The sequence below is a fragment of the Cibotium barometz genome, chromosome 6 (genome assembly GCF_041138505.1).
Source record: "Cibotium barometz isolate CiBa-2024 chromosome 6, ASM4113850v1, whole genome shotgun sequence".
Taxonomy (NCBI): Eukaryota; Viridiplantae; Streptophyta; class Polypodiopsida; order Cyatheales; family Cibotiaceae; genus Cibotium; species Cibotium barometz.
The window spans coordinates 26,599,576-26,731,749 of record NC_141051.1 but is presented as its reverse complement, the minus strand read 5'-3'; the positions used below and the strand labels follow the sequence as shown (position 1 = coordinate 26,731,749).

The 132,174-nt window shown below is 44.3% G+C and overlaps 2 protein-coding genes across 4 annotated transcripts; both read left to right on the top strand.

Moving 5' to 3' along the window:
* Positions 1–21,287: 21,287 nt before the first annotated feature.
* On the top strand, positions 21,288–90,058 carry LOC147637583 (carboxylesterase SOBER1-like). Of its 3 annotated transcripts, XM_086799392.1 has the most exons (6): positions 21,288–21,617; positions 69,380–69,432; positions 71,397–71,520; positions 71,654–71,772; positions 77,140–77,247; positions 77,468–77,742. In XM_086799392.1, exons 1-6 carry the CDS (start codon positions 21,305–21,307, stop codon positions 77,549–77,551), a joined length of 801 nt encoding a protein of 266 aa, XP_086655518.1. In that variant the 5' UTR covers positions 21,288–21,304; the 3' UTR covers positions 77,552–77,742. The 3 variants fall into 3 exon arrangements, with proteins under 3 accessions (XP_086655518.1, XP_086655520.1, XP_086655519.1); XM_086799394.1 differs by lacking the exons at positions 77,140–77,247; positions 77,468–77,742 and adding an exon at positions 89,999–90,058; XM_086799393.1 differs by lacking the exon at positions 77,140–77,247.
* Positions 90,059–94,511: 4,453 nt separating this feature from the next.
* LOC147637582 (autophagy-related protein 8C-like) lies at positions 94,512–125,968 on the top strand. The gene is made up of 6 exons (XM_086799391.1): positions 94,512–94,721; positions 95,654–95,694; positions 95,797–95,852; positions 125,137–125,189; positions 125,280–125,398; positions 125,595–125,968. The coding sequence occupies exons 2-6, from the start codon at positions 95,658–95,660 to the stop codon at positions 125,687–125,689; spliced, it is 360 nt and encodes a 119-aa protein (XP_086655517.1). The 5' UTR covers positions 94,512–94,721; positions 95,654–95,657; the 3' UTR covers positions 125,690–125,968.
* Positions 125,969–132,174: the final 6,206 nt, after the last annotated feature.

Genomic DNA, 132,174 nt, shown 5'->3' with positions numbered 1-132,174 from the left:
TGATACTATGTGGAAACCAGGGTATGTGGAAATAAGCGACAAAACTATACATCCTATCGTGCATGCCATTGTCTATGATGCAGGATGGCAAAATACCTAGCTAATGTACTTCATGCTCCAAAGATTACAAAGAACCCGGTGTCTACTGGGATCAAAGTCTATAAGTGAGGTTTAACCCTCATGGTTGTTATGTAGAATATTTCAATAACCAGTGCGCGTGGTTACAAAGGGCAACAGAATTGGAAAAATGCTTACATTGGATGTAAACATGCCTAAAGAGAAGGTTGCAATGTTTGCACATGGTACATGTGAGATTGAAGACACTAATATTTGGCATAAATAGATTGGTTATGTCAATATTGAAGACACTAATATTTGGCATAAATAGATTGGTTATGTCAATATTGAATGACTAAAAAATATGCAAGCCCAAAGCATTGTTACAGGTTTGCCAAAGTTTAAAGTGGATGGAATACATAAAAGTATGTGAAGCATGCCAATTGGAAAATAGTCCAAGCATGCATTTCCACATGATAGGAATGTGAGTTAAAGACCATTGGATGTGGTGTATTCTGATGTTTGGGGACTAACAAAAATGGCATTAATTAAAGCATGCCAATATTATGTATCATTCATAGAAGGTGTGTGTTTACTTCATGAAATAGAAAAGTGATAGATGACTGCACTAGGAAGGTGTGCATTTACTTCATGAAATAGAAAAATGATAGATGACTACAGTAGGAAGGTGTTCATTTACTTCATGAAATAGAAAAATGATAGATGACTACACTAGGAAGGTGTTCATTTACTTCAAGGCGCAATGGTCGAGAAAGACAAAGTAATATACATAAAATTTCCAAGATCAAATGGTGGGGGAGAAGATTTATCCAATGAACTCAGTGATTATCTAAGAGAATATGATAAAGAGGCAGTTCACATGTAGGTACACCTCGCACCAAAATGGGGTTGCAGAAAGAAAGAACATGCATATTGCATAAGTTGCCCCTGCATTAATGATGAATAAGAAAGAAATGCCTCATTATTTGTAGTAGCAACTGTAGTTTACATATGTACAGAACCATGTTCATGGCATGATGCCTGAACAGAAGTTTACTAACAGAAAACCAAACTTGGCACACTTGAAAGTGTTTGGTCATATTGCCTATGTATATGCACCAAATGAAGTGACAAGTAAACTGGAGCCCAAGGTAGAAAAATTTATCTTTATTGGATACTCCCTTGAGTAGAAAGTTTATAGATGATATAACCCCACTACTCATGAAATGCGAGTGAGTAGGGATGTTATTTTTTATGAGATAAGTAGTTGGTATACTCTAATGAAGGATTCTATAGAGCCTGACAACAATGTGGCCCAACAAATGGAGAGCAGCAACCACATGTGCTTAGCGAACCTAGAGAGTCCTTTGGCAGTGGTGGGCCTATTGTTAGACTTTGGTCAAGAAGATTGAGGTAGAATGCCAAGAATTCTGACACATCATTTGATGGTACTACATGTGCTAAAAACTCAGCAAATAAACATGTATCATGAAAGGGAAAAGAGAAGGTGGACCAACCTTTCTTAATTCTTGATGTTTCAATAGGCCATTCATTTTTTGATGGGGATAGTGGCTCAAAATAGAACCTTGATAAGGCGCTCAGGATCCCGACTATTGTTACACGAGGTTTTTAGGATCTCAACAACTATTGTTACACGAGGTGTACAAACGAGGTGTACAAAGAGCCAAAGCAGTGTTGAGAATACATGGCAGTGATCTAGGTGTACACATGTCTATGAGGATCAAATATCCAGTGGACATGTTAAGATATGATAGGTATATGGCCCATCATTATGCTTATATGATTAAAGCAATATAAGACATAGAACCCACATGTGTTAAGGAGGCACTTGGATATAAGCATTGGGAAAATGCCATGGATGAGAAGAGATGGATGTAAATGAGACATGGGAGTTTGTGCCTTTGCCTTAGCAAGAAAAAGGAAATTAGGTGCAAGTGGGTCTATAAAGTAAAGAAAAATTTAAACAAGTCTATGAGCAGGTACATGGTAAGATTGGTGGCAAGGGATATGCATAGACCTATGGGATTAATTATGAGGGGGCTTTCAACCCAGTTAGGATGGCAATCATGAGAGCACTTGTTGCTATGGTTGTGAAATCTTTATATTAAATGGATGCAAAGAATTCTTTCTTACATGGTGATTTATAGGAGGGAGGAGGTCTGCATGGTGTAGCCACTAGGATATGAGGACCATGCACACCCAGAGTTTGTTTGCAAGTTGCGTAAAGCTTGTATGACTTGAAACATGCACCTAGAGCATGGTCAGATAAGATAGGATAATATCTTGTCACTATTTTATATATCTACAACAGATTGCTCACTTTATGTGAAAAAGACTGACAGGGGCATTGTTCTAGTAGCCATCTATGTTGATGACTTGTCATCAGGGGGACAATGATATTGACATTCATGAGGTGAATATGCTGAAGATACTAACATTCATAAGGTGAAGATGCTTCTCAAGAATGAAATGAAGGATTTAGGTGAGTTGTGATACTTCCTGGATATAGAGGTGATTGGATCGCGTGATAAGATTTGGAATTCACTGAGGTAGTATGCTTTGGATATGATGTCTAAGTATGGGATGACATGTTACAAGCCAATCTCAGTGCCATTGGGAGCATTAGAGCAGAACACAAAAGTGGTTGTGCAGATATAGGTAATATTTTAGAGGACCCTACTATATACATGCGCATTGTAGGGAGTTTGATTTATATGACTATCACCAGGCTAGATTTGAGCTATGTTGTTGAGTTGGTGAGTTAGTTTACACAGGCCCTAAGGAAGCCACACTTGGATGCGGCTAAGAGGATACTCACGTTTATAAAGTCCACAATATACTATGGACTTTTCTATGAGGATAGAGTACATGTACTGGTATATGGATATACAGATGCAGTTTAGGCTCAATAGTATCTCAAACATGAGATATACTAGTGACTTTATGTTTTATTTTGGGAGTGCTATTGTTGGAGCAGTAAGAAGCAACCAGTGATTATTTTATTGAGTACAAAGACTAAGTACAGGACTACCGCTATGGCAGCACCCTGTATAGAATATAATATGAGGGTAGAGAAACGATATCCACCAACAATATTATGTAGGAAAAATATAACTTGTAATAATTACCTCTACATAACAATCCTACAATCTCCCTACAATCTCTAATAATCTATCCAATAGATACATACACAATTTCTAGTAGTATTGTAACTTGTTATATACTCACTTTATGTGAAATAATCACATCAACATGCATCTTTCATACATGTGAAAATCCTAAAAATATCAATCATTGTATACAATAGACTACGCAAAACATTCATAAAACAATACACAATAAAAAATTACCATTGCTAACATTTTTGCAGTGTTTGTGAAAACCTTGCAAGGTCAAAACAGGGTCCAAAAATGACATCTAATGGAAATGATAATGAAAGAAAGACTCTTTAAGCTAGGAATCTAGTATACACCATGCGTTTACTTTATCGAAGAGGACTCCCCAAGATATGAAAGTGCCTCCTCCTATTGTTCCTACTAGCTATTGTCCTTGACTATAGCAACTACATGTAGAGGTTTGCTTAATCAAAGGGAAGAGATAGAAATACCCTTATCCATATATCTCTTTATTTACTTATCTTTGCTTCCCTCTTGAGCTCATTATACAAACCGGTGTTCTGATACCATGAATATGGGGGAGAGGGTGAGCTTGAGCTCCTTCCAAGTAAACTCCTTTTCACATACACACACACAAGTAGACAAGCGCACAAGAAAGAGATGGATGACTAAATTTCATCTTCCTTCTTCACTTCTCTACAACCAAAACACATAGAGATAAGAGTACATAATATAAGGAAAAGTACTCTACTACTTAACATGAAATGTCCATGGTGTGAACCCATTAATATGAATTGATGTAATAACTATGCCATAACTCTAGTAAAGCAAAGTGGATGTCATATACAACATATAAACCACTAGTCATATATCAACCATAATCTCACCAACCATGCCAACAGTGGCATAAGTGAGGAGGTATCATCATAGGAAGTCATCCATACTTGTACTAGTTAAGCTTGATGACTTAACATAAAATACACTTGTGTGCACAACTTACACTAGTCGTATGTGCACGTGTGCCTACATGTGTACACACACACATGTACATATATACACACACATACATGCACACATACACACACATACATACACACACATACATACACACGCATATACACGTATACATGTGCACACACGTACACACGTAGACACACACATGTATGCATACGTGCGTGCGCGCACACACACATAAGTACATAACCCATTAAATTAACCCCCTCCATAGTCTAATTTTTTAATCCCTGCTCTCTCTCCCTCTCTCTCTCTCTCTCTCTCTCTCTCTCTCTCTCTCTCTCCATTTTTTATTAAATATTATTTCATTTTTTATAAAAATATATCTCTCTTTATTTATTTTACTCTATATTAAATATAAATATATATATATCTATTTATTTTAATTTTTTTTCTCTTTTTTTAAAATATATATATCTCTCTATTTATTTTACTTTTTCTTCTCTTTTTTTAATATATATATAGCTCTCTCTATTTATTTTGTTTTTTTGTTTTTTAAGGTTTCTCTCCCACTAATTTCCCTTAACCATCTCTCCCACACACACATCCATACCCTTTCTATACCCCTGTTTTTTCCCTCCCCATCTTTATTTATTTGACTTTTATTTATACCCCCCACTTTCCCCCTGAACCTGTTGAAATATGCAAGTGAATGGGTGTGTGCGAGAACAAGCCCTTAGCTAGAGATTGTAAAAGGGAGTCAGTAATTGAGTGGGTACCAATGAAAAGGTGAGAAGAATCTACTGAATGAGAGAATCAAGGATAGCATGAGTGAATATAGGGGTGTGGAAAGATTTTGAAAGATTCTAGGAAAAGGTACCCCTAGATGTAGGGGAGGTGGCACAAATCAAGGAGAAATCAGTGGGACTAGATGCCTGGCACCTTGTGGATGTAAAAGCTCTAAATTGAGGGATTGGCCTAATAAGAATTTGCTGGTTTTTGAGTATCCATGCCTACATTATACTATTAGATTAATTGTACACTAATCTTACCTTAATCACTTTTTAATTACTTGCTAATCATGTTGATTCTTGCATTTGATCCACCATAGCTCATCACATTGCTGCAAAATCAACACTCCTATCTTTGTTTAACTTTTATCTATACCCCCCCACTTTCCCCCTCTCCCATATTTATTTATTTTACTTTTATGTCTATAGCCCCCGCTTTCCCCTTCTCCCATCTTTATTTATATATACCCCCCCTTGGTGGCTTCCCCCTCTTCCATCTTTATTTATTTGAATTTTATCTTTTTTTTTACTTTAAAAAAAACAAAATGCAAAAAGACAAAAAGACAAACCACAAGCTATAAATCCTCTCATTTTAAATGTTTTCCTTTTTTTATATATTTATATTTTCTATTTTCTAAAGAACAAAAAACCTACCAAAAAAGAATGCACACTACCCCCTGTGGGCTTAGCTTGCCGACCCCGCATCATAGGCCACACTCATAGGCCACACATGATTACCCATGGGCTCATGAGCCTAGCCCCCCAGCTCTTCCTTTACCCCCATTTACAAAAAAGGAGCAATCCTATGTGACAATAAAGTGAGGACGGATGAGCTAGCACACCCACATTGAGAGTTACATTTTGTGGCTCTAAGGCAAGGCTCAACGACACATGAATTCACAAAGGCTAAGGTAATCTTTTGACTTAAGCATATTTGGCACCATGAGATGAGGACTAGCCTACAGCTTAGCTTTGTTCATCCATTCATTCTAAGCTAGGAGGTCACACTCTGAAAATCATACAGTTTTGGAGCCTTGGATATATTGGGCTTTTCTTTCTTTTTCTAAATTTTATATCCATGTTTTACTTATGAGAGTTGGCGAGCTCCCTCTTAAGCTTGTGGACTTCTATTTTTCCTTCTAACTTGGCCACTATCTCATTGGCCTCATGAAGTTGTTGTTGTGGATGGCTGGAACTTTCTTGAGCTCGTCTTAGATAAACTCATCCCAACACTTGAGTTCATGTTGTTGCTTGAGTATGTGCCTCTTAGATATCTCAGCCACATGGCCCATTAGCTTGACCCATGGATCAATCTTGGTTTAAAAGGTGCTTAGATAAGCGATGAAATCATTGGTACTCACCTCATGTGCAATGAGAGGGAGGCTTCCTTGATAGTTTATCAGAGGTGTTCATGGGATGGTCTTGATGGTGGATCAACTAATGTGAAAGCTGTGGAAGTTGGTAAGATGTGGGAGTGGGTGAGGGATTTATGGAAGGAGGGTGGTGGAGCCCGGTCATGTGTTACTTGTCGAATTTCTTAGTGAGTAGCTTGAACCATGTTGGCTTGGGCTTCATGCACCTCTCCCTAGGGTTCTTTCTATGTGAAAATTTTTTATGGCTTAAACATATCACTACCCAAGTTGAGAGGGTCTTCTTCTTGAGTGAGATACAAAAATGGAACTGTGCTTTCAAGAGTCATCTGTTATGGCATCTACTATGGCTGCTATTGGCCAATGGGCCTAGGTAAGGCGTTTGAGGGGTTGCAGGTCATCTCCAAAATTTCTCTCTCAGGGGAAGGGGAAGATGGAGCTTAGGATTATCAAAGATGAAGTTCTCCATGAGAAGGGATAAATCTAGTCGAGGCACATAAAATGGAGATTCTTTGTCATTTGCATGTCATAGAGCTTTTATGAGCATGTGGCTACAATTTACGTTTCCTACTGGATTCTTGCATGGGCCTTGGAGTTCACTTATAAACACCATGCTTTGATTTTTCATAATACTGGTATGAAACTTAGCTAGAATTGTGATCAAGGCTTGATTGTGCCAGTCCCTATCCTTTTAGTTCATGAGAAAAATGAGTACCCTAGCTAGAGGCAACAATTTTGGATAGGTTACTGTGTAATGTCATATAGTGATTACCTATTGTGTAATGCCATATAGCGATTACCTAGAGTGGTATTACCTTGTGCCTGGGATGATGGATTTGGGGACTCTATGGACCATTTTAGGGAGAGCATGAATTATCTTTAGCTTTGACACCAATTTTGGCTAATGGATCAAGAAGATCCATAATCTGCTTCTTGGGCTCCCATTTGTTTGTGGATGAGGTGGAGGTGGCTTCTTTGGCTATACTTCAAGATCTTGATGTTCCTTGTGCAAGGGTTAAATTCTTAATGTTAGTAAGTGCACGTGTGGTGAAGCGTGATGCAAGGAAGAGGACTGTGTTAATCTAAAATAATGGGATTAACATCGAGGACATTAATAAGTGTAATGAAAAGGCACTATAAAAGTTGTATTGACAATCTGGCCACCCAAGGCCTTAGTTAGTAAGTTTTGGGTGCCCAAGTGTGAACAAGGGCCAGTTGTATATAAGGCAATTCTCATAATGAAATGATACAAACCCCCTTTGTGCTATGAGAACTCTTGTACTTTGTCTTGCGAGAGAGAGAGAGAGAGAGAGAGAGAGAGAGTGAGTGAGAGTGTGCTCTAGTACATGTGCCTCTTTCATGCATGCATAAGTGTGAGAGAGTGAAAGGTTGGTTGCCTTCCATTTGTGGTGTGAGCGACTTCGTGTGGTGGTGACAACATGGAGGTGGTGTTCAGAGTAGTGGAGCTTCCAAAGTGAGCTTGGGGAGCCTTAAGGGACACGAGCTCGAAGCATTGGTAAGTACCCAACGATTGTTGTGTTTATTGCTTCTCCCATTGATGGTTGTGTGGAGTTCCTTCTTAGGAGGTGCGGTAGCCCCATAACATTTTTGGTGCCGCTGCCCCCAAGAAAACACCTTTGTTTATTCCACCCTCTTAGAGCTTCAGCTCCCACAATGCAAGATTCATCATTGCCTTTGCATTTAGAAGGTGCAATGTGAAGAAACTGTGTAGAAAAGATTTGAATGGTAGAGAAGAAATTGCTGAAAATCGTGTGTGGAATGTGTGGGTGAGTACTTGGAAGAGCTTAGAGGAAAGTTACATTAGTTTTTTCTTTTAATTTTGATACTTTTGTTACCAATCGTGCTACCGTGAGCTAGCAGGGCAACACCTTGTTTTTTGTTTTTTCTAAAAATTCATAAAAATTTACAAAATAAAGAGCCATTGAACATGTTAATAACTTGCATTACATCTCCAATCCTTAGCATTACCAGTTTGGATTAATTGGATAGGGAAGTAACACTCCAAAACATCAATTTGCCGATGCAATAGTCTAACACGTGAAAGTGTAGAAAATAATTCACGACGTGAACCATTTCCTATACTTCACGACATGAAGCGCATTCCACAATCAGCACAAGGATTTTTGGGATTATCTTGCTATAAATAGGGTGCCTTATCCTGACACATCTGACACAACGAATCTGAAGAATATTATCACGTGAGATAGCAGTGATAATGACGTGAATCATTTGCTGTTTCACATTGTGAACCAGTACCTACTACTTCACAGGTTAAGCCTTCACAGCCTAACGGTTCACGCCTTAGTAATTCACGTGTTAGCAGTTCACGAGTTAACATTTCACGGGCTGCTAGTTCACAAATTAAGGGTTGTCATACTAGTTGTAAAAGAGGTACTCTAATTGCACTATTTGGGTCTATCTGACTCGAATTGAAGTAATTATGAGCTTTAAAAAATCAAAGCGTGAAACCTTAGTTACTGCAGTCCGAGGAACAGTTCATGACGTGAACCATTTCCTGCTATTTCATGGCGTGAACTGCTCCCTGCTACTTCACGAGACGTGTAGCATTTTCTGTGATTTCACGGATATCTGTTACTTTACGGCCAGAAAAGACTGCTCGACTGAAAACCAGTTGAAAACATTGAACTGGTAATTTCCCCTGTCAAATTAAACTCTCATGCACTTGAGGTCCAATAAACTCATTGGAGACGACCTTACTCCCGCGACGACAGTGCATCAAACCACCCAGGTTCTTCTTATCAAAGGAGTGTTGGTTCAAGCCACTCGGCGAGCCCTCAATTGAGTGTTTCAGCTTGGAGGAATCTGACCATCGTTGATACAAGCAGTGAAGAATCCATAGAAGAGAGGCTACGATTCTTTGGCCTTGGAGAGGAAGAAAAACCATCTTCCCCTGTAAGATCTAGTGGAATCTTTGATATGGCCATGGGATTTTTTGGTGTTGTGGAAGATGACGCGCAATCTGCGGAAGAACCAGAAACATCTAGAAATGCCACTGATAGCATGTGGACGGGCATAACAGAAGGAGAAATACCAACTCTAGAGCCCATCAATGAGGAAGCAAGGTTGGATGAAGGCCTTGAGATGCAAAATGAGGAGGACAATTACCTAGGGTACTTGCAGAGAAGGTGAGGATCGCCTCTATACTAGAGAAGATATACAAGAAATGATCAATGATTCTACATTCTTGCAGGGGGCATGGAGCTCTTAATCCAACAAAGGCGGCGGGCTAAAGCCGCTAATAATGAGCCAAACAATGAGGAGTTGGTCGGACCTAGCCATAGACCCGAAATACATAGAAGAACCAATGCAAGAAGAGGAAGAACTCTAGGTAGGGAGGGAGTAGCTCCTCTAAGACCAGTTATGGATCCAAACGTAGATCTGAATGCTGTCACAAAGGCGGATCTGCTAAATATGGCTGGGAAAATGGGCTGAGGTATGGTCAGGGACCTAGGCACTGCCCTGGAATCCAGACCATCCTAAATGAAGCCACATATTATTTCCAAGATTTTGCAAAAGTTATCATGTGATGGGGACCCGATCCAACATATAGATGTCTTTGAGTCAACTTGTGAAACCTGTGGGCCAATGAGTGGTGTAACCATGATCCATGCTTTTTCACTGACCCTAGAGAAAAAGTCTCACCAATGGTAAAGCCAGAGGATAAAGTCAACTTCACTAGACTTAAAAATGTGTTCATACCAAGCTTTGCTCGAAGTGGTGCTCGAAGTGGTAACAAATGGAGTCCTATGGCTCAGCTTCACAATATCAAGCAGAAAGAAAATGAGTCCATGCAAGATTATGTAAGTTAAGGGGGAGAGGCTAACTAATGATCAATTATTGCCTTGCTTCCAGAGAGGAGTCCAAGATCATAAAATGCATGATTATCTAGTCTTAGCCCCTAACCGGCTACTTTAGATACGTGTTGTAAGCTAGCAATAGAATATGAGGACAATATGCTTGAATTGCCACAACCTGAAGATGCCAAGGCAGCTTCAATAGTAGCTGCAACATCGTGGGTCTCAAGTCACCAGGACACAGGAACCTGTGATAAACAAGTTGGAAATATAATAGTGGAAGAGCTCAGCAATGCCATCCTAGAGAAAATCAAGGTCAGGGATGGGAGAGAAGCATCAAGGCATGCTCATCTCTATCCCCAAAGAGATCTGATTTGGTGTTCTATTTGTAGACAAAATCAGACAACCACTGAATGTCCTCAATTAAGACTAAGGCAATTACTTTATTGTGCTCATTGTGTGAGATTGGGTAACCATGACACTGCCATGTGCCGATATCTAAGGGCCCCAGCCCTTAGCACAATAGCCAGCACCAAGAGTGCCACTAGCCACGACCACCCCAGTGTAAACCACTGCGGGGCTGAAGGGCAACCAAACCCATCCTACTTACCAAGAGGGATGTTTTGGATACAGGACATGTCGCCGTTGCCGCCACCTGTTCTACCACCAAAACCTCCAGCAGAGACTAAAATCAACCAGGTGTTGATTGAGGAGCCCTTGCATGAGGGTCAAGTCATGCGTGAGGTATAAATCAATAATGAGTACTATGAGGAGGCCGCGGAGATCGCGCCAGATTTTTATGTCTTAGAGAATAACATGCCAGTGCCAGTGTTCCAAATCACAGTACAATGGAAAGGTAAAGACATAAAGTCAACTATGAGAAGGGGACCACTACAATATTTTGGTTGTGGTGAACCTCATCAAATAGTGGAGTGCCCTAAATAATAAGAATGTGGCACGCCTAGCCCTTGGCAGCATATCGACCAACGCCATGCCAACACTCTCCTGTGTTCAGTGTGGGGTGGATCATTTGATTAAACACTGTCCATATCGTGGCAAGTGGATCGGCTTCCACTTCTAACCATTCCACTATTATGACTATAAGTGTGCAGCCTCGGAATATCATGCCATTGAATGTCCTGAGACAACGAGTGCAAGCAAAACAAGTGGGCAAGGGGAAAAACCCAGTAGATGTCACAACTTCTAAAATTGGGAGAAGAAGAAGAGTGAAGAAAGTGGGCAAGGATGATACCATGGTCACAATTCAGGATGGGTCCGAAGAAGATACCATTGACACCATATCCACCCAATCAAGGGAAGTAGACACCCAAGTGCCGAAACAGGATGGGCACAACCAAGAAATTGCAAAAGAGAGACTAGCAACCCCTAAAGGGATGAGGGAATACCCAAATGCTGACGATGAGATAAGGAAGCTTGAGGAAGCTAAGGCTCTAGTTGAGGAGTGCCAACAAAATCATGAAGCCAGATTAAGGGCTAACAAGGCTAGGGATACAGTGTATCCAAGAAACGAGCTGATAAAGGAAAGGAAATTGGAAGTGCCTACTCCAATTCTAGAAGGATCCGAGAAAGGGACTCATAGTGACCTCATGGCAAGAATGTTTGAGGAAGCAAAGCAAGAATTTTCCATCCTTCCAATCCCTACGGTTGATTATGTGACAAACACATGTAAGGAACCCTTACTTGTTGCCAGGGAGCCTAGAGACATAGGTAGTCTCGCAACCATATTGTCCACCACCATCAAAATGGCACAATATGCCAACATTATGGGCAGATATTGACTGGGTAAGGAAGATTAAACCCAATGTCCATTGAAGAGGAGACTCAATCACCTCTAGCGGAGAAAAACCTAGTACTTGAAGAGGAAGAAACTCCCAAATTCGTCAAAATACATGTCAATCAGTTGGGTCGGTATTATGAGAGTGACGATACAAATGCTACGATCCCAACGGATACCAAGCACTAGCTATCCTCGATGGAGGAGCGGGGGTAAGCATCATTACAAAATGATGTTGGGAAAACTGGGGTAAACCAGAATTGGAAAGAGCAAATCTAATTGGAAAAATGGCAGACGATACAACTTCAAGACCTATGGGGTTATTGAAAAACATCAGACTCAAGGTCTTTTCATTCTGCTACCATCATACATTTGTTGTAATGAACTTTCTGTGGTGCCAACCAGATTCATATAACATTATCTTGGGCAGATCTTTCATGAGGGAAGCCAAATTGGTGCATGATTGGGTGTTAGATCAAGTGTATGTTTGAATAGATTTGCAGATTCTAAAGATTAATCTACAAATGTAAAAGGCACATCTAATGGGAGGGGAATTGTTTGGAAATGATTCGGTCACCATCGCAAACGAACCACGTTCCTACAAGTCTGCCAAAACCGATGGAGGAGAATGCACAGGACAAGGAAGAGGCCGTAACGTACGCATCACTTCCACCCCTAGATTTCAGTGAAAACTGGATGCATGTGCTTGTGTTACCTTCCAGAGGAACCCAGTACTATACGTAGAATCAGAGAACATTCCTACCACCTCGGTACGCATGGTAGATGTGCCACCAAGTGAAGAAGAAACGGAGGATGAAGCATCCAGCATAGATGATTCTGGATCATAAGGCCGCAATAGGACCCAACGCCTCAGGAGATGGCGTAAACAAAAGAGGTATATCCCTCGACGAAATGCCCTATTACAAAGTAAACTCACAGGCTCTCAGTGGTGGCTGAGATATCTCAAGGTCACTAAGGTGCACGAGGAGTTTTCTAAGAATTGAGGCGAAGATTTGAGTAAGATAACCCTGGAAGGAAAACAAGAAGAGAAGGTGATACCTTAAGAGCTGGAAGCGCCTAAACTCACGAATGCAGGATGTAGAAAACGAAACAAGGCTCTGGCCGAGCACGAGGCTAAAAAGGTGATGGCTGAAACAAAATATGAGGAGGACGATAGACCAGACCTACTCTCAGTACCTAACCATTTTAAGACATACAACATTGATGAACGGAAAGTGGTCTGACTGACGGCCAAAGGGTAAAGAAAGATGGTCAATCTACATCTTATGACGGTCCAGCTGAAGTTAAGGAAGTTGACCTTATTTATTGAGCCAGGGGAGGATCCCAAACCTATCTATATTGCTAAGGATTTAACTACAGCTGAATACAAGAACTCATTGCTCTCCTAATAGAATTCAAATATTGCTTTGCTTAGAAATATACAAAAATGAAAGGTGTACCACCCGAGGTGGTCCAACACATGATTTCGATCATGGACGGATCAAGACCTTCCACAGGAAAATCCATATCAGATGAATCTGAAATATGCAGCAAATTGTAAAGGAGGAAATCGATAAACTCATTACTGTGAATTTCATCTATGAAATTGAGCACACAGAATAGCTCTCACAAATCATGATTGTGCCAAAAAAGAATGGAAAATTAAGAGTCTATGTTGACCTTAAAAAGGTCGATGTGTTGCGGCTACCAGGAAAGACCACTACCCACTACTGTATACTTAACATGTACTTAACTATACCCACTACTGTATACTTAACATATACTTAACATGTAATGGAATGGGTAGCAGCGCAGGCAAAGAAGCTTACAACTTCTTAAATGGGTTTTCAGGTTCAGGTTTCCATAGCACCAAAAGACTAGCACAAAATAGCATTCAATACAGTGTAGGGAACATATTCTTATAAGGTTATGCCTTTTGGCCTCACCAATGCCCTAGCAACGTTCCAATGATTGATGTGCACAGCCTTCAAGGACTACTTACAAAAGTGGCTGGAGGTATTCATTGATGATCTATGTGTGCACTCACGCTCGACTGAACATTTGGCTTACTTGAGGAAGGTGTTTAAGCGATGTTAATTATCATATATCCTTTAACCCTTTAAAATGTTAATTTTGGGTCAAACATCATTTAATCTTAGGGCATATTGTGTCTAAGAATGGTATTTCCACGGATAAGAGCAAGATAGAATGGAGGGTTTAGTGGTGTTATGACCATTGTCAAGAGTTGTGTAAGCCCTAATGTCATAGCTAGTCATCCTAATGGGAGAATTTTGGTAGTGGAGATTTTCTTGGAAGCAAATAAGATTTGGATAATTAATCTTTATGGGGCTCATAAACCGTGAGGTGAAGAGTGGAATGTGGGAATTTAAACTGTCAAGGGCTGCATTCTTATGGGGGACTTCAATATGGTTGAGAAACAGAGGGATAGATGTGGGGGGGGGCACTGTGTTGATGGGACATGAAAAGATGAAGTGGGAAGGGCTGAAAGGAAAGTTGGGCCTAAGGGATGGTTGGGAGATGGGTGACTGGGGCTCAGATCCTAGACACACATATTTTAGCCTACAATATTTTGGGTCTTCTTCTAGAATAGATAGGGTGTTCTTTAGCCAACAAGCTGTATAGGTACCTCATACTCTTAAAATGTTAGTTGACTCTAATACTGCTTCGTCTGATCACATGCCCCTTAAATGGGGATGGCATGTCCTAGGTTGGGAAGAGGTTGAATTAAATAAGTTCCCCACTAGGAAACTAAGGGTAATAATCTGCTTTTAAAGGATGAGCTATTTGTCAGGTGGCAGACTGAGGAGGCAATAGAGAGACTTAAAAGGAGAGACAAATTGCAAGGTTCTTGGAGGACTTTTGCCAATGAAATAAGTTCCCCACTAGGAAACTAAGGGTAATAATCTGCTTTTAAAGGATGAGCTATTTGTCAGGCAGACTGAGGAGACAATAGAGAGACTTAAAAGGAGAGACAAATTGCAAGGTTCTTGGAGGACTTTTGCCAATGAAATGCAGGGTATAATTAGGGGGATTGGGAAATTAAGAGCTAAGGAAAGTAAACATGGGAGAAAGAGATGGGGAGATCTTTTGAAATCTTTACAAAAAAAGAGGCAGGTTGGGAGACTAACTTGCTGAAGAGACAACTTGGTACTTCAAGCGCCAAGCTGGGCTAAAGTGTGAAGATGAGAAATTCTCCAAGAGGGAGGAAGTTAGGTATAAATGGAAAACCTTCACCAACAAAAGGAGACCAGATGGGTATTTGTTTAAATTGATTGAAAAGTTGAAAAGCAAGGAGGTGATAGGTAGGGTTTTGGATGAAAATGGGTAGGAGTTAAAAGGGCTAAGACTAATAGCCAAAAAATGGGTTGAGTATCTAGGGCAACTCTTAGTCTCAAGAAGGTTAGCAGGAGACTAGACCCAGACATGGCTAAATGGTTTGAAAAAGGATATAGAACTTGAGGAGTGTTGGGAGGCTCTTTTAAAGTTGGGGAGAGAAATCTCCTGGTTGGGATGGATTGTCTGTGGAGTTTTTTATTGCTTTATGGCCCTCTCCGAAGGAGTTTGTTTGGAGAATGTGCAGAGATGCCTTTAAATCAAGCAATTTGGATAAGGACTTAAAGGAAGGGTTGGTGAAGCTTATTCCTAAGAAGAATGCTTGTGAGACAAGTTTAATCATTGGAGGCCTATTACTTTGCTAACTGTCATATACAAAATTCAGGCCAAAGTTATTGCCATTAGAATCACCCCTGCCCTCTAGGAGATTATATCTGAAAAACAACATGGTTTTATAAAGGGGAGGTCTATATATGACAATATTTATGCAGCTATGCTGGGGAGGGATGTGGCTCTGAGGACTAAGGAGAAATGCATTATCTTACAGCTTGACTTGGAAAAGGCCTATGATAGGGTGCATTGATTCGTGGCTAGAGTGATGGAAAAAATGGGGTTTGGCTTCAAAACGTCTTCTTGCATATACATCCTTACCTTGAGGGGTAAGTCCAATTTACTATTGAATGGGAGAGTTGTTGGGGGATTTGAGGTGAATAGATCACTTACACAGGGCTGTCCTCTTGCTCCCTTACTTTTTGCTATTACTTCTCATCCCCTTATTAGGGCCTTAGAAGAACAAGCCTGAAGGGAGGGTAACTGGGTTAAAGTTGAGCAATGGGGAGCAATTGGTCATTCAATGCTTTGTTGATGATTATTTACTCTTTCTAGAAGCTGATAATGATAATGTCAGGTCAAATTATTAGATATTTAGGGGTTCCCTTTGGGGTTGAGGTGATCAACAAATAACTTACAGATTGGGCACTGGACAGATTCTTTGTGAAACTCGAGAAATGGGAGGATATCAGGGTCCCCTTCCATGATAGGGTGGCTATATGCAACATTGTATTGAATGCCTATATAATGTTCATATGCCCTGTGTTGGACTTTGGAAAAGGGTATTGACATAAGATAGTCAAACTTGTAAGAGATTTTGTGTGGAGGAATGCTGGCTCTAATAAAAAGGCCTTGGGATGGCTGGCTTGGGACAGAATTAGCCTGCCTAAGAGTGAAGGTGGTTTAGGTATTCTTGATCTCCCTTCTCATACTATTGCCAGGTTGGCAGTGCTTTTACACCCAAGTGTCTTCAACAGAAGGAAATCTGGTTAAGGATGCTAAAGGAACTAGTGGACTGCTCAACTATTTTTTTTTATGGAGTTTGGCAAGGTCTAGGTTGGAAAGATAAATTGTTTTCTCATGCTTCTCTTAAAGTAACATGGTCCTTACTATGCAAGATGCTTTGTACTAAATGTTAAAATTACAACAATGTGATGAGCTACAGTGGATCAAATGCTAGAATCAACATCATTAATAAAGAGATTAGATAATAATTAAGACGTAATTAGTGAGAAATTAACTGATAGCTAGGCATGGATAATAAAAAACCAGCAAATTCTCATTAGGCCAATGCCTCAATTTATAGAGTTTACATCCAAGCATCTAATCCCACTGATTTCTCCTTAATTCACTCCACCTCTTTTGCTTGATTCTCTCCACCTCTCCCTGAATATCTCCACACCTCCTAAATCTCCTCATGCTACCCTTTATTCTCTCCCAATAGATTCTTCTCACCTTTTTACAGGTTCTCTCACATTTACAGATTCTCTTTTATAGCCTCTAGCCAAGGGCTTGTTCCCGCACAACCCTATTCACTTGTATATTTCAACACCTCCCCTCAAGTGAACAATCCTAGCACACCTGGACCCTATACCAAGTTTCCCTCTTACTTGATAGTCCGCGACCAGTGCCTCAAGTCCCTAAACTCATAGTCCTTGACACACTCTCTCTCTCTATGTGTCCAAGGCTACTACAAGTGCCCGCGACCTTGACTAAAGTGCTCACACATACATCTACCACATGGCCTACATCATCGGTGGCTCAGAGGTGGTTTTACTATGTTGGGGCAGGTTACATTGGGTTGTGGGGTTTCTCTCTCTCTCTCTCTCTCTCTCTCTCTCTCTCTCTCTCTCTCTCTCTCTCTCAGAAAAGATGATCTGACTCCTCTTCCTTACGAGCCTCCATGAAGTTTGCCGATGTCATTCCTTCTCCACTGGGTTTGCTGTAGCAGTCTCTTGCCATGTGTCCTGGCTTTCCACAGTTGTGGCAAGTGAAGGTCCTTCCTCCTACTCTGCCTCTTCCTCGTCCTCGTCCTCGAGAGAATCCTCCTCGGGTGAAGAATGCTTTTTCTTCTCCTGCTGTTGAGTCGAGCCATTTCTTCTCTTTGCCTCTGCTCTCTTGCTCTAGTAGAGCTCCTTCTATCTCGTGTAGCTTCAATTCAGGTACATTCTTTAGTGTTGTTACACTATTTTCATATTCACCTTTGTCCACACTCTTCAGAAGCACTGCTAGTGCCTCATCATCTTCTACCTTTTTGCCAATAGCTGCCAGTTGTTGCTTAATGCTTTTATATTTGTTCAAGTGTGTGATTAAAGGTTCACTTTCCTTCATGTCCAATTTGTAGAATTGCATTAACAGATTTATCTTTAAATTTTTAGCTTGTGTGCCAAATAATTTATTGAGTTCATCCCATGCATCTTTTGCCTATTGTATCCCTGTGATGTGATGAATGATTTCATCATTTAAACTGAGTGCAATAAGTCCCAATGCTTTTTCATTCTTGCTCTTCCACTCATTTTTCCCTCTCACCTCTGGGCATTCATCTCTTCCCTCAACTAGCCCCCACAGATTTTTCCTCATGAGCAGATACATGGTTTTTGTCTGCCATGTGTAAAACTGCTCCCCATTAAATTTGGCTATTTCTTGTGGTGTACTCATGATGATGTGAAGGGGGTCTTACCTCTTGATCCAATTTCAAGATTCAAGGGTAGTGTCTATCCTTTTACAACTCAATCTGGTGTTTAAGAGATGATTACAATAGATTTATCAGCATAAAATCACCAGATTTTACAAGGATAACCAATTTGTACGGAATGGTTGGAGTATCAAACCATCTCCAAATTGCAATCTGAAGTTATAGAGATATGTATCAGATACCTAATGGTTAATTTGAACCCTCAATTGCACCAAAATACAGTGATTAGCACTGATTAATCAATGATTAGTAAATTAATCCTCTGTTTTGTGTGCAAAAAACAGAGTATGCAGGGAGCCCAGATCTGAGGCCTTAGAGTTCAAATGAGCTCAAATCCTTTCAAGGCCATCAATAGCAATTAGTCTAATAGAGGATTAAGCCAAGAAACACAAGATTTGACCAATTATTGAATGCTTAATCTCTGTTTTACCAAAGTCACTTGCTGCAGATTTGATGAAGAGCTTGGATCTCACTGTAGACTTGATCAAATCAAATTCTGACTTCACCAGCTTGTAGAGCATGCTTGAAAACCCCCGGGGCTAAGAGGAATTAGACCCACTGCAACTGGAGCAGACAAGATGTCAACTTTTCTCAGAAAAAACGACGCTTGCAAATCTGCGAAAATCGGGAGCTGTGGTCGGTGGTTTGCTGCGCTGATTCACTTGGCTGGAGCACCACTGAGTTAGCTATGTTAGGCTAGAAGCATTTGAGCTAATGTCGAGCCTACAAGGAGAGGGAGCTCCTCCACTGTGGTTGGGGGTACAGAGGTTAGTTGAAAAAGAGGTGAAAATATTAATTTTCTACTAATCCTAATTAGCCAGGTGATTAACAAGATAATGGGCTCACAAATTGATTGATTCTAGGCTAGGCTCTGATACCATGTTAAAATTACAACAATGTGATGAGCTGTGGTGGATCAAATGCTAGAATCAACATCATTAACAAAGAGATTAGATAATAATTAAGACGTAATTAGTGAGCAATTAACTGATAGCTTAATGTAGGTATGGATAATCAGAAACCTGCAAATTCTCATTAGGCCAATGCCTCAATTTATAGAGTTTACATCCAAGCATCTAATCCCACTGATTTCTCCTTGATTCACTCCACCTCTTTTGCTTGATTCTCTCCACCTCTCCTTGATTCTCTCCACCTCTCCCAGAATATCTCCACACCTCCTAAATCTCCTCATGCTACCCTTTATTCTCTCTCAGTAGATTCTTCTCACCTTTTCACAAGTTCTCTCACATTTACAGATTCATCTAATGCCTCAATTTATAGAGTTTACATCCAAGCATCTAATCCCACTGATTTCTCCTTGATTCACTCCACCTCTTTTGCTTGATTCTCTCCACCTCTCCCAGAATATCTCCACACCTCCTAAATCTCCTCATGCTACCCTTTATTCTCTCCTAGTAGATTCTTTTCATCTTTTCATAGGTTCTCTCACATTTATAGATTCTCTTTTACAGCCTCTAGCCAAGGGCTTGTTCCTGCACACACCCTATTCACTTGTATATTTCAACACTAAATGGAAAGAGGTGTTGGAACTTATGGTCTGGGATGGTTGTGGTAGAGCTTTAGGGAAATTCTTTGATGTGTCTAGGGATTTGGTGGACTCATAAGTTTAACCCCCCTTTAGCTTTCTAAGACCCTAGAATAGCCAAAAGGTTGAACAGCAAAGGTTTGAGGAGATTTACTGACTGTTGGGATGGGGCATCAGTGGGTGGGAGGAGCTTGAGCAACTCGAGATGGATCTTGCCTTATCTAATAGGGAAGCACAACTTGTCAAACATGTGGAGGAGGTGCAGAAAGACTGGACATCCACAATAGTGGATGAGTCTTGCTGGATCAGTTTGGTCCTGGTTTAATGGCCCTAAGCTAGATAGAGGCATAACTAGAGTCTTGTACAATGCTTTGAGAATAAGTGAGGATAATTTCATCTACTGTACTAGAATATGGAAAGCGAGCTGGAGCTCCGGCTATATTGGAGAAGAAAATGGAAGGCAATATGGGAGATTGAAATACCTACTAAATCTCAGGTTTTTTTGTGGAGAGTGTGTATGGGAGCTCTCCCGACTAGTTCTAAATTGGTTCAGAGGAACTTTACAAGAGGATGTTACCCTAGATGTAAGACGATTGCCTTGGAAGATGGGAAGCATGCATTTTGGGATTGCCCTGCCATTAGGGGAGCCTGGGTTAAGATTGGGAAATGGGTCCAAAGCAACTTAGGGGTGCAAAGTCAATGAGGGGACATTTTAATTGGGAGATGGACAACAAATGGTGAACATGTTGATTTGATTTTTAATATTATCAGATTTTGTTGCTTGTGGGAGATCTGGAATTCCAAAAATTGCATTGTTTTTCAGAAAGCTTGTGACACAGGAATTGACGTGAGTGGGTTGATGCATAAGTGTATATGTATGTGTTGGTCTATATGCTTGGTTAACAAGTTGAGTGGGATTGAATTATTTTAGTAATTTAGGCTTTGCAATCTACCATCATCTGACCCTTCTCCTTTGGGTGTTACCTGCAAACATACTGGGCTATGCCTAATGATGTGGTGTTTGGATTACAGGGTCTTGGAAAACTAAAGTTGGATGCCAAACCAGTTAGATATGGACCTAAAACTAAGAGATGGTACAAGAAGGTCAACCAAGCAAGCTACATCTTTGTTGCTTTTATTGAGAATCCAGTAGGTACTAGACCAACAATCAAAATTTAGTTCAAAAAGGGGATGCGAAGGGTAATATGTTGCTGGAGAAGCAGTCTCCTAAGGGCTGTTCTACTGAAGCTATGGTTGAAGCTTGCATTTTGCTTGGGTATCAGATTTCTTGGGAAGAGTCATCTTTTGTATCTGAGGATTAATAGAGGTTATTTACTATTGTTGGGGGTTAGAAGGATGTAACGTAAAGCTTCTTTATTGCAATAATATATATATAATATTGGCAAAAAAAAAGAAATTTTCACACGTTAACCATCATAATGATCCCTCGAGCGTGCAAACCTTTGCCTCTTCTATGGCTTCTAGCTATGGTGGCGATGGGGTTGAGCTTTTCCACAGTTTGGCCAAGGCTATGCAGGTTGCCCCGTGCTCCTTCCAAGGCCAACACCACTAACGTCTCCACTACCACCATGTCGTCTTCATCACCACCAGCATCATCATCTTGGGCTACCATATGGCTCCATGGCCTTGGCGACAATGGGCCCAACAATGCCCCTATTCAGCACTCCTTCAACCTCCCCAACATTAAGTGGCGCTTCCCTTCCGCCCCCCCTCAACGCGTCTCATGCAACTGTAAGTACAAGTTGAGATCGCTTGTTGCTGCTTTTGATGGCTGTACATGTTAACAGAGATCTGTATCTGTTCTACACTACTTTTACTGATGGGGGAAGATCTCACGATTCAGACATACATGGACTACAGAATGGCCCATGGGGAAGGCCATCTGTCAGTGCCTCCACCTCAGGGCCATTCTGTAGGTGCCCCGGGTCGCCTCCTTGCAGAGTGGCCTGACCCCGGGCTATTCTGCTCAGTCACAGAGACTGGAAGGTGGACAGGTTCAGCAGGCAGAATACATTCCATCAGGTAGGCGAGCTGGTGCACACATGTCAGCTCTCAGAATATCAGTGAGTGAAAAAAATGAAGCAAATATAAAACACAGATGCAGGCCCAGGTACAAGACCTGTAAATGCTGGAAACTGATGTTTATTGCTGAAATCTGAGCACGAGGGAAGCCCGTAGGTGTTGTACAACGTTGAGAAGCAGTAGCAGCTACTAATGACCTCAACTGAATGCTGAAAAATGAGATGAATTGAGGGAAAGGGAGCCAGCCGTTATATACTCCCTCATGATGCTGGTCGGCCAGCTGTAGCAGGCCGATAGCATGGCAGTAGCATAAAATGCTACATAAAATGCCTAAAAATACCAAAAAATGGTAGAAAAATGTTGAATAATCTCTGCTAAGATATGCCAATGCAAGGCCTCATAAATGGCCGATACAAGCATGAAAAAGATGATGTATACTCTCTGGAGATGATATAATCCAACACCTCCTCTTTAGCGCCAGAGGGGCGGTCTAATACCAGCACGCTGAAGTAACACCTCCATAGTAGCTCTCGGAAGTGGTTTGGCGAAGAGATCGGCCACATTGTCCTTGGTAGAACAGTAGGCCAGTCGAAGAAGGCCCAACTCGATCCAGTCACATACAAAATGATAATGCACTTCAATATGCTTGGATCGTCTCTGTATCACACGATTCTGTGCTAGAGCAATAGCACTTTGAGAATCCGAGAAAATAGTAATCGGGGAAGTGTCGGTACAACATAAATGCTCTAGAATTTGACGAATCCAAAGTGCCTTAGTAGAGGAGAGAAGGTAGGATTTATACTCAGTGTCGGTGGAAGAAGCAGAAACAGTCCTTTGCTTTTGAGACTTCCAAGAAACTAATCCAGAACCAAGCATGAAGCAATATCCAGATATAGACCTCTGAGTATCAGTCCAGCTTGCCTAATCAGAATCTGTGAATCCAACTAAATCAGCACCACAAGAGTAGGTGATGCCATAATGTGAAGTACCTCGAAGATAATGAAGAACTCTCAAAGCTACCACTGAGACCTTCGAGCGGCTGATGGGAAGTGGCTGAGGACACTCATAGCATAGGAGATGTCTGGACGGGTATTGGCAAGGTAAAGCAATGAGCCAACAATCTGTCGATACTTTGTGGAATCCACCAAGGGTGTATCATCCTCCTTGGATAACTTGGCATTGGGTTCCATGGGACGAGAGAGGTGTACAATCTGACAACTCGTAAAGTGTGAGCAGCTTCCTTACATACTTCTGTTGAGAAATGAAGATATAGTCATCTTTTTGCCAAACCTCCAGCCCAAGAAAATAATGTAGAAGACCAAGATCAATCATCTCAAATGTCTCTGAAAGCTTGGACTGAACCTGTGTGACCAACCCAGTATCTGAACTAGAAAGAATGAGGTCATCAACATACAAAACAATGACACAAATATTTCCACCAGAAAGAAGCACATAGAGATTCTTGTCAGCATATGTCCTCTCAAAGCCAAGAGATAACAAGAAGGCATCAATCTTATGATACCAGGCACGGGTTGCTTGTTTGAGACCATAAAGAGTCTTCTGCAGAAGATAAACATGGGTGTCCTGTCCTTGAATCACAAAACTAGGAGGCTGCTCAACATAAACTTCCTCCTCTAAATCTCCATGCGGAAAAGCGGATTTAGAGCCAAAACAATCCTGATGGTGGTATACCTAGTTGTAGGAGCAAATGTCTCATCAAAGTCTTCACCTGCCTTCTGAGCATATCCTCGTGCAACAAGGCGGGCTTTGTACTTGTCCAAAGTACCATATGCATGAAACGTGACTTTGAAAATCCATTTCACACCAATAACACGACAATGTAAAGGCCGTGGTACCAAAGACCAAGTGTTATTCCTCTCAATAGAGGCCATCTTTGCTTCCATGGTTTGCCGCCATTGCGGCTGTGAAAGAGTCTCCTCTGGACTCTTAGGCTCATCAATCTCGTGGAGAGAATTCATGAGAGCATAATTCATTGTGTGATGAGATGTGGCAGCTCGAGACGAACGGCGAGGTCCAGGGGTGGTGGTAGAGATTTGGTTATGGAGCTGTGCATCAGTGAGACCAGAATCTCTAAAGAGTTATTGAACCCAACGAGGTAGGCCAGCCTTTCTCTCAAAGCGTGAAGAAGAAGATCCAGCTACAAGAGAGGACTCATTCGATGTTGCTGGAAGTGGTGATGAGGTAAGCACTGGTGAGGGTAGTCCTAGAGTCAAAGCAAGACTCGTAGAGGGACTGGAAGCTGCGGGAGCTGATGCAACTGGAATGGGTGACTGTAAAGGTGTAGCTGGCATCGGGGTTGCAGCAAGGAGGAGGAGGAGTTGGACATGGAAGAGGTAAAAGATCACTAGCATCTGCCGGGAATGGATCATCCAGAAAGTCCGAAGATGCATCAGGTGGAGAGTGTCACGTGCACACCAGTCAGGTGTACAATGACATGGCATCATTATGGCATCATTAGCATCATCAGATTCATCAGATATTTTACCAGCATTTATCAAGCATTATTCAGGTATTTTATGCATTTTTATCAGGCATTATTGGAGCAGCCGACTAGCTTTATTGGGAGTTATGCACTGGCCGACTGCAGCCATCTGGCCGACCAGCCCTCTTACCCATATAAATACAGGCGCCTCTCCATTCAGCAGATCATCCATTCAGTCATCAGGGGATCATCAGAGTGAAGCGCATCCTTCATCTGGATCAGCAGCGTTTCAGCATATCTCCATCAGCATTCAACGCATCTCCATCAGCATTCAGTTAACGCATCTCCATCAGCATAGTCAGTTAACGCATCATCATCTCAGCAGCATCATCAGTTAACGCATCATCCCCAGCAGTTGTAGTCAGCAAACGCATCATCCTCAGCATCATATTCAGCAAACGCAGCAGCATACCGTCCAGAATCAGCCATTCAGGTCTGCGTTTTCATCATTCATCAGTATTCAGCATCTGTTCCCAAAGCTCCCTTCAGCGTTTCCTTCCCAGGAGACAAGGGAAAGAGTGGACAGCAGTTCAGCCCGCATATTCAGCATATAGGCAGCATATTCAGCATTACAGATCCATTTGGATCATCATTGTAACATCTTTCATTCATCTAATATAGCTGCATTGCATTGACACATATCTGTTTGTCTCTTAAACATCATTAAGTGCAGTTAAGTCAGACTAAGGTTGTGATTACTACGGTCTTAACCTCCCACATGTGACATTGGTATCAGAGCGTTACAGGGTAACCAGCCTTAGAGCATGTTCATTCCAGCAGTCATTCAGTCAGTCATCAGTTTTATCGCTTCCGCACAGTTAAACCCAGTTCTGAAAATTTTGCAAGCCACCCTTAGGGATTTTCCCTTAGGTCTGCATCAGTAACCCATCCATCTACATTCTTGCACAGCATATAGGGTTGCACATGGCTTGCATAGCAGTTATCATAGCAGTCATCTTAGCAGTTATCTTAGCAGTCAGTCTTGCATACATGTTACCCATGAACTCTCAGGGAAGAATGACATCCATCATCAAAGGAGCACATAAGTTTTGGCTTCAACTGGCAGCGACAGGGGGTTTCTCTTCCACAGAAGACGGAAGTTTGCTCCAACATCGCCTCAGGAGGTTCAGAGCTTTAGGTACGACGGAGATGGTAGGTGAAAGGTTTCCAGGAACAAGTCAGGGGTGACTCAGGTATTTGCCATTCAGTTCCCGCAGTACATAGCGTCTTGGCTCAAGGATTTAACTCCTGCAGACGGCCTCAGTCCCAGCAGAAGACAGAAGGGGGCAGTGGTTCGGAGGAGAAAGATCGCAGAAGAGTCGAAGGTTGCCAGCTATCCACCCAGCAACAGTTTAGCAGCGGGGAATGTCACGTGCACACCAGTCAGGTGTACAGTGACATGGCATCATTATGGCATCATTAGCATCATCAGATTCATCAGATATTTTACCAGCATTTATCAGGCATTATTTGAAAACTTTGGAACTAAGTTGCAGTTGTCTAGTGCATTCCATCCCCAGACAGATGGCCAGACAGAAATTTATGTCACGTGCACACCAGTCAGGTGTACAGTGACATGGCATCATTATGGCATCATTAGCATCATCAGATTCATAAGATATTTTACCAGCATTTATCAAGCATTATTCAGGTATTTTATGCATTTTTATCAGGCATTATTGGAGCAGCCGACTAGCTTTATTGGGAGTTATGCACTGGCCGACTGCAGCCATCTGGCCGACCAGCCCTCTTACCCATATAAATACAGGCGCCTCTCCATTCAGCAGATCATCCATTCAGTCATCAGGGGATCATCAGAGTGAAGCGCATCCTTCATCTGGATCAGCAGCGTTTCAGCATATCTCCATCAGCATTCAGTTAACGCATCTCCATCAGCATAGTCAGTTAACGCATCATCATCTCAGCAGCATCATCAGTTAACGCATCGTCCCCAGCAGTTGTAGTCAGCAAACGCATCATCCTCAGCATCATATTCAGCAAACGCAGCAGCATACAGTCCAGAATCAGCCATTCAGGTCTGCGTTTTCATCATTCATCAGTATTCAGCATCTGTTCCCAAAGCTCCCTTCAGCGCTTCCTTCCCAGGAGACAAGGGAAAGAGTGGACAGCAGTTCAGCCCGCATATTCAGCATATAGGCAGCATATTCAGCATTACAGATCCATTTGGATCATCATTGTAACATCTTTCATTCATCTAATATAGCTGCATTGCATTGACACATATCTGTTTGTCTCTTAAACATCATGAAGTGCAGTTAAGTCAGACTAAGGTTGTGATTACTACGGTCTTAACCTCCCACATGTCACAGAGAGGAATCAATGCCAAACAAGCTCTCATCAAATCGAGCATCAAGGGAAATGATGATGTCATCAACCTGTGTGCAATATGCGAAAGCTTCGGAGAAGGATCAGTACTTCAAAAATTCAGAAATCAGCACTCTTTTCGCGACGGAATTAACGCACAAACTGAAAGGAGATGTGCAGAAAAATAGAGAGAGAAGGGGGAGATGGAGAGGACAGTATTGGGTCCCAATTACCCTCTGTAGGGCCCCCACCACGGATGGTGTATTTGCTTTATTAGAATGATGTAAATCTGAAAACAAATACAGAAAACTTGACCTTTTCTTGGCTGGAAAATCCTGCCCTTGACCTTCAGAAGTCCACCCCTTTGCTTGGCAATCTCCTTGGCTTGACTGGCCCTTGATTGGCTTGAGCACTTGGTGAAAACTGAGATGAATGATGGGATTATGGCCTCCACTATTTATACTCCTCCTCAGGAGCAGTTGGCCAGCTGAAAAACAGGCTATGTCCCACGACTGGTGGAAATTCAGCAATAAATGCTGAATGAAATCTCAAAAAATACTGCCTTTTTTTACTAACAGGCTGAAAGTGATGCGCCTGCTTCTGATTGGCTGGACACCACTTTTGTCCACAATCCCAAGGCTGGGCAGCCTGTATGGGCTGCCCCATACATGCCCTACAGCCATTTAAAGGCTGTATGCTCCTGAAAATAGCCTTATCTTTGCCCTAGGGCTGTCCCACAGCCCTTCCATGGCTGGTGGGTCCAGCCTGGGCCTTCCTGGCCCTCATGGGGATGGTTTCACACCATTCCCATGCCCATACTAAGCTCCGGGGTAGCCCTATGGGCTGGCCCCTTGTCCTAAACATAATCTACTCAGTGATCTGGCATCCGGTACCATACCAGATACACAGAACCACTGACATCATTCTAGAGGGAGACTCACAGCGCGGACTGGCACTGTTTCATGTGCAGGACAGTGCACACCTGACCTCGGACTCATGTGCAGGACAATGCACACCTGACCTCGGACGACTGAGATGGATCCCTGGCTGACTCGTCCCGGACTGGGCTCACATGGGACCAGTTCACTATCCCAGGTCCTGCACCTTCTATACAGAAATGTCTACGTGGCATCCAAGCGCGGAATGCACGTGACATCCCCTTCTGCTTAACTTGACGGAAGCTGCATAGCCTCCAAATAATCCGTCAATAATGCCGGATAGTCTTCGAAAAATTCTTTGTCGAGCCATACCGCTTCATGAGTTCCTCGGTCTTGAAACCAGAGTCACACGGGGACGCGGGGATGGGCCGTAGGGACGCGGGACGGCCGGGGACGGGTGGGACGTGTAGGGGACGCCGTGCAACACGGGGACGCCTGAGGGCGTCCCGGGGACGCGTTCCCGAAACGCGGGACGTGTAGGGGACGCGGTGAGGGGACGTCTCCAACGGCCAGAAACGGGCAGAAAACGGGCAGAAACGGGCAGAATTCCAGCTATAAAAAAAGGCACACTCTCTATTGCACCCACACTCGTTTCTCAAGCCTCATTGCTCAAGCTTCCAAATCCAAACTTCAAAGTTCCAAGTTGTGCCAAGTTCCAACTTCCAAGCCATCTCTCTCTCTCTCTCTCTCTCTCTCTCTCCAAGCCATCTCTCTCTCTCTCTCCAACTTCCAAGCCATCTCTCTCTCTCTCTCTCTCTTGCACCCTTCTTCCCTCTCTCTCACACTATTCATCATTCATGGCATCTCAAGGTGAAGGCGCCGCCGCCACATCTTCCGTTGCGGGCTCTTCACGAAGGAGGCCGGCGGTGCACACATGGTCATGGTGGGATGAGGTCCACTACGCTAGTCGTGGAGTGGGCGGTGGTTCAAGGGCATGGAATTGCAAGCTTTGTTCCTACAAGAGAAGTGGCGGCGCCAACAAAGTGCGAGCTCACTTTTTGCACGAGGCCGGCGCTTTACTCCTGAGAAGCGAGCGGAGCTTCTTGAGAAGCTCAAGGTTTATGAGGTGGCCGAGGCGGCAAAGAGAGGGCGACATGTTGCCGTTGATCCTCATGATGTGGTGAGAGCACGAGAGCAACCGACGCGAATGGAGGTGGAGAGGAACCCAAATCTTGCTTCAAGCTCTCAACCATTCAAGTCCACTCCATCCACATCGGGTGCCTCCATTCCCATCCGCCGTCAATCCACTCTTAACGAGAATTGGAACCCAAAATTGAAGGATGAGGTGGATAGGTCGGTGGCTAGGTTCTTCTACCACGACCACATTGCGTTTCAAGCGGCACGGTGAGAGTCGAGACTCAATTCTCTTCACTCTTTTTTTTTTAATGTCTCATGCTTCAAAGCATTTGTCATATTGCCAAAAAAAGCTAACATGCTACATGGTTTTCCTTACTTGAAATAGGTCTCCTTACTTCCGTGAGATGGCCACAAAGATCGGGGAATATGGCCCCTCTTATGTGCCACCTTCATCGGAAAAGATTCGCACCACTTTGCTTGATAGGGAGAAGTTGGCCGTTGAGCAGGCGGCGGCGGATACAAAGGCAACATGGGAGACTAACGGAGTCTCTCTCATTGTAGACGGATGGAGTGACACGCGCAAGCGCTCCATCCATGGAGTGGTGGCCTACTCAAGGGGCAAAGTGTACTTCATCGAGTCACATGATGCGAGTGGCACTGGGAAGGCCGTGGATGTGCTTGCCGCGGAATGGGCGTCCACGATCGAGGTCATTGGGCCGGAGCTTGTGGTCGGCATGGTGGCGGATGGAGAGGCGTCAAATAGGGCAGCCGGGAGCATTATTGAGTCAATGTATCCATCCATCACAGTTTCTTTTTGCATGGCCCATTGTCTCAACAACCTCCTCAAAGACATAGGTGCCTTGCCATGGATTGCACCCACCATTGAGGAGGCTAACCAGCTTGTATCCTTTGTCCTCAACCACCAAAGGCTGCGACATGAGTTCTCTAAAAGGAGCACTCTTTCCCTCCTCAAGTATTCTGAGACAAGGTTTGCATACCACTTCCTCATGCTAGGCCGCTTGTCTACATGTGGCGGAGCCCTAAGAGGGCTTTTCCTTAGTGATGAATTTTCTGCCATGCCGCAGTCAAAATCGGCAACAGGGAGAACGTGCCGAGATCGCGCCGATGATGCCGCTTGGTGGGAGAAGGTGAAGACACTTGATGCCTTGGTCAAGCCTATTGTTCACCTTCTACGAGTCATTGACGGCCGTGAACCATGTATCGGCAAGGTCTATGAGGCCATGGATCGCATGATCGAGTCACTCCAGCAGCTTGTGCCAGACAGGGCCGAGTTTGAGGAGATCCACTCATTATGTGAGTCCAGGTGGAACTCCTACTACTCCCCTCTTCATGCGGCTGCCTTTGTGGTTGATCCAGAGTTCTAGGGCAGAAAGCAAGAGGCCGACAAGGAAGTAAGCAGGGGATGGCGGATCATTTTGGAGCGCTTAGAGCCCGACCCTACCATCAGGCGGAAGATCAGAGACCAGCTATCTCAGTACAGGACGCGGCAGGGATCTTTTGGATGTTTAGATGCACAGCTTGACCGCCTCAAGATTGGGTCTCCTCTTTGGTGGGAGGATTACGGATCAGATGGGCCAGAGTTGCAGCGCTTGGCTATTCGCATCCTTAGCCAGGCTGTGAGCTCTAGTTGCTTGGAGCAACTTTGGAGCGTTTACAGTCACATTGCCTCTAAGAAGAGGAACCGCCTTGAAGTGCAAAGGGTAAGTGATTTGGTTTTTGTGAGCGCTAACTTGCGCATGCTATGTGCGACAGCAACAGGGAAGGCGGATCCCTTCACCGAATGGGAGATGGCACAGCAGGATCCTGCAGCTCAGGAGCATCTTGAGGAGGTAGAGGAGGAGCTATAGCCTGAGGGGGAGGAGGAGGCTTCAAATGGCATCGACAACTTCGACTTCCAAGCCTCCTGTCAGGCTAGCACTTCAGGAGCTTGAGGCTTGACTCTTGAGCCTTGAGCCATCTCACCTTTTTTGTGCCCACTGCCAATGGCCATGATCTATTGTGATCTATCTAGTATCCCTATTTTGTACCCACTCTTTTTTGTAACCCTCACTGCCCATGAGACATGTACTTATCTCTTTGTATCTATCAGACTATCAATCACATAATCAGTGTGCCATCGATGTTTTATTAGCGCATTTTGCTCAAAATGACTCTTGTTTTTTTGTCTATTCGGTGTAAAATTTTGTTCAAAGTGTGTCTCTATATGTATGTCATGCATACAACTCCTAAATTGCTTTTAAAAAAGAGGTTTTTTTTTGCCGTTCCCGACCCCGTCCCCGGGACAGCACTTCCCCGTCCCCGTCCCCGTCCCCGTCCCCCGTCCCCATGTGACTCTGCACGAAACTTCGTGAGGAACTGTCGTAGTCTTCGGCCTGAGCCATGCTTGAAACGGTGCAGAAGGATCTGTTCTGGAACCATTACTTCTGCTTCATCAATAATGTCTGGTTCCGCTTCGTCTTTGACCTCTGAAGGGGGTGGACCTGCGTATGGCTTTAACCAACTGACATGAAATACATCGTGCATAGTCCAACTTGGAGGTAGCTTTAATTGCATAGACACCTCATTAATCTTTTTCCGGATGGGAAATGGTCCGAAGCTCCTGAAAGACAACTTTGGGCATCGCTTGCCCACCTACTTCAATCTTTGCTTCATAATCCGAAGATACACCCAATCCCCTTCTAAAAACTTCATATCCCTTCGGTCTTTATTGGCCTACTGAGTGTAGGCCTCTTGCGCTTTAGCCAATCTGTCTTTTACGGACTCTAGAATCTCCTGGTAAGACTTCGTCACTTTGTTCGCCTCCGGTACTGAAGACGAAGTCCTGGTTAACAATGATTGGAAAGGTCTTCCAAATGCTGCCCCATATGGAGTCCTGCCAATAGCTGAAGAAAAAGAGTCATTCAAAACAACTTGAACTAAAGGCAAAAACGATTCCCACTTACCTTGCTGATCGTGGACATAACACTTCAGCACATCAAAGGCCAACTGGTTGTATATCTCTGTCTGGCCATCTGTCTGTGGGTGGAATGCACTGGAAAAATTCAACTTAGTACCAAAATTATCAAACAATGCCCTCCAAAAATGACTGGTAAACTTGGCATCTCGATCTGACACTATGGTCCTAGGAATCCTGCCAATCGAGTACCAATGCCGAATGAATAACTGGGCAACATCTTCGGCGGTCACATTGGCCCTGCACGGAATAAGCATAACAAATTTGCGAAACCTATCAACAATAGCTAAGCACTGCGTATTACGCTTACTCGGACTGGGAGGCAAATTTGTGACAAAGTCCATCGAAATGTCCTGGAAAGGACCCTCAAGAATCGGCAAAGGCTGTAACAACCCTATCTTCTTTCCATGAGGAGCTTTCACCTTTTGACAAATGTACATATGTAAACACATCACGCCTCATCTTTGGCCAATAGTATTGCTGTTCTAGTTTCTCCAGAGTCGAATTCATGCCCCTATGACCACCTGTAATGGCGTCATGGGCATCATGGAGAAGAGCTGCCCGGAATGACTTCATGACACATAGTCGACCTTTGTAGAAAAGCCAACCATCGCGTATCAGAAAATGGCATGGTCCTGTGGCATCCAATGCCTGTTCCCACTGAGTACCGAATTCCTTGGAATCCGCGTACGTGTGCTTCATGTCTTCTAGTCCTGTACCAACAAGGTTAATTCTGGTGGTCTGAATCGCAGATACTTGTCCCTTCCTGCCCAAAGCATCGGCCACTGGATTGGCCTTTCTTGGAAGGTACTCAATCATACCATCGAACTGCTGGAATATTTGACTCCAGCGGTGTTGTCGATCACTCCACTGTGCACTTGGCATTGTCTGAATCCAGCGCAATGCCTGATGGTCAGTGCGAACCTCGAAGTCACGGCCATACAGGAAATGTTTCCAATGTTTCAAGGCTTGTATAACTGCTAGGAGTTCACGATCATAGAGTGAGTAATTCTTTTCGGCGGGCAGTAACTTACGAGACATGTAAGCTACTGGATGACCATTCTGTTGCAGTACACCTCCAATTGCGATGTTACTCGCATCGGTGATCACTTGAAATGGTTCGTCCCACGAGGCAAGGGCTAAATAAGGCGCTTCTGACAAAGCCACCTTGAGGTTCTGGAATGCCTCCAACGCTCGTGGAGTCATTCGAATCTTTTGCCTTCTTGTTTTCACTCCCTTTAGCAGATCGGTGAGGTCTGCCGAGAGGTCGGAAAACTTGTCAATGTGGGTGGAATATGCCTGGCATATACCCACAAATGATCTAATGTCATAAGCTGTCTGTGGTACTTCCCAGTTAACAATCTCGGCCACTTTAGCCGGATCCAGTCGAATGCCTTCAGCACTAATTATATATCCCAAGTAATGTACCTGGAACAGATAAAATTCTGACTTCTTTTCATTGACGTAGAGCTCGTTGCTTTCCAGCAACTTAAGGACTTTCTCCACATCAATGTCATGTTGCTCAACTGTAGCTGAAAATATGAGTATGTCGTCCAAAAATATGAACACACACTTTTCAATCAACTCCCGAAAAACACGCATCATCATGCGGTTAAATGTAGCTGGGGCGTTCGTCAAACCAAATGGCATGACCACAAATTCATAGTGGGCCTGTTATGTACGGAAGGCTGTTTTGGGGATGTTCCCCTCTACAATCCGTACCTGGTGGTACCCACTCTTTAAATCCAGTTTGGAGAACACCTTAGCTCCATTCAACCTCTCGAGAATATAGTCAATTCGAGGCATCGGGAAATTGCTCTTGATAGTCAGCTTGTTGAGTGCACGATAATCGACACACAAACGAGAAGACCCATCTTTCTTCTTGACAAACAAGATCGGTGCTGCAAATGGCGACACGTTGGGGCGGATGAAGCCAACTTGCAACAATTCTTGGAGTTGGCGGTCCAACTCCGATTCCATTGCCTTAGAAAGGCGATACGGAAACTTGCTTGGGGGTTCCGAGCCTGGGAGGAGGTCAATCCTGTGATCCTCGAGTCTGGACGGGGGGAGCTGGGGAGGGAGACTGTCCCGAAGAAAAAGAACTTTTCATGGAGGACCGAGTACTTCTCGGAAGCACTGGCCACCGTCTGGGCTGTCTGGATGTAAATCATCGCACACTGTGCGCCTTTTCTGACTGCTCGCTTAGCCTGCAAGTGGCTTATGAGCGAAAAGTTTGAAATACCTGGCTCACACTTAATGGTCACCGGGGTGTTCGACACATTTCGATTGATTTGAAACGTGTGCTTGTCCCACTTGACATTAGGAAGAAACTTGTGAAACCACTGGATACTCAAAATTATGTCTGCAACCATAAAGTCACGCACAAACTCGATGCCATGAATCACTAACTTAGCACCTAGAGCTTCATACTTGACGCTCGTTGTCATACTTGTGCTAAAATCCTCCACCTGTTTGTCCACCGGAGTCAACTCGAAACGGGCACGCCTAGCGGCCTGTTCCGTGACCACATCCTCCGTGCTGCCGCTGTCAAACAAGACGACGACTCTCTGGCCACCTATGTAGCCAAAGGACTTGAGCAATTCATTGCGCTCATACTCCTGGTCATGGGCGCCCTTCTGCTTATCTTCGAGCTCCCGACTAATAATTGCTCCAACTGAAGCACCGGGGACAATGCCGAGAAGTATGTCCTTTTGTGTGACAAAAGAAACATCTACCCTCCTTCTTGTACTGAGAAAGCTCCTCAGCACTCAACTTGCCACCTGTCTTGCCTGCCTCCGCTTTCTGGTCTGGAGTAAGATTAGACGCATTGTTCGAGTTCTTGGAGCTAGAGGCTCCCTGGCTCTGTCCTGGGGAAGACCTTGTCTGGTTCTGGCTTTTGCTCCCCGAGGTGTTAGCCCTGGGAGAAGCCGGCTGGGAAGTCTTGGGCTTGCCACCATTGTGTTTCATTTCTGCACTCTGCGCAAGCGAGAGTGCGTCCTCAAAGGTGGCTGGCCTAAACATACGCACCTCCCATTGGATTTGCGTGTCCAGGCCATACAAAAACTGCCCTTTCTTGTCCGTATCAGATAAGCCTAATTGCAGACACAAGGTCGAAATTTTATTGGCAAACTGAAGGACTGGCTGCGTGTTCTGACGCGCTCCCCTGAACTCGTCTTCGAGTCGCTCAAGGTAGTGGGGCGGTAGAAACCGCTGCTTAAGGTCGCGGACGAATTCGTCCCACCCATAAGCTGCCATACCTGCTCTGGTGTGGGCATGAGCCCACTGAGTCCACCAAGGAATGGCCTCACCTTCCAAGTACCAACTAGCTAAGATCACTTTGTCAGTATCTGTTTTCCTAACTGCGGCAAAGTAAGCTTCAAATTGATGCAACCATGAATAAAGAGTTGTGGGATCGAGTTTACCATTATACTTACTGAAATCCATTTTCTCGGGAAAATGATTCGAGGGTGCCGCCGGTGTCAATCTGGCGTCCAAAGCTCTGAGGTAACGCTCGTGTTCCACGCGTCGCATGGCGTCGTCTTCTCGTTGTCAAATCCCCAGTGCACGCATTTGCAACTCAAGCAAGGAGCTTGGCTGCGGCTGTGATCCCACGAGAGGGTCCCTGTGACGAGGATCTGGTATCTGGGATACGGAAGGAGAGGGAGGAGGAGATGGAAAACGCGACGCTGGAGAGCGAGAATGCTCCTCCAGAGCCAAGATCCGCGCCTACTGCTCATCCAACTTGGCTGTCTGGTCTACGATTGCTCACATCATCTGCTGGAACATGTCTGTGACACTCAAGCCTGGTGCCCTAGCTGGGCTGCCTGGTGCACTCTGGTCCCATGGTTCTGGTTCTCTCTCGTCGCCGAAGCTCGCCATAGCGGGAAAATGCAATTCCTTTCCGGAACGCAATCTGACCATCCACTATCTGTGTGGGAGACTTCCGGAGGCTAAAAACCAACTGTCCTTCGAGGGACAGGAGTCACTCCGAAAGGGGTAGTCCACCGGCGTCTAAAAACCAACCACACAAGCGAGAAAATTTTCTGGTTTTCTTTGCTGAATCTTTGTCCTTGAAGTAGGCTCTGATACCACTGTAATATGCGGAAGCTTCGGAGAAGGATCGGTACTTCAAAACTCAGAAATCAGCACTCTTTTCGCGATGGAATTAACGCACAAACTGAAAGGAGATGTGCAGAAAAATAGAGAGAGAAGGGGGAGATGGAGAGGACACAGTATTGGGTCCCAATTACCCTCTGTAGGGCCCCCACCACGGATGGTGTATTTGCTTTATTAGAATGATGTAAATCTGAAAACAAATACAGAAAACTTGACCTTTTCTTGGCTGGAAAATCCTGCCCTTGACCTTCAGAAGTCCACCCCTTTGCTTGGCAATCTCCTTGGCTTGACTGGCCCTTGATTGGCTTGAGCACTTGGTGAAAACTGAGATGAATGATGGGATTATGGCCTCCACTATTTATACTCCTCCTCAGGAGCAGTTGGCCAGCTGAAAAACAGGCTATGTCCCACGACTGGTGGAAATTCAGCAATAAATGCTGAATGAAATCTCAAAAAATACTGCCTTTTTTTACTAACAGGCTGAAAGTGATGCGCCTGCTTCTGATTGGCTGGACACCACTTTTGTCCACAATCCCAAGGCTGGGCAGCGTGTATGGGCTGCCCCATACATGCCCTACAGCCATTTAAAGGCTGTATGCTCCTGAAAATAGCCTTATCTTTGCCCTAGGGCTGTCCCACAGCCCTTCCATGGCTGGTGGGTCCAGCATGGGCCTTCCTGGCCCTCATGGGGATGGTTTCACACCATTCCCATGCCCATACTAAGCTCCGGGGTAGCCCTATGGGCTGGCCCCTTGTCCTAAACATAATCTACTCAGTGATCTGGCATCCGGTACCATACCAGATACACAGAACCACTGACATCATTCTAGAGGGAGACTCACAGCGCGGACTGGCACTGTTTCATGTGCAGGACAGTGCACACCTGACCTCGGACTCATGTGCAGGACAATGCACACCTGACCTCGGATGACTGAGATGGATCCTTGGCTGACTCGTCCCGGACTGGGCTCACATGGGACCAGTTCACCATCCCATGTCGTGCACCTTCTGTACAAAAATGTCTACGTGGCATCCAAGTGTGGGATGCACGTGACACTCTGGATCCCAGAAGCGGTACCCTTTGGATCTTAGACTGTAGCCTGTGAAGATCATCCTCTTTGACTTCGGGGCGAGTGTGGTCCTTTTCTTATCTGGGACATGCACATAAGCAACACAGTCGAAAACACGAAGATGAGATACAAAAGGCTTGTGTCCTGTAAAGGCCTTCTCCGGAGTCATCCCCTCAACCACTTTGTGAGAGAGTGGTTAATGAGATAAACTGAGGTAGCCACAGCTTCACCTCAGAAAGCAGGAGGGAGACCTACATGATGCAACAAAGCACGAGCCATCTCTTTGACGGTCCGGTTCTTTCGTTCCACAACTCCATTTTGCTGAGGAGTGTAAGGAACTGTAGTCTATCGGTGAATGCCCTTCGAAGCAAGGAAGTCATCAAATGGTACAAACTCGCCACCATTATCAGTCCGGAGGAATGACACTCTACCCCTAGACTGATTTTCCACCATCGCGATCCAAATCCTGAAACTGGCAAAAGCATCTGACTTGTGAGCCAGAATTGCCTCAGAAACCAAAGCCAACACGGGCGAGAAAAGCTGATGAATATGGAAATCAGTGTGAGGGATCTGGGAAGAAAAATTGGTGATCTTGTAGAGACCCCCATCATGGACTCCATTGGCAACAACCGAGAGAGTCTTCCTGTTGATTACTTCGATGACCTCATCATCAAAGTACACACCAAGTCCTTTCCGAGAAGCTTTGTATATTAAAAACAGATTTTTGGAAATTCGTGGTACATGTAGAACATCATGTAAGGTGGCAGAGGAACCCAAAGAAACATTACCAACATCGGTACAAACTGAAGAAGAGAGAGTCTGGTAGTCCTCCAAGATATGGGCTTGATTGGTCATGTGGGTAGAAGCACCACTATCACCAACCCATTCCACTGCTTCAGGCGTGACACTAACCCCTTCAGGAGAAGTCATATCTGTGATCACGAGGAATGAATCCTTTGAAGAAGTGGATGAATCTGTGATTGCCATGTATGCAACTTTGGCAGATCCTGTTAGAAGTCATCTCCTGTCTTTACTAGACACCAGGGCCTCTGTTGTGGGTGTGCCCGCCCTTTGTAGGTGTTTCATCATTTTTCCTCACTCCCCGTATTTTTCCCCGGTTTTTTCCATTTTTCTGTGGCTTAGGTGGCAGCCCTGAGGTGGCAGGATGTCTTAGCATGTGGCCGACTGCTGCTGTATGCGTTTATTGATGCTGGTCGACTGTGTGGACACCTTCTTGGTGCTGGCCAATTGTGCACGGTACTGGCCAACTGGTTTATTACCAGTCGGTGGACATGCTCCTGTCGGCTGCCTTTGGAGCAGGCCGACTGCCACTTGGGGGCCATATAAAATGGCCCCACAGCCCTTGCCACATCTTGTATCATATTCGGGATCTTCTTTGTGTATATAGAGCAGAGTTACACGCCTCTCTCTCTCTCTCTCTCTCTCTCTCTCTCTCTCTCGTGGTGTATTTTTGCATTGCGTTTGCTCGTGTTTCTAGATTTGGTCATCATCTCTGCTGCGTATTCTGACATGGTATCAGAGCCTTAGGCTCTTGATTGTTCTTGGGATTTGTGTGAGCAAGAGGGGGATTGTTGTGTTGCTGAGATTAGTGCCGACTTGTACGATTCCTTGAGAGGGTTGTGTCGTCGAGTGAGTTTTCTGAGGGAATACTTGTTTATCTACGGATACCTAAGAGTTTTGAGACGTTGCGGATAGGGAAGATTGGGAAGTTGTCCCCTAGGTACTGTGGACCTTATCTGTTCTTGAAAAGGATTGGTGAGGTGGCTTATAAATTACAATTGCCTGCTACTGCAAAAGTTCATCCAATTTCTCATGTGAGGAGACTTAAGGAGAAATTGGGAGCTGAGGATAACGTAGTTACACCTCAGGAACTTGTAGAGGTTGAGGACTTGTCTTTTGTTCCACATGAGCTAGAGCTTATACTCGATTTCCGTGAGAAAACTTAGGAATAAGTTGATCCTTGAGTATATGATTAAGTGGGAAGATAGGGCGTTGGAGGACTCAACTTTTGAGACAGTTGCTAGTTTAGAGCGAAGACTTCTGATTTTGTTTCCTAGAGAGGAAAGGTCTTAGGAGGGGAAGTATGTTATGTATCTAACACTAATCCTCAAGATTAGGGTCTAATCTGGTAAGGGTTGGGGAGCCCTGGGATTAGGGGAAGGCCATAGGTAGGTTACGGGTGGCTAGGGTTCATTGTTATTGATAATCCATGGTTATTGGCTATTTATAGCTGGACTGTTATTTATAGCGACAATGGTCATTATATAAGTGACTTATGGGTTACTGTGATTCATTCGGTCATAGAGTTGGTTGATGGTCCATGCCTGTGTACCGACGCTGACGATCCTGTATGAATGTCATGACGCTCCTATGAACGGGTCATCCAGGGGTACATCGAATCTATGATTTAGTGAAAGGGACGTTACCATGGCCTAATATGGATTATTGTTCCGGAATGAGAAGATTTGTGTGCCGGATCAAGCTAAGATTAGGAAAAAGATCCTGTATGAATGTCATGACTCTCCTATAGCGGGTCATCCATGGGTACAACGAATCTATGATTTAGTAAAACGGACGTTTTACTGGCCTAAGATGAAGATGTATGTTGAGGACTATGTGGTAAAGTGTCGTCAATGTCAAGTGAATAAGGCTAAACGGCTTAGGGCTGGAGATATGTTACATCCTCTAGAGATCCCAAGAGGTAAATGAGAGTATTTCCATGGACTTCATTGTAAGTTTGCCGCGGACCAGTAGAGGGCATGATGTTGTCTGGGTGGTGGTAGTCAGATTGACGAACGTGGCACTATTTTTACCCACGAAAGTGACAGTGAAGGCAACTGAATCAATGCAACAATTTCTTGAGCAACTTTTCAGGTTGTCTGGACTGCCTTTTGATATAGTTAGTGATAGGGACTTGAAGTTTTATGGGCATCTCTAGCAGCTAGTTTTCTAGAGATTGGAGAGTACGTCGAGTATGAGTTCCTCTGATCATCCTCAATCTGACGGGCAAACACAGATGGTGAATCCTGCTTTGTGCATACATCTTCAAGAGACCATCAGATTGGGAAAAGTACATCTCGATGGTCGAGTTTGCCTATACTAGTGCTAAGCATGTGGCTACTGGCTACAGTCCGTTTATGCTGATGTACGGATACCAACCTAGATCTCCAATAACAGTTGGACTTACAGTTATTCAAATTGATGCAGTTGGAGATTTCTTAGTGGACGTGCAAGAAATGCTAGTCAATGCATGAGAGGCTATCAAAAGTGCACAAGATCGTGTACGATTTTATGCTGATAGACAACGTTCACCTAGGGAATGCTAGTTTATTTGGCCCAAGAGTTAGAGACATTACGTTCGTGGAAGTCATCCCCTAGGTACTGTGGACCTTAACATGATCTTGAAAAAGATTGGTGAGGTTGCTTATAGACTAGAATTGCCTTTGAATGTGAAAGTTCTTCCCGTCTTTCATGTTAGTCGATTGAAAGAGATGCTGAAAGCTGAGGATAACCTTGTTACCCTTCAAGAGCTTGTTAAGGTTGAGTACTTGTCCTATGTTTCACATGAACTCGAGAAGATTATAGATTTAAGGGAAAGACAACTTAGGAACAAGTTGATCCCTGAAAATAAGATTAAGTGGAAAGATAGGGCGGAGGAGGACTTGACTTGTTGGGAGTTGGTAGCTATTTAAGTAAGGGCTTTCTTAATTTCATTTAAGAGTAAATTTTTGAAGAGGGGAAGAATGTTATGTACCTAGACACTAATCTACAGATTAGGGAACTAATCCAATAGGGTTAGGGGCCCTCGGGATTAGGGATTGATAGGTTGATACTTGGCTAGGGTTCTTGGATTAATAAAACAAGCTTAATGGTCTTTTATAGCGAGTTAGCTATTTATGGCGTAGTTATCACTATATAAGTGAGAGCATCCTTGATAATACATGAAGCTAGAGGACCTTGGTGACATCCTGAAGTGTCAAGAATTAGCTGAATCAATTGTATGATCCTCTTGTGAGGCCTATAGTGTTCTTTTGTATTCTAGTTGTGGACCTTTGTGTTCCAAAAATGAAAGACCTTTGATGGTCCATGCTCCTAGATCCCATGTGCACCTCTGCATGTCATGGTTGGGGGGTGGCATCCCTACACATCTCTAGCTTAGTTATTGGATATCACTGGAGATCACACATGGAGCTATGGAGGATGAAGTATCATCATCATGAGAGAGAGAGAGAGAGAGAGAGAGAGAGATTTTATTAACGTCTTCCAAAAGACCGAACTCGGCCTATGAGACAAATCGGAGTACCTGTATGGGGTATCCTCTGATGGGGAGAAAAACAGAATTAGGGTTAAGTGTTATGTGGGAGACATACACAGAGAAGCAAGGGAGAGAGAGAGAGAGAGAGTTGTGGGGACAAGTCAACTCACCAAAAGCATGAGTGTGTGACTCCCCTATCACACATGTATATTGCACTAGTACACATAGTGCACTTAGTACATTAAAAGTACTAAGTGTACTATGTACTATAACTTATGGGCTTGTACACACTATAAGGGTGGGCATAACGCCTTTACCCCAACAACCTCCCACTTAAAGGCAAAGTGCCCTTACGTAAAGGAAAAGAAAAATCAGCATGTACATGATAATATACAAGGCCATATCAAGGCTGAAAATGGCCTCATCCAATGCCCATCAAGTGTCTGCAATGAGCAAACCGCTCCGGAGGCAAACTCTTTGTCAACAGATCAGCCGGGTTGTCATCCGTATGAATCTTAACAAGCTGAATTTGCTTGTTCTCTATCACCTCTCTGATGAAGTGATACTTCACATCCACATGCTTCGTCTTTGCATGAAAAACAGGGTTCTTTGCCAACTGAATGGCACTCTGACTGTCACAATGCAACAATGGAATATCCCCTGTATAACCCAAATCAACCACTAACCGAGATAGCCATAATGCCTCCTTGCAAGCCTCTGTGGCTGCAATATACTCGGCCTCTGTAGTAGATAAGGCTGTGCACTTCTGCATCCTGGATATCCATGACACAGCACCTCCTGTGAATGTAAACACATAACCGGTAGTAGACTTCCGGTTATCTGGATGACCGGCATAATCCGAATCCGTGTAACCATGCACTAATGCATCCTGTTTGCCAAAGCAAATGCACAAATCCTGTGTGCCCTTCAGGTATCTCATGACACCTTTCACTGCTTCCCAATGCTTCTTGCCAGGGTTGGCCATGTATCTAGAAACCACTCCCACTGCAAATGCAATGTCCGGCCTAGTAGCAACCATGGCATACATGAGACTGCCACAAGCTGAAGCATACGGAATCTTGGCCATATCAGTCCTGTCTCTATCTGACTGTGGGCTGTCCATAGCACTGAGTTTCACATATGGAGGCAAAGGAGTACTAGTCTTCTTCCCCCCGTCCATATTGAACCTCTGCAAGACTTTGCCAATGTATTCCTTCTGAGACAAATACAACACATGCTGATTTCTGTCCAGAAGTATCCACATACCCAAGATGTGATTTGCATCACCCAAATCCTTCATATCAAAGGTTTGATGCAGCCTCTGCTTCAAGGCATCCATCTCTTTACGAGATTTCCCGGCAATCAACATATCATCAACATACAAGATGAGGATCAATAGACTGCCATCCAAAGCTTTCTTGGTGTACAAGCAGTGATCTATGTCACTTCTCCTGAATTTCTGAGATTTCATGAATGTATCAAATTTATGATACCATTCTCTTGGTGCCTGTTTGAGCCCATAAAGACTCTTTTTCAGCTTGCATACAAGCTTCTCCTTTCCACTCACTGCATAACCCTCTGGCTGCTGCATATATATCTCCTCATGGAGATCACCGTGAAGAAAAGCAGTCTTCACATCCATCTGAATCAAGTCCAGATCATCATGTGCAACCAAAGCTAACACAGCTCTAAGTGTGGTCATTTTGACCACTGGAGAGAAGATCTCATCAAAGTCCACACCATATTCCTGCTTGAAGCCCTTAGCCACTAACCTGGCTTTGTATCTTGGCTTTGCATCTGGTGCAACTTTGAGCCTGTAAACCCACTTGCATGGCAAAACCTTCTTGCCTGCAGGCAAATGCACCAACTTCCATGTTTCATTTTTATGCAGAGAATCCATCTCTGACTTCATGGCACGCTCCCATAGAGCCTTGTCTGCCCTCTGTAAAGCCTCTTTGTAACATGAGGGCTCCCCACAGTCAGTGATCAAGTAGTCAACCCCTGGAACAAACCTGTCAGGGGCTCTGGAGGGTCTTGTGGACCTCCGTACCCAATGACCATCATTTGCAGGTTGCTGTCCAGCCTGCATATCACCCATTGGTGGCTCCTGTTCCATGCCATAAGGCTGAAAAATCATGCCCGGTATCTCCTCTAACTGTGGTATATCCATAGGGATATCTTCTGCCATCTCTGGCTGTCCATTTGGACCATTTTCAGCACCATTTAAGGGCTGGTTTTCCTGCTGTAATGGCTGATTTACAGCCCTTTGTTGTTGTCCATGATGTCCATCATCATCAAAGATGACTCTGCCAGGCTCCTGTTGCCTTGCAGGCTCCTTATACATGCATGTTTCATCAAAAATGACATCATTGCTGCGTATGATCTTTCTATTCATGGGATCCCAAAGTCTATACCCCATTTCACCTCTGTCACCATATCCTAGGAATATGCATTTGTGAGACTTAGGATCAAGTTTGGTGCGTATTTTCCTGCGTATGTGCACGTACGCAACGCAACCAAACACTCTCAAGTGCTTGTATGACGGAGGCTTCCCTGTCCATACTTCTTCTGGCACTTTCCCACCAAGCCTCGTGTTAGGTGACCTGTTTATAAGGTGAACGGCTGTCATAACAGCTTCAGCCCAAAAACCATGAGGTAATGCAGCATGTGACAACATAGAACGGACCTTCTCCTGAATGGTCCTGTTCATCCTCTCTGCTGTCCCGTTTTGTGGAGGATCATAAGGAGTAGAGAGCTCCCTCTTGATGCCTTTAGCATCACAAAAGTCCTGAAACTGTTTGGACGTATACTCTCCACCATTGTTGGAACGCAAAGCCTTCAGTGTTTTGCTAGTTTGATTCTCAACAAGAGCAACAAACTTCTGAAACACTGAGAATGTATCACTCTTCAAACGAAGAGGATAAACCCACACCTTACGTGTGGCATCATCTATAAAAGACACAAAATATTTTGCCCCTTCCAAAGAAAGCTGAGGCATCTCACATACATCTGTATGCACAAGCTCTAACTGAGCATCTTTCTGTCCAAGAGCTTTCTTGTGGGGGCACTGTAGTTGCCTACCATATATACAATGCTCACAAAACTGAAAACTTGAAAACTTTAGAGAAGGCAAGTAACCCAAACGAGACAATTGCTCCATTCCCTTGACACTCATGTGTCCCAACCGGCTATGCCCCACAGAAATTTCCGGCAGCTCGGTTGCATTTACATTAGCATGGTGACAAACACCTGCATGCATGAAATAAAGAGTGTCCACCTTAGAGCCTCTGGCAACAACCAGTGAGCCCTTACTAATTTTCCACTTTCCACTACCAAACGTGGTAACATAATCAGCATCATCAAGCTGTCCAGTAGAAAGCAGATTTTTCTTGATCTCAGGCACATGCCTAACATCATGGAGCATAAGCTGTGAGCCATCTGAAAATACAAGCCTCACATCACCTCTGCCAAGAATTTTGCATGCATGGTTATCACCCAAATAAACCACTCCTTCATTGCCAGCAGTGTACCTGACAAACAAGTCTCTGCAACCTGTGACATGAAAGGAGGCACCTGAATCAATGATCCATGAGTGCATACCATGACCACCTGTAAGAAGTGAATGGGCATCAAGTGAAGACGTAAAGAGGACCTCATCCTCACTGCCACCTGCATGTGACACATTGATTTCTTCGATCTTGACTCCACTTTTGCCCTTTGGCTTTACATCTTTGGCTTCATCCTTGTCTTTGTCTTTGCCTTTTCCCTTTTCCTTTTGATCATTTTTCCATTTGTAGCATTGCTTTTTGATGTGTCCCTTCTTGCCACAATAATGGCATTCCAAATCCTTTTTGGAGCGAGACTTGCTCCTTCCCCTTTCTTGGCTTTTCCCCCTTTGCTGGGATCTCCCACGTGCATTCATTGCATTGGACTTTCCAACAGAGTTGTTTTTCCTGTTCATCTCTTCTTGAAGAAGAGCACCCTCAACATCTGCATATGACAGCATAGCATTCGAATTGCTAGTGGCTGTCCTAAATGTGTCCCAACTCTCTGGCAAAGTGCATAACAAAAAAGTGGCTTTGAACTCATCGTCCATTGCCAACTTTTGATTAATGACCTGGCTGACAATACCATTAAACTCATTTAGATGGGCTGTCATAGAAGCCCCTTCCTTCATCTGAAGGCCTATGAGTTTCTTCAACCAATACACTTTGCTTGAGGCACTTTGTTGGGCATACAAGTCCTGCAATCTCTGCCACATTCCCCAAGCTGTCTTCTCTTCACGAATGCTGAAAAGTAATGAGTCTGACACAGACAACATGATAGTAGATCTTGCCAGCTCATCCATATCTTCCCACTCTTCAGCAGTAAGAGAAGCGGGCATTACACCCCTTTCTTTGATAGGCTTGTGCTGCTTTTTCTGGAGCAACACATTGTAGCACTGGGTTTGCCAAATATCATAATTATGCGAGCCTTCAAGCTTCTTGATGTGAAGCAATGAAGAGCTCTCACCTGTGGTTGCCATAGCAAAATGCAACCTGTCAATGCCTGACTCCCTGCAAATGTGCAAACACTGCACCCAAAGCACACAAAGTGCTCACAAATGTTCTCCCAAGCTTTATCTCCCACTGCGGAAGCAAGAATGCAACTTTTCTCCCACTTTATGTGATGAAAACACCAAAATCTGGTTGCTGCAGATTTTGGACAGCACCTTAAATGTGCTCTTTTGCCCTTCCAAAGTACTGTACAACAGTACCAAGTGCTTACAAATGATGTACCAAACCTGTACCGGCAATTTCAGCAGCTGAAATTGAATCTTTTGGTCACTCAAAACAGTGTACAGCCATGCCAAAACATGCACAAAGCTGTGCCAAATCTGTACCAGCAGGTACAATAGCAATAAATGCTCTCCTGGCTGTCCAAATGAGTGAAAATCAGACTTTTACAGTCCCGAACACTGCATACAACAGTCCCGAACAGAAATTGGGCAAAAGCCCCTTGACTGCAAGCTGATTTTTGAGGATTCAAGGCATAAATGTCTTGCCTGCTGCTTTGCCAAGCTCAACAAGCATACAAACTTGAAAAGCCCCTTGATTTAAGATCAATTTCTGATCATGCATGGTACATTGACGCACATGAAGGCATCCAGAGTGTTCATGATGCTTCCCCCTGGCCACATATACATCAAATACATGAAAGCCCCTTGATTTACAGGCACATTGAGTGCTTGTAAGGCATCAACACATTATCCACAGCATCAAATGCGATTGCCTGCATGCAAATCAACCAAATCGGCACAAAAGCCCCTTGATTTGCACTGCAATTTGCTGCAATTTTGCCCAAATGTGCGATTTCTCACATCATACAGCATGTATGAGTGCTTAATTGCACAATTACATCAAAAGCCCCAAATTTCGACATCCAATTTCCTGCAAATTGATCCTGATTTGACCAATTTCCTGCAAATTGATCCTGATTGTGACCAATGTCACCCAATTTTGCCAATTTTGCTCAAAAAATTGAGCAATTCGGCGCCTGTATTTGCTCAATTAATGATTGCACCTGCTCAATTGCAAATCCCCAAAAAAAAAATTGAGGCAAATACCTTGATTTCTGATTTTCTGTTGCAGGAAAGGGGGGTGATGAATTTGGTGCTGCTCTGCAGAAATTTGATGCAGATGAGGGACTCCTCAGGCATGAGTATCCTCAAAGAGAGCAGCCCAAGACATGGGCAAAGAGAGATGCTGCTTCACTGCTCATCAGTATTCCACTGTTTCTCCACCTGGAACTTCTCCGGTTGACTGTTGCGATTATCAGCTCCAAAATCAGTGCTTGATGCACGCAAGATTAATCTTGATGATAAAGGGTTCCATCTTAGCCCGTGTTTGTATGCTAGAGATTTGGTAATGGGCAGCTTGCGCGGCAGGATGAACTTCCGACTCGGCTCGGAGAGTGAAAGGCAGTGGTGTCTGGGAAGCGAGCACAGGGACGATACTTGGTGAAGACCACAGCGAGTGGCCAGAAAACACGACACTCCCTTCTCTCTGTCCGGTTGGCCAGCCAGCGCCAAGCATATCAAGGAACGCTTGCGAGAAAGAGGCTCATACCTTTGGCAGAGGGGGCGCCATCCATTTCGCCGTCGCTGGCTCCCTTACGGCTTCGCCTAGCTATGCGCCTTCGCTGTCTCCGCCAGCAGCGTTAGTCTTCGCCTCACGACCCTCGCTTGTACGCATGGGCACGCATGCCTCGGGCTATGGCACAGCTGCTGCTACTGGGCAGCGTGGATTCGCCTGCTGGGCAGCGTGGATGAGCCTGCCCACGCTGCTGCTTCTCTCCACCCACCTGCCTGCGACTGGTCACACAGTCGACCAGTAGCCAGTGCTGCACAAAGGCGACCAACGCTGCACAAAGGCGACCAGCAAAAAGGCGACTCACAGAATGAGCAAACGACCAGCAAAAGGGCAAACAATTCTTGATGAGAGGGAGGGGAACCTGGTGACCAAAGCTCTGATACCAGTTGATGGGGAGAAAAACAGAATTAGGGTTAAGTGTTATGTGGGAGACATACACAGAGAAGCAAGGGAGAGAGAGAGAGAGAGAGTTGTGGGGATAAGTCAACTCACCAAAAGCATGAGTGTGTGACTCCCCTATCACACATGTATATTGCACTAGTACACATAGTGCACTTAGTATATTAAAAGTACTAAGTGTACTATGTACTATAACTTATGGGCTTGTACACACTATAAGGGTGGGCATAACGCCTTTACCCCAACATCCTCTGTCATCCCAACAAAATGAAAAAGTACTGAACAAAAAAAGCTGAATCTGGGTGTGCAAGAGATGGAGCTCTACTACTAGGAGAATGCAAAGCTATATGCATGGAGTATACAATCATGATATGCAACCTAGCTAGCTCCATCCTGTACCATACTGGGGGTATAAAATGGTATACATCAGTGAAGGGGGTGTCCACAGCTCCCTGAAGAACATGCCTGGGTCTGCTCTGAAGCGAGCCAGTCGCTCCGCACCCTCTCTGTGAAACTGAGCTCTGATCTCTGTCATCTCTCTCTGGTATAGGCGTGGTGTCCGAAAGCCAGGTGTCCTCTGTCTCCTACGGGCTCTAAGTGTCTCTGCTCTCTGGAGAGTAATTCCCTGCCGTGTAGGGGCTGGGAGGGGGATGGATCTCTGAAAAAATGTAGTAATCTGTGTCTGTCGCCCCCCCTCTGGAGCCGTCTGAGCCTGTAATAATGTCTCTCTGTGGCGCTGTATGTCTAGAATGAATCTCCCCAGTATGCGCTGGTCTGCTGCCTCAAAGATTTGGCGTAGGGAATGTGGCTCTCTGAACAAAATGGGATATCTCTCTCTAATGGCTGTATATGCTCTGCATCTGCATACATAATGCTCCTCACTCTCCACCTCCACTCTCCACCTCCTCTCTGCACAATCTGCATACCCTCTCCTCTCGGGGGATCCCTGCTGCTCTGCCAGTCTCAATCTCCAATCGGTGTGATGAAACTCTGAGCTGACCAATAGCCACTCGGGAGCCGTGTGGTAGAAAGCCCTCCATGTATCTAGGCCTCTCTATAAATCCATCATCAGTGATACTCATGAAGTGATCTCTGTAGTATAGCATCTTCGGTGGAAGAGGCTGTGTAGGCGATATCCATGTCTCTCGTGTATAGAGCTGCCATAGATCCTGTCTCAATACTCTGTTCCTCTCACTATGAGAGAGACGGATATGTGGTGCATCCCTGTCATACTAGAATGGTGGTAGATGATCCATGTCTAGGCCATTCTGTGAGAACCAATGTGTGACCTGTGCATACCATGATCCTCAGTCTCCTGCCTCAGCCAGTTGTCTAGATGCCTCAAAAGCTCTGTATGACAATCTGTCATGTGGCATCTCTCTGAATTTGTCTAGCAGGCATATAGTCTGAAATATGGCCTCTACCATCATAGGAGGCGCAGCAAACTCTGCTCGGATAATGTCATGAGGTACTGACGGTTTGCTGCGTATCATGCGTGCCATCATGAGGGCCTGTGGTCTCTCTATTTGTGTCCACCAATGGGTAGCAAGGCCTGGCGCCCATACCGCTGCTCCATACATCAATGCCGGTGTGACTAATGTGTCAAATAGCCACCCCTTCGTCCGGGGCTCCTGAAAATGCGCCTGGTGGCACTGTCTCTCTAGCATAGCCAATGCTGCATATCCCCGTGTCAATCTAGCTCTGGTAGCTGAACCCATGGTGAAGCGTGTGGCTGCTGCAGAGAAGGTAACTCCTAGGTACACGTATGATGTCACCACCTCCACTTGGCATCCTGCGAGAGTGAATGTCAGCTGACTCCTGCCCTGTCTCGATGTATGAAAGACCATAACCTTGGTTTTCCCAAGGTTCATAGTAAGACCCCTCTGTGTGCAAAAATCATCGAGTGCATGTAGATGCTGCTGTAGACCACCTGGAGACTCAGACACTAATACAATATCATCAGCATAGAGCATAATATGTATTGAGGTACCTGCTAAATCAACTCCATCTCCGCCTCCCCGTGAAATGAAGTCAGCCACCTCATCAATGTATAACCCAAATAGCGTGGGGGAAAGTGGGCATCCTTGCTTCACACCAATGGTGCTAGCAATAGTCTCGGACATACCTCCTGGACATCTGACTCACCCAAAAACCTGCTCATATAATGCATAGATGCCCCATGTCATATCTGCTGATATGCCAAGAGACTGCAGGCGCTGAAAGAGCCTCTCTCGTGGTACTGTGTCAAATGCCTTGCGGAAATCCACAAAGCGGAAAGGTTGCAAGTAGGTACTTGGGGTGTTGCCCACTCTTCCCTAGACGCTAGGTGAGGTGAAAGAAAGATGTAGAACTGTACTCCTTCTGGAGATCAAGGCACATGGGTGAAGACGGGAGCCGATTCGATGCGCGATGAAGTAAGGGAGGGAGAGGCTAATGGGCCAAGTCCTTGGTGCTACCACCAGTCTGGGTACGTGCATAATACAAGAAATAGGGCATGAGGATGTTGCAAAAAAATTGCGTTGAACTGGAGGGTGGGAGGAAGGGATGCAAGGAGAAGTAGGGCTGGACAAAAAAGAAAACACTGGCTGATAACATCTTGTAGAGTGTAGAAGCAAGAGCTTGAGAACCTCAACGGTTTGTTACCATGAGAGAATAGTTGAAGGCAGCAAGCGGAAATAGAGGAGAGACTTGGAGTGGCCAGCAATGATTCAACACTTCAGAAAAAATGATGAATGAATTAAATAGCCAAAAGCGTGTCCTTATATTCATCATGAAGGGGTTGGTCGGCCAGCATAAAAACCCATGACTGAGGACAAAGTCCACGACTAGGAAAAACGCCTAATAAAAAGTGGGAAAAATACCCAAAAATATCAGATAAATATGTTGAATAAAAGGGGGCATAAAAGGGATCAAACGGGGCTAGAGATGATCATTCCAACAAAAAAATGATGGCAAAGGATGAAAGCCTTTTACATTGAGAGAGGGTGGGTGCGATAAGGGGGTCACCCTACACCCCAAATACTAGAAAGAACCCAAATAATTGCTTTTCCCAAACCCAAACTTGTGCCACTCTTGGACTCTACCCTATCAAAGTAGTCAATGCATATGGGTGCCAGAAAAGAAAAATTTGCAAGTTCACTAGGCTCTGATACCAACTATAAAACACTTGTGCCTGTGTGCTAGGGTTTTCAAAGATAGAAGGAAGAGTGCGGCGGAATCATGTTGGAATATATCATCTCCAAGGGGTCTACATCACCTTTTCATGCTTGTACTGGTACCTTGCATTGGCATATTTAGTAGATATTATTTAGGCATTTTCTACCATTTTTTAGGCATTTTATAGCATTTTATGCTATTGGACAGCTGTCGGCCTGCGACAGTTGGCTGACCAGCTCTCTGGAGGGATATATAAGGCTTCTCACCCTTCCCCTCACTTTTCATCTCATTCTTGCATATCTGCTGGAGGTCATTGGCTGTAGCAACATTCTCTTATGCTTGTAAGCACCTACGGGCTTCCCTCGTGCTCATTTTCAGCAATAATCAACTGTTTCCAGCCTCCTACAGTTTGTGCTTTGGGCCTAAAACCTGTGATGCTCTTTCTTTCATGGTATCAGAGCCAAACACTGATCTACAGGTAAGAAACTGCTGCAGTTTTCTGATTGGAGCAGAGGCTTCATCATTGTGTTGCGTTTTTCTGCATCTATACTGCCGAACTACTGCATTTTTGCTGTTGGAGGCTGAATCTCTCTTCTAGGTGCTGAGGATAGGGTTCCTGAGAGATTTGCTTTCTCTATTTCTCTTCTCCCACCCTCCTTGCCTTTCTTCTTCCTCTCCTCTTGCTGTGCACAGCTTGAGAGGAGGCTATTTGCTGTTTTTTTTAACAGCCCTCTTTCTTCATAGAAGGTTTCTTGTCAGAGGACATGGCTTCAGGAGATTTCTCTAGTGCTACTCCTTCTCCCGTTGATACTCTAGCTCCTTCATTGCCTGGATCCCCTGCTCCCGCTCCCCAGGTGGTTCCTCTTCCCAATCATCTTTGAGTTTCTCTCATCCAGGTCTTGCTCCCACCCCTACCCATATACCATCCTACAATCCTCCCCCAAGTCAGTGATTCCATGAAGCTTACAGCAACCAACTATCATACATGGTCTTTCTACACTCAGTTATTGCTGGAAGGAGGTGGTGTGTGGATGGCTATCTCCACACCTCACTTGGTGGACCCTGCTTTGAGAAGCATATTGGATGCTCGGGCTCGTCTTATTTGTTAGAAGTCATCTCCTGTCTATACATATACACCAGGGCCTCTGTTGTGGGTGTGGCAGCCCGTATTAGGTGTTTTCTCATTTTTCCCCACTCTCCATATTTTCCCCCATTTTTCCCTATTTTTCCATGGTGTGGGAGGCTGCCCTATGCTGGCAAGATGATCCAGATGCAGGCCGACTGGAGCAGATGCTGGTCGGGTGTCCACAGCAGGCTGTCGGCTGCCTCTTCTACAGGCCGATTGCATATATGGGGCCATATAAAATGGCCCCATGGCCCCCCACTTCATTGTATCTTATTTTCAGGATTTTTCTTGTGTATATAGAGCAGAGTTACGCGCCTCTCTCTCTCTCTCTCTCTCTCTCTCTCTCTCTCCATTGCTATACTTTTTTTGCACTTGCTCTTGTGTTCTCAGATTTTGTCATCATCTCCGCTGGATATTCTGACATGGTATCAGAGCTCTAGGCTCTTGATAGATCTTGGGAATTGTGTGAGCAAGAGGGGGACTATTGTGTTGCTGATTGGTGGACTGTTTTGGACTGTTCGAGAAGAGGAGAAGCAAGAGGATGTCAGAATACGCAGCGGAGATGATGACCAGATCTCTGGGAACACACGAGCAAAAACGCAGGTAGAAAAACAACACAAGAGAGAGAGAGATGTAGGCGTGTAACTCTGCTCTGATATACACAAGAAGATCCCGAATATGATACAAATATGGTATGGGGGCTGGGGGCCTATTTATATGTCCCCAGATAGGCAGTTGGCCTGTTGAAGAGGCCTCCACGACTGTAGCATCAGTCGGCCAGCACTGGTTGAAGCCCACGACTGAGTATGCCCAGTCGGCCAGCAGCTCAGGGGTCCATGACCGCTGATGGGTTAGTCGGCCAGCTACTCAGTGCTCCTGCCAACTCAGAACTGCCTCCCAAGCCATAGAAAAAATAGGAAAAATAGGGGAAAAATACGGGGAGTGAGGAAAAATGATAAAACACCTGATAAGGGCGGGCACACCCACAACAAAGGCCCTGGTGTATAAAACTGGACAAGAGATGACTTCTAACACCCCCTCTCAGCTCCTGGCTGTGTAACCAACCATTGGGAGCTGGGGTGCCGCCTGAGCAAATCTTGAGAGAGCGACTTCGTGAAGAGGTCCACCGTACTGTCCTCCGTCGAACAGAACTCTAGCAAGATGTCATCAGCAACGATCTGTTCACGAACAAAGTGCCTCTGGATGACCATGGGTTCCTCCAGTGGAAGCCCAAACCTGCAATGCAACCTCTGCATCCTCACCACCTCACAAGCAGCATCACAAACAGCCCGATACTCTGCCTCTGTTCTCGACAAGGCAAAAGATGACTGTCTCCAACTGCTCCGGAAAACTGCTCCTGGGCCTGAAGTAGATCCCCTTGTGTCCGGATCTCCTCCCCAAACCGAGTCACTCCAACTGTGGAGTCGGACTCCATCCAACAATCCCCCAGTCCCTGATCCTTCGTATGCTGCAGAAACCATAGGAAACGCAATCCTGTCTCCCAAAGAGACATCTGCAACCATGAGCTCAACTGCCTCATCAGGAAGCTCCCGTCCAATCTGGTGTCCATCAACTAGATCAATGAACCATACAGCTTTTGAGTCACAGAGACATCACACTGCTCACAAGGATCAACACCTGTTACGGTGCACAAACAAGTCCTGGAAACCTGATGAAACCTGTCAACCACCCCCTCTGAATCCGGAACCACAAAGCCTGGAGAAACCACCTCCTTCTGCAAGTAAGCACCTGCCACCTGCCTGGCTTTTCGAAAGGTCCCCGTGGAAAGAACATCCTCAACAACTGGAAGTTCTATGTCCCGAATACTACGAGACATCAGAGCATAAGTGACCTGTTCAGCTTCCTCTGACTCACGAACACAAGAACTACCACCATCAGTACTCGAAAGTTCCTGCCAACTGCTGCCATCTACTGGCAAGCTATCCACCACCTGGTCTCGGAAAGCTCGCACCTGCAGCGTATCCACACTTAAGTGGCCATTACCAGACTGCCACTCATCACAAACCTGAGGACCTGGGGGAGAGAGTGCTGAAAGCCTGTAAACTCCATTCTCCACTCCACCTTCCCAAACCACTTGGCCTGTTGCTTTGTCGCGGAGAACAACAAAATGCTCATCAAACTCCACCCGTATGCCAGTCTTGCAAACCTGATGCACTGACAACAGATGAAAACCAAGTGCCGGAACATACAACACCTGGGAGGAATGCTTCCCCCCTCTGCCATCGGGAACTATCTCCATCCTGCCCTCACTGTGAACTGGGATAGTGGACGTATTCCCAGTAAGAATATGACCAGAAAGCCTGCAAAGATCCTGTAAACCAGAACGTGAAGGAGTCATGTGCCTGGAAGCACCACTATCGAGAATCCACTCCCGAGTATCCGTTGCGGGGAGTCCTCCAATCTCCTCCCTGCCCGAAGAAAATAAAACATCGGTGTCCATCACCTCCAGGTGCACAAAAGCCGGAGTCTTCATGATTGCTGCTGAGGAATCTTCACCCTTCTCGGTCTTCCGCTTGGGACACTGCCTCCAGTAGTGGCCTTTCTTGCCACAATCATTACAGGTCCTCTCTGCCTTCAATTTCTCGCGGTCAGCGTCGGACTTCTTCTCAGAAGACTTCTCCGATGAAGCCTTCCCTTTGCCCGGGTTACGGCCTTTCGACCGTTGGCCAGTAAAGGCCTCCGAACCTCCACCTTGAGGAGGGTTCATGAATCGTTCCTCCTGGTCCAGGACCATGGGCACAAGCTCCTCCCACGTGATGGTGCTGAGCCTGCCCCACTGGTAATCAAAGAGGAGTAAAATGCTGAGTACGAAGAGGGCAAGTGTGACAGCAACGTGATGGCCATGTCCTCTGACGATATCTCCTTCCCAGCCTGAAGAACTTCCTGCTGAAGAGCCTGTAGCTTGTTAATATGCTCCTGCATCGTTGACGACTTTGCAGGGCTCATAACCCGCATCTGTACTTCCAAGGAAATCCTCTTCATGGGCGATACCCTGTTGTAAAGTGAGGCCAAATGCTGCCATATACCTCTGGCCAGCGTCATATGCTTTACATGATTGATTACCTGTGGTGTGCAGTTGAGGAAAATAAACGAACGGACCGTGGCGTTGACACGATCCCACATCTGTGTCTGAGCCTCCCGGTCCTTCCGGATCGACGGTAACTCCCCTTCCTCTACTTCCGGCTGTGGAACACCAACGACGACGAAATCGGCGAGGTCGTAAGACTCCAGAACAGATTCCATCATCACCTTCCATATGCCGTAGTTACTCCCGTCCAACTGACGGTCCACCGGGAACGTGGGGAGTGTCGGGATCTTCACATGTCTCTCGGCCATCTCAAACAGATCTGCCATTGCGGGGATGTACTCTGAAAAGGGTGGGTGGGTGGGAGCAAAGAAGAACTAAAACCTGCAAGTGGCTGTCCAGCAAATCAGCCCGCCTTCCTCTTGCTTCTCCTCTTCCCGAACAGTCCAAAACAGTCCACCAATCAGCCACAAAACAGTCCCCCTCTTGCTCACACAAATCCCAAGACCTATCTAGAGCCTAGGCTCTGATACCATGTCAGAATACGCAGCGGAGATGATGACCAGATCTTTGGGAACACAAGAGCAAAAACGCAGGCAGAAAAACAGCACAAGAGAGAGAGAGAGATGTAGGCGTGTAACTCTGCTCTGATATACACAAGAAGATCCCGAATATGATACAAATATGGTATGGGGGCTGGGGGCCTATTTATATGCCCCCAGATAGGCAGTCGGCCTGCTGAAGAAGCCTCCACGACTGTAGCATCAGTCGGCCAGCACTGGTTGAAGTCCACGATTGAGTATGCCTAGTCGGCCAGCAGCTCAGGGGTCCACGACTGCTGATGGGTCAGTCGGCCAGCTACTCAGTGCTCTTGCCAACTCAGAACTGCCTTCCAAGCCACAGAAAAAATAGGAAAAATAGGGGAAAAATACGGGGAGTGAGGAAAAATGATAAAACACTTGATAAGGGCGGGCACACCCACAACAAAGGCCCTGGTGTATAAAACTGGACAGGAGATGACTTCTAATAGAGGAAGGCGGGCTGATTTGCTAGATAGCCACTTGCAGGTTTAAGTTCTTCTTGTTCCCACCCACCCACCCTTTTCAATTACTTTCTTGCAATGGCAGATTTACTCGAGATGGCTGAGAAGCATGTGAAGATCCCGACACTCCCCACGTTCCCTGTGGACCATCAATTGGATGGGAATAACTACGGCATCTGGAAGGTAATGATGGAATCTGTTCTGGAGTCTTCTGACCTTGATGATTTCATTGTTGTTGGGGTTCCACGGCCGGAGGTAGAGGAAGGGGAGTTACCCTCGATTTGAAAGGACCGCGAGGCACATGCACAATCGTGGGATCGTGTCAATGCCAGGGTCCGTTCCTTCATCTTCCTCAACGGCACACCGCAGGTAATCAATCATATAAAGCATATGACGCTGGCCAGAGGTATATGGCAGCATTTGGCTTCTCTTTATAACAGGGTATCACCCATGAAGAGGATTTCCTTGGAAGCACAGATGTGGGTTATGAATCCAGCGAAGTCGTTGACGATGCGGGAGCACATTAACAAGTTGCAGGCTCTTCAGCAGGAAGTTCTTCAGGCTGGGAAGGAGATATCATTGGAGGATATGGCCATAACGTTGCTGTCGCATTTGCCCTCTCAGTACTCAGCATTCTACTCGTCTTTGATTACCAGTTGGCAGACTCAGCACCATCACGTGGGAGGAGCTTGTGCCCATGGTCTTGGACCAGGAGGAAAGATTCTCGAACCCTCCACAGAGCGGAGGTTCAGAGGCCTTAAGTGGCCTATGGTCGAAAGGCCGTAACAACAAGGGCAAAGGGAAGGCTTCATCGGAGAAGTCTTCTGAGAAGATGTCCGACTCAGATCGCGACAAATTGAAGGCAGAGAGGACTTGTAATGATTGTGGCGATGAGAAAGGCCACTATTGGAGGCAGTGTCCCAAGCGGAGCACCGACAAGGGTGCAGAATCCTCAGCAGCAACCCCGTGAAGACTCCAGCTTTTGTGCACCTGGAGGTGATGGACACCGATGTTTCATTTTCTTCGGGCAGAGAGGAGGTTGGAGGACTCGCCGCTACGGATACTCGGGAGTGGATTCTAGACAGTGGTGCTTCCCGGCACATGACTCCCTCCCGTTCGGATTTACAGGATCTGTGCAGGTATTCTGGTCACATTCTTACTGGGGATACATCCACTATCCCAGTTCACAGTGAGGGCAGGTTGGAGATAGTTCCCGATGGCAGAGGGGGGAAGCATTCCTCCCAGGTGTTGTATGTTCCATCACTTGGTTTTCATCTGTTGTCAGTGCATTAAGTTTGCAAGACTGGCGTACGGGTGGAGTTTGATGAGCATTTTGTTGCTCTTCGGGACAAGGCAACAAGCCAGGTAGTTTGGGAAGGCGGAGTGGAGAATGGAGTTTACAAACTTTCAGCACTCTCTCTTCTAGGTCCTCAGTTTTGTGATGAGTGGCAGTCTAGTAATGGCCACTTAAGTATGGATACGCTGCAGGTGCAGGCTTTCCGGGACCAGATGGAGGATAGCTTGCCAGTTGATGGCAGCAGTTGGCAGGAACTTTCCAGTACTGATGCTGGTAGTTCTTGTGTTCGTCAGTCAGAGGAAACTTTACAGGTAACTTATGCTCTGATGTCTCGTAGTATTCGGGACAAAGAAACTCCTGTAGATGAGGAAGTTCTTTCCACGGGGACCTATTGGAAAGCCAGGCAGGTGATAGTTGATTACTTGCAGAAGGAGGTGAATGTTTCACATTCTCCAGACTTTGTGGTTCCGGATTTAGAGGGGGTGGTTTACAGGTTTCCGAAGGCCTTGAGTGGTCTTCAACAGGTTTCGAGGACTTGGCATCCCACCGTAATAGGTGTTGATCCTTGTGAGCAGTATGATGCCTCCTTGACTCGGAAGCAGAAGGGTTCATTGATTTGGTTGATGCATACCAGATTGGACGGGAGCTTCCTGATGAGGTTGTTGAGCTCATGTTTGCAGATGACTCTTTGGGAGGCAAGATTGCGTATCTTGGGGTTTCTGCAACATGCGAAGGATCTTGGACTCTTCTACAAGGAGGGGGATTGATGGATGGAGTCCGACTTCAAGGTTGGAGTGGCTCAGATTGGGGAGGAGATCCAGACACGAGGAGATCTACTTCAGGATACAGTTTTACCCTCAGCTCAGGAGTAGTTTTATGGAGCAGTAAGAGGCAGCCATCTATTGCCTTGTCGACGACCTTGTCGACGACACAGGCAGAGTACCGGGCTACTTGTGGTGCTGCTTGTGAGGTGGTGAGGTTGCAGAGGTTACTTGGTAGGATTGGGTTTCCACTAGTGGAACCCACGGTCATCCAGAGGCATTTTGTTCGTGAAAAGATTGTTGCTGATGACATCTTGCTAGAGTTCTGTTCGATGGAGGACAGTGCGGTGGACCTCTTCATGAAGTCTCTACCTCAGGCTATGCTCCGGCGGCACTCCAGCTCCTTGGGGTTGGTTCCACAGCCAAGAGCTGAGAGGGGGTGTTAGAAGTCATCTCCTGTCTATACATATACACCAGGGTCTCTGTTGTGGGTGTGCCCGTCCGTATTAGGTGTTTTCTCATTTTTCCCCACTCTCCATATTTTTTTCCCATTTTTCCATGGTGTGGGAGGCTGCCCTATGCTGGCAGGATGATCCAGATGTAGGCCGACTATTGGCTGCTGGCCGATTGGAGCAGATGCTGGTCGGGTGTCCACAGCAGGCTGTCGACTGCCTCTTCTACAGGCTGACCCCATATATGGGGCCATATAAAATGGCATATATGGCCCCATGGCCCCCCACTTCATTGTATCTTATTTTCGGGAATTTTCTTGTGTATATAGAGCAGAGTTACACTCCTCTCTCTCTCTCTCTCTCTCTCTCCCCATTGCTGTATTTTTTCTGCACTTGCTCTTGTGTTCTCATATTTTTTTATCATCTCCGCTGCATATTCTGACATTATCATCATCCATTGCATGACTCCATCGATACAGGCACAGTTTGTCTCTACCCGGAGTAATGCTCATCAGATGTGGACAAAGATTCATAGGAGGTATGGGAGAGGTTCGACAGTGAAGATTGCCAAATTGGAGTCAGATCTGGAGAAGCTTACAATCAATGAGTCAAATAACTTGATTGAGAAGATTGGAGAGTTCACCCGTATCAAGCTGCAGCTTGAGGAGTACGGGAGCACCATCAACAATCCCATCCATAAACTTCTTGGCAAATTGCCTGCTTCCTTTGATTCTTTTAAGGATAATATTTATTTCCATGATCCACCCCTCCCCTTTTGAGGAAGTCATGAGTTATCTCCACGACAAGTGCATGCTTTGCGGAAAATGCAATTTGGAGAAGTTTGCTTTTGTTGCCTCTGACAAGGGCAAAGGCAAAGGCAAAAAAGGGACCTCCAACAACAACAACAAAAACAAAAACAAAGGCAAAGGGAAGGGTAAACAGGATTCAAAGGAGTCCAAGGACAAAAGCAATGAATTTGATTACTGTGGCAGGACAGGTCATACGGAGGCTCGTTGTGTTGCTTGTCGTGATGACTCTTGAGCAGCCAAAGCCAAGTATAAAGCCGAGGATGCTTCCAGAGCATATGACAAGGACAACACCAAAGACAAGGGCAAGGACAACGTTTCAGAGGAGGGATTTGCCAAAGTTGCATACATGGCAGTCATCACAGATTCATCTACTTCTTCACAGGATTCACTGCTCGTGATCACAGCTATGACTTCTCTAGAAGAGGTCAGTGACACATTTGAAGTGGTGGAATGGGTTGGTGATAGTAGTGTTTCTGCCCACATGACCAATCAAGCCCATATCTTGGAGGACTACTAGACTCCCTCTTCTTCAGTTCGTATCGGTGACAACTCTTCGCTTCTTGTCACCAGGGTTGGTAATGTTTCTTTGAGTTCCTCTGTCACCTTACATCATGTTTTATATGTACCATAGATTTCCAAAAATCTGTTTTCAGTGTACAAAGCTTCTTAGAAGGGACTTGGTGTGTACTTTGATGATGAGGTTATTGAAGGTATCGACAGAAAGACTCTCTCGGTTGTTACCAATGGAGTCCATGATGGGGGGTCTCTACAAGATCACCAACTTTTCTTCCCACATCCCTCACACTGACTCACATATTCATCAGCTTTTCTCCCCCTTGATGGCTTTGGTTTCTGAGGCAGATACTTCTCTGTGGCATTCTTGTTTTGGTCATGTACCCATTGTTGCCTTACAGAAGTTTCATTCTCAGCAAGTTGTCAGCGGACTACCTCAGCTCAGGTCTCTTTCACACATTTGCTCATCCTGCATGATGGGCAAGCATCATCGAGATGCGTTTTCAGAGGAGGCCACTCATCAAGCAACCCGAAGACTGGAGCTTATACATGCAGATCTTGTTGGACCCATGGAGGTTGAGTCTCTTGGAGGGGCTCGATATTTTCTTCTTCTTGTGGACGATTTCACTCGCAACGTCTGGGCATGTTTTGTGGCTCGCAAGTCAGATGCTTTTGCCAGTTTCAGGACTTGGATCACGATGGTGGAAAATCACTCTGGCGGTACAGTTTCTTTTCTGCGGACTGATAATGGTGGTGAGTTTATACCGTTTGATAACTTCCTTGCGTTGAAGGGCATTCACCGACAGACCACAGTTCCATACACTCCTCAGCAGAATGGAGTTGTGGAATGGAAGAACCGGACCGTAAAAGAGATGGCTCGTTCTTTGTTGCATCATGCAGGTCTCCCTCCTGCTTTCTGGGGTGAAGTTGTGTCTACCTTAGTTTATCTCATTAACCGCTCTCTCACAAAAGTGGTTGAGGGGATAACCCCGGACGAGGCTTTTATAGGACACAAGCATTCTGTTTCTCATCTACGTATTTTCGGTTGTGTTGCTTATGTGTATGTCCCTGATCAGAAGAGGACCACACTTGTACCGAAGTCAAAGAGGATGATCTTCACAGGCTACATTTTGAGATCCAAAGGGTATCGCTTCTGGGATCTTGAGGTTGATGACATCATCGTTTCCCATGATGCTCAGTTTGATGAGAGCTTGTTTGGCATCGAATCCTCTCCACCTGATACATCTACAGATTTTTGTGGATGTTCCATTCCCAACGGATGTTAGTGATCTTATACCTCTTCCACATCCAGCTCCTCCTCCTCCTCTTGTTGCAACTCCAGTGCTAGCTGCTGCTTTACAGTCACCAGTTCCTGTCGCAGCAGCTTCTGCAGCTCCCAGTCCCTCTGAGTCCTACTTTGACTCCAGGATTACTCCCACCAGTGCTTACTTCATCACCTCTCCCAGCAGCATCGGATGAGTCCTCTACTCCAGCTGGATCTTCTTCTTCTTCTTCGCGCTTTGAGACGAAGACTGGCCTACCTTGGTGGGTTCAGCAACTATTTAGAGAGTGTGGTCTCACTGATGCACAACTCCATGACCGAATCTCTACCACCACCCCTAGACCTCGCCGTTTATCTCGGGCTTCCACATCTCATCACACAGTGAATTATGCTCTCATGACTTCTCTCTAGAAGATTGATGAGCCTGAGAGTCCAGAGGAGGCTCTTTCACAACCGCAGTGGCGGCAAGCCATGGAAGCAGAGATGTCCTCTATTGAGAGCTATCACACTTGGTCTATGGTGCCACGGCCTCTACATTGTCATGTGGTTGACGTGAAATGGATTTTCAAAGTCAAGTTTCATGCAGATGGTTCTTTGGATAAGTACAAAGCTCGCCTTGTTGCTCGAGGACTTGCTCAGAAGACAGGTGAAGAATTTGATGAGACATTTGCTCCTACAGCCAGGTATACCACCATCAGGATTGTTTTGGCTTTGGTTGCACACTTGAGATATTCCGTGTTCCATATGGATGTCAAATTTGCTTTTTTGAATGGAGATTTAGAGCAGGAAGTTTATGTTGAGCAGCCTCCTGGTTTTGTGACTCGGGGACATGACACTCATGTGTATCTTTTGAAGAAGGCTCTTTATGGTCTCAAACAGGCACCGCGTGCGTGGTATCAGAAGATTGATGCCCTCTTGTTATCTCTTGGCTTTGAAAGGACATATGCTGACAACAATCTCTATGTGCTTCTTTTTGATGGGGATATTTGTGTCATTGTTTTGTATGTTGATGACCTCATTGTGGGGGTTTGAGCTATTAGGGTTAGGGTTTGGAAGGTACTTCAGCAAGAGGCGTGAGAGACAGAGAGAGGAACACGACTTCTCATGTATTGAGTAGTGATAAAATGAAGTACAATAGCCACATAAAGATGTGACCTAAAAGTTGTGTTCACATGGTCCGGCCATAAAGTGTGCCATGTGGACCAAATCACTTATAAACCATAATAAGTGAAACTAAGCTAAAACTGGGGGAAAGAACCTCCACTAACTGAAGTAAAAAGTGCCCCAGTAACCTACTGATGATCACTAGCACTCCCCTGGTGCATATACAGCATAAAACCCAACAAACCCCCCTGGAGTGATATGTGATCACTGTACATCATCCACCAAAAGGAAACAAATTCAAAGCAGTGCGGAATGCTTTGAATTTTAGACGTGGTAATGCCTTGGTGAAGATGTCTGCCACATTCTGATCTGTAGGACAGTAGATCAGACTGATATCACCTGCCTGGAGTCTCTCCCGAACAAAATGATAGTGAATCTCAATGTGTTTCGTGTGAGCATGAAACACAGGATTCCTGGCCACGGCAATGGCACTCTGACTATCAGTATAGATAGGTGTAGGCTCCTCCACTGAAATATCCATATCAGTCATAAGACGACGCAGCCAGACACACTCAACGGTAGTAGTGTAAGCTGCTTTGTACTCTGCCTCACAAGACGAAGTGGCCACTGTGGTCCGTTTCTTGCTTAGCCAAGAAATACATGAAGAGCCAAGAAAGAAACAATTGCCACTAGTGGAATGTCTGGTATCAAAATCACTAGCCCAATCAGAATCGCTGTAAGCATATAACTGCATGTCACCCCCCTCAGGATAAAGCAATCCAAGAGACAAGGTACCCTGCAAATACCGAAATACACGCTTCACAGCTTGCCAATGTGACAATCGCGGGCTGTGCATGAATCTGCTCAACTGAGATACGGCATACTGAATATCTGGCCGTGTAGTACACAAGTAAATAAGGCACCCAACAGCCTGAGCATATGTAGTGGCATCAAATAAAATACTGTCATCCTGTAGTGACAGTTTCATCCTAGGCTCCATTGGAGTGCTAATAGGCTTGCAATCCTGAAATTTAAACTTCTCCAGAAGTTTAGCAACATACCGAGATTGCAACAACCCAATGCCTCTGTTATCCTGCACAAACTGTATGCCCAAATAGTAGTGTACGAGCCCCAAATCAGACATGTCAAATGTTTGTTGTAGTAACTCTTAAAAAACTGTAATTTTGTCATCATTTGATCCCATGAGCAAAAGATCATCTACATAAAGACTGATGACCAGCAGATCTTTCTCTTCTTTCTTTACATACAAAGTGGCTTCTGAAGGATTGTTCACAAAGCCTTGAGTGAGCAGGAAAGCATCTATCTTTGCATACCAAGCTCGTGGAGCTTGTTTCAAACCATACAAGGCCTTTTTCAGCCTGCATACTTTCCCTTCATGACCATGTTCTGCAAAACCTATGGGCTGGTGTACATAAACTTCCTCCTCGAGGTCCCCATGTAGGAAAGCAGTCTTGATGTCCAATTGATGAACAACCCAACCACGATGTGCAGCCAATGCAATGACACACCTAAGTGTCGACATACGGGATGTAGGAGCAAATGTCTCCTCATAATCAATGCCCTTCTTCTGTGCATAGCCCTTTGCAACTAGACGGGCTTTGTACCTGTCAATGGATCCATCTGCATGTCTTTTCAACTTATAGACCCACTTAGTACCAATGGCTTTCTTGCCTTTGGGCAGATCAACCAAATCCCATGTTTGATTCTTTTGAATAGAATCAAGTTCATCCTACATGGCTTTGTTCCAATGCACATTGTCTCGTGCATCCACAAATGAATCAGGCTCATCATCATCCTGTAAACTGGCTGCCATAACCATATTTAAATCCATGATGTGTGCATGCTCATTGGTCCGTGTCTCCCTACGAGTACGGCCAGCAAGAGGACCCTCTAGATGGCTGTCCTGTAATGTCCTCAAATACCATCTAGGTATGTGTCTGACCTGTGGAGCCTGCTGCCCCATATTTGGCTCAACTTCTGGCTCAATTGCCTGCTGAATTTCTGCACCATCTTCATGATTAGCTGGCTGTCCTGCACCCTCATGAGTTGGATCACCAACTGTGGAATGAAACTCCATAGGTAGCAGGCCTTCAAACACATCATTTTCAGCATCATAACCAGCCATGGATATTTCTGATTTTTCATCAAAAATCACATCCCGACTAGTAAATATCTTCTTGGACAGTGGGTCATATAACCGGTAGCCCTTGCTCTCACGGCTATACCCAACAAAAATACATTTTGTGGCTTTATCATCCAACTTCCTCCTCAACTCTTTGGGTATGTGTGCATATGCAAGACACCCAAAAGTACGAAAATGTGATACGGAAGGCTTGCGGCCATGCCAAGCCTCAAAAGGAGTAATGGAAACCAATGCCTTTGTGGGACATCGATTCAAAATATGACAAGCACACATACAGCTTCCACCCAAAAGATATGTGGTAGCTTCTTTGCCTTTAACATACATCTGGCCATCTCCATGAGTGACCGATTCTTCCTTTCTGCAACCCCATTCTGCTGTGGAGTATAAGGAGCAGTATACTGATGTTTGATACCTCTACTCTCAAGAAAGGAATTCAACATGTGTGACATATATTCCCCCCCTCGGTCAGAACGGAGAGTCTTAACCTTGCATCCTGACTCTGTTTCAACAAGTGCTACAAAGGCCAAAAATGCATCATATACCTGTGATTTCTGTGTCAACGGATAGACCCAGCATATACGAGAGAAGTCATCAATAAATGTAGCAAAATAGAAGCAACCTCCTAATGACTTCGTCTGCATGGGACCACAAAGATCACTGTGTATAAGCTGCAACTTTGCAGTTGCTCGTAGAGCCTGATCATGTTCGAAGGAAAACCGATGCATTTTTCCCAAAATACAACCTTCACATATGTGATCTGGAGGCTTCTCCATAAGAGGTAGGTCTGTGAACATGTTATGTCGCTGCATAAGCATAAGACTACCAAAATTTACATGCCCCATGCGAGCATGCCATAACTCCACATCAACCATAGCTGGAGTAAGAGTGAATGCATTATAAGCAGACTGATCCACTGGCTGAAATGCATCCAACTGATAGAGTCCATGACATAATGTACCAGTAAGCATCAAGGTCAAAGCATTAGCTTTGTCTCTGACCATGCATTTGTCATCATCAAAGTGGACTTGCATACCACACTGTGCTAAAGAAGAAATGGACAACAGATTCTTCTTTATCCTTGGTACATATAAGGCATCTGTAAGGCGAAGAATAGAGCCATCAATGGCTGTGAGCTGAATCTCCCCAATGCCACGAACTGGATATGAAGCATTATTGGCACACTGAACAGTTTTGCCAATAGGGGCAGGGCCTACATGACAAAACAAATCCCTGCGAGATGTGATATGCTTTGAAGCACCACTATCAAAATACCAAGTACATGCATGTTCAGTCACATTGAGTGCCTGTGAAGACCAAGAGGCATCATAACTGCATGTGTAGAAACAGTAATCCCTGTCTTCAACAAAAGAAGTAGTCTCCGGAGGAGCTTTAGAGGCGCATCATTTACAGACATCCGAGATTCCTCTTCCTACACTCTGTGATGTAGTGACATGGCTTCTTACAGTAATGGCATTTGCCCTTCTTCTTGGGCTATCCATCACCTTTCTTGGTATCCTGAGATGAACCACCATCACCTGAATTCTGATTTGAACTCTTTGGCTGAGATTTGCCTTTCCCTTTTTGACCTGTTGTAAATGCTTGTTCAGCACTTGTGTTCATATTCATGTTCTTCCTGATTTGCTCTTCTTGTAACAAGAGAGCAACAAGTTCCTGATACTTAAGGGGCTCAACAGCATTCCTCATGGTGAGGTTCAAAGAGGTATGAAAAGCCAAGTAGGATCTTGGCAAAGAGTTTAAGATGGTGGATACAAGCTGTGTCTCAGGAATAATCTCATCCACATTGATGAGTTGCTCTCTCAAATCCTGCAGCTTGTTCAAGTGGCTAGACATATCATCTCCTTCATGCATTTTCTGATTTTCCAGCTCGCTTTTCAAAAACGAGATCCGAGCCTCATTACGAGCAGCATACATCTGCTCCAAAGTCACCCATGCATTCCATGAAGAGCCAGCTGAACGAATATGAGGTATAATAGACCTCTGTACTGACAATGCAATAAGTGATAAGGCTTGTGCATCTCTGGCATCCCATGTCTTCTGAGCATTTGTTCTTTGAACAGGCAGTGGCTGACCTGGTGCCTGTGCTTGTTGTCCTCTTCCACGAGCACCCCCTTGGGGAGGAGTCTGTGGAGCCAATGGACCTGGACGTGGTTCATCACCACTAACAAAATCCCAAAGACCTTTTGCCACGAGCACATTTCTCAGCATAAAACTCTACAAGGAGTAATTCATGCCATCCAACTTGTCTTCCTTAGACAAGTACGTGCACACATCACTCTGCTGTTGATTTGCCATTATGCCAATGCACAATGTTGTACTTGTGTATCAAAAAACCCAATAGTAACAACCCTGAAAGCAACTGTACTCCACTGAATACAGCTTACCCAAATATGCCTGCACTCTCAATCCTTTGAATGTGCAACACAATGCACCACTGACTGAGTAGAGCAGTAAAAATGGCTCACACAGTGCCAAAATGCCCAAAAATGCCCAAAGTTATTGCACCCAAAACCTTGCAAAAGACCTGTAGAGATTTCTTTGCAGGAAAATCTCCCTGTATCTGCCAGAAAATTTTCACAGAGAAAATGCCCAAATTTCAAAACTTGTAAAGCTTACCACAAATGTGATTTTTGCAGGTACAAGTCGGTTGTTTGCTGTACGGAACAGTAGTCAGGTACATGTCGACTGCAGGCTATTTGAAACAACAGTTCGAAGCAGGCGCAGCAGGTACTAGTCTGTTGTACGGAGCAGGTACAGTCGATTGTACGGCTATTGGACAGAGCAGGGTACTGTACGGAACTGGGCGAACCTACTCTGCTGCAGGCGTCTGACTGTAGAGCAGCTGCAGGGTACGAAACAGAACTGGTCGCCTGCAGGTGCTGTACGGAGCTGCAGGTTCTAGGCGTTCAGCTGACGGCGCATGGTACAGACAGCTGGGCGAGTGCAACTGACGGCGCGAATGGTATGGACAGCTGGGCGATGAACTGTACTGACAGTTGTAGGTGCTGTTGGTCGCCTGCAGGTATTGTACGGAACTGCAGATTCTAGGCGACTGTGTACGGACAGCTGCAGGGTACGGATGGCTGGGTGAACTTGCTCTGATACCAAATGTGGGGTTTTGAGCTATTAGGGTTAGGGTTTGGAAGGTACTTCAGCAAGAGGCGTGAGAGACAAAGAGAGGAACACGACTTCTCATGTATTGAGTAGTGATAAAATGAAGTACAATAGCCACATAAAGATGTGACCTAAAAGTTGTGTTCACATGGTCCGGCCATAAAGTGTGCCATGTGGACCAAATCACTTATAAACCATAATAAGTGAAACTAAGCTGAAACTGGGGGAAAGAACCTCCACTAACTGAAGTAAAAAGTGCCCCAGTAACCTACTGATGATCACTAGCACTCCCCTGGGTGCATACACAGCATAAAACCCAACACTCATTCTCTCTAGCTCAGATACTGAGTTGGTCACACAGGTTCAGTCCAAGCTTTCAAAGACATTTGAGATGACTGATCTTGGTCTTCTTCATTATTTTCTTTGGTTGGAGGTTTGGCAAAAAGATGACTGTATCTTCATTTCTCAACATAAGTATGTAAAGATGAGTGTATCTTCATTATTTTCTTTGGATGGAGGTTTGGCAGAAGCTGCTCTCACTCTATGGGTTGTCAGATTGTACACCTCTCTCGTCCCATGGATCCCAATGCCAAGTTATCCAAGGAGGATTATACACCCTTGGTGGATTCCACAAAGTACCGGCAGATTGTTGGGTCATTGCTTTACTTTGCCAACACCCGTCCAGATATCTCCTATGCTATGTTCTTAGCTAGTTCTCATCAGCCGCTCGAAGGTCTCATTGGCAAGCACTTGAGAGTTCTTTGTTATCTTCGAGGTACTTCAGATTATGGCATCACCTATTCCAGTGGTGCTGATTTGGTTGGTTTCACAGATTCTGATTGGGCAGGCTGCATTGATACTCGGAGGTCTACATTTGGATATTGCTTCATGCTTGGTAGAGGATTGGTTTCTTGGAAGTCTCAAAAGTAGAGGACTGCTTTTGCTTCTTCCATCGAGGCCGAGTATAAATCCTATCTTCTCTCCTCCACTAAGGCACTTTGGATTCATCATATTCTGGAGCATTTGTGTTGTGCCGACACTTCCCCAGTTGCCATCTTCTCGGATTCTCAAAGTGCTATTGCTCTAGCTCAGAATCCTGTGATACGGGGACGATCCAAGCATATTGAGGTGCATTATCATTTTGTACGTGACTGGATTGAGTTGGGAATCATTACCAGATGTCACTGCCATGTGGCACCTGTGCCTCATACATGCACGTGCATGTGTGTGCACACACACAAAGCACACATACATATTGTATTCTCATTGTTTGTCTTAGTTTGTAAGCTTGGATACATTTGAATTGTGTAAAGGTATTTATTTATGTACGTGCCTGTCACTAGCGATAGATGGTAGCATCAATATGCAATTCTTCTGAGTGGTGATTCCAAATGTTTTAAATGTCCAACTGTATACAAACTTAAAACTTCTGGGATTCCATTTATTGCCCTTGATCATTTACATAGATAAGCTGTTTCTTCTTGAATTATGTAGTCCAAGTTCTTCTTCACAACTGATATGAGGATATGCTATTCCTGTGTGAAATCTGTGTGTGTTGTATGTGAGGAATAAAGTGGGCAACATAAATTGCCTTTGAGCCACTTTCAGGCCCACTGCCTGTGGAATTGCAATATTCCATGTTCTTGCCCCTCCAGAACCCACAAAGGGAGGCTGGGACTAAAGCGTGTGGTTAAATCAATGATTTGAGGCCTTTTTAATGTCAGTTTTTCTAAACTATTTTGCAGTTGCTGACAACTTCTTGTTGCAAACCTTGGCAGATGGAGCAGTTATGCCAGCGTGGTTTGATATTGAGGAGATTCCAATCACAGCTGTAAGTAAAAGACATTCTCCTAAACGTTTCATCATGTCATAGTGCTGCTTGTCTAAGTGAACATGGTTGGAATGCTTTTTTTGATTTAGGTTCAAATACTACCGCATTGGGCAGATAATTAGCTGGTATTTATCAACCAGTCAATTAATTGTTTTTAATTAACTGGTGAATAAATACCAATCTTAGTGTTTGAGTTGGCTGACGATACAGCAATGTTTCTTGAGGCATCTTACTCATGTCTTTGCTCATTTTGCACTACCTTGGAAGAATTTCGTATAGCTGTAGGGGGCTTTATAAATTGGCATAAGTCTGTCGGATTTTGGGTTAGTGACACTTGAGAGGATTGATTGGGGCTTATTCACATGGATTGAGAGAGGACACACTGCCATATATGTTGGATGCCAGGTTGGGATAGACATTACACCTGCCCAGCAGTTTACCCATGTGCCTATGAGCATAAAGACAAGCTCCTTCATTGGAGCTCCAGGAAGCTCGATCTAGCGTCTACAGCCCTGGTGTTAAACGAGGTGTTGCTTGTCACAGCTTGGTATGTCATTGTTTGTTGGTGTTATGATTGTAGATGCATTAGATAGTTGCGGAGGGTGATCTACAACTTCTTATGGTCAGGGCTTGATTGCACATCAAATACTAGGGCCAAAGTTGCTTAGGAAACTATTATCCTTCCCAAGCACGAAGGGGGATTGAACATCATTGATCCAAAGATCGAGTGCAAAGCTTTGCTTGCAAGTTGGTGGCTAGAGCATTCCGTCTTAGAACTGAGCCGTCACCCGTGGAAGGATTTCTTCGTGTGGTGACTAGAGGCACATCACATGTTTTTTGTGAGGCATATTACCGCCTTTCACTGATCTCTACCATCATTCAGGCTTGAAGCAGTATGCGGATATTTTTATGTCAGTGGGTGGCTCTGGGAAGCATTCGTATACTGACCCTTCCCCAGTGATGGTTACTCATGCTTCATGGTGAATCCCATGAGGAGCATATCTTTCTTCAGCTACATTGTGCATAATGCTAGGTTGTTCATGCTTGAACAGATTCAAAGAGTTCCCACTCTCAGGCTTCATTGGGAGGCGTCTGACATTATACCCCCCCATTCATAGGAGATTCCAGCAGAGACTCACTCCTACATCCCTTGGTCCTAGCGCGATGAATTTATCACAAAGAAGCCTCATCTCTCAACATCACGTTGTGACATTGGGCCATACTCTCATGTCTTGCCATGAAGATCCGGATCGTCATCTACCTCTACACAATGGGTTGCCCTCCAACCAGTGGAGATCTATTTTTGGCATGGAACTCTCTTGTCCTGGATGCCCAGCTCCATCTAAGATAGTGTATCATTGCTTATGGGAGTGCAGATGAGCATAGAGGATTTGGGTATCTATAGCCTAGCTCTTGGGCAGACTGAGGAGTGATCCTATTTATATTACTTGGGGTGCTATTGCATGGTTGACTCAGTCTGGCCCACAACTTGTTTTTGAGGGCAGGGAGCAGATCATGTTATGCTTGTCAATAGGGGCATAGCTCAGAGATGTTTGCTTCAGAATATCCCCCAGTTACTACCTGGGAGATTATTGCTAGTATCATGGCGTGGCGTATCTGGAAGACCATATGCTCCGAGGCCTTTGAAGTTCGAGGGTATCCATGTTTATGACACCTAGTGTTTTTGCAGTATATGGAGCGACGTTGTTTACACTCTTTTAGCCACCTAGGCCTGCATACATGGATCTTCTAAAGCTGTGCAAACAAAACGCCACAGATTTATGAGAGAGTGGAACCATGGTATTTTCTTCTTCTCCGCTCCTACGGGGCTTTGATGGCAGCATAGTGGCCCCGATTGGTTGAGATCTCCCTTTGTATGATTTTATTTTATTTATCTTTTATGAAAAAAAAAAGTGTTTGATGAATTAAAAAACCTTTCACATTGTGTTTGTTTTTTTGCTCAGGTATCTCCAAATGATGAGAAAGGATTATTAGTGGCAGTAAGAAGAGTTCATGAAATGTTAGACAAAGAAGTGGAAGGAGGCATCAGCGCAGATAAAATTTTTCTGTGTGGTTTTAGCCAAGGAGGCATGTTATATGTAGCACTTCTTTTAAAATGTTTACACACTAACTGCAGTTGTGTCTCTGGGTGGGTGGGTGCGTTGGTGTGTGGGGATGGGTGGGCTTGATTTTTGTAATTGTGTTTCATCGTATGGATCAGGTGCTTTGACCCTAGCCAGTGCATTGCTGTACCCTAAAAGATTAGCAGGGGCAGCTGTTTTTAGTGGGTGGGTTCCTTTCAGCCCTACATTTCTGGAAAGTGCAACACAAGGAAAGCAGGTACGACAACAATCAGCTAAAATGTCAATCCGGTTTTTCATGCTTTTTTGTATTTCGTAGCTGCAAGGTTGAAAATGCTTGTTGTGAGATGTTTGATTGGTTTTATCTGAGTTGTATTCTTGGTTCTTGAAGAACAGCACCATGTAGTCCCACATATAATCTTTGAGCCATGCCAATGGTATTGGGGGTTATTTGAATGTAAAGTGTGCGGAATGAGGTTGGGCATGGAAAGGAAAGCAAGAAAGCATCACTTTCATGTTGGGTTTTGTTATTTTATTTTTTTGTCCATTTGCCCTTCTTTTTGGGCTTGTTGGCATCCCCTAATTCAAACGTATCACCTCCAGAAGAGGGCTGTCCATGACCAGCCTTATTGGACTGGTATCCCCCATGCTTAAAGCTCTTTGCTTTCCCTTTGTCCTTGGCTGAAAATGCCCTGTCACCACCACGGTTGCTTGATAGATTTGCTCTTGTTTGTTCTTCTTGCAAGAGCCAACCCACCCATTCTTCAAAAGTGATAGGTGCAACACCTCCTCTCATAGAGAGATTGAGAGGTGTGAAAGCCAAATACGTGGGAGGCAAAGATTGCAAAGCATTATTGACCAGTTGTTTGTCTGGGATAACCTCATCAATGTTCAGCAACTGTTCCTGCAAATCTTTCACTTTGGTGAGGTGATCTATCATCCATAGAAAGAGTATCCAATTGCCTCTTCAAGTAGGCAACTCTTGCTTCCAAAGTGTCCCATGCAAGCTTTGTTGTCCTACAAGACCGAACGTGCGAAATGATAGACCTTTTGACAGAAAGGGCTATGAAAGACATGACCTCTGCATCCCTAGAATCCCATCTTCTCTGCTCGTGTAGGAGTAAGATGTTCTACCTCAGCTCCTCGGGTTCTTTGAGCAGCTCCCCTCTGAGGTGTTGCTGGTTGCAAGGTAGGTGGGTGTGTGTCTTGTCACGTGCATCCCGCACTTGGATGCCACGTGGACATATCTGAACAAGGTGCAGGACGACCTGGAGTGGAAACTGGTCCCATGTGAGCCTAGTCCGGGACGAGTAAGCTAGGGTTCCACTGTATGCGTCCGAGGTTAGGTGTGCATTGTTTTGCACATGAAGCAGTGCCAATCCACGCTGTAAGTCTCCCTCTGGAATGATGTCAGTTGTTTTGTGTATCTGGTGTGCTACTGGATGCCAGACCTCTGTGTAGGCATGTAGGATTTGCATGTAGAGATGGGGCCAGCCCAAAGGGCTACCCCAAGATCATTAATGTGGGCATGGGGGAGGTGTAGAACTAACCCCAAGGGGCCAGGAGGGCCCCGCACCAGCCATGTGATGGGCTGGAAGGGGCTGTCGGCCAGCACTATGGCCTATATGCAGCCAGCCGACTGGGCCCCAAGCCCTAAAGGGGTTGTCGGCCAGGTGTGGGACAGCCCACACAGGCTCCTGAGCAGCCCGTTGCCCATGCGCAAGTGGCCAGGCCACTTTTCAGAAAGCGTGAACATCTTTTCAGCATTTATTTGGTATTTGCACAAGTCGTGAAGTATATTTCTGTTGCCTGACTTTTTACTGCTGGCCGACTGGGTACTGGAGGAGGTATAAAAGGCCAGCCTTGTTTTCATTCATTCCATCTCATATTTCACAAAGTGCTGAAGCATCTCAAGGGCCCAGACAGCCAAGGGAGAAACTAACGCAAGGGTGAAAGCTGAAGGTCAAGGGCAGAGATTTATCTCAACCAAAATAGGTCAAAGTACAGTCTTTATTTTCTGATTTGCATCATTCTAATAAAGCAAATACACCATTCATGGTGGGGGCCCTACAGAGGGTATTTGGGACCCAATATTGTGTCCTTTCCTACTCTCTCTCTCTCTCTCTCTATTTTCTGCACATCTACTTTAGTTTTGTGCGTTATTCTCATCGTGAAAGATTGCTGAATTCTGAGCATTGAAGTTACCGATTTGACCCCGAAGCTTCCGCATGTTATAGTGTCATCACCACACACAACGCCCCAAAGTCCTTCGGCTACCAACAGATTATGAATCATGAAACTCCACAAGGAGTAGTTTGATACATCTAGCTTATCCTCCTGGGATAGCACACCAAATACATCTGTCGCATTTTGTGCCATGATGTCAAAATCCACACTTCAATACCTGCAGGCAAATCAAAAAGCACTTACGTGCACTGCCAGGCAACCCAATGTTCCTTTGCAAACTTTCTGCCTAGAAAAAAGCCAACCTCAAGCAAGAGTATTCTTGCTGTAGATTCTCTGTAGTGTCCAAAAACACTCAATGTGTGTACATGTGTTTCAAATCTCTCCCTTGCAAACCTGATACATGCTCCAAACAGAAAGCCGCAAATTTTGCATACAATATTGGCTTCAATTTGTGCTGAATTACATGAACTTCAGAAAAGCCCAAAAGTTGTATTCAGATATGGCCTCAATTTGCACTGAATTGCTTGGATTGGAGAAAAGCCCCAAAAGTTGTCACTCTGTACTGTAGTATTTGTAAGCTTAAAGCCTCATGAAATGACTGGATTCAAAAGTGCAGACCTGTAGACCTTCAACAGGGAGGAGCTACTTGGCGACGGCGTGCTCCGGGCGATGGTAATGATCTGGTCGGGTAGGTACAGCAGGCAACAACAGTTGGTCGGGTAGGTACAGGTGACGGTAGCTGGTCGGCACAGCAAGTGACGGCAGCTGGTAGGTACAGCAAGTGCACGGTGACGACGGGGCAGCGGCTGTGATGGCGATGGCAAACGGACATGGCAGCTGTGACGGCAAGACAGAATGGCCTGAGACGGACGACAACGGAACAGCGACGTCCACTGAGAGGAGGTCCGCGGTGCAAATGTGGCCTTTGCCACGTAAGCCTCAAAGTGGGCTGAGCGCCAGCCGCTGTGGTTGCAGCACCGCCCACTGGCTGGGTGGCGGTGGACCTCCCCCTGCACTAGTGCCGCCTGGTCAGCTGGCGGAAATGGGCGGCCGTGGTTCGCTCCACAATAGCGCCGTGAAGGGGGCTGAGCGGAGGGGTGGCAAATCCTCGCAGGCACACAGAGGTCCGGCCACAACAGTTTTCGCCGACGCACAAAGGTCCGTTAACAGCAGTTTTTGCGGGCAGGTCTAGGTAGTCCGGCGGGCAGCTTCCTCCAAGAGAGACCATCTCTGATACCAAATGTTGGACAGCTACAGCAACAGAGAGAGAGTGTGTTAGGGTTTCAGTTCACAAACAAAACAGAGATGGAGGTAGATAGAGTACACAAAAGGTGAGAGAGAGAATCCGTGGAGGTGATGGAGTCAACCATCCACATATATCCATCCATCATAATAATATGAAAGTACAAAGCAATTGAGAGAGTGTCCTTTCACACTGGATATCCAAGGGGAAAAACCACATGGGAAAAAGTGCTCTTGGTTAGGTCCTGTTCACATGTAACACTACCAAAAGTGTGCATTAGCCTCCAGATTCAGGGATGGACGTTACAGTTGGTATTAGAGCAACCCTGGTGCAGAGGCCAAAGAGGTATGAGTGTCTAGGCATCGTAAATGTCAGAGTTCCCAAGTATTTCTCTCATCGTTTTCTCTTTCTATCAAAACGATTGCTCTACAGAAGTTGTACAAGGTTTTTTTGTAGGCATCAAAGTTCACATATGAAGTCGTGTGTCATTAGAGGGGATGAGAGAAGTGGATCACTGATTTGATGTTGTGTTAGGCTGTAGCAAGTACCCAACAAAAGGCCTGAGGTAGCTGGAGTTTGGGGTTGGCAAGTGGCATGATGGCCAGCCTTAGGGCGTGTGTTGACCTCTAATTAGGCAACCAACATGGAACCCTAGGCTAGAAAGTGCTAAGGGTACCAAAAGAGGACTTTTTTCAAACTTGACTACTCTCGACTGTATGGGCTGATCCTTGATCAGGCACACAGCACAAACGGAATGTTGGAAAAGAGAAACTTTGCTGAAATACTAGGCTAAAAGGGCCTACTGGTAGTGGTTCCCTACTGTAGCGTGTCCACCTATACCGTTGGTCAATGTTATCAGTGGGCTTGATGTTTATGGCATATCTTGTTTTCACTTTGGAACCTCACAAAGCTCTAGCTAACACAAGGCTCTAGGAGACCCGAGCTCTGATAACAAATGTAAGGCTATTGGCTAGATGCAAGAGCTTTGTGAGTAGACTCTTATGGAGTCAAGATCACACTTTGTTTTCTGTAAAGTTTGGGAAATAACGTGAACTTTCCATTGGTATGTAGAATGATGATGGAAGAAAAAAATGATAAACCTGAACCTTTTATTGGTATGTAAAATGATAACAGAAGACAAAAAATGTACACAAGCATTCCAACAACTACTACTATTCTCTACATCAATCTGTGTTTATACAAAAGATTTATCTCAACTATGATTGTAAACCCCAACAAAAAGGTGACTTATGCAAATAACGTACAAGTTGATGATAACACACAAGCTTTCCCCAACACTAGACCGTACAAGTTGATGATAACACACAAGCTTTCCCCAACACTAGACGACTCTCCTCCTAGCTGCCTTCAAACGCACGATTATGAGCTCCAGAGGCTGCTTGATGGTTGACTTAAGAAGGCAGATGATTGTTGATTGAAGTTGGGGGGGGGGGGGGTGGTTGGGTGGGTTATATGTAATTGTAGGCCCATCAGCCCTTCATTATGCTGGTTGGCTTGCCGCCCAGAACTGCGGTTTTCTGACCCATTTTCTATGTGTCCAGACCTGTCCTGGGTCAAGGCCCAGACGCTCCTGTCCGGCAGCCAAAATCTGGTCATGCCCTGCCTGGCCTCTCTTGGGCTGCATATCCCTGAAGAAAGGAGCTGCTTATCCTGATTGGTGATTGGATTGTGCAGGTGCATCACATAGGGTCATTAATTCTTAATGTTACAATACACAATCAGTGTAATTAATCCATCATTAGTGCCACTAATTAGCACTTGCCTAGCATCAACATTAAAGCCAAGCCAATTATTTCTAGGACATAATAGGGGTTTATATTCTCTATCAAGGAAAGAGAGCTACTTATCTCGATTAAGACCCTCAGATCCCTTCATGTAAGATTCTTCACATGTAGGGCACCTCCGACAAATCCCATCTCAAAAGTATAATCCCTAAAATGGCAACGAAAGGCTAAGAACTGTGCTTATTGTGCGCATGCTTTCTACATTAATTGTGTTGACCATATGGTGTGAGTACCTTGCCAGGGCTGGTTTTTGGCTTTCCACGGGCTTTAGAATATGAGAAACTCTGAACCTTTCTACTTCGAGTTCAACATTTAGCTGCTTGTGTTTGAAAATGGTATTAACCATGACTAATAATCCCATATTCCACTTTGCTGAATTTAAATCCCTCAGACACCATTGCTGTGGTTACACGGTATGGATGACCCAGTGGTTAACTTTGAAGCTGGGCAGGCAGGTCCACCATTGCTTGCTAGTCATGGCATCAACTGTGAATTCAAGGTAACAATCTCTCCAGATGTCACTTGTCATACCCCACCTTATACCGCTTGTCACATTACCGCTTGTCACAGCTCTCACTTGTCACAAGCAAAATATCCATTACATAAGCATGCTGGGGTTCTTCAACAATCTTCAAAGCAACTTGCATTTTGTTTGCATTTTTCAATAAAAATTTCCATGTTGAAGCCCTTCACATGGCAAAGAGTCCATGTTAATGCAGGCATACCCTGGTCTTCAGCACAGTATTAGTGCTGCAGAGCTGGCTTATTTGGATCAGTGGATTAAAGCTCGAATTGCTTCCTAAAGTTTTTAGTACTGGTAATGAGCTCATTTGTTGCCTTTTTTAGGAACATTTTTTGGCTGTTTTTCAAGCACATCAAGTAAACTACATGCAAATTGCTTTTGAGAAAGATATGGAGCACTTCTATTATGTGCAACCTATATCATTTATTAAATCTAAAAGTTGAAGAAATTTTTAATCTATTCACTATCATACATGATGTGCCACACAAGCAAGACTAATTTACATGGCAGCATAAACCTAATGTTCTGTCAAAAGATGTGTTGTGCCCCAAGATGGCTTGGTGCTGGTAGCATGTTTTGATTTGACTCTGTAGTGAGAGAGCAGTTAAACACATATTTTTGATGATGCAAGTGGTATTTGGACTTGTGATGTGCTTATATATCTGTCCATGTGACACGTGAAGGTAGCACTACATTTTTATGACTTTAATAGGTTTCTGTAGCCTCTGTTTTCTTCTATTGTTCATGGGAGGCTATGATTGTTTACCAAGAAACTTAATTGTACCAGATATATATTGCAAATTATTTGTGTGTTAATGTGGCCCAAAGCTGATGGGCTGTGGTAAATCTCTCCCTATGAAATAAATTCTTACCATTACAGTCAATCACAGTCGGTCATGACATCGCAACAAACACCACACAGATCATTTCCTTGATGATTCATGGGCATCATGCCAAGAGCTAGAGGCCATTAATGTCCTGAATTCTGAACAAATTTTTTGTATCAATATCTATAGTGAAGTTATGTTCTCAAATTGTGAGGAAGCTTAAAAATAGCCTCTTGAATGAGTACGGCGAAGCCCTTGTTTGTATTGAATGTAGAGGTGGCTAAACTCTCAAATTACTGTCTTTTTTAATTTTTTCTCTCTTACAGAATGGATGGTTAGAAAACATGTTTTCTATTCACCTTGCTGGTTGATCGCAATTGAATCATTAGAAATGTTCATCTTGTTGGTTGATCATTATTCTATAACTTTTGTAAAGATTTGTTGTCAAAGTGGATTGAAGTTTTTAATCTGAATTTACATCATGATGGATCAAATTTAATTCAAAGCTAGATGTCATTTCATGTGGAGGATGGTGTTAACAATCCAAAAATGGGATTGATCATGGTGATAGACATAGATTAAGCAAATTGCAAATCGAAGCATCAAACGCCACAATTACAATCAACGTGGTAGTGCAGGTATTTGAATTTTTGAAGTGCTTAATTAACATTCTATTAAGCATAAAAGCTTCTGTAAAGCACGTACGGAGGAGCACTGTAGAGAGCAGCAAAGCAACATTCTCAGGAGATCTACAACTGTTTCTTCTCAAATTTGCAATCCAGTTTAGCATTTTTATATTGGGTAGCACCAAGCACCTCATTATAGGGCACTCAATCCCTTGGCCTCTTCTGTGCTAAGGGGGGTGATAATCAGCTTCATGCTTTCTTAGTGATTCTAATTGGGTTGGATGTGACACGCAAGTGTCTACTAGTGTCTTGCCTTCATTTTGGTGATTCATGTATATCATGGCTCAACAAAGAAGCAGTCCATAGTGGGGGTCACTTCACGCTATGAAGATGAGTATAGGAGCGCAGCTTTTACAGTGATTGTGGGGAGTGTGTATGGCTCGAACACCTTTTAGCAAATCCTCCACCCCATCTTCATTGACAATTGTGTTTAGTTAGCTCTCTTGTCCTCTAAGGTTACTGAAGCCTTAGATTCTTAGGTTTATCGAATTTGAGGTTTAGCATTTAGTTAGGCCCCTGAACTTCTAAGGTTACTTGAGCCTTAGATTCTAAGGTTTAGCATTTAAGGGTGAGTTCACATTAAGCTCATGATTGATCCTAAGTTGAGACTGATTGTTTGATTGTATCAACTTTTTCACACATTGAAACCTTTGTAACTTTAATTCTTGTGCTCAATTCTAGAAGTAAGAAACAAGAACCCAACAATAATCCTCCCCCTCCCTCCGCTCGACAAAGATAAGGATACTAGGCCAGGACCACTTGACAAAGTAAAGGAATAAGCATGCTGAACACTAGATGAAAAACACCAATTGTTTTCAAGGAGGAGAATAATATTTGTTTTAAGTTCTTGAGAAAGATAAATGCTTGTAATCTCTTGTATATGAAGGAGAAGAATAATATTTGTTTTAAGTTCTTGTGAAAGATAAATGCTTGTAATCTTATATTAAGAAGGAGAATAATATTTGTTTTAAGTTCTTGTGAAAGATAAATGCTTGTAATCTCTTGTATATTTTGTGAAATTATTATCTCCCACCTATGATGGAAAGAATCCTATAGCCAACCTTGTAGGTCAAGGCTTGTCTTGTAGAAGATCAAGGTCCCAAGCCAGTCCTTCTTAGTGTATCTAAGTTGTAGGGTTTGTGAAGTAGCAAATGGATCTAGGATTACTAGATCGAGGGAGGCTATTGAGAAATGCGATCTCGTAGTCCATTCATGGATAGAGAGGGAGCATGTCTTCTTTATATTTGAATGTGCCATTTTCTTGTAACACTATGGTTACTCTTTAATCAAAGTTTCATTGCTACGAGGTAGCGTAAAAGGGCTGGTGAAAGAAAAACTTGGTTAAAGTAGACTTTAGATAATGGAGACAAAGGTGACATATATAGATACAGATGCATAAACGTAAAGGATGAAAAGCCAAGGATGTGAGAAGTATGGATAGACTCTGGAGAATAATAGAATAACGGTAAGGGTCTATAAAATGATGTACAGCCTAGCTTATATAATTCTCCAGCAATCAATTGATAATGTGCGGCCAACTTAATGAGCCGACGTATCTTATCCTTGTTCAAAGGTTGATCTTGTGGAAACCTATAAGCTAGATAGTCCAAAATTTCCTCACTCCACTCAGGCACCATGTCAAGTTTGAACAGACATGCATTAGGGAGGTCATCATCATTGCGAGTTGCAGATTCTTCGTTTGGAATTCTAGACATATAGTCAACCAACACGTGTTGTGTTCCCTTTCTTACTGTGGCATCTTTATGGCTCTATCCCACGCAATGCAAACACTATTAGCGTGCCTATTACTCGCATCATCCTTTGATAAATAAAGCACCAGGCCGATCGTGCTAGCAATCTCCCTTAGGGCAAGATGAAGCCAAGGAGGTAACCCAACGACTTCCACCCACACAGGACAGGATTCAAACAGACTTCTGTTAACACAAAGGGTCAAATGGGATAACATGCATCAACCTGTGATCCATGAAGAGGGGAGCTCTGACAAACAACTCCAACACCGCTTGTGCTTTGGTAAACATAATATTAAAGAAGCCTTTGCCTAGATAGAAAACCTGAGAGATAACTCTACCATGAAAGACATCATCCCAAAGCTATCTAGCGACATCGGCTTTCGACGGAATTTTACCTGAGTAAAACATAATCACACTACACAAAGAGAACAAGTCAACTTGACTTAGGAGACACCTGCAAACATACCTTCTCACCTCTGTTTTGAGGCTTCTGCACTTGAGCAATGATTATGTCGGCTACCCTTTCTGGCAAGGATTTCTTACGATCCCTTTCCTCGTCCTATGTCTCCCGCTTCCTCTTCATCTCCTCGTATCCTTCATTCCCCCAGTCCCCCCAACCGCCAACATTTTCACCTCGCCCAAAATTTAATGGTTTTGTTTTCACATCTAGACCTGTATACCCTTCAAACATAAAAAACCTGTTTAGATTACCTAGTATGCACAAGAGTCTCCCTAGTTGATATATAAGTCAAGCTATGCCAATTTATAAGGCCTGAATTAGTTGTGCCATCTCATCCTTATTCAGCTTGTTCACATAATAAATAGACCAACACATGTATATACATTTATGCATCAACTCTGTCACATCCACCCCAAGAGTGGTTTCTTTCTGAAAGACTATGCAATTTCTGGTATTCAATATCTCCCACAAGCAGCAAAGCCTGATTATGTTGAAAATTAGCAGCCCGCTGCTTGCCCATCTCCCTAAGATCCAATCCCCCCTGGCCTTGGATTCCTATACTACAAAGACCCACTTCCCAATTCTTCCCCATGCCCCTCTAATGGTAGGGCAATCCCAAAAGGCATGTTTCCCAACTTCCAGGGCATATTTGTATCTAGGACAACATCCATTAGTAAAGTTTATGTGAAGCAGCTTGATCCCAATAGGTAAGGCCCACATGCATATCCTCCATAAGAAGACCTCAGACTTCATAGAGATATCTACCTCCCATAGTGCTTTCCATCTCCTCCTCCATAAGAAGACCTAAGACTTCACAGAGATGTCTACCTCCCATATTGCTTTCCATCTCCTCCTCCAGCTATTGGGATTCCAGTTTACCCTCCAGATTTTGTTACAATAATCTACATTCACCTCACTTTTCCTTAACTCCTTGTATAGGTCCCTAGTTGCCCCTTTATCTAGCTTTACACCATTATACCAGGTCTAATCTTTAACTCAGCAGGATTCATCAATTGTTGTGTGGATACCCAGTCCTTTTGTACCTCATCCAATACTTGCCTAACTAGGTGCCCTTCCCTTGAATAAAGTCCAAACTCCTCTTGTAATGAAGGGGGCTTGGTTTTGAACATAAGGGAAGCCCATGGGCATGGATATGGCCGGGCAAGTATGGGGGCCCAGCATTCATGAGTGTGAAAAGGTGGGCAAGTGGCAGCTAATTATTTTGACTAATGAAATCATACTTCTTGGAGCTCCAAGCTTCCATGGCTATGTGGTACTCCATCATCAGTGCATGTGGTACTGCATTATGAGTGCATTCTCTTTCTCTTTCTTCCCATCATTACAGTCGTATATCAAAGCCTTGTCTTTGATCCATTTCCATATTAAATTCAAGAAAATTTGAAAGTTTCTTGGAATTCTTGATTTTCTTGATCTTTCTTGGGTTTCTTGGAAATTTTCTTGACTTTCTTGATTTTCTTGATTTCTTAATCAAGAAATGGAGCATGATGATTGTGGGATGCTGGAAATTTCCTTGATTTTTTATTTGTTCTAAATTTTGGGAGGCTATGGGTCACTGCGGACCAAAATTTGGGGTAGCCACTCTAAAATTTGAAGGGCATGACCAAAATTAGGAGAAATTTGCTCTGTTAATCATGATTATTTTTCTTAATCAAAACATTGATGCTTTTCTCTTCTCCTCCTCATGCTGATCCTTAGAGAACTAGGGTTTCATCCATCTTGAACTGAGCATTTACCTAGGGTTTCAATGATTCTCCTCATAATCAATACCAAGGAGTGATTGATGGCCGTGATTTGAGCGTCGTCGACTGATCGCGCATTGTTCTGGAGGGTCTGGCTACCATTTTCGCTTCGAACCAACGTTTTGGAGCAAGCGTATGCTTAGCTAAGCTTGGCCCAAGCTTACGCAAGCTTAAGTGAGGCATTAATGCCTTTAATAGTGCTGATTCCAGCGACTCTGACGCTGTCTATTCTACAGATTTGGCTGTGCGCCAATGACATCCTTCGAGCTGCGATTATAGTAGTTTGTGATCATCATCTTCAACCTTCAACAAGCAAGTCAACCATGCATGCAATAAAGCATCTTCTAAACATGTGAATGCCATGGATTAGCGATTCCTGTACTGTATGCCTTATGATGCTGCATTTTGGGATTTAACAAGGGGAGGCTTAATCAATGCATTCTAACTTCTTAAATACCATTACTTTAGCTTTTTGAATGCCACATACAATGAAGGTTTGCATTACCTTGAGTTGGAGGTTGTTGCATGGTTAATTTGTCCACCATTGAAGTGATTTGGGGATGCATGAGTATGGTACAACTGAGGCTATAATTTATGAAAGTTTTCTTGACCTTCTCATGTGCTTTTTCTTGGCATTAAGCAAGCATTACATCTTATTGCTTTGCCATGATCCATTGAAGCTTCTAGTTGTTGCTAATTGGATGATTATCTTGCTCATTAATGATGGCTATGGAGTGATGGCAAAGGGTTGAAGTGTTATCCATGAAAACAATGAATTGTGGCTTTATATTAGTGTCAAAGCTTAGCCTAAAGCAAGCACATGCATGTGCCTACATGAGCCAATGATTGCATTGATCTTAGGAGTCCTTACTTGAAACTAATCCTTGCAAATCATATGCCTTGTGATTCACATGGTGTTGGATGCTATTTGGATGTTGTTTTGATGTGATTTGGTGTATCAGAGCTACTTTGGATGATTGAAGGAAAGCATGAGTACATGCTCATTGTAATGGATAATATGAAAATAGCATGAGCCATGCTAAATACATTGTAAGTGCTCCTACCTTCTCTTTTTGAAGTTACATCCACATACACCTCACTTGTACTCTCACTTTAATTCTTAGCATCTAGTATGCTTATGAGGGTACCTTGGGCATTGGACAAGAGGCCCGGGGGGAGCATGGCAAGAACTCTCCTTGTTGTGAGTGCTTTTGGAAAAGCGACAAGAAGGGGGATTAGGTACATTGGATGTGAAGGCTTGTCCCCACTTATGCCTAGATTTGGACTAGGTGTACGAGGGTGGAAAGGCTTGGCTGGGAGATTGGTAAGCATAAAGCGCTCCTTCGATACACAACTCGACTACATTGCAAGCATGTCAAGGCATCAATTTTGGTCGTGTGCTTGAATGAGCTTGGCCTTCCAGCTCTAGCAAGTTGGTATTATTGTAGCATAGCACACACGGGTATGTGACCTTGGCATTTCCTTGGAGCCTTGGGGTTGCTTGCTTGGCAGTGCCTCAAAAGTTGGTGCATAACTTTCTTAGTGGTTTAGCACCATAGATGGCTCTATTTTAATGGGAATAGAAATAGTCATGGCATATATGGTTGTGGTGTTGCCTCTTGCTTCTTTACATCCATGTAGTCTTTCAAATTCTCTAGGGGGTGGTGTGGTGTGGTGTTGACTCTTGACCACCCCTATAGAAGTTGGAAGACTTGAGAGTTGACACCACCGTGAAGACTTAAGAGTCAACACCACCCCCAAAGAAGTTGGAAGACTCGGTGAATATGAAGAGTCTTCAAACTTTTCTATGGACCCTTAGAGAAGTTGGAAGACTTAAGAGTCAACACCACCCGTAGAAAAGTTAAAAGGCTCTTCATATCGACAGATTCTTCCACCTTCTATCAGGTGGTGTTAACTCTTGAGTCTTCCAACTTTGGAGGCAGTGTCGACTCTTGAGATTTCCAAGTTCTCTAGGGGTGGTGTTGATTCTTGAGTGATCTCCATTCTTGCTTAAAGCTTTGGGGATGGTATTTTTTAGGTTATCACTCCATCTTTGGTTTGGCATTGGATGGCATGGTTACTAAGGCTTGTGGTGTGGGTTCTTTTGACCTCAAAATCCAAATGTAGGGGTTCCCTTAATGTAAGCCTTGAGCTTTGAGCAACTTTAACTATTTGTTTGACCTCAGAACTTTATGTTCCTTAAGTATTTCTTTTTTGATTAAGATTTATTTAGGGTCACTTGTGGATGAAGGGCCTTAAAGGAGGTGGCTATAAGGTGTTGACGTGGGTGAAGATTTATGTTCCTTAAGTATTTATGTTGTGATTAAGATTTATTAAGGGTCACTTGTGATGAAGGGCCTTAAAGGAGGTGGCTATCAAATGTTCACATGGGTGAAACTAATGAAATCTTCAATGCTTCTACACCAACAACCACATTGACTTAGATGCAAGCATATTCTTCATTGGCATCAGGATCATGAGATCTACACAGACAATCCACATTAACATAAGATCTACATAGATAATCCACATCACCATGGGTGAACTCCATCATTTCTTTTTTAACAATATTTGGATTTATAATTATCTGCAGTCATGATATTTATGGAGAGCTATGTGGATCTTAGATCTACTACAAGCAAGTGAAGTGCATAGACCATGGCTCATAAAAGTGTAGGATTTGCCATTATCATAAGGGTGGACTTGGAATAGTGGAAGGCATGCACGAGTGCTAGGGAAGTTCATCACTCCATAAGGCATGTTGGAAATTATAGGTATGCATGAGTGCCAAGGGAATTTATCACTAAGGAATGTAGGCATGCACGAGTGCCTGGGGAATCCATCACTAAGAAGAAGTGTTGGAAATCATAGGCATGCATGAGTGCTAGGGGAATCCATCACTAAGAAGGAAATTATAGTGATGGTGGGGACAATGTGTAATTGAGAGAGAGAACATGAACTTTATTGATTGTGTGGGCATGTGCTGGCATGTATGTGTATGCACATGTGCATATGTGTGTGTGCATTTGTCTCTGTGTGTGTGTTTGTGTGCACATGCGCATATGAGTGTGTGTGTGTGCACTCTTACTTGCAAGGTGAGTGAGTGAGTAAGTGAGAGGGTGTGTGTGTGTGTGTGTGTGTGTGTGTGTACACGTACACACACATGCGCATGTATATGTCAACCCTCCATGATGCAAGGCAACCTACGTCTCTTTATCAAGCCTCATGCAAAAAACATGAGAGAGAAGAAGAAGAACTCAAGAATAGAAAAAATACACCTAGCTTGGCATACCATGTTTAACCACCCATTATATATATTAGTGACCCCGAGCATCTAGTGTGTGTGCCTTATTGGCCACATAACATACTCACATGCCCGATGTGTCCCCGCTGGTACCCCCATGCTACACATCATTGGGTCTTTGGCCTAGAACTATTACCCACGAACATTACCCGTTCGCACTTATTAATATAAGTGATGATGTGTAATAGTATGCTGCCATTAGTTTTCCCACGTTACGTCCGTGTGTCCCACACATTATTGGCATGTAAATCGCGCGTATCAATGTGTACATGTCCCACGTGTTGCCACTTGTAAGGGTTGTAACATTCTTCCCCCCTTTTAGGAATCATCGTCCTCAATGACAAACTAAGGATTAGGCTTACGAAATTGAAACTCTATTTCCCAAGTTACAGTTGTCAAGGGATGTCCTTTCCATTTTACAAGGAACTTCTAAAGAGTACAATTTCGCAATTGTCTTTCTCTTCGTTCCACGATCTATTGTGGTCCATGATCTTCTTGATCAAGTTCTTGTAAAGAAATCATACCATTAACTAAATTATCACTGCCGTGAAGATAACGTTCAATAGAGTCACATAAAATATTGGGAGGACACGACATTTGATACATTATATGAGAAAATGCATTGGCAACAACATTCTCTTTTTCTCATCTACACAAGTTTTCCATGTGAAGCTCTTGCATGAATTCGGCCCATCTTGCCTGACGGACTCTTAAATCTAACTGGTTATAAAAATACTTCAGTGTATCATGATCCATGTATACCTTAAACTTAGCTCCATACAAGTAATGCCTCCAAACTTAGCTCCATACAAGTAATGCCTCCAAACTTTGAGCGCATGTATAACTGCATAAAATTCAAGCTCGTGTGGGCTACTTGTGTTACGAACTACTGAGTTTCCTACTTTCAAAATCCACTGGTCGGCCTTCTTGGCTCAACACAGCTCCTAGGGCAATGCTATTAGCATCTGTCTCAATGACAAAAGGTAATGACAGATCCATGATCTTCAACATAGGTGCAGTTTCAACTGCCTGCTTTAACTTCTAGAATAGAAAATAGTAAACTTTCTATAAAAACCAGTTAGTCCTAAGAAATATCTTAGCGCAATAATGTCTTATGGAATAGGCCAAGTGCTACATTCTTCATATCCATCTTTACGCCTAGGCATACAATACATTTTCCTTGAGCACACCAAATAATGTAAACAAGTGTGGTTCATGCTCTAGTAAAGATTTATTATAAAGCAAAATATCATCAATAAAATCTACCACAAATTTATCCATGAATGGCCTAAAGACATCATTCATGAACATCATAAATGGCCTAAAGACATCATTCATGAACATCATAAATGTGATTGGTGTGTTAGTAAGCCCAAATGGCATAACAAGGAGGTACTCATAAATGACCAAAACAAGTACGAAAAGCAGTCTTAGATACATCTTTCTCTTTAATACGAATTTGATGATGTCCACTTTTAAAATCTATCTTACTGAAGACCTTAGCTCCACCTATTGCGTCTATCAAATCATTGATCCTTGGCATTAGATGTCGATGTTTTACAGTAAGTTTATTTAAGGCTCTGTAATCGATAAACGTTCAATACGAACCATTTTTCTTCTTAACTAGCAAAACTAGAGAAGCGAACGGTGAGAGATTGGGATGAATGAGTCCTTTCACTTATTAGTACTTCTCAATCACCTTTGACACCTCATTCTCCTTGACCAAACTCATTCGGTATGGAGGCCTATTGATCGCAGTTGCACTAGGCACAAGCTCTATTCAATGCTCCACATTTAAGATATTCTTAGCATTTTAGTAGTAATTAATGCATTCTTAGGTAGATTTGTCTCACCTTTTATGTGATGCATCCTTCCCTCATGCATAAATTGATAGACATGCATTGCGAAGTCGATAAAAGGCTTCTTCCATGGAGCTTTCATGCATGCCATTCTTTCCCTAGCACAACATCAAAACGTGCTAGTTGAGTAATATCAAAGGTGAGCTCCTCAAAGTAGTATTCAATGGTGAGACCAAGGCTTACAACCTGATGATCCTAAACCTCTATTCCTTTTCCATCTACTAGCTCAACTGTGTACTGATATGGCTATGGTTGAGTTTTCAACTTTAACTTCTTGACTAGTTGAGAATTAACCACATTATGACTAGAGCTCGTATAGAAGAGTACCTTCATTGATTTCCCTTCAACCAAACCCTTCATGACAATAAGTTATGGAAATTAGAAACTGGTATCCGTGACTACAGATAAGATTGTATCTGTAGCCGTGGGCACCCGTTTCTCAATTGACACTGAGAGTATCCTAGTAGAATGTTGGGGTGTCTGCTCTGGAGTATCATCCAAAAAAATCTTCCTCAAGATCATCTCCGTGATCTAAATCTATAGGCTCACTAGTCATATTTGCAGCTATTACTACTTCTTCAATGGACAATCACGCCTTTGATGCTTGCCCATACAAGCATAGAATAAGCCTTCGTTCTTAGCTTTCTCAAACTTCCTCAAACTTCTTAAAAGTGAGAGAAGATATGTGGTCATTCTTTATTGACACCTTTCTCTTAACTCATGCAAGAGTCTTTGAGAATGAATGTACACTAGACATGGATGCCTTCCCTTTTGTCCAGTAGTGTACCTAGAAGCTTCATAAGTAGGTTGCATAAAATAAGAACTAGAACCTTGACCCACTATCTGCTTTTGACCTTTTCGACCATCTTCATAACTAAAGCCATTTCTATAGCTCTTGATAAGGTTTAACACTTCTCTTAGCGTACTAATGGTTGAAGTTTATCATTTAACCCCAAGGAAAATTTATGAGCCTGTAAGAAATCTGGTAAAATTTGGGAAATTTTCATAAGCACCTCTCGATTCTTGTCTGTATACTCCTGAACTGTAAGATTCTTTGAGAGATAAAAAACAAAGTATTAAGTGCTCTACCGTGCTCATCTGGTGACATAAAATTCTGAATAAACATATTCTTAAACATATACTTGTCTGTATACTCCTGAACTGTAAGATTCTTTGAGAGATAAAAAACAAAGTATTAAGTGCTCTACCGTGCTCATCTGGTGACATAAAATTCTGAATAAACATATTCTTAAATTATTCCTAAGTATTCGGGATTGCCTTGTCTTTTTGAATTTTCCTCCACCAACGATGAGCACATCCTGTAAATTATATGTAGCATGCTGGATTCTAATGTGCTCATCTATGATATCACATAAAGTAAAGCATTGTTTCCACTTAGAAAGCCATTGATCTATTGCATCAGCCATATGAGAAGGTAAAGTGCCACTATACATTGGTGGTTTCAAATTCTTTAGTGCAAGTTTTGGCTTTAATCCTTTTTCAAGAGTATCCTCACGGTTACCCAAGGGATGGGTATCCAAAGTCGGCGGGACTAAGGTACTATAAGTGTTATTATAGTGCATATATCATTCATAAATAAGTTCATTTGCTCCCACAAATAATGCATTTTTGGGTGAAGAGGGACAAATTCTGGTGATTATGGGTCAAAGTGATCAGAATCCATTTTTGATCAATAATATGTAAGAAGCACCAAATGACGAAAAATAAAAGAGAAGGATTAAGTGAGCCCCCTGGTCATAAGGATGTCAAAGCTGATGAAGTTTGAAGCCATGTAGAACTAAAGCTCCAAAGATCATGCCAATTGCTACGAGCAACGGGCCATTGGAAGGAGATTCTTTTTGTCGAGATCTCCACGTATGAATCTCCTCCAAGAAACCTTTGAAATAAAGAACGTTAGGGTTTGATATTTTCCCTTAAAAACCAAAAAAAAACAAGGTGTGGTTTTTTTGTTTTGTTTTTTAGTCATGGATTATTTATTTATTTTTTTATTTGGGGGGTTTTGTTTTCTCTCTACGCTATTGTTAACCAACTCTGGCGATGGTGGCTGTGTGCGCGACAGCAAGGTCGAGAGAAGGAGAGGAAGGCGTGGCTTGGCTATATGTGAAAGAGCACAAGCACCACACCAAAGGTGCTTGTGGCTTGGCCACCCACCAGACCTGCATGCAATGATCGACAGTAAACGGCAGCGTGACAATAGATTGACAGACGATAAGTTTAGACGGATATTGACGATGCAACGACGGAATGACGATCATGACGAAATTCCAGTAGACGGACGGACGGACGGGCTGCAGCGACAAGGGAAAAAACGAACGGATGGCTGCAGATCTCCACGCCTTGCAAGATCAAGCCAGGTGCTGCAAGTCCTTCCCCATAGCCAATAACAAAAGCCTAGGCTCTCATACCAAATGTCAGGTCTCCATGCAAGGCAAGCTAGGTCTCTTTTGGTATCAGGCCTCCATGCAAGGCAAGCTAGGTCTCTTTGTCAAGCCTCATGTAAAAAAACGTGACAGAGAAGAAGATGAACTCAAGAATAACAAAAACAAACCTGGCTTGTCATACCATGTTTAACCACCCAACCATTATATATACCACTGACCTCAAGCATCCAGTGTTTACCTTACCGGCCACACACCATACTCACACGCCCCTTTTGTCCTCGTCGCTGCTGGTATCCCCATGCTACACATCATTGGGTCTTTGGCCTACAACCGTTACCCACAAGTTTTCTTTGTGGTACAAAAAACTTGTTCCACTAATAGCTCCATTATAAGCTTGGTAAGTAACCTTTAAATTCCTTGCATAAATTACAAAACTAGTTAGATTAGGCAATTCTAACATAGCATTTCAACACACCACTCAATAGTTAAAAAAGACATCTTTATAATCATACAAAGGAAATGCTCCTTGTCAATCATCAATATAAAACGTCCCAGACATTTGTGCCCTAATACAATATGTCAAAAAGGAATAAGAAAATGTACACACAATGATTTTAAAACAGACAAGCATAACATAATTGAAGAAAAAAATAAGAAAATATACATGCAAGGATTTTGAAATAGACAAGCATAACACAATTGAAGAAAAAAAGATTGCCTTGAGCATAATCTTGGAATATGATTCTTAGATGAAGAATTGAATCTAATGGTTACCTTCAAATAGGAGTTGAATTTGGAGCTCGATGTTTTTTCATACATATACCTGCATAATATTAAAGTGTGTCATAAACGAGTTTCCTGTAAAAAAAGCTTTTGCATACCCATTTGCTAATTTTGTGTTTATCACGAGGGTATTTCCATTTTTCCAAAAAAAGAAAAAGTTTCAAGAAGGCAATTTGAATGATATCTAACCTTTCTGAAAGGGTGTTGATAGCCAATTTACAAAGTATGCCATGTCATAAGCATACTTCTTGATGAGTCAGCATGGCTCATAGAAGAACTAAATTTTTTAATTATTTTCCTTATATGCCCCCCAAGAGAGCGGCAACCCGGTTAATGACTATTGGAGAACTTGTTGAGCTTCATCTTTTAGAAATAAATATTGAAAATTGTCATCAAGGACAACTTCTTTTGACTAAGTGAGGGTTTCTTCCACCATTTGGGACTTCATTACTTTATTTGTTTGTGTAGGCTCTCTAAGAACCCACATCAAGATTTGATCTTTAGGTGCAGTTCACATTTTAACGCTTATTGAATAATTTATTATTATTGCACAATGATCATAACTAATTCATAAAATTATATTCGCCTTTCAAATTTTATGGAACCTACACTCCCTTCCTTGCACTATATAAAGAATTATCTTGGTGTTTATTATGGTACAATTAAGTTTATAGTAGGAAAATGGTTTGAGCACTTAATAAATGTAGTGTTTTGGTACACCAACAAACAATGCAATCTTGAAGCCCTAGACACAAAGTCATTGGGAAAAATTGTTGCATCAATTGAGCTTAAACATAAAACATGGTATTAACTAAAAATGATTTAAACTAATAAAAGTGTTCAATGTACACAAAACACTTTTTTTTATACCAATTAGCACATATATGGATGATTTTTTCAAAGATTGTCAACTTTTCTTTTTCTTGGTACATTGCTATATATGTGACATTACTTTTTTTTCTTTTTCTTGGTACATTGCTATATGTTTCACATTACTTTTTTTTGGGAAATACACGATCCTTACATGTGAAATAAATTGCTATATGTTTGACATTACTTTTTTTTGGGGAAATACACATAATCCTTACATGTGAAATGAGTTAACATAATTTTGCAAGAAATTTAAAAAGTAGGAAAGGTGCTTGATATTTCCATATCTATGATCTGTGTGATGGGAAAGACACAATCCTTACATGTCCTTACATGTGAAATACATTGCTCTATGTTTGAAATACACACAATTCTTACATGTGAAATTATATAATTTTGAAAGAATTTTATAAAGTAGTGAAGGTGCTTAATATAGCTATATCTATGCTCAGTGTGATGGGAATTTCTTTGGAAATTCCTCTTCTTATGAAGTGAACCATGAATACCATTTTCTTCATAATGTGAATATCTAAATTGTAAGAAGTTGACTTTTAGACCCATTCACTACTATATGAGGTTAACACCTTTTCATTTCAAGCACAGTGGCAAGATCCTGGATAAGGAGATATTAATCAACCACATACATGTCTACCGACAATTTGAATTGACATCAACAAATTAAACAACCCAAGATAAGGCTGACCCATGAGTAAGTGACATCATTGTAATCGTCTTTGCACTAGCACATTATGTGTGATGGGTATTGAATTTACATGAAAATAGGCTTATATGCATTGATTTAACACAAGAATTAGGAATGGAAGTTATACGTCCTCTCATACACCATGTAAAAGTGGTATCATTTCATTTAAATCACATAAATAGAGAGAGAGAGAGAGAGAGAGAGAGAGAGAGAGAGAGAGAGAGAGAGAGAGAGAACACAAAAATCATGTCATCCTCATGTTCATTTGCTATAGAAAGGAAAACTTTGAATGCCATATGCCCAACCAAAGTGGTTAATTTGAGTATTCAAAAATAATTTCCCTCATTTATTGAAGAATGAAAGAAAGAAAATTTAAGATTGTAAGACACAAGTTGGGTAAGATCTCTTAACATAAAAGAGTTGTTTCACACACATAATGATGATTAGTTTAAGAGGAACTACATTGGATTGAAAGGTTTGATAGTTATTATTATTACGTTTGGATTGAAAGATTTGATCGTTATTATTATTCATTATTACTATTACATTTATAAAGAGTGGCACGTTAGCCTGGCTATATAGAGTTCAAGTTTGATAGTTTAAGAGGAACTACATTGGATTGAAAGGTTTGATAGTTTAAGAGGAACTACATTGGATTGAAAGGTTTGATAGTTTAAGAGGAACTACATTGGATTGAAAGGTTTGATAGTTATTAATATTGAGTATAGAAAGGGTGGCACTTGAGCCTAGCCATATAGTGTTCAAGTTTGATAGTTAAAGAGGAACTACACTAGATTGAAAGGTTTGATACTTATTAATATTGAGTTTAGAAAGGGTGGCACTTGAGCCTAGGCATATAGTGGTCAGGTATCACGAATCATTGGGATGAGGCTAGAGGGAGCGATGCTTAAGATTACCAACCACTTGAGCACCCCTCTTTAATGAGATCCTTTTGTAGCATTTTCTTACAATTACTAAATGAGTGTCAATATGCCACAAATGCCACAAAAAATGGCATCCTATCCTATACTTCAAATTCTAGGCATAGGCCTATAAAAGAGGGATGGTCTTAAAAAATGCAACAATTTTGGTCATTTGTTCAAAGCCTAACAACAATTATTATACCGTGTATTGCCTTTGAGAGAGAGAGAGAGAGAGAGAGAGAGAGAGAGAGAGAGAGAGAGATGCATCCATTGCCTTTGCTACTAGCTAGCCATTTTGCCTAAAGCTCACACATAGGGCTCATGCCACTCCCGTATGATGTGACCACACACTCCTGCTTTGCTTAAGCTTAAATAATAGATTATGACTATGATGATGGCAATCGAGTCTATGATGATGATTAAGAGAGTACTTGAGTATGGGTGCCTTAGTGCTTTAGTTCAACCTAGATCTTGTTTGAAAGTCACTTTGGGCAGTTATATTTGGGTTGTGTCAAAAATAGTGTAGATCTAGTGGAGAAGCAAGGAGAAATGAATGAGTTTTTTTCCCCTAGGAGACTTTGTGTCCATGGGAATGGGCGGGGGAGGTTGCTGAGATTTCTCCCCTTAGAAAGGTGGGTGTAAAGGACCCTTATATTCGTTGCAAGATATTTAAGGCCTTTACGAACCAAGGATCTAGAATTGGCATTCTCAGGAAAAAATCTTGGATTTTCCGCTCCATAATACCCACCCATTTTTGTATATTTGTCGAAACTAGTGACAAAAGCGTTAGGCTTTTCGAGTTTAACGGAGCACGTTGGTACCCGGCTCGAAAAAATGCCCAATTTTGTGGATGGGCAAATTTAGGTCTCTGCCATGGCCTCCCTTAAAATATCTTTGCAAGTCTATGCAAGTAGTCTAGCTAGGCTTTGATGGTGGCTGGTTAGGGATGACCTTATTGTTTGTAACGTGGCAAGCACGTCAACACGAAGCGGCCCAAACGTTTCATCATTTTGGTTTCTGCTCTGAAACTTCATAATCTCCCCTGATCTCTGCTTCCGGAACCCTAATCTCCGCTGCAGACTGCTCTGTTTATCCTATCTATTGGACCTCCGCTGTATGCAGGTTAGTGACATTTTCTACTAATCAATGCCTCGGGCTTGCCAATCTTTGTGTTAACAAAGCGTTGTTATAACCCTAATCTTGTTGCTGCAATCGTTAATTGCCCCCTGTCGTGAAACCCTCGTGTTGTCGTTAACCCTAATCTCTCCTCGTGCGGCGCAACATGGTCGCGTGTCTCTTGTAATGAAACCCTGGAGTGAAATACGGTTGCGAGCCTGCAGTGAAATCCTGACTGATTCTTCAGCATGACCGTAGCCCTAATTTCTTTCCGTGATCTTTCCGTGATCGTCGATGGGTGAATTCGAATTGCTTCTGCAGTGAAACCCGTGAACCCCTACTGCGTCTTCAACGATGCCCTATTCCTGTCGTGCAACTATCTTTCTTACTTTGAACCCTATTCGCGGTGAAGCTTTATCCGAACCCTTATCCCTGTATGATTTTGTGGAAAAACCCTAATTCGAACCGTCTGTTCTTAAACCTCAATCTTGCCGTGAAAAGGGAGCGAAACCCTCGTCTTACCGTAAAGATACGCTTCTGGATATCTTTTGCTTACCCATTGAAACTTAGATCTTGCTGCGGACAACGAGACATTTCCCCAAGCAACAATAGCCCAACCAAGATTAACCCACATCTGGAGTATCCCATCGAGATTAACCCCATCGGGATCCTGCAATTCTTAATTTTGTATCCACGTCAAGACTGTAATCAAGATTATCTTAAGACTATGCGTAATTTAAGTAGAGTGTGTATTTATCGTCATGTCAGATGAGAAGATCATGTGTAATTAAGATTACATTGCGTAACTAATATAGTTGAAAAGATCTTGTTAGGTGAAGAGATTTTGTCATCAAGATTGCATGATCAAGTCTACTTTTTATGAGATTGTGAATAGCTCATGTTAGATGCCCTAATTAGTTCTTGTGTGAATGTGACAGTGAAATGGCCAAGAGTTCTTTCAAGCAGGAGCACGACTTAGGTTTGCATGCATCTTCTACCCTTATTCTGTCTTTTTGCACACCAAATGTAACGTTACCATGGAAGCATTGTCCATTACAATGTCTTCTCTTGCTTTGAACAGAGAAGAGGAAAGCGGAAGCCTTGAGAATCCGGGATAAATATTCCGATAGAATCCCTGTGAGCATCACCTCAATGTCAACTTTGTGATCTTTGCAGGCTTTCTTGGCTCTCTTTGAAAATTTAAGAGGAAACATATCTCATATTCGTTCGTATCTTTACTAAATTCTTCTGGAAGTGTTTGCTAATTTCCACTTGTAGTCTCGTGGGGGTAATCTCAGCTAGCTGGATGATGGTTGAGGCACCTGCATGATGAGGGTTTCAATATTTAATATTGGCTTGCATGTTTTCCATCCCCATAAGGGCTCTGTATGGTTGTAGGAGTGATCCTTGGTTTGTTCATGATTTTTATGAGGCTTTGGAAGTGCCAAAAGATGTGCACTCTTTCCATAATACTGAATCAGAGTTTTGCATACGCATTGATCTCAACTAGAATGAATTATGTCATCTTGTACAGGCTACATAGGGCACGCTGTAAGGGCCTCTTGGACTTGATATCATCATTACCTTGTTTATGCTGAGTTGTTAGATACATGTGGAAGAGATCTTTGCGTGCTTAGTTTAGACCAGCTGGCTGTTTATGTGGGCAGGTTTGGGTCATTGTATGTTCCAGAATTCAGAATCAGTTTTATAAGTAGTGTTACATGCATCAGGCTTTGACATGCATGTGCTATGACTATTGAGCATAGTTGCATGACAACCCCATTCACATGGCCTTTCAAAACTTCTATTTTCTTAGATAGTGTGCCTATGTACGTTTTCATAAAATTATGGTTTTGTACGATTTCATGAAGTGCTGCAGGGCCCAGACTGGTAGAAGTGGCTCCGATGTGGCCTATGCTTTACATTATATTCTATGGAGGGACTGGTTTAGTGTGTGTATAGAGTGGACTTGGGTAGAAGTAGGTGCGCACCTGTGATGGGAGCCTGGGCCTTGGAGGCAAAGACCCACAAGAATGCTTAGGCTGGAAACAGATTTAGCAAAACGAATGTGAATGACCAAAAAAAGACATTGGAAGAAATGGTGCAGGTTTGGGACAGATTTTGGGGGACTGTTTATTAGGTTTCTCGAAACCAGCGTTGGGCAGGCACCAGACGCTCAGCCCTCCTTTTCTCATTCAGCCCCTCGGCCCTTGTAACTACACCAGCAAGGTGTGAACGTCCTTGGGCACTGTCTCGTGAACAATACGTGTGGTCTTTCTGGCTAGATAATCCAATCCAAATGCAAATATGAAGACAAGTTACCCATAGAAGAGTGTGCCGGAGTAGATAGTCGAAGCTGGACTCGTCGAAAGAGTCAATAACTTGGCCACTAGTCATACACCTGGAGGGGAGTGAAGGAAGCTCAATTGGCACTCCGTTGTCCAGGATAGTCTTGCGTATCTTCGACCAACTGTACGAGCGCAGACTACTTGGTATGTTGGCTCCAAAACGGCTCATAGACTAGAATCAGCCAATCCATGATATTGATAAATAATTCATAGTTTTGTAACAGCATATGCGACATATTCTAGTGTCCCATACCGCTAGAATATTTCCCATATGAGATCGTTGTGTAGGCGACAATTCTAGCATCCCATACTGCTAGGAGCCTCCAATGCACAAGACCAAAACCATAAACTATTTATTAAAATCATAGAAAAACCTTTTCTAGAATCAGAATGGTTTCCAAGGAAACGCCTTTTAGGAAAATAACTCTCCTGAAACACATCTCAAGATAGACATGAGAAACATTCTCCACTTGTGTCAACAGGAAGTTCAACATGTACAAAATTCCAAATATTGGCAAAAAGTATCAACATGGTAAAACTCAAAGTATACTTAGCTTTTCTTTGCCAGATTCGTCGTGAAGCTAAAATAAATATCTCCTCAATATACACATAAGATACCTTGAGATACAGCTCTATATGAAATTTGATTTAAAATCCAAAATAGTCCATATGGAACGAGTGCTGAACACGAGCACATAAAACCAACTCCAGACTTCGAGGATAAATTCTGTGAATCCATAAATCCTTATGCCAAGCTGTGTACTGCTCATGCTTTGGACACATGATTGCTTCCATAAGCCCAATAGCCAAACTGTTGATCTCTGTAGTCTCCACTTTTGATCTTTTCTCTCTCTCATTGTTGGAAGAAAGTCTTTGCTTCTGAGAAAGCCTAAGCTCTAATACCAATGAAACCAGACGGGTGAGGGACCAAATGGTGACAAAACCTTGTCGGTTAATGTTCTCGCTTTCTTCTGTGGAAAAATCCCTGTTCATACCTTGGTTCCACCTAGTGTATAAAACACTGGTCAAGACAGGCGAGGGACCAAATGGTGACAATGAGTTTGTGGGATAGTGTTCTCGCAAGTTCAATTTCTCTCTCTAAATAGAAATCAGATGTACTTGGAGAATTCTGGTACTGAGCGCCCGCATCCTTTGTTGTACAAATTACTCCTTAGGAATAGAGAATTCCGTTGAAGGGGGGCGGGCTGTTCCGGTCTGAGTGTGGTGTCCTGTGCATATGATATTATTTTTCACCATGTGGGATGATGTTTAATGGTTGTGGCCAGTGTTTGAATGCTTAAGTTTAAATTGATGGTCATGTAAAAGGGTGTGTAAGACCTTAGTCTCCCAGGCTTGGCTTGCTTTTGGTGACAGTGGTATTAGAGCATAGGCTTTCTTGGAAGCCGAGGCTTCCTTCCAACAATGAGGAAGAGAAAAGATTAGAAGTGGGGACCTCACTAACCATTAGCTGTTATTGAGCATGGCCAACTTATTCACTTATGGAAGCAGTCATGTGTCAGTAGAGAGCTTAGTCTAAGGATTTATGGTTTCACAGAATTTATCCTGGAAGTATGGAGTTTATGTGCCCATGTTTAGTACTCTTTTCATATGAATATTGTGGATTATACAATCTAGCTTACAAGCAAGCTATATGGAGATATATGTTGGGATATTTTATGGATATGGTGAGGAGATATTTCTCTTGGCTTCATGACGAACATGGCAAAGAGAAGCTGAGTATACTTTGAGTTTTGCAAAGCTTTGCGCTTTGCCAATTTACTGTAGGTGTTTTCGGACACTTAACCCTTGTATGCCTAAACAAGGAGAATTGTGTATTTTTTGCTGTGAACTGTTTTAGGTAAACACTGTTAATGGTTGAAAAGCCTGGCTTATATAGTTTTTCATATGGATATGTCCAAGGACTATGGACTAAGCTTATTGCATATCTTTGCTCGAGGATTTTCTCATATATTTGCTGCATCTATATGGTTATCATAGTGATTTTTGGGCTTTATATACATCTCTATGGCTCCCTTTACTGGGATGGAGTATGTTTTTGGATTTCCTTTATTTGGGATGCATTGGTCTTATGAAACTCATAATTACCTCATGGATCGAGGATTTCTATTGGTGGCCGAAATGCTTGTAAAACTATTGGTGGGGCCAAAATGCCTATTAAACAATCAGTGGCCGAAACGCCTATAAACTATGTGTTACATAAATGTTTTGTAACAACTAGCGGTGGTGACAGCTGCATCAGGCGGCGGCGGCGGCGGCAGCAGCAGCTTGCGGCGGCCAACAGCAGCAGATAGCGGCGGCAGTAGCATCACTCAGCGTAGCAGTACCCGCCTGGTGCCTGTCGCTGTTCGCCGCTTGTAACCATATGCGCCTCAGCCTGGTAGTCGCCTGGAGGTATAGCTTTTGTACGTAGAAGTCGGCGACTCCACACGGCGACCACCTCATGATTCCGCCACCCTTCGCTCTTTTTAAAGAGACGATGTGTTTTTTTTTCTCCAAAAACGCCAAAAGCAACCTTAGCGAAAACGCATGCTTTTCAAAGAATAATATTTATTTTTTTATCATTCAAAGGTTTAAAAACCTTATGACTTTAAAAATCCTTTTTGTCCCCTTTCACACTTGGGCTGGCCACACTTATAGGTTTCCTTTTCACATTCAAACTTGATGCTTGTCCACACTGTACGTCCTATGCCCGTGCCCGAGCCCACCTGCACATTGTCCAAAGGGAAAAACACAGGGTCATAACACACACTCTCTCTCTCTCTCTCTCTCTATTTTCTGCACATCTAGTTCGGTTTTGTGCGTTATTTTCGTCGTGTAAGATGGCTGAATTCTGAGCATTGAAATTACCGATTCAACCTTGAAGCTTCCGCATGCTGCTACTGGTGTCGTTGCTATTGGCTGATGTTGCTGTTGTTGTGCTGCTGTTGGGCGCTGATAAGATGCTGATGCACATGACCTACAGCAGGGTGCTGCTGCACATGGTCAGCCAGGCAAATGATTAGGTGATTGAGCATGGGTTTCTACCAAGTAAAGAGCGACCAGGCGACTACATCTATGGGCTACAGCTAGGCAGACGTCAGGCAAGAGTCTCTTTGCAGACAATATGGCAGTTAGACGAGTGTCAGATGGGAGGCTCTCTACGCTAGGAGGCTGCATGTGTGGAAGCAATCAGCGTGGATCTCTCTCTCTCTCTTATCTCTCTTGAAAGAAGGTGAGCTGAAGGAGGCACCGAGGAGTTAACAGCCAAGGAGTCTCTCTCTCTCTTTCTTCGCAAGCAGGTTTTGTTTACAAGATTGGGATACAGAGGATCAAGCTGCATATGCACAGGATGATGTTCTTGGAAGAGATGTGTTGTTGCTCTTCATCTTGGACTTATGTGTATTCAGGGATGGCTTGACACATCCTCTATCTTTCTCTCTCTCGGTTTTTGGCGTCGTGATTGGATGATGCATATGAGGATTTATCTGTCATGGAAACAGGACATTGGTCTTTCGAGAAGAAACAGGACTTTGGTATTGGGGATACAGGCTTATGGTATATGGAAACATATCTGTGGTTTATCAGATACAGGTCTTTGGTTTCGTGAGGAAAGCATGTCTCTGAATTCACGTGAACAGGTTCTCGTTTTCTCAAGGTTACACGCAGGTTGTGACTATAGGAAGGACATATGGTTTGGTACAGCCCTACTGCCCTTTGGGAAAGGGTTGTGAGATCCATGGTTGAGATGGAGAAGACCTTTTCAAGCAGGGAGGTGTCATATTTGGAAAGTCTTGGGTGAAAAGCTGAAAGGGATCCTATTGGTAAAGGATTCGACAAGTTGTACTTTGTACTCATTTTTGATCAAGTAAAGAAATACCGCAAGGGGCGCGCACCAGGATATGTATGCCTATGACTGATTCTTGTCTTATGTTACACACTTGAGCCCACCTCTCCTTCAAGCTGTGTGGTCAGAGTACTTGTTAGCAGTCATCTCTTGTCTATACCATATAGGGAGTGAGGGTCTCTGTTGTGGGTGTGCCCGCCGGATAGGTGTAGTCTCCATTTTTCCTCGTGTTCCATGTTTTTTCCCTATTTTGTCTGGCCGTGGGGACTGTCTATTTCTGGCCGACTTGCTCAGGAGCTGGCTGACTGCCATTTTATGCTGGCCGACTGGTATTTTCCAGTTGTGGAGATGATTGACCTGCTCTCGGCCTGTTTTAGGCTGGCCGACCAGTAGCCGAGGGTGGTATATATACCACTCTTGTCCCCACACCATTCTTTGTACCGGATCTTGTGTATATAGCTGAGTTTATACACATAGCAGTTTGGAACTGCGATGGAGCACTTTGGACACATCCTGGGAGGTTGGAGGAGGTCATGGAGGGACGGGACATCATACTACTTACAGAGACGCACCAGAGCCCAGAGAGGGGGCTACCCAAAGTAGAGGGCTATCAGTGGGAGTTTATATACAGGGGGACCACACGACAGAGCACATCGAGAGGATCTGGAGGTATAGCGGTACTCTTCAAGCGAGAGCTACAGGAGCACCTACAGGTGGTAGCACGTGACCAGGAGGCTGTCAAAATATGCAGCGGAGATGATAACCAAATATGAGACCACAAGAGCAAGTAGAGTGCAGAAAAATAGACAGCACAAGAGAAGGAGAGAGATAGGCGTGTAACTCTTCTCTATACACAAGATCTCGCAATGAAAAGATGATACAATGATGTGGGGGCAATGGGGCCATTTTATATGGCCCCATATATGCAGTCGGCCAGTGGAGAAACAGTCCGCCAGCCTCACGACTGGGTCCCTCCAGTCGGCCAGCCAAAAAATCCTCCACGACCCCAAAAGAAAAAGTCGGCCAGCTCCATATGCATATGAGTGGAGTCGGCCAGCTTCCGTGTGAACCTGCCAGCATAGGGCAGCCACCCACACCATGGAAAAATAGGAAAAAAATACGGGGAGTGAGGAAAAATGAGAAAACACCTATACAGGGCGGGCACACCCACAACAGAGGCCCTGGTGTCTGATAAAGACAGAAGATGACTTCTAACACCCCCTCTCAGCTCCTGGCTGGGAAATCAACCCTAGGGAGTTGGAGTGCCGCCTGAGCGTAGCCTGAGGTAGAGACTTCGTGAAGAGGTCCGTCGCATTGTCCTCCGTCGAACAATAAAGTAGCAAGATGTCACAAGCCAAGATCTTCTCACGTACAAAGTGATACTGTATCTCTATGTGCTTGGTCCGGGCATGGAAGATCGGGTTCCGAGCAATAGCTATACAACTCTGGTTATCACACTGGATGACTGTGGGCTCCTTTTGTGGAAACCCAATCTCGTTTAGCAGCCTCCGCAGCCATACAACCTCGCAAAGCAGCACCACAAGCAGCCCGGCACTCTGCCTCTGTCGAAGATAGGGCAATAGTTGGCTGCCTCTTACTGCTCCAAGAAACTGCTCATGAGCCGAGGGTAAAACTGTAACGTGAAGTAGATCTCCTCCCCAATCTGAGTCACTCCAACCTTGGAGTCTGACTCCATCCCCTCCTGTGTAAAAGAGTCCTAGATCCTTCGTACTCTACAGATACCCAAGATCCGCAATCTTGCGTCCCAATGAGAAGTCCAATCTGGTGTTCAGCAACCAGATCAATGAACCAACCAACTTCCGATACTGCGACGCATCAACTAGCTCACAAGGATCATTAACAGTTAACTTTGTATTTGGGTCCATCGGCGAAGTAATAGGCTTGCAGTTCTCCATCCCAAAGGCCTCAAGCAACTCATGAACATACCGCTGCGTTGAGAGACAATAAACCCCCTCTGGGTCTGCCAGATCTCCAATCCCAAAAAGAAGTGGAGTAAGCCTAGGTCGGTCATCTCAAACTCCTTTGACAAGGTTCTTTCCTTGGGTTCGTTTGGGACCTCACATTTGTTTCTATAAAAAAGGCATGAAAAAACACGTTTGTAACTTGCAAAACATGTGAAATGATATGTACAACAATTATATTTTTTTGAGCGGGTCGGCGTGTAGCTTGGGGAGGGACCGATCAGCCCCCTTGGAACCATAGTTGCAAAGAAACACATTTCAAATGATATGAATCCGCTAGAAGAAAAGAATTGTAAGCCCATCCTCGCCCGAGCACTTTTGACCTGAGAGCGTGAAGAGCCTTCTCGAGCTCATTGGCTCTGAAGGGCAAATCCAACAATTGTTGGGGGTTCTATGAAACAAGAATAGGTAGTAATTATTACCAGACTTGGTGTTGTGCTTGCTCTTGGAGTGGAAGAGGGGGGTTTGTCGAGAGTAGGTGGGAGTAAAAGCATGTGGCAATAGCTTGAATCCAAGGAGGATTAGAGACCATAGTAGCAAGAAAATACTCTCTTAGCCAAAATTGTGAAAACTCCCTTTCTTCAGAGGTGCCGTTTCCATGTCCATTTCTTGTTTCTTCATTTTGTACATGAGACTTGCAAATTGGGCGCTAGGATGGAATTTATGGAGGATTCTATGATCATTCGAGACCCTCTTACTGACAAGATCCTTTGGCAAGGCATCGAGGACCATGGCCTCTACAAACTCATGGCTCATTACTCTCACACAGATACCTGCATGCGATCTTTGGCATTCTAGATTTGGACATCTTCATTTGGAGGCCTTGCGGAAGGCTTTTTAGGAGCAGTTGGTGGATGGATTACTAGATGTTGGCACACTTGAGGGTCCTTGTCACTCGTCTGAAAGGGAAACAAATATCAAGCGGCCTTTTCAAAGAAGGCAACACGGCGAGGTATGGCACTTGTGGAGTTGGTTCATGCGGATTTGTGCCGCCCGATGCGAACTTTGTCTCTGGTGTTTTTCTTTTGGTTGATGATTTTACCAAGGTATACTTGGGCCTATTTTCTCAAATCCAAAGATAAAACTTTCGACAGATTCCAAACATGGAGAATCTTGGTGGAGAAACAGTTGGGACACTCTGTCTTGACATTATGAGTCGACAAAGGAGGCGAGTTTACTTCTCGCCAGATTAACCAGTATTGTGAGCTACATGGCATTCAACGGGTGTTTGCCAACATAGGTACTTCTTTAGAGAACGGCATGGTGGAGCGGTAGAACCGAACAAGGATTGAGATGGCTTGGACAATGTTGGAACATGGGAATCTTCCTCAAAAGATTTGGGCGGAGGCAGTGGCTATTGCTGTTTACATTCTCAATTGGTCCCCTACTAGTGCTGTTCTAGGGTAGACCCCCTTTCAGGCCTACCTAGGAAGAAAGAGCAGAGGAGGCTTCTTCATCTTCAGGGGAAGATTCGACCTAGCCTCTCCTTGGTTCCTTGCTGGATCCTCCTGTTCCTCCTCGACTTGATCCGGCACATCCTTGAGCACCTTAGGCGGAGGAATCATCCGACATTGATTAGGAGGAGGAGATTTCTTTGGATGCTCCACAACAGGTTACATCTCAGGAGTCGGGTTCGACTTCTTAGGGGGGGATCTCGTATTCCCAATTGGTTGTATCAGACATTGCGGGACTCAGGGGTAACACAGTTTCCTTCACCTCCAGCACGGGGTCCCCATTGATTGGAGCGGTTGTGTACCACGACATCGTCTTAGGAGAACTTGTGCGTCAATTATGCACTAATGTCACTCATCCAAGAGGACTTAGAACCCATCCAAGAGGACTTGGAACCTACTTATATTGGGGAGGCGCTTTCCAAAGCGACTTGGAAGCAGGCCATGGAAGCGGAGCTTGACTCTATTGAACGGAATTAGACATGGGAGCTGGTTCCTAGACTGGCAAAGTGGAAGGTGATTGGTGTCAAATGGGTCTATAAGACCAAGTACAAATCGGATGGGACTCAAGATAAGCACAAGCCCAAGCTTGTGGCTAAAGGCTATTCTCAGAAAGTTGGCATGGAATTTGATGATACCTTTGCACCGATTGCTCGAATGGCAACCATACGAACAGTTCTTGCTCTTGCTGCACGCTCTCATTGGCCCATCTTTCATATGGATGCTAAAGGAGGAAGTTAGTGTGGAACAGCCCTTGGGATTTCAGGTTCTTGGCTCCAAAGGTATGGTCTTCATGCTGAAAAAGGCCTTGTATGGTTTGAAACAAGCCCCATGGGCTTGGTATGAGAAGATTGATGCTTTCGAAAAAGGCACCTACAAGATTGTGGATGTTCCAAAAGATGATCCATATGCCTTTGGGAAGATGTTACGGGCCCTCAAGGGCTTGCAAGGATTTTGGGACTGGTTTGGTTAGGGTGTCACGTGCATCCCGCACTTGGATGCCACGTGGACATTTCTGTACGGAAGGTGCAGGACCTAGGATGGTGAACTGGTCCCATGTGAGCCCAGTCCGGGACGAGTCAGCCAGGGATCCATCTCAGATGTCCGAGGTCAGGTGTGCATTGTCCTGCACAGGAGTCTAAGGTCAGGTGTGCACTGTCCTGCACACGAAATAGTGCCAGTCTGCGCTGTGAGTCTCCCTCTAGAATGATGTCAGTGGTTCTGTGTATCTGGTATGGTACCGGATGCCAGATCACTGAGTAGAGTATGTTTAGGACAAGGGGCCAGCCCATAGGGCTACCCCGGAGCTTAGTATGGGCATGGGAATGGTGTGAAACCATCCCCATGAGGGCCAAGAAGGCCCAGGTTGGACCCACCAGCCATGGAAGGGCTGTGGGACAGCCCTAGGGCAAAGATAAGGCTATTTTCAGGAACATACAGCCTTTAAATGGCTGTAGGGCATGTATGGGGCAGCTCATACAGGCTGCCCAGCTTTGGGATTGTGGGCAAAAGATGTGCCCAGCCCTTAAGAAGCAGGCGCCTGATGTCCAGCCAGCCAGGAGGTGATGCGCAAGATTTATGGGAATTTTTCCAGCATTTAATGGGATTTTTCAGCATTAAATGCTGAATATCCAGTCGTGGGACATATCTGATGCTGAAGGGTAGTATAAATAGAAGAGAGCCATAATCCCATCATTCATCTCAGTTTTCACCAAGAGCTCAAGCCAATCAAGGGCCAGACAAGCCAAGGAGATTGCTAAGCAAAGGGGTGGACTTCTGAAGGTCAAGGGCAGGGATTTCCCAGCCAAGAAAAGGTCAAGATTTATGTATTTGTTTTCAGATTTACATCATTCTAATAAAGCAAATACACCATTCGTGGTGGGGGCCCTACAGAGGGTAATTGGGACCCAATACTGTGTCCTCTCCATCTCCCCCTTCTCTCTCTATTTTCTGCACATCTCCTTTCAGTTTGTGCGTTAATTCCGTCGCGAAAAGAGTGCTGATTTCTGAGTTTTGAAGTACCGATCCTTCTCCGAAGCTTCCGCATATTACAGTGGTATCAGAGCCTACTTCAAGGACAAAGATTCAGCAAAGAAAACCAGCAATTTTTTTCGCTCGTGTGGTTGGTTTTTAGATGCCAGTGGACTACCCCTTTCGGAGTGACTCCTGTCCCTCGAAGGACGGTTGGTTTTTAGCCTCCGGAAGCCTCGGGAAGCCTCCCACACAGATAGTGGATGGTCAGATTGCGTTCCGGAAAGGAATTGCATTTTTCCGCTATGGCGAGCTTCGGCAACGAGAGAGAACCAGAACCATGGGACGAGAGTGCACTAGGCAGCCCAGCTAGGGCACCAGGCTTGAGTGTCACAGACATGTTCCAGCAGATGATGCGAGCAATCGCAGACTAGACAGCCAAGTTGGATGAGCAGAAGGCGCGGATCTTGGCTATGGAGGAGCGTTCTCGCTCTCCAGCGTCGCGTTTTCCATCTCCTCCTCCCTCTCCTTCCGTATCCCAGATACCAGATCCTCGTCTCATAGGGACCCTCTCGTGGGGTCACAGCCGCAGTCCAGCTCCTTGCTTGAGTTGCAGATGCGTGCATTGGAGATTCGACAACGAGAAGACGACGCCATGGGACGCGTGGAACACGAGCGTTACCTCAGAGCTTTGGACGCCAGATTGACACCGGCGGCGCCCTCGAATCATTTTTCCGAGAAAATGAATTTCAGTAATTATAATGGTAAACTCGATCCCACAACTCTTTATTCATGGTTGCATCAATTTGAAGCTTACTTTGCCGCAGTTATGAAATCAGATATTGACAAAGTGATCTTAGCTAGTTGGTACTTGGAAGGTGAGGCCATTCCTTGGTGGACTCAGTGGGCTCATACCCACACCAGAGCAGGTATGGCAGCTTATGGGTGGGACGAATTCGTCCGCGACCTTAAGCAGTGGTTTTTACCGCCCCACTACCTTGAGCGACTCGAAGACGAGTTCAGGGGAGCGCGACAGAACGCGCAACCAGTCCTTCAGTTTGCTTATAAAATTTCGACCTTGTGTCTGCAATTAGGCTTATCTGATACGGACAAGAAAAGGCAGTTTTTGTATGGCTTGGACACGCAAATCCAATGGGAGATATATATGTTTAGGCCAGCCACCTTTGAGGACGCACTCTCGCTTGCGCTGAGTGCAGAAATGAAACACAATGGTGGCAAGTCCAAGACTTCCCTGCCGGCTTCTCCTAGGGCTAACACCTCGGGGGGCAAAAGCCAGAACCAGACGGCGTCTTCCCCAGAACAGAGCCCGGGAGCCTCTGGCTCCAAGAACCCAAACAATGCGTCTAAGCTTACTCCAGACCAGAAAGCGGAGGCAGGCAAGACAGGTGGCAAGTTGAGTGCTGAGGAGCTTTCTGAGTACAAGAAGGAGGGTAGATGTTTCTTTTGTCACACAAAAGGACATACTTCTCGGGATTGTCCGAAGAAGCCTCCAAAGGCCGCCGCCGCCTCCACAGCTTCCGTGGTGAGCACAGCTCCCACACAGACACCAGCGGCTACCCCTAGTTCTTCAACCCCCGGTGCTTCAGTTGGAGCAATTATTAGCCGGGAGCTTGAAGATAAGCAGAAGGGCGTCCATGACCAGGAGTATGAGCGCAACGAATTGCTCAAGTCCTTTGGCTACATAGGTGGCCAGAGAGTCGTTGTCTTGTTTGACAGCGGCAGCACGGAGGATGTGGTCACGGAGCAGGCCGCTAGGCGTGCCCGTTTCGAGCTGACTCCAGTGGACAAACAGGTGGAGGGTTTTAGCACAGGTATGACAACGAGCGTCAAGTATGAAGCTCTAGGTGCTAAGTTAGTGATTCAGGGCATAGAGTTTGTGCGTGACTTTATGGTTGCCCCTCTTGTAGGAGCAGACATAATTTTGGGTATTCAGTGGTTTCACAAGTTTTTTCCTGATGTCAAGTGGGACAAGCACACGTTCCAGATCGATCGGAATGTGTCAAACACCCCGGTGACCATTAAGTGTGAGCCAGGTATTCCAAACTTTCCGCTCATAAGCCACTTGCAGGCTAAGCGAGCAGCAAGGAAAGGCGCACAGTGTGCGATGATTTACATCCAGACAACCCAGACGGTGGCCAGTGCTTCCGAGAAGTACTCGGTTCTCCATGAAGTTTCAGAAGATTTTTCTTCGGGACAGTCTCCCTCCCCAGCTCCCCCCGTCCAGACCGGAGGATCACAGGATTGACCTCCTCCCAGGCTCGGAACCCCAAGGAAGTTTCCGTATCGCCTTTCTAAGGCAATGGAATCGGAGTTGGATCGCCAACTCCAAGAATTGTTGCAAGCTGGCTTCATCCGCCCCAGCGTGTCGCCATTTGCAGAACCGATCTTGTTTGTCAAGAAGAAAGATGGGTCTTCTCAGTTGTGTGTCGATTATTGTGCACTCAACAAGCTGACTATCAAGAGCAGATTCCCGATGCCTCGAATTAACTATATTCTCGAGAGGCTGAATGGAGCTAAGGTGTTCTCCAAACTGGATTTAAAGAATGGGTACCACCAGGTACGGATTGTAGAGGGGGACATCCCCAAAACAGCCTTCCGTACAGAACGGGCCCACTATGAATTTGTGGTCATGCCATTTGGTTTGACGAACGTCCCAGCTACATTTAACCGCATGATGATGCGTGTTTTCCGGGAGTTGATTGGAGAGAGTGTGTTCATATTTTTGGACGACATACTCATATTTTCAGCTACAGTTGAGCGGCATGACATTGATGTGGAGAAAGTCCTTAAGTTGCTGGAAAGCAACGAGCTCTACGTCAATGAAAAGAAGTCAAAATTTTATCTGTTCTAGGTACATTACTTGGGATATATAATTAGTGCTGAAGGCATTCGACTGGATTCGGCTAAAGTGGCCGAGATTGTTAACTGGGAAGTACCACAGACAGCTTATGACATTAGATCATTTGTGGGTATATGCCTGGCATATTCCACCCACATTGACAAAATTTTCGACCTCTCGGTAGACCTCACCGATCTGCTAAAGGGAGTGAAAACAAGAAGGCAAAAGATTCGGATGACTCCACGAGTGTTGGAGGCATTCCAGAGCCTCAAGGTGGCTTTGTCAGAAGCGCCTTGTTTAGCCCTTGCCTCGTGGGACGAACCATTTCAAGTGATCACCGATGCGAGTAACATCGCAATTGGAGGTGTATTGCAACATAATGGTCATCCGGTAGCTTACATGTCTCGTAAGTTACTGCCCGCCGAAAAGAACTACTCAGTCTATGATCGTGAACTCCTAGCAGTTATACAGGCCTTGAAACATTGGAAACATTTCCTGTATGGCCGTGACTTCGAGGTTCGCACTGACAATCAGGCATTGCGCTGGATTCAGACGATGCCAAGTGCACAGTGGAGTGATCGACAACACCGCTGGAGTCAGATATTCGAGCAGTTCGGTGGCATGATTGAGTACCTTCCAGGAAAGGCCAATCCAGTGGCCGATGCTTTCAGCAGGAAGGGACAAGTATCTGCGATTCAGACCACTAGACTTGACCTTGTTGGTACAGGACTAGAAAACATGAAGCAGACGTACGCGGATTCCGAGGAATTCGGTACTCAGTGGGAACAGGCATTGGATGCCACAGGACCATGCCATTTTCTGATACGTGATGGTTGGCTTTTCTACAAAGGCCGACTATGTGTCATGAAATCATTCCGGGCAGCTCTTCTCCATGATGTCCATGACGCCATTACAGGTGGTCATAGGGGCATGAATTCGACTCTGGAGAAATTAGAACGGCAATACTATTGGCCAAAGATGAGGCGTGATGTGTTTACATATATACAACGCTGTGACATTTGTCAAAAGGTGAAAGCTCCTCGTGGAAAGAAGATAGGGTTGTTACAGCCTTTGCCAATTCCTGAGGGTCCTTTCCAGGACATTTCGATGGGCTTTGTCACAAATCTGCCTCCCAGTCTGAGTAAGCGTAATACGCAGTGCTTAACTATTGTTGATAGGTTTAGCAAATTTGTTATGCTTATTCCATGCAGGGCCAATGTGACCGCCGAAGATGTTGCCTAGTTATTCATTCGGCATTGGTACCCGATTGGCGGGATTCCTAGGATCATAGTGTCAGACCGAGATGCCAAGTTTACCAGTCATTTTTGGAGAGCATTGTTTGATAATTTTGGTACTAAGTTAAATTTCTCCAGGGCATTCCACCCATAGACAGATGGCCAGACAGAGATATACAACCAGTTGGCCTTTGATGTGCTGAAGTGTTATGTCCACGATCAGCAAGGTAAGTGGGAATCCTGCACTTGGATGCCACGTAGACATTTCTGTACAGAAGGTGCAGGACCTAGGATGGTGAACTGGTCCCATGTGAGCCCAGTCCGGGACGAGTCAGCCAGGGATCCATCTCAGATGTCCGAGGTCAGGTGTGCATTGTCCTGCACAGGAGTCTAAGGTCAGGTGTGCACTGTCCTGCACACGAAACAGTGCCAGTCTGCGCTGTGAGTCTCCCTCTAGAATGATGTCAGTGGTTCTGTGTATCTGGTATGGTACCGGATGCCAGATCACTGAGTAGAGTATGTTTAGGACAAGGGGCCAGCCCATAGGGCTACCCCGGAGCTTAGTATGGGCATGGGAATGGTGTGAAACCATCCCCATGAGGGCCAGGAAGGCCCAAGCTGGACCCACCAGCCATGGAAGGGCTGTGGGACAGCCCTAGGGCAAAGATAAGGCTATTTTCAGGAACATACAGCCTTTAAATGGCTGTAGGGCATGTATGGGGCAGCCCATACAGGCTGCCCAGCTTTGGGATTGTGGGCAAAAGATGTGCCCAGCCCTTAAGAAGCAGGCGCCTGATGTCCAGCCAGCCAGGAGGTGATGCGCAGGATTTATGGGAATTTTTCCAGCATTTAATGGGATTTTTCAGCATTAAATTCTGAATATCCAGTCGTGGGACATATCTGATGCTGGCCGCCTGCCCTTATGCTGGCCGATTGCCCCTGAAGGGTAGTATAAATAGAAGAGAGCCATAATTCCATCATTCATCTTAGTTTTCACCAAGAGCTCAAGCCAATCAAGGGCCAGACAAGCCAAGGAGATTGCTAAGCAAAGGGGTGGACTTCTAAAGGTCAAGGGCAGGGATTTCCCAGCCAAGAAAAGGTCAAGATTTATGTATTTGTTTTCAGATTTACATCATTCTAATAAAGCAAATACACCATTCGTGGTGGGGGCCCTACAGAGGGTAATTGGGACCCAATACTGTGTCCTCTCCATCTCCCCCTTCTCTCTCTATTTTCTGCACATCTCCTTTCAGTTTGTGCGTTAATTCCGTCGCGAAAAGAGTGCTGATTTCTGAGTTTTGAAGTACGGATCCTTCTCCGAAGCTTTCGCATATTACATAGGGAGTTGTCGCAGTCTATCCTAGGGTACAAATGTTGCAAGATTGTCCACTCGGTGCTCGCACCAGCTTGGGCCTCTCAAGGGTGGATCATGCCATTATGAATGTACCTGAAAACCCCCCTCTCGACGGCAAAGCTGCGGTGGAATAAAATTAACAGGTAGACCTCGCAAGCCCAGCTGCAAAGGGCTCAAGCTCCATATGGCATGTTGACTAAGCCATTGTGATGGTCTCTGAGATCGTGAGAATCGAGATTACCCAAAGACTGTGAGAAGCTGATGGCTTGGCATCAGAAGGATGCCATTCGCGGAGTTGCAGTCCCACTTGCTCGGGAACCATGCTTAGGGGGGAGGAGAAAGACGGTTGCACTCCACATCTCTAAGTCAAGGGCAAGAGTGGTGAAGAACCATGTAGATGCAAAGAGGCACCACCACCTCCCCACCGGGTGTCCCATGATGCGGGGGGGGGGGGGGTCAGAATCCGGGAAAAGCGCAAAGAGCAAATATTAGTCTGCACAGGGCGAGTATATTGCCGGGAACGGATTTGACGCTGTTTTCTTGTGGGGCTTGGTGACGCTCTCCATAGGAGCGGCGCTGGCGAGGCTGATGGTTGACGCCACAATTGGACCTTGTGTCAGTCTCCCCACTGTTTGGGGCTATCTGTGGCTGGCTGGGACCTGCGTGCTGTCGAGGAAATGCTTGCACGAGGTGGCCCATCTGGCGATACCCAAAACATTGGTTGGGTAGTCTTGAAAACTCTACCTACTGTAGGAAAAGGCAATTGTCAAGTTGGGCATCACAACTTGGCGAGGAAGGTTTTGCCTTCAAAGGCTATGAGTACTTGAATGGATGGGAGCCCAGCCACCCTCACCATGGCAGTTGCGGCGGTGTGTGGGGGGGGTGGGACTTGTCCAATCAGTGGAAGGAGAGCGTGATACTCCTTGGGGAGGCTCTGTGTAAGGTCCTCTTTGGAAATCACCTAAATCTCAGGTTGAACACAAGGTTAGTACAAACAACATAGAAGTGTGCAAGCAAGCCCACAACCCAACCATGGTCCGCGTCCACAGACCTCCCGCGAGCTAGGCTTACTCCCACAGATCCATGCCAAATCAGCCTTCTTGTCCCATATGACCAAACATCGGAAACTATTAGTTGGTATGTGCCTGGACCAAAGTAGTCATACTCCTTCCGTGGACATGGCGGATCACAGATAGTCTTGCCAAGGGCCTATACGGGCAGGCCTCACTTATATGGTGATAATTGTTGCTATAATAACCATCGGTCATGAATTCTAGCTCACATGGATTTATTAATAATGAATCTTAGCCACCTGTATCCACTTGCTTTCCCTAATCTCAATGCTCCCCTAACCTTGCTAGATTAAGCCCTAATCTCGAGGATTACTATTAGGTACGTAACACTCAAGAAGAAGACCAAGACGGGGAAGCCTTAAGACACTGGCGAGAGGGTCTAAGTCCGGGGAGGAGCCATGTCTCCACTAGGTTGGGAGCCTCGCACTGCCAGTGGGCTTGAAGCTAGGGCCTTTGCATATATCAATACCAAGTTCTACACCCACTATTGGGCACTGATGACGTTAGTGGGGATGTCGTTGTTAGCAGTCATCTCCTGTCTGTACATTACACACTAGGGCCATTGTTGTGGGTGTGCCTGCCCATTTAGGTGTTTATCCATTTTTCCCCATTTTCCATGTATTTTCCCCATTTTTACTGGTCGTGGGGCTACTGTTTGCTGGCCGACTGCATGATTGCGGTCGTGGGCATGTCCAGCAGCCTGTCAGCTATCTTTTTCCTGGCCGACCAGCATAGATGGGTGGTATTTAATACCACCCATGGTCCCCCACACCTTTTGTACTGGATCTTGTGTATAGAGCAGAGTTTATACAGCTTCTCTCTCTCTCTCTTCTGCATTTGCTTTTCTACACTCAGTTCTGCGTTTAGATTCAGGTTGGTGGTTCTCTCCTGCATGTGCTCACCTTCAGCGTAGAGTCCTACAGGGTGTGCTCTCAGTTTTTTGTCTCATATCCGCCATGTATTCCGACATGGTATCAGAGTCCTAGGTGGCTTGAAGTTTGGAGATATTGGAGAGCTTGTGGGACTGTTGATTTCTTAAAGACCTTGGAGAGCTTGTAGGAGAAATAAAGAGCTTGTGGGACTACTGATTTTTGGTGTTGATTGGAGATCTCTTGTGCTGTTCGGGACTTGGAGATGGGGTAGAAGGCGGCCATCACCGTTGGACAGCCACCTTGCATATTACTTGAACCCTTTTCTTCATTTTTTTCCCACCCATCCTCCCTTCACAAGACCAAAGTAACCTCCCTGAGATGGCAAACTTGCTTGAGATGGCTGAGAAGCATGTGAAGATCTCTACTCTCCCCACGTTCCCGGTGGATCGACAGTTGGACGGGACCAACTATGGCATTTGGAAGGTTATGATGGAGTTTGTATTGGAGTCTGATGACTTGGCTGATTTCATTGTTGTTGGTGTTCCACGATGAGAGTGGGAGGACGGGGAGCTTTTACCCTCTACTCGGAAAGAACGGGAGGCTCAAGCACAGTTGTGGGATCATGTCAATGCCGGTGTGCGTTCTTTCATCTTCCTTAATTGCACACCACAGGTGATTAATCATATTAAACATATGGCGTTGGCCAGAGGGATTTGGCAGCATTTGGCTTCTTTGTATAACAGGGTATCACCCATGAAGCGGATCTCCTTGGAAGTGCAAATGCGGGTGATGAATCCTACAAAGTCTTCGATGGTGCGGGAGCACATCAACAAGTTGCAGGCTCTTCAGCAGGAGGTTCTTCAGGCTGGGAAGGGGATATCTTCAGAGGACATGGCCATCACTTTGCCATCTTATCTGACCTCTCAGTACTCAGCTTTCTACTCCTCTTTGATCACCAGTGGTGGCAGGCTCATCACCATTACAAGGGAGGAGTTTGTGTCTATGGTCTTGGACGAGGAAGAGCGTTTTACGAACCCTCCACAGGGTGGAGGTTCTGAGGCCTTGACTGGTCAGCGGTCGAAAGGCCGCAGTAAGGGCAAAGGGAAGTCGTCACATAGGAGAAGTCTTCTTAGCAGGAGCCGGACTTGGATCGTAACGCCTTAAAGGTAGAGAGGACCTGTAATAATTGTGGTGAGAAAGGTCACTATTGGAGGAAATGTTCTAAGCGGAGCACTGAAAAAGGGTGTAGATTCCTCAGCAGTAACCGTGAAGACTCCAGTTTTTGTGCACTTGGAGATTATGGACACCGAGTCTTCATCTTCTTCGAGCAGGGAGGCGGCTGGACCCACCGCTAGGGACACTCGGGACTGGATTCTAGACAGTGGTGCTTCCAGGCACACGACTCCTTCTTCAGAGTTATTACAGGATCTTAGAAGGCACTCAGGTCACATCCTGATTGGTGACAAGTCCACTATCCCTATTCACAGTGAGGGCATGTTAGAGATTGTTCCCGATGGGAGAGGGGGGAAGCATTTCTCCGAGGTTCTTTTTGTCCCATTCCTTGGTTTTCATCTGTTTGTCAGTGCATGAGGTTTGCAAGACTGGTGTACCGGTGGAGTTTGATGAGCATTTTGTTGCTCGTCGGGACAAAGTGACAGGCTAGGTTGTATGGGAAGGAGGAGTGGAGAATGGGATCTAGAAACTCTTAGCACTCGCTCTTACAGGTTCTTAGTTAGGTGATGTGTGGTAGTTTCGTCATGACCACTTGAATGTGGATACGCTGCAGTAGGCTTTCTGGGACCAGATGGTAGATGGCTTGCTAGATGTTGGCAGTAGTAGGCAGGGACATTCCTGTTCGTGTGTTCATCAGTCAGAGGAGCCTTTACAGGTGAACTATGCTTTGATGTCTCGTATCATTCGGGACAAAGAGCCTCCTGTAGTTGAGGAAGCTCTTTCCCAGGGAACTTGTAGGAAAGCCATGCAAGTGGCAAATGTTGACTTGCAAGATGAGGTGTATGTTGAGCAGCCTCCAGGCTTTGAGGTTCTGGGTTCAGAGGGGGTAGGTTCTGGAAGGCCTTCAATGGTCTTCGGCAGGTTCCCAGAACTTGGCATACCAAAGTTACAGTTGATGATCCTTGTGAGTAGGTTGATGCCTCCTTTTATCGGAAGCGGTTTGGTTCATTGATTTGGTTGCTGAACACCAGATTGGACTTGAGCTTCCCGGCGGGGCTGTTGAGCTCATTCATGTAGACACCTTTGAAGACTCATTGGGATGCAAGATTGCGGATCTTGCGATATCTGCAGGGTACGAAGGATCTTGGACTCTTCTATGACACCTGGAACGACGGACTCCACGGTTGGAGTGACTCAGATTGGGGAGGAGATCCAGACACGAGGAGATCTACATCAGGCTACGGATTTACCCTTGGCTCAAGAGATATTTCATGGATCAGCAAGCGGCAACCAACTATTGCCTTGTCGTCTACAGAGGCAGAGTACCGGGCTGCTTGTGGTGCTGCTTGCGAGGTGGTGCGGTTGCAGAGGTTACTTGGTGAGATTGGGTTTCCACTTGCAGAACCCACGGTCATCCGTTGTCACTTTGTTCGTGAGAAGTTTTTTGCTGATGACATCTTGCCAGAGTTTTGTTCCAGGGAGGACAATGCGGCGGACCTCTTCACGAAGTCTCTACCTCAGGCTATGCTCGGGTAGCACTCCAGCTCACTGGGGTTGCTTCCACATCCAGGAGCTGAGAGGGGGTGTTAGCGGTCATCTCCTGTCTGTAGATTACACACTAGGGCCATTGTTGGGGTGTGCCTGCCCATTTAGGTGTTTATCCATTTTCCCCCATTTTTCCATGTATTTTTCCCATTTTTTACTGGTCGTGGGGCTGCTGTTTGCTGGCCGACCTGGGCTGTACCTGGCTGTCACGTGCATCCCGCACTTGGATGCCACGTAGACATTTCTGTACAGAAGGTGCAGGACCTGGGATGGTGAACTGGTCCCATGTGAGCCCAGTCCGGGACGAGTCAGCCAGGGATCCATCTCAGTCGTCCGAGGTCAGGTGTGCATTGTCCTGCACATGAGTCCGAGGTCAGGTGTGCATTGTCCTGCACAGGAAGCAGTGCCAGTCCGCGCTGTGAGTCTCCCTCTGGAATGATGTCAGATGTTCGGTGTATCTGGTTTGCAACTGGATGCCAGGCCTCTGGAGGCATGTAGGTTTGCATGTAGAGAAGGGGCCAGCCCATAGGGCTACCCCAGTGCAAGGATTTGCAGTTTGCATACTTAGTCTGGGCATGGGGGAGGTGTAGAACCACCCCCAAGGGGCCAGGAGGGCCCAAGATTTGCCCACCAGCCAAGGCATGGGTTGGAGGGGCTGTCGGCCAGCTGTACTACTGCTGGACAGGCAGCCGTCTGGGTCCAAAGCCCCAAACAGCAGGCGGCCAGATGTAGGGGCAGTCCCCACACCCATGCGTAGCATGCCCAGCAGCCAGGGTGCTGCCCAGAAGCATGCGCAGAATGGCCAGATTATTGCATAAGTGTGAAAGCAGCAGTTATTAAAGTGTGAAAGTATTTTATTAAAATACTCAGTCGTGGAGCTTACTGAAGCCAGCCGACTGCATGAAGGGAGGGGTATAAAAGCCCAGCCAAGATCTCATTGAATCCATCTCATAATTCACCAAGAGCTCCAAGCAACCAAGGGCCAGGACAGCCAAGAACATTGCTAAAGCTAAGGGGTGAAGGACTGAAGGTCAAGGGCAGGTTTTCCAGCCAAGAAAAGGTCAAGTACTTTGTATTTGTTTCAGATTTACATCATTCTAATAAAGCAAATACACCATCCGTGGTGGGGGCCCTACAGAGGGTAATTGGGACCCAATACTGTGTCCTTCTCCATCTCCCCCTTCTCTCTCTATTTTCTGCACATCGTCTTTCAGTTTGTGCATTAATTCCGTCGCGAAAAGAGTGCTGATTTCTGAGTTTTGAAGTACCGATCCTTCTCCGAAGCTTCCGCATATTACAGTGGTATCAGAGCTCACTTCAAGGACAAAGATTCAGCAAAGAAAACCAGAATTTTTTTTCGCTCGTGTGGTTGTTTTTTAGATGCCGGTGGACTACCCCTTTCGGAGTGACTCCTGTCCCTCGAAGGACGGTTGGTTTTTAGCCTCCGGAAGCCTCCGGAAGTCTCCCACACAGATAGTGGATGGTCAGATTGCGTTCCGGAAAGGAACTGCATTTTCCCGCTATGGCGAACTTCGGCGACGAGAGAGAACCAGAACCATGGGACCAGAGTGCACCAGGCAGCCCAGCTAGGGCACCCGGCTTGAGTGTACAAGACATGTTCCAGCAGATGATGCGAGCAATCGCAGACCAGACAACCAAGTTGGATGAGCAGAAGGCGCGGATTTTGGCTCTGGAGGAGCGTTCTCGCTCTCTAGCATCGCGTTTTCCATCTCCTCCTCCCTCTCCTTCCGTACCCCAGATACCAGATCCTCGTCACAAGGACCCTCTCGAGGGGTCACAGCCGCAGTCAAGCTCCTTGCTTGAGATGCAGATACGGGCATTGGAGATTCGACAACGAGAAGACGAAGCCATGCGACGAGTGGAACACGAGCGTTACCTCCGAGCTTTGGACGCCAGATTGACACCGGCGGCGCCCTCGAATCATTTTCCCGAGAAAATGAACTTCAGTAAGTATAATGGTAAACTCGATCCCACTACTCTGTATTCATGGTTACATCAATTTGAAGCTTACTTTGCCGCAGTTAGGAAATCAGATATTGACAAAGTGATCTTAGCCAGTTGGTACTTGGAAGGTGAGGCCATTCCTTGGTGGACTCAGTGGGCTCATGCCCACACCAGATCAGGTATGGCAGCTTATGGGTGGGACGAGTTCGTCCGTGACCTTAAGCAGCGGTTTTTACCGCCCCACTACCTTGAGCGACTCGAAGACGAGTTCAGGGGTGCGCGTCAGAATGCGCAACCAGTCCTTCAGTTTGCCAATAGAATTTCGACCTTGTGTCTACAATTAGGCTTATCTGATGCGGACAAGAAAGGGCAGTTTTTGTATGGCCTGGACACGCAAATCCAATGGGAGGTGCGTATGTTTAGGCCAGCCACCTTTGAGGACGCACTCTCGCTTGCGCAGAGTGCAGAAATGAAACACAATGGTGGCAAGCCCAAAACTTCCCAGCCGGCTTCTCCCAAGGCTAACGCCTCGGGGAGCAAAAGCCAGAATCAGACGGGGTCTTCCCCAGGACAGAGCCCGGGAGCCTCTGGCTCCAAGAACTCGAACAATGCGTCTAAGCTTACTCCAGACCAGAAAGCGGAGGCAGGCAAGACAGGTGGCAAGTTGAGTGCTGAGGAGCTTTCTCAGTACAGGAAGGAGGGTAGATGTTACTTTTGTCACACAAAAGGACATACTTCTCGGGATTGTCCGAAGAAGCCTCCAAAGGCCGCCGCCGCCTCCACAGCTTCCGTGGTGAGCACAGCTCCCACACAGACCCCAGCGGCTACCCCTAGTTCTTCAACCCCCGGTGCTTCAGTTGGAGCAATTATTAGCCGGGAGCTCAAAGATAAGCAGAAGGGCGCCCATGACCAGGAGTATGAGCGCAACGAATTGCTCAAGTTCTTTGGCTACATAGGTGGCCAGAGAGTCGTTGTCTTGTTTGACAGCGGCAGCACGGAGGATGTGATCACGGAAGAGGCCGCTAGGCGTGCCCGTTTCGAGCTAACTCCGGTGGACAAACAAGTTGAGGGTTTTAGCACAGGTATGACAACGAGCGTCAAGTATGAAGCTCTAGGTGCTAAGTTAGTCATTCAGGGCATAGAGTTTGTGCGTGACTTTATGGTTGCCCCTCTTGTAGGAGCAGACATAATTTTGGGTATCCAGTGGTTTCACAAGTTCCTTCCTGATGTCAGGTGGGACAAGCACACGTTCCAGATCGATCGGAATGTGTCAAACACCCCTGTGACCATTAAGTGTGAGCCAGGTATTCCAAACTTTCCGCTCATAAGCCACTTGCAGGCTAAGCGAGCAGTCAGGAAAGGCGTACAGTGTGCGATGATTTACATCCAGACAGCCCAGACGGTGGCCAGTGCTTCCGAGAAGTACTCGGTTCTCCATGAAAAGTTCCAGAAGATTTTTCTTCGGGACAGTCTCCCTCCCCAGCTTCCCCCGTCCAGACCGGAGGATCACAAGATTGACCTCCTCCCAGGCTCGGAACCCCCGAGCAAGTTTCCGTATCGCCTTTCTAAGGCAATGGAATCGGAGTTGGACTGCCACTCCAAGAATTGTTGCAAGCTGGCTTCATCCGCCCCAGCGTATCTCCATTTGCAGCACCGATCTTATTTGTCAAGAAGAAAGATGGGTCTTCTCGGTTGTGTGTCGATTATCGTGCACTCAACAAGCTGACTATCAAGAGCAGATTCCCGATGCCTCGAATTGACTATATTCTCGAGAGGCTGAATGGAGCTAAGGTGTTCTCTAAATTGGATTTAAAGAGTGGGTACCACCAGGTTCGGATTGTTGAGGGAGACATCCCCAAGACAGCCTTCCGTACAGAACGGGCCCACTATGAATTTGTGGTTATGCCATTTGGATTGACGAACGCCCCAGCTACATTTAACCGCATGATGATGCATATTTTCCGGGAGTTGATTGGAGTGTGTGTGTGTGTATATTTCTGGACGACATACTCATATTTTCAGCTACAGTTGAGCAGCACGACATTGATGTGGAGAAAGTCCTTAAGTTGCTGGAAAGCAACGAGCTCTATGTCAATGAAAAGAAGTCAGAATTTTATCTGTTCCAGGTACATTACTTGGGATATATAATCAGTGCCGAAGGCATTCGACTTGATCCGGCTAAAGTGGCCGAGATTGTTAACTGGGAAGTACCTCAGACTGCTTATGACATTAGATCATTTGTGGGTATATGCCAGGCATATTCCACCCACATTGACAAGTTTTCTGATCTCTCGGCAGACCTCACCGATCTGCTAAAGGGAGTGAAAACAAGGAGGCAAAAGATTCGAATGACTCCACGAGCGTTGGAGGCATTCCAGAACCTCAAGGTGGCTTTGTCAGAAGCACCTTGTTTAGCCCTTGCCTCGTGGGACGAACCATTTCAAGTGATCACCGATGCGAGTAACATCGCAATTGGAGGTGTATTGCAACATAATGGTCATCCGGTAGCTTACATGTCTCGTAAGTTACTGCCCGCCGAAAAGAACTACTCAGTCTACGATCGTGAACTCCTAGCAGTTATACAGGCCTTGAAACATTGGAAACATTTCCTGTATGGCCGTGACTTCGAGGTTCGCACTGACCATCAGGCATTGCGCTGGATTCAGACGATGCCAAGTGCACAGTGGAGTGATCGACAACACCGCTGGAGTCAGATATTCGAGCAGTTCGGTGGCATGATTGAGTACCTTCCAAAAAAGGCCAATCCAGTGGCCGATGCTTTGAGCAGGAAGGGACAAGTATCTGCGATTCAAACCACTAGACTGGACCTTGTTGGTACTGGACTAGAAGACATGAAGCACACGTACGCGGATTCCGAGGAATTCGGTACTCAGTGGGAACAGGCATTGGATGCCACAGGACCATGCCATTTTCTGATACGCGATGGTTGGCTTTACTACAAAGGCCGACTGTGTGTCATGAAATTATTCCGGGCAGCTCTTCTCCATGATGCCCATGACGCCATTACAGGTGGTCATAGGGGCATGAATTCGACTCTGGAGAAATTAGAACGGCAATACTATTGGCCAAAGATGAGGCGTGATGTGTTTACATATGTACAACGCTGTGACATTTGTCAAAAGGTGAAAGCTCCTCGTGGAAAGAAGATAGGGTTGTTACAGCCTTTGCCCATCCCTGAGGGTCCTTTCCAAGACATTTCAATGGACTTTGTCACAAATCTGCCTCCCAGTCCGAGTAAGCATAATACACAGTGTTTAACTATTGTTGACAGGTTCAGCAAATTTGTGATGCTTATTCCTTGCAGGGCCAATGTGACCGCCGAGGATGTTGCCCAGCTATTCATTCGGCATTGGTACCCGATTGGTGGGATTCCTAGGACCATAGTGTCAGACCGAGATGCCAAGTTTACCAGTCATTTTTGGAGGGCATTGTTTTATAATTTTGGTACTAAGTTGAATTTTTCCAGTGCATTCCACCCACAGACAGATGGCCAGACAGAGATATACAACCAGTTGGCCTTTGATGTGCTGAAGTGTTATGTCCACGATCAGCAAGGTAAGTGGGAATCGTTTTTGCCTTTAGTTCAAGCTGTTTTGAATGACTCTTTTTCTTCAGCTATTGGCAGGACTCCATATGAGGCAGCGTTTGGAAGGCCTTTCCAGTCGTTGTTAACCAGGACTTCGTCTTCAGTACCGGAGGCGAACAGAGTGACGGAGTCTTACCAGGAGATCCTAGAGTCCGTTAAAGACAGGTTGCCTAAAGCGCAAGAGGCCTACACTCGACAGGCCAATAAAGACCGAAGGGACATGAAGTTTTCGGAAGGAGATTGGGTATATCTTCGGATTATGAAGCAAAGATTGAAGCAGGTGGGCAAGCGATGCCCAAAGTTGTCTTTCAGGAGCTTCGGACCATTTCCCATCCGGAAAAAGATTAATGAGGTGTCTATGCAGTTAAAGCTACCTCCGAGTTGGACTATGCACGATGTATTTCATGTCAGTTGGTTAAAGCCATATGCAGGTCCACCCCCTTCAGAGGTCAAAGACGAAGCGGAACCAGACATCATTGATGAAGCAGAAGTAATGGTTCCAGAACAGATCCTTCTGCACCGTTTCAAGCATGGCTCAGGCCGAAGACTACGACAGTTTCTCACGAAGTTTCAGGACCGAGGAACTCATGAAGCGGTATGGCTCGACAAGGAATTTTTCGAAGACTATCCGGCATTATTGACGGATTATTTGGAGGCTATGCAGCTTCCGTCAAGTTAAGCAGAAGGGGATGTCACGTGCATCCCGCACTTGGATGCCACGTAGACATTTCTGTACAGAAGGTGCAGGACCTGGGATGGTGAACTGGTCCCATGTGAGCCCAGTCCGGGACGAGTCAGCCAGGGATCCATCTCAGTCGTCGAGGTCAGGTGTGCATTGTCCTGCACATGAGTCCGAGGTCAGGTGTGCATTGTCCTGCACAGGAAGCAGTGCCAGTCCGCGCTGTGAGTCTCCCTCTGGAATGATGTCAGATGTTCGGTGTATCTGGTTTGCAACTGGATGCCAGGCCTCTGTAGGCATGTAGGTTTGCATGTAGAGAAGGGGCCAGCCCATAGGGCTACCCCAGTGCAAGGATTTGCAGTTTGCATACTTAGTCTGGGCATGGGGGAGGTGTAGAACCACCCCCAAGGGGCCAGGAGGGCCCAAGATTTGCCCACCAGCCAAGGCATGGGTTGGAGGGGCTGTCGGCCAGCTGTACTACTGCTGGACAGGCAGCCGTCTGGGTCCAAAGCCCCAAACAGCAGGCGGCCAGATGTAGGGGCAGTCCCCACACTCATGCGTAGCATGCCCAGCAGCCAGGGTGCTGCTTGAAGCATGCACAGAATGGCCAGATTATTGCATAAGTGTGAAAGCAGCAGTTATTAAAGTGTGAAAGTATTTTATTAAAATACTCAGTCGTGGAGCTTACTGAAGCCAGCCGACTGCATGAAGGGAGGGGTATAAAAGCCCAGCCAAGATCTCATTGAATCCATCTCATAATTCACCAAGAGCTCCAAGCAACCAAGGGCCAGGACAGCCAAGAACATTGCTAAAGCTAAGGGGTGAAGGACTGAAGGTCAAGGGCAGGTTTTCCAGCCAAGAAAAGGTCAAGTACTTTGTATTTGTTTCAGATTTACATCATTCTAATAAAGCAAATACACCATCCGTGGTGGGGGCCCTACAGAGGGTAATTGGGACCCAATACTGTGTCCTTCTCCATCTCCCCCTTCTCTCTCTATTTTCTGCACATCGTCTTTCAGTTTGTGCGTTAATTCCGTCGCGAAAAGAGTGCTGATTTCTGAGTTTTGAAGTACCGATCCTTCTCCGAAGCTTCCGCATATTACACTGGCCGACTGCTCTTGTGCTAGCCGATTGCATGATTGCAGTCGTGGGCATGTCCAGCAGCCTGTTGGCTGTCTTTTTCCTGGCAGACCAGCATAGATGGGTGGTATAAATACCACCCAGGTCCCCCACACCTTTTGTACCGGATCTTGTGTATAGAGCAGAGTTTATACAGTCTTTCTCTCTCTCTCTCTCTCTCTCTCTCTCTCTCTCTCTCTTCTGCGTTTGCTTTTCTACACTCAGTTCTGCATTTAGATTCAGGCTGGTGGTTCTCTCCTGCATGTGCTCGTCTTCAGCGTAGAGTCCTGCTGCGTGTGCTCTCAGTTTTCTGTCTCATATCTGCTGCGTATTCCGACAGTCGTATCTAGTCCATTCTATGCATGATGGAGTTGATAGTTTATTTTCTTGTGGGTGACTACCATGAGGTTATAAATTTCACTTTCTTATAAGGTGAATTTGGGGCCTGGGCATGTTCTTGGATTCATCTAGGTATATATAGTAGCCTCAAGAGAAGCCAAGCTAAGGCGAGTAGCTGGAGGACCAAATCGGACAGGTGACAGCCGGTGGTGGCCTCGGACGGGGTGGCTTCCATGGAGTCCTCCAAGGGGGGAAATTCCAAAAGGGGACAAAAAGGACAGGCGGGAAAAAAAGAGAGGGGGTGTGTGGTGGGTTTGTGAACAAAGGGAGAAGGGGGGGGAGGGGCAGATGCAAGGGAGAAGAGGTGGTAGGGGGGAGTGTCGGAGGAGAGTAGCTGGGTAGGCCAAAGCACGTGGGGCGGAGAGGGGCGCCTAGGAATCGGAGAAGGGTGGAACTGGGGCCTGCAAACGGGAGAAGGGTGGAAATGGGAGGCAGGCAGGAGAAACAATGTGAAAGCGAAAAGGCCAGGGCGCGAAGGTCAAGTGGGGGGGCTGTTGAGCATGTGGGAGATCCTGGCTACACTTCTTTTTTCATGTGATTCTCTTCTATAGTTTGCTCTCTCAATAAAGAGATTTAGCTTAAAGAGCAGCATTAATCGCAACTCAGAAATAGGCTTCCTATTGCAGCAGATAACAGCATTAATCGCAAATCAGAAACGGGCTTCCTAATGCAGCGTTACTGCTCTGCTCATAGTTAGCTCAGTATGTAGTGTAGTTTTATTAAAATTGACTAGGATTCATTGCAACTATTTCAGCTTTCTTCAGCTTAGTAATATATAATATTAAGGTTTAGAGAACAAGTCTTCTGATGTCATTCTTTTACTTCTCTTCCACTTTGTATGTTTCTAGTTGTGTTTTGAAGTAGTTTCAAGAATAAGACTTCCATTCTGCTAGTGCCTAAGAGGTAACTTGTTTTGAGTAGTCGTAATTTTGCTGGTGTCACAGGTAATTGTTGAGAAAGCTGAAAGAAGTGATATTCCAGACATAGACAAAAAGAAGTAAGTTATTTTAATGCAGGTATTTTGAGGTTCTCTGTATCTTGTAGGGGTAGTGTATTAGTGATTTTACGTGCCTACTTGCCTGTCCAGGTACCTGGTTCCTGCTGATCTTACTGTTGGCCAATTTGTTTATGTAATACGCAAGAGGATTAAGTTAAATGCAGAGAAGGCTATTTTCATCTTTGTTGATAATGTGCTACCCCCAACGGGTAAGAGTATTGTTTACGTTGCCTCCGCGCTTACCATTGCATCATTCTTTTACCTTCCACTTTGAGATGCAAATATTGTGCCTGATATTACCCGTTTTAGCAAGTTGAAAGACAGCACACTGTTAATCTCAACATTATTAACCGCGCTAAAAATTCCTACCCTGAATTTATCATTTTCACCATCACTCAAATGCAGCTGCGATCATGTCTGCTATCTATGATGAGCATAAAGATGAAGACGGGTTTCTGTACGTTACGTACAGTGGAGAGAACACGTTTGGGATCTTGTGAAGTGCTCATTAGAGAAATAGCGCAGCAGTCTTAAGGTTGAAGAAGATGTAGGAGGGCTTGAGTCTACAACAACAACAATATGTAAGTCTGATTTCATAAGCCTCTGCAATTATGTGTATAAAGTCTTATATGAAACATAAAGGAGTCTTGTCCCTGTAAAAATGTCAGTTGCAAATTTGCCTTGTTTTTGGCAGTGATTGTCTGTCATATGATTGTATAGTGTCACATGTCTTGTTTAAGTGTGATTAGAAAAACAAGTTTTTTAGCTTGGCCATATCACTATCTTGTTGTCAAGTAAAGTAATTTTAGAGTAGTCAATTATTTAACTACTTGACTAAATACTTAAAGCAATAGGTTGTTATATAGAGCAATGTATAACATTGAAATAATTAATTATTTATGTATATTGTATTATTTAACTACTCGACTAAATACTTAAAGCAAGAGGTTGTTATATAAAGCAATGTATAGCATTGAAATAAGTATTATTTATGTATATTGTAAAATTGATGATTTTTTATTGGCTTGTTATCTATGTTGCAATTGATTGGTTATACAATTGACTGACTATTTTGCTACCCAATTAACTAGGTGAACAGTAAGTTAAATAGTATTCAATCAATGCACAAGAGCACTAAACACATGTTTAGATGCAAGTCTCATGATGTTCCCCAAAGTAAGGACTTTGGAGAAGCTTCATAAATTGTAAAGCAATCATAAAAATTGAATTTTCATTGTGTTGCTTTGAGGTATTAGGGCAGGAACAATCTATACAAATTCTGTTGTGGAGAGTTTAGAATACTTCATTCAATGTTTGCCATTAATGATATAGGTTGCACTGGATATTGGCTATGTGTTACACATTACTTTCCACATAATTAACCTATGAATTTAGTTTTAAAAGCAATGTTAATAACTCTCTCTAGTCTCAGCTTGATTTATAAAAGAAAGTGTTGCAAATGCATAAACTTTCAATGTATGTTTTTTATCACAAGGTAAATTGAACCTTCATATTTTGAGATCAAATAATAGTTTTCTCATGGGGGACTCATGCTAAACAAGAAAACTAAACACAATTTTTCTTATTCTACAAAGTTAGTCCTTAGTATACATTATGGTGGTGAACGATAAAAAGGGCAACATATTCGGGTACATAGGCTCATTGATTTTATGGTTTTCAAACATCAAGTTATTAACATACAATATATCCTTGATGTGAAGGAAGGAAATCCTTTCTCCATTCTTGGTCTTCTCGCTAGTAGCTTGATGTGCTATTTAGTCTTACTCAATGTGGTATTTTGAAGATCCTATTTCGTTTGACTTTTTTGCTTATTTGTGTTGTCAAATAGTTACTTCACATCTATCTCTTCTACCATCATTGATGCATATCTCTGAAGACCATTCCTCTTGGATGTTTTTTTTCAATGCTTCTTTCATGCTAGGACTCCTTGAGAATAACTACTAAAATGCTCCTTAAGTTACAAAAAGAGGTCACCAAAGTTGCAAAACATGAGAACCTTTGGGTATCTTGTTTGATCTGCCACCTTGTAGTCCCAATGTGTAAGTTATTGTTTGAAATGATCACTCCAGTCCTCATTGTCCACTTCCTTTGAAATCGACTCTGACATTTTATGTAAGTTTCTTCTTACTTATCTAACTTGAACTATAACCCTCGTGCTCAATGTGAATTGTGCCTTTGAATAAAGAGTGATGTCCCTTGAAGTTGATAACACATTTTTTATAAATGCAACTGTTGCACAAGAATGATGTCTTTTGGAAGGTGTGTTGGCGACACAAGTGAAGAGTTTATATTGAAAGAATATGTATTCCTTTCATTGTCGTATTGTGGCTTCAAACACAAGTCCAAGTTTGTCAAAAGGCCCTCAATAGAAACAAACCTTAGTAAAGCTTAACATCAAGATCTAATCTTCCAAGTACTATCTAAGCTACCTCAATCCTCCCACCTTTGTATTGTTTAAGTTTTGCCACATTCCAATGAAGCAAAATGATAATAAGTAAGTCTACATTCAATAAAGTGTTTATCGCGAATAAACTATATGTATATATATGTATGCATGTACATGTTTATGTATGTATGTAAACACACACTCCTGTGCGTACCAAATTGGGCTCGCTCTACTATTAGCTTCTCGCACGTGCTGCTTCTCTGGAGTATTTGCTTTATTACAAGATTTGTGTACTATACAAGGGTAAAATGGGAGTGAACAGACCTTTGCAAGGCTTGAGCGCTTTGCCTATGCTTCTACTCTGTCAGGCTGCGCTATTTCCTTTGTTGTCAGCTACTATGAGCTCTTGCCGTGCTTACAACGCTATTCTTAGTGTCGCCTCTACTTACGCTACTTACAATGTTAATCAAACCTTGATGAGACTCTCAAAACCCAACGAAGAGATGAGTAGGAGACTGCTTCTCTCCCTTCTAAATAAAAGTGTGTTTTTACCTTCCTTTTTTGGCCTTTATTTTTATTTCATTGTGTTGCAATGTCGCCTTCTATCCTTGCTTGCTTTTCTGTAAGGATGTTAGGCTACCCAAGGTAAAGATAAAAAACATATGCCTCTTTTTGGAGAAGAAGCTTTCGATTAGCATTGAAGGTTTAGAATAGGTTTCCTATGATTGTCCACTGGAAGTGAAAGAAGACACTCTAGAAAAACCAAGAGAAGAACCAAAGCCGATACATTGCAAAAGATTTGAAACCAGAACAAGAGAATGAACTATTAGATTTCATGGAAGTGTAGTGATATAAAGGAGATTCCATGGAAGAATTCAGTCATGAAGGAGATTACTTTATTATGAAGCACAGAATCCCTATCATGGAAGGTGCACGACATATGAAAACAACATCCCTACTCCATGAACCCAAAATCCTCATAGTTAGTTAAGGAGGAAATCATTAAGCTACTTGAGGCATTATTTATTTTATGATATTGAGCTAATGAATGGGTATCGTCCATACTTATAATTATTCCTAAAAAGAATGAAGAACTCCAAGTATGCATAGACTTGAAAAAGCTCAACTCAATTACTCTTCGAGATCAATTACCCATTGTGCACATAGAACATATGCCTGAGAGAGTTGTGCAAGAAAGGAACCCTACATCTTCCTAGATGTCTCATGTTACAATCAGGTGTAGATAGACCTTGTGGGTCAACACAAAACTACCTTTGGGAGTGCACAATCGCATGAATATACCTAACAACAACTTTCTAAAGACTAATGAGCATAGCACCCAAGGAATATCTATAGAAATTCATTGAGTTCTTCATTGACAATCTATGTGTGAGTTCCAAATGGAAGAAAGAGCACTAAGCTTGTAGCTTGTATGAAAAAGTCATGAAACGATGTCATTTGTACCATATTTCCCTCGTCCTTTTAAGATGCCAAATTTGGGTTGAACCTGGATAATTCTTGGCCATATTATGTCCATGTATAGAATTTCCATGAATGAGAGTTACCCACTGCCAATAAATTACAAAATAAATTATAAAACAGTTTAATTTTTTAATGGGAATGGGGGTCAGTATCAAAGATTCATAATCTGCGTTGGCTGACCTAGCACAACCCTTGTATAAATTGTGATTATGTTTTTGCATCAATCTTATGAGCACCACGATTTTACATGCCCATGTGGATTCTTAAAATTTGCGATTAGATACATACTAGCACAATCTAGAGAGCACAAGATGGATACTCCTATTAGCTTTGCTAGATAATAATTGAACGATGTTGAGATCAACTGTACCACTATCAAAAAGAGGGGATATGCATGGAATATGTTGTTAAGAAATTTTAGCATTATTCTCTCCATTCTAGAGCAAGCTAGTGTCACACGCTGGTGTAGTGGTGCTGGGCATGCAAGTGGGCATTATGCTACTGTAACTATAGCACATCAAGGTGATGCAAGCTAGCTTACGGTGTCGTTTGGTGACTCTACTGAGTTTGTAAATATGGTGTGGTGAATGCTAAAGATTTGCTATTCCTCAAGAGAAGAATAGAATGCACTTAACTCGCACTTAACTCTAATTATTATTTAGAAACCCTTTGCAAAGTGGGGCATCGCCTTTATAGGTCCAACTAGTCCTACAACAAAAGTAACACATGCTCAATACATCATTGTTTACATGGTCAAATGAGATGAGGATAAGTGTAAGGTTAGATGCAAGGACCATTACTAAGTTTTTATATGAGAACATCATTGCTCGGTTTTGAGCTCCACTTGAGCTAGTTAGCGATTGAGGTTCATATTTTATCAATGAAGTGGTGAGGTTCTTACTTATAGAATTCTTGGTAGTTCTCACCACAAGTCATTGACCTACTATCCCTAAGCCAAGCATAGAGCACTAACATTATGTGCTATTCTCACCAAAACAGTAATGCTAGTGGAAGTGGCTAGGAGCACAAGGTCATGGACACGCTACAAGTCATGAGCACAAAAAGTAACAACCTTACATGTAGACTCAGCTCATTTGGCCATGTAAACAATGATGTATTGAGAAAGATGCAAGGACCATTACTAAGTTTTTATATGAGAACATCATTGCTCGGTTTTGAGCTCCACTTGAGCTAGTTAGCGATCGAGGTTCATATTTTATCAATGAAGTGGTGAGGTTCTTACTTATAGAATTCTTGGTTGTTCACAAGTCATTGCCCTACTATCCCTAAGCCAATTATAGAGCACTAACATTATGTGCTATTCTCATCAAAACAGTTAATGCTAGTGGAAGTGGTTGGGAGCACAAGGTCATGGACACGCTACGGGATTATTGAACTGCATGCCTTTCAACTTAGCTTTCAAGGCTAGAAACATTCATGCTTATGGAGTATATTGTGCCTAGTCTCAAAATTAACTACTGGAAAATGCTCTTTCATAGATATTAATAGCCCTTTAAAATCTCAAAGAAACAAGACTTTGAGTTAATGGAATTATTGATGAGAAATTAAGGAGTAAGTGTGGTTTATTCATGGAATGATTGGTGAGAAATTAAGGAGTAAGTGTGGTTTAATAACAATATAAAAAATAAGGAGATCAACAAATGTAATATGGTCCTCTTGAACAATGTGTGAAATGGTAAACATAAGTTGAAGTATAAGGGACTCTACTTAATGGGACCCCTTACCTTTTTCCACCATATCGGTGACTTCACCACACCTGCACCGCGTCTTCTTGGAGCCAACCACATCTACCTCACTTTCTCTATTTTTGGCACTCTCCCTGCATATTAAACATAGATCCATTTCCACCATATCGTTGAGAGCGTTTATACAGAGATTATATGTACCACCACCTCTCCACACTCAATACCTCCACCCTCTTTGCCACACTCACATCTTAATTAGACTCTTCTGCATGAGTTAGTCAAAGCCTCTTTCCTTTACAATGCTCCATAGCCTCCATAGGCAAATGCCCCAAAATAGTTGGTTAGATAATTAGTGCAAAGAAGACATTGGCCTTCATCTCTTATAAGAGAAAGCAAGGGAAAAAATCACAATGCACAAAATCACTAGGAGCTTGATGTGCTATTTAGTCTCACTCAATGTGGTATTTTAAATATCCTCTTTCATTTGACATTTATGTCTATTTGTGTTGTCAAAAAATTACTTCACATGTACCTTTTCCACCATCATTGATGCATATCTCTAAAGACTATTGCCCTTGGATGTGTTTTTTGCAAGAGCGTTTGTCCTAATGTTTTTTCTTCCAGTGCTTCTCTCATGCTAGGACTCCTTGAGAATAACTACTAAAATTCTATTTGAGTTAGAAAAAGAGGTCACCAAAGTTTGTAAAATATGAGAACCTTTGCGTATCTTGTTTGATTTGCCACCTTGTAGTCCCAATGTATCAAGTCATTCTTTGAAATGATCACTCCAGACCTTATTGTCCACTTCCTTTGAAATCAATTCCAACATTTTATGTTTCTTCTTACTTATTTAACTTGAAATATAAACCTTGTGTGCTTAATGTGAATTGTGACTTTGAATAAAAAGTGATGTCCCTTGAAGTTGATGACACATGTTCTATAAATGTAACTACTGCGCATAAGAATGATGTCTTTTGGAAGGTATGTTGGCCACACAAGTGAAGAGTTTATTGAAAGAACATGTATTCCTTTCATTGCGGTATTGTAGCTTAAAACACAAATCCAATCTAGTCCCACCTTTATATTCTTTAAGTTTTGCCACATTCCAATGGAGAAAAATGATAATAAGTAAATCTATATTTCAAGAAAGTGTTTCTCATGAATAAACTATATGTATATATATGTATGCATGTACATGTGTATGTATGTATGTAAACACACACTTGTGTGCTTACCAAATTGGGTATGCCAAGAGGTTATTGTTTTTATGAGCATTTGGAAGCGAACTTTGAATCTGATAAGATTTTGGCTAGCACAACCTTGTTATTATAAATTACATACCACATAACAGATCTAATACAATCATATGCCACATGGTAATACAGTTATA

Bases quoted from the DNA above. Each gene is read 5' to 3' on its own strand.
- LOC147637583 (XM_086799392.1), top strand. From the start codon at position 21,305: ATGATCCCTCGAGCGTGCAAACCTTTGCCTCTTCTATGGCTTCTAGCT. The intron at 69,433-71,396 runs GTAAGTAAAAGA...TTTTTTGCTCAG, and splicing joins AGGAGATTCCAATCACAGCT to GTATCTCCAAATGATGAGAA. The intron at 77,248-77,467 runs GTAACAATCTCT...ATGTTAATGCAG, and splicing joins GCATCAACTGTGAATTCAAG to GCATACCCTGGTCTTCAGCA.
- LOC147637582 (XM_086799391.1), top strand. From the start codon at position 95,658: ATGGCCAAGAGTTCTTTCAAGCAGGAGCACGACTTAG. The intron at 95,695-95,796 runs GTTTGCATGCAT...TGCTTTGAACAG, and splicing joins CAAGCAGGAGCACGACTTAG to AGAAGAGGAAAGCGGAAGCC. The intron at 125,190-125,279 runs GTAAGTTATTTT...TTGCCTGTCCAG, and splicing joins CCAGACATAGACAAAAAGAA to GTACCTGGTTCCTGCTGATC.